At 40.9% G+C, this 133,186-nt stretch overlaps 2 protein-coding genes and 1 long non-coding RNA gene across 10 annotated transcripts; 2 read left to right on the top strand and 1 right to left on the bottom strand.

Moving 5' to 3' along the window:
* Positions 1-12,450: 12,450 nt before the first annotated feature.
* Positions 12,451-58,066, top strand: RPRD1A (regulation of nuclear pre-mRNA domain containing 1A). 5 transcript variants are annotated; one of them, XM_075142367.1, is made up of 8 exons: positions 12,451-12,791; positions 23,023-23,152; positions 23,863-23,969; positions 24,052-24,146; positions 25,135-25,261; positions 25,360-25,535; positions 53,406-53,603; positions 54,449-58,066. In XM_075142367.1, exons 1-7 carry the CDS (start codon positions 12,641-12,643, stop codon positions 53,553-53,555), a joined length of 936 nt encoding a protein of 311 aa, XP_074998468.1. In that variant the 5' UTR covers positions 12,451-12,640; the 3' UTR covers positions 53,556-53,603; positions 54,449-58,066. The 5 variants fall into 5 exon arrangements, with proteins under 5 accessions (XP_074998468.1, XP_074998466.1, XP_074998470.1 ...); XM_075142365.1 differs by having other exon boundaries at positions 53,406-58,066; XM_075142369.1 differs by lacking the exons at positions 53,406-53,603; positions 54,449-58,066 and adding an exon at positions 28,638-28,720 and having other exon boundaries at positions 12,453-12,791.
* Positions 58,067-61,420: 3,354 nt separating this feature from the next.
* On the bottom strand, positions 61,421-66,885 carry RMP24 (ribonuclease MRP subunit p24). 4 transcript variants are annotated; one of them, XM_075142361.1, is made up of 5 exons: positions 66,663-66,885; positions 66,299-66,460; positions 65,389-65,588; positions 62,031-62,239; positions 61,421-61,616 (listed from the first exon to the last, which is right to left on the bottom strand). In XM_075142361.1, exons 1-5 carry the CDS (start codon positions 66,868-66,870, stop codon positions 61,463-61,465), a joined length of 933 nt encoding a protein of 310 aa, XP_074998462.1. In that variant the 5' UTR covers positions 66,871-66,885; the 3' UTR covers positions 61,421-61,462. The 4 variants fall into 4 exon arrangements, with proteins under 4 accessions (XP_074998462.1, XP_074998464.1, XP_074998465.1 ...); XM_075142363.1 differs by having other exon boundaries at positions 66,438-66,460; positions 66,663-66,742; XM_075142364.1 differs by lacking the exon at positions 65,389-65,588 and having other exon boundaries at positions 66,438-66,460.
* On the top strand, positions 66,671-67,630 carry LOC142078980 (uncharacterized). Its single transcript, XR_012672431.1, has 2 exons — positions 66,671-66,783; positions 67,407-67,630. It is a non-coding gene; the product is annotated as an uncharacterized LOC142078980 (long non-coding RNA).
* The last annotated feature ends 65,556 nt before the right edge of the window (positions 67,631-133,186 follow it).

Below are 133,186 nucleotides of genomic sequence, written 5' to 3'. Positions count from 1 at the left end.
GGCAGATAGCAAAGACAGACACATCAGAATGAGGACATTTGGCAGCCATGCATTGAATCCTGAGAGGTATTATGCAGTAAAATGAGGTGCTTACCATATAGACACAGAAGATGTCAACTCAGGTCATGGTGTGTGGTTACCCTCAATACACATAACAAGCTTCAGATTTCAAAAAAATAAACTTGCAGTCATTGTGGGGGTGGGATTTCAGTTCATTTTCAGTACAAATCATACAGTTAACTGGAAGCAAGCATTGACTGCTTGGGGTGAGCCAAATTTCTTGATGATATCGTATGAAGTCTGTTGGTATAGTCCTGGTACCTTATGAGACCAATGGAACTGATGCAGCTCAAGGCTGCTGGATCTTCTTCCTTATAAAAGAAGAAATACAGGCAGTTCTGACAATCAATACCTCCCTGTCCTGCCAAGTTCTTCTGATGCCATTTCATATTCATAATGCCCAGATGACTTTCTTGAGCTTTTTTGAATATCTAGGGTGGGAAAAGATGCTGAAAAGGTAGAATCATAGAATCATAGAATAGTTTGGGTTGGAAGGGACTTTTAAAGATCATCTAGTCCAACCCCCCTGCCATAGGCAGAGACATCTTCAACTAGATCAGGTTGCACAGAACCCCATCCAACCTGACTTTGAATGTTTCCAGGGATGGGGCATCTACCACCTCTCTGGGCAACCCGTGGCAGTGTTTCATCACCCTCATTGTAAAAAATGTCTTCCTTATATCTAGTCTGAATCTACCCTCTTTTAGTTTAAAACCATTCCCGCTTGTCCTGTCGCAACAGGCCCTGCTAAAAAGTTTGTCCCCATCTTTCTTATAAGCCCCCTTTAAGTACTGAAAGGCTGCAATAAGGTCTCCCCGAAGCCTTCTCTTCTCCAGGCTGAAGAACCCCAACTCTCTCAGCTTTTCTTCACAGGAGAGGCATTCCACCCCCCTGATCATTTTTGTGGCCCTCCTCTGGACCCGCTCCAACAGGTCCATGTCTTTCTTGTGCTGAGGGCTCCAGAGCTGGACGCAGCACTCCAGGTGGGGTCTCACCAGAGCAGAGGAGAGGGGCAGAATCACCTCCCTCAACCTGCTGGCCACGCTGCTTTTGATGCAGCCCAGGATACGGTTGGCCTTCTGGGCTGCGAGCACACATTGCTGGCTCACGTCCAGCTTTTTGTCCATCAGTGCCCCCAAGTCCTTCTCGGCAGGGCTGCTCTCAATCCCTTCCTCCCCCAGCCTGTATTGATACCTGACACAGGTGCAGGACCTTGCACTTGGCCATGTTGAACCTCATGAGGTTCACACGGGCCCACTTCTCGAGGTTGTCCAGGTCCCTCTGGATGGCATCCCGTCCCTCAGGCGTGTTGACTGCACCACTCAGCTTGGTGTCGTCTGCAAACTTGCTGAGGGGATACTTGATCCCACTGTCTGTCATTGATGAAGTTATTAATCAGTACCGGTCCCAATACAGACCCCTGCAGGACAGCGCTCACCACCGACCTCCATCTGGACATTGAGCCATTGACCACTACCCTCTGGGTGCATCCATCCAACCAATTCCTCATCCACTGGACAGTCCACCCATCAAATCCATCTCTCTCCAGTTTAGAGAGAAGGATGCTGTGGGGGACTGTGTCAAAGGCCTTACAGAGGTCCAGATAGACGACATTGGTAGCTCTTCCCATGTCCACTGATGTAGTCTGTTGAGTACAAGCAAACTGAGATCTGTCTTAACATGGAGAAATTATCTACTTTATATGACCAATTGTTCTGTTTTGAAAACAATATCACTCTCAAGTTTTGTTTCATCTTGTTAGAATATGTATTTATCTGCATGAAATCTTATCTACCTGTGCCATGAGGACTGTGTTCAAACACACAGCTGATCATCCTTCTTTCTTAAAATGCTTTGAGTGATTCCTAGGTCAGACAGCTGGATTATTTCATTCATTTATCCATGAAACAAGAATAACTTTGATCACAGCTAAATAGGTCTGATTCAAAATACCAAGCAACTAAGAACTATACAATGAGGAATTGCTTTTACATTATTTAAATATACTTTAAAATCTTTTTATTCCTTTTTATCTCAGCCCTGAACACAGATGAGAGGACTATCTGGAAATCAGTTCTGAATTGTTGATGATCAGTACTGTCGCTTTGTGCAAGCTGAAAATGTGAGGAACTGCTTAAATTTACATCACTGATATAAAGTTCCCCTGAGGGGGACACTCTTTCTGCCATTTTCTGCCTGGACCACAGTGAGAGTGGTATTGCTCCAGCCAGGCGATAGCAGAAGTTGTTGTGAGGTACAGAAGTTTACTTCAGGTACTTCATAGCAGTGGAGTTCCTTTCTGCAAAGAAAAACCAGATTATATGTATCTTAACAGTGTGAATCATTAGTGTACACCCATCCCTTTATCATATAGAAGAATATTCTAGTCCATAGCACCGTTATGTACACTTTATTGAATCTGTACATTTTCTTTGAGGAGTGTTAAAAAAACGGATTTCTACCTACACTATGAAACTTACTGAAGGAATTCTAGCACATAATGATTACATGACAAGTTCCTTACTTAAAAGGACTATGCAGGTCTTGGATTTCTTCCACATTCTGACTTTTAAGTGATCTTTGATAACCTACCTTGAAAATAAGAATGTATTGTATGACATTTTTGATTTTCAGCACTGTATAGTACTATTACTGTTGGATATCCGCTGAAAGGGCAACACGGCAGGGTGCAAGAATCCAGGAAATTTCTGGAGTTTAATACAATTCTTTAATACAGATGCTGGATGGGCCAAGCATGGAAGGTGCCTCTGTTGGATTCCTTACTTGTGGATAAGGAAGTACTGGTTGAAGATGTGATACTCAGTGACAATCTTGGCTGTGATTACCATGAAAGGATAGAGCTTGAGTTCCCTTCAAGATGGGCAAGAAGGGGGAAACTGGGCAGCTACCTGCTATTCAGCCTAACCTCAGTCTCCAGGAAGTTTATGGAGCAAATCCTCCTGGAAACCACATCCAGGCACATGAAGGGCTACCGCGCAGTATCCCACAGAATCTTTCCAGGAACTCAGTGAGACATAGACTAGAGAAGCGGACTGCTAGGTGGTGGAACAATGGCTGGATTACCAGGCTCCAAGGTTTGTGGAGCCTGGTTCCACAAGGTTTGTGATCAATGGTACAAAGTCCAACTGATGTGCAGTCGCTAGGTGTGTCCCACGGGAGGGACCTGAGGCCAATACCAGAACCAATTCCGGTTAATGCCTACTAAAGACCTAGACAAGGGGACAGCATGTACCCTCAGCAAGTTTGCAGCTGACAGCACATTGGTGGGCAGATGGGGAGGTGGGGGAAGGCAGTCAATGCACTGGAAGGCAGGGCAGCCATTTGGATGGGCCTCAACAGGCTGCCAGAAATGTCATGAAGCTCAAGAGAGAAAAGTGCAGAGTCCTGGGGCTCCGCAGTGCAGGTGCTGCAGAGTCCTGGGGCTGGGGCTAGGCTGGCAGGGAAGAAGCTCTGCAGGAAAGAACTTTCAGGTCCTGGCGGCAGCAAGTGAAACAGGCATGAGTAGTGAGCCCATGTCATGATGGAGGATCATCCCTTACTGGGCAGTATTATTGCACCATGGCCAGGTCAAGGGACGGGATTCTTGCCCCCTGCTTGGGACTTGTGAGACTATGCCTGGACAACTGTGTCTGGCTTTGGGTTCCTCAGTACAGAGGGAAAAGCAAAAAACTGAGAAACTCTCACAAAGGGACACCAGGATGGTTAAGGTGACATACAGACAGATACAAGGGATGTGTTTATTTGGCTTGATGAAAAGAAGGCTACAGAAGGATTTAATTTCAGTCTTCAGTTACAGAAAAGGCAGCTCCATGCTGGTTTGGAGGTGCACAGGGAGAGGCTGAGAGGCTATAATCGAGTTGCAGGTAAAAGGAGATAGGAATGAAACTGTATCTGCTATTTCTAAACCACTAGTGACACCTAGTTTCCAAGAAAAATACCAGCAGTTACGTTAGCACTGCAACTTAGAAAATTGCATCAGATTGTGTTTATGATGCTACATATTCGGTAATTTGAAGGTGCTGGATAACATAGCCCCAAACTAATAGATCCTGATAATAAAAATATGCTCATTATACCTCTGCTTCAATAAAGGACACAGAGCTTGCAGATGTGGCCTCTTGGTAGAAGGCACTGACGTTGTAACATACCAGAGACATTTCCATGTCTGTGTCTGTGCTGTCAGGCTAAATCATTCATTTGTCATTAAGGACTGACTCTCTGATTGTCCACACACTGTACATATTGATGTGCACGGAGACAACCTTTGGGGTGCTACCGTCTGGCTCCTCAGGTAGGAAATCTTAGACTTGAAGTGGAAGCAGCTTAGTCATGTGCAACTCCTACTCTCATAGGCAAAAGAGATGCAACTGAGCCAGGTCTGGCTTGAGTGCTCTGCTTACAGTATTCCAAAGACACTAGAGTACTGCAAAGGCCGTGAGCCTCCTCTCCCTCACGCTGGCCCCAGTTCAAGTTAAAACAAAAGCAAAGTGAATGGCCACTCTGGGCCCTGGAGGACTGTCCAGGAACAGTCAGGTTCTCCTTTTTGGGACAAGAACAAATCTCTGGCAAGCGTGTTGGTTCAGAAATTCTGTTCGTTGGGGACCGAAAGTCACAGTTATGTGACACAGCATACAGGTTCTGAAAGCCAGAAGAGGGGAAATGTCAGATGACAATGCCTTTGGGCAGCCACAGTCTTCCAGAATTGATAGAGCACTCTCAGCTACAGCATCCTTACCTTGCTTCCAAACTTTCCTGTCTCCTCCTCACCATCTCCCAAGAGAAATAAGAATCCCACTTCCATAGAAATGAGGGGCATTTATCCTAACTGGGCAGCAGCCATGGCCAGATGTGACAGGATAGGAGAGTCACACAGCGACAAAACATGTGGTGGCCTGGACCACTACCAGACAATGACAGCGTGTCTGGTCACCACTTTATAATCAGCAGGTGTCCGAAGAGACACGGACTTTCCATTGCATTCACAGCTGACTCCCACACACAACTGCTTATCCATCACCAACTCTGACTACATTTTGAGTTGGATATGACAAAACGATGCCACAAGTACAGCAGAGAACCATGTCACTAACAACAACTGGCAAAATTACTGTGCTTGAGTCATGTTCCTGAAGATGTTGCAAGAGCAAACTAAGAAGCCCTACTGCCTGCACAATCTTCCTTTCTACATACCCTCTCCTCATTTATTGTTCTTTCCTCAAAAAGCTCAAAAATACAGTTTTGAGGTGAACAAATGAACATCCCTGGGGAACAGCCACCTAGCACTCTGGCAATTCTCAGGTGTGCTTCCAGCATAAGGAAGAGAGAAGAGCTAGTATGCATTAAAAAATACATGGACCCCTCATACATTTGGGGAGACTGTGGCTACTGAAGTAATTGATGTTTTTGACAACATAACTGATGGCTAGCATGTAGAAGATATGGCTGATGCCTGTGTAGTAACAATTCTAATAGTAGACTTATCCATCCCACTCTGCCTGCTCATTGATCAGCAGGAGTTTGGGGGTAAGCACACTCCAGAAGACAGCAAGTACCCTCTGTACTGAAGTATCACACTGACATGCAAGTTAATCTGAGGTGCTCTACATGATAGGAGAGTAACGTTGTGTAGCTGGACAACCTACCATGTTATGTGGATCCAACTGATACAAGCCAAAGAAGCTAAGCCCTACAGTGTGGATTTGTACTTGAACTTGTACAAGTACAAACCAAGTTGTACAAGTATATTGCTGAGCAAATGTGAATAGTATAGTAAATAGACACAGTCTAGAGCACTACTCCACCATCCTTCTGCTCAAAGCAGGGTCACATATGAGGTCAGACCAGGGTGGTCAAGGCTTTATCCAGCCAAGTCTTGAAAATCTCCAAGGATGGAGACTGCACAACCTTTCTGGGCAACCTGTTCCATTGTCTGGCTGTCCTTGTGGTGAAAAAACTTTTTCTTTATATCTAGTTGGAACCTTCCATTTCAGTTTATGACCATTGCTTGTCAGCCTCTCCATGCATGTCCATGAATGGTTCCGTTTTCTCAGTAATCTCCTTGTAGGTATTGGAAAGCTGCCATTAGGTTGCCCCAAAGCCTTCACTTCTCCAGGTCAAACAAGCCCAGTTTCTTCTGTCTCTCCTTCTGGGTTCTGTGCTCCAACCATCTGACCATCTTGGTGGCCTTCTGCTGGACTTGCTCAAGCTTATATTTTTCCTATACTAGGGGAGACCAGAACTGAACGCACTATTCCAGATGTGGTTAATGAGTGAACAAGTGCTTCTCTCAACCCTCTGGCTATGCTTGTGGTAGTAGAGCACAGTATGGTGGCATCCACCATCTTCAAAACCATGAGCTGAGTACACAGTAACAAAAATACAGTGTCTGCTTCCTACAGTTGACTGGTTTCTGGGACGTCATGTCCTCTACTGGATCACAAAGGTGAATCAGCTCATTGCCTTTAATTTAAAGTCAAATTTAAATTTGCATTTGCAGAAATTTCATTGAATCATAGAATCATTAAGGTTGGAAAAGACCTCTAAGATCATTGAGTCCAACCGTCAACCCAACACTACCATGCCCACTAAACCATGTCCCTAAGCACCTCAGCTACACATCTTTTAAATACTTCCAGGGATGGTGACTCAACCACTTTCCTGGGCAGCCTGTTCCAATGTTTAATCACTCTTTCAGTACAGAAATTTTTCCCAATATCCAATCTAAACCTCCCTTGGCGCAACTTGAGGCTGTTTCCTCTCGTCCTATCGCTTGTTACTTGGGAGAAGAGACCAACACCCACCTCGCTACAACCTCCTTCCAGGTAGTTGTAGAGAGCCATGAGGTCTCCCCTCAGCCTCCTCTTCTCCAGGCTAAACAACCCCAGTTCCCTCAGCCGCTCCTCATAAGACTTGTGCTCCAGACCCTTCACCAGCTTCGTTGCCCTTCTCTGGACACGCACCAACACCTCAATGTCCTTCTTGTAGTGAGGGGCCCAAAACTGAACACAGTATTTGAGGTGCGACCTCACCAGTGCCGAGTACAGGGGCACGATCACCTCCCTACTCCTGCTGGCCACACTCTTTCTGATACAGGCCAGGATGCAAGAAGGTTCTTCACACAGTGTATCAATACATTACAGAGTTTTCCTTTTCCTTGCAAAGATAACATTATTTATTGTTAGGAACGTGCTTTAATATTCCTGTGCTGTGACTAAGAGCTATATACACTCTAGGGCACATATTAATGATCCATTAATATATTGCTCAGATGTCTAAAATTATTCAGCCTAATGTTTCATGCCTTTCTGCACACCTGAGTTAATATATACCCTGGAGTGCTTTCTTTCCTAGTTACAGCACTCTCTCTACTAAGGAAAACTGGGTCTTGATTGCATCCATCTATTAATCACAGTGTATGTTTACATAGTATGACTTCTCTTAATAGCCTAATGTTGAAGAAGCCGGACGTACATAGGTATCTGGCTGAATGCCTGTCTTAGGAAAAAGGGAATGTTTTCTACAAACATCTTTATATCTCCACAGAGGGCCAAAGAAATCATAGAAATGCTAGAGAGATTTTTTTTAGATTGTACAATCTATCTTTCTGCATAAAATATGGGGATGTCTTACTGGATCACATATACATATCTCTGTAAGTGGTTTTTCTTAATCTCCTAAGTAGCAAATAATTTCTGCCTTTAATGAATTACATTAAAAGGTGAAGTGCTTAGTGGCCCCGAGGTTTTTGGCTCCAGTAGGCAGCTCCTGTAAGTTACTTCAGTGGGTTGCTTCTTTCCATTTAAGCTTTCTTTTGTTCTCTGCCTGCAGGACTTCACACTGATTCAACTCAGGGTTTTTTATTTATTCATTTATTTATAAGTTCTGCCAGAGATATGCCCTCTTGTTATACAGGTAACAAATGGTTTAATGTTGCTGAAGAAATGACCCAGATGAATTACCATCTCTCAGTCAGGAATCATTCTACAGCTATATTTTGGGTTCTTCTTTTTGTGTTTCTCTGTTTTCATGCCCTTATTGGGATGTGGAAGTAGGATCATTTACACAGAATTGGGTCATGAGACACACAAGCATTATTGTGAAAGATGGAAAAAAGTTTTTAAGTATGAAACTTCAGAAACTGTTATACTGGATGGACTGGACACTTGGAACAATAAAATAGAACTGATATGCCAGTGTTGTATTTCTGAGATCCAGGTAGCAATTGGTATGCTGACTAACACAAATTCTCGGCCAGGAAACAAGACTAGAGAAACCTCATTTCTCCTTTAATACTATTGAATCTCCTGGGTGGGACTATTTGAGAAAGAGCTACAAAACAAAGATAAAAATGACAAAATGCCAGCCTCATACAGAGAAAGATCTGGTCTGTTCTGATGCAAAAGATGGTTTCAGCTCAAATCCCACATGGCTGATGAGCAGTGTTTAGTAAACCAGTGAACATATATATACATAGATTGTTTTATTGCTCTATGTAGTGGTGTAAAATAAGGGTTCCTAAATAATTCCAGTGAAGCATAGAATATTACTAAGGATAAATAAATCATCCAGTTACATCTCTGGGCTTCAAGAGAAAATGACTTCTAAAGGTGACAGCTGTTTGGGGGGAGTACCAGACTGGAGCGCCCTGGAGGAAACAATTAAAGTTAAAATTGACTCTGCGACTAAGACATGTTCATATCAACAAACCATGCAATGAGATACGTAGGCTCGATGAACAGCAAAGTAGTCAGGTGGTGCATATTTTTAACATAGTCTATACCTCTTAGATTTGGCAGGTTGAGTGCTGTTCTGTAGAGCAATAGCAGCCAATTCACGCTGAACTATGTGATCACTGGAGTGATCACTGGGGCTTTGCCCATTTTGCCTCTCTGGGCACTCTGTTAACACCACAAACTGCTGCCTTTGCTGCTCCTTCAGCCCTATCTGAAAGATGAGAGATAGAGACACAGTATAGACAACCTGCCTTATCTATCTTAATGCAGATCTCATTTTAAATTTTGCCTTTTCTTGCCAGTTTCAGAGAAAATAACTGAACCTGTATTACCTTTTGTTATCCTAACTTTAAAATGCTTAGTGATAAAAAATCATGCTCCTGTCTTGTGGCAGTTTCATTTTGATCATGCCTCCAAGAGTACCAGGAGCTAAGCCCAGCTAGATTTCCCAGTCCAGGAAACAGGGTTCAGTGTTCTGATGATCAGCTGGCGTGGTTCAGGCAGAGAAAGAGCACACATACAGGTTTGTGGCTTGGAACAGCTGCTTTTGAGAGAGCCCTATAGCAGAGTCAAGATGCTGTGTGCCCCAGCACCTCAGGAGAACCAAGCCTTCTCTTTGAATTAAGACTGGATAATAGAAATGCTCAGATATTTGGGAAAAAAAAAAAAAAAAAAAAAAAGAAAAGGCAAAGATGTGGACTGATGTTTTGGGTTTTTTAACCTTTCCCACAATGCAGCATAAGCATTGCTATTCTAGACATAGACCAGCCCTTCTAGTGCTTAAACACTTCCTAGGATTCCCTCAAGGTAACAGAACTTAAAACTCCCAATTGTTACTAGAGTTAAATTCCCCTCTTACGAAAGGTTTTATGTGGATATCCTTGGGTGAGGGGAAAAGAGAAACAAAAAATCTGTGACCAGCACATGAAGCGTAAGGATGCTGTACACCCTCTTGGTGTCTGCAGTCTGAAATGTAATTACATCTTTGAACTACCTAGAGCTTCCCAGTCCCATGTTCCACAAAAACATCAACCGAGTAATTTATTCGCGGTCATTGCCTTACACTTGCACAGGGCTCCTTTCTCCAGGAGCGGGAGAACACAGCAGACTACCACTACCCTGTGGTGGTCAGACAGAAGGGGAGCAGTGCAGGATTTTGCGCTTAGGAAATCAGAGGAAAGATGTTATTACGGTTTGAACACAGGAATGGGTGGAAGAAAACTTGCCATCTGTTGGCAACTCTGCCCCTGTGGACGTGGGTGAATTTTTTAAAGCCAGGTGAATAATGCATTAATTGTTTCTGAATGAAAGCTGAGATTTTCAAAACTCCATAGCAAAGGAACCCTCCATTGTGAATACTTCCTATCTGAGAGTCACTTCACTTTGAGTAAGTCTCGTGGTAAATTTCCATTCACTCTCTGGATAAGCATAGCCTTTAAAATTAAATTACTGATGTAAACATTTACAATTACTAATTTAAAATGTACTATAAAGATTTATGGGGAAAGTAAAATCTCAATTTTGCTGTATATTCTATTATACACTATATTATACACAGATGATAAATCACTCGGTATTTAAATATATTTATTTACAGAACAAATACCTATCTCAGAGGATTTATTGTTGTTTGTAAAACATTCTGATAATCTGGGATGAAAGATGCAGAGGAAGCAGTAATAAACATTTCTACAATCATTACTAAAATTCTCTACCAATTTCCTGCTCTTTTTCCTTATCTTTTTTGCTTTAACATCTAAATTTCAGTTTGTTGGTAGATACTTTTTAATCTAGTCTTATATGTGAGAGAAATGTTTCTTTTTCCATAGTTGCCCACAAGTTTGTCCTGAAAATGGTATTTGATTGTTAGTTACTAGGTTACCATTCATATTTCATTTTTCTAATGCTTGCACCCGTGCTAGCCCTGTCTTAATTTTACTGCACTGGCCAGTTCTACTTAATGCCAGAGTGTCCTCTGCTGTACATAGCAAAAATAGCAATATATTACAGGTTCTTCCATTCATGATGATCAAAATGCAGTGAATTGATAGAAAATAAGAATCTGTAGGGATCTGTGCAGCTTCTCATTTAGATTTCTCTGTCAAACCATTTTTGCAAAGTCCTTTCTAGTTCCGCAAAAATCATCCATGCTACAAATGATTTTGTAAATAGAATTCACGTTAAAACCTGCTAACACTCCCACCTCGCTCTCACCAATGTTTTATGTTTAAAGGGAAGATTTCACTAAGAACCAATATTAGGAAAATTGCCTGAAAACAATTCCCTGGGACATCTTCTCTGAATGTCAGACATGAAATAGGGAGAAAACTTTGTAAAGTCTTAAAAATACAGATTTTTTTTTCATAACTAGCTTTCTGCTGTTTGGTGAGAACAAACTGGATGTGTGAAAGGTTACAGGAATACTCAGTTTCAAGCGTGGGTACTTAACCATTGCCAGGATGTCCCAAGAGTAGGGTATATGTATATTTTTCTAATTAAGACACACATAATTTTATAGAAATATTAAAAATACTATCTGAGAAAGACATTAACTGCAGTCATAATTATTAGCTACAGAAATAGGATTCAGGATAGACCTGTAGGAGTTAAGGTGGATAGTTCTCTGCAAATGTCAGTTAGTTGGTAATGTTTAAAATAAGAAGTGGTGTCAGGCGTTTTTTAGAAGAGCAGCAGGAAGGCGAGAAATGCTCACATTACGACTAGAAACGCCACTCATATTCAGCAGCATAGAGCACCTTCCATGCAAAGAGAACCAACTTGGATCCTTCAGCTTGAAAAATCACTGAAGATGATAATACAAGTTCTATGAAAGAATGCAAAGAAGGTGAGCAGAGAGCCATTTTTATTCACTATTTCCACAACAGTAGAAGTAGCAAGCATCCAATAAAGCTTTCAGGGAACAGGTTTGAAACAGCTAAGAGGAAACACTGTTGCACATCATCTTGTCATTGAACAGTGGAGTTCTGACATGGTGCTGTCTGCCAGAAATTAAAAAAGAGACATGAGGCTAAAAATGAGGCTAGACACATTTGTGGAGTATGTGTCCATCTCCAAATATGAGATACCATGCACCCCGTGTCATGGTAAGTTCCTTAACCTCCTAGGTGAAAGAAGCTGGTAAGCCTGGGTTGCCTTGGGGCCTTATTGGTGTCTGTTTCTTTATGTTATTTCCCAGGGTAAAATGCTGATCTATCCGTTCTTTTGTAGTAACGGCCCCTATCTCTGTTCTGCTTGCCACATCCTACAGCCTCCACAGCTCATTAGGAAACCTCTCCGAAGACACTTGGTAAGGCACGGTTGGTGCGCAAGGACTTCTGGGAGTGCGGCCACCTGGAGCGAGCTCGGCGGCCGAGCGTGGGCCGAGGGCGGCCACCACCGAGCGGCCTCGCTCCCCGGCCCGCTGCCTGAGGCCGAGCCCTGCCCTGCCCCGCCCTGCTCGGCCCCGCCCGCCGGCCCTAACGGCCGCGCCCTGGGGGCCGCGCGAAGGCTGCTGGGAGAGGCACGAGGGCGGTGCGTGCTCGCCGGGCAGGGACGGCTCCAGGCCCCACCTCCCCGCTCCGCCTCGTTGTGGGGCTCTGCCGGAAGTGAGGAAAGGAAGAGAAGGGGGGCGGGGCCGGCGGGTCTCCGGGAGGTTCGGCCGCCGCCATTTTGTTAGCGGCGGGCTGCCGGGGCGCGCGGAAGTGGCGGCCGGCGAGGCGGGAAGGGACGGGGCTCGGCCGGCTCCTCCCCCGCTGGGGCGGAGAGGCGGGGACTGAGCGCGGCCGAGCCGGGCTGGTGGGGGCGGTGGGGCCGAGCGCGGCCCAGCTATGTCGGCGTTCTCGGAGGCGGCGCTGGAGCGGAAGCTGTCGGAGCTGAGCAACTCGCAGCAGAGTGTGCAGACCCTGAGCCTGTGGCTCATCCACCACCGCAAGCACTCGGCACTCATCGTCAGCGTGTGGGAGCGGGAGCTGCGAAAAGGTGAGGCTGGCACGGCCGCCGCCACGCCGCCGGGCCTTTTCCCGCCCTTGGGTGCCGGGTGGGGCCTTCCTCGGGGACGGCGGGTTTGGGGGAGGCGGCGGCAGGCGCGGCCGCGGTAGGAGGAGGCCGCCCTCGGGTGTGCGGCTGCTGAGGGGAGGATGGCAGGGCTGCTCGGCATGTCGAGCCGGAGAAGGAGGGAGGGAGAGCGGGCGGTCCGGACCGGCCCGCCCCGCCCCGCCCCGGCGCCTGGGGAGAACGGGGCTACTGAGGCAAGTGTTAAACCCCGGGTCTCGATTTCTTGATGACTGTGGGCTGGGAGGTGCTTCTCTTCCCCCTTTTTTTCCTCCACTCCCCTGGCTCCTCTCTTCTCCTTCCTCTCCCATTCCTCCTTCCTCCCTGAGTGAGATCCTTCTGAGGAGGCTACTTTTCATGTTTTACTCCCCTTTGCGGAAGGAGAGAGGACAGTGGAAAAGGGAGGGAAGGCGGCAAGCACGGGGTTTAGGGCGTTTTGTTTTAATATTGCTAGTTCCGGCTCTTCCAAGACGACCCTTTTTAGGCACTGTCTTTCATCATCTATAACGATGGTTAGCTGTAATATTATTTGAGTTTTCTGACACGGTGGCTTTGTCCACTTACGCCAGCAACTATTCTTGTAGGGCAGCTGAGGATGGGAATACTCTGGGGGAAGAGCAATTTAATGTGTCCAAAGTGTTTTTTACTTCCTGTTTTTGCCAGATGACTAATACCGATGTTAGCATAATAAAGATGTGTGTTTCTTTAGCTGTATTGAGTATTTGATGTTGAGTGTGCAGACTTAGATTTTTATGTAGCTTTCCTTTTAACGGGAAAGAACATGCAGCTATAAGCAGTGGTTCAGGGACTGAAAGGCAGAAATGGCATGTGAAGTTTTATTTGACCTGACTGGAAAATAACTTCATCTTAAGTTGCCTCACTTAAGAAAGAGCAAAATCCCTTGCTAGAACTCTACCTTGCTCTAGGAAATCTTATTGTCTTCCAATAGCTTCCTCTGGAGCCCCATTAATATGTGGATATTTAATGGAAAAGTAGAAGGCTAGATTTTCAGGTGGAGAGGAAAAATAGCACTAAGCCATTACAAGACTTATGAAAGAGAAATCACTTCCTTAGTTTTGCACAACTAAGAGGAATAGCCAACTTGCAGAAATGATGTGTAACGGAATGCAAAGAGTGCATGGATGGATCACAACTACCTCTTGGTTAGGGGGCATAACTTCATAGCAAATGAATTGAACCACGCTTAAAATAAAAATCTTGAGTATGAAGTAATACTAAACTTTATGGTATAGTATGGAAATATGTTCCTGTAAACTCCATAGGTTTTCACATGGCTACTGTGGTTTTGTTTAAAATACGCTTTTTGTGTGAAATGTTATCTTTTGAACTTTCAAGCATGAGTTAAATCCTTTTTTTCAGTTGCCTAAAGAAAGACGTATTTGGTGGCATATTTCATCTTATGAAATAAACATATTTTCACTATATGTTTGTTGCAAGTTTTCTTTCTTGTTCCGAGAACGAATGAATGGATCTTCCGTCTGTGTCTGAAACATTTCATGTTTCTGGGCCTTCTAAACAAACAACTTGAACGTTTGGTGTTCTGAATGATGTCAGAAAGGTGTCTTAAACTAATTGGCACAGGCAGAGTTTTGGTTGCTCGTCTTAACGTGCACAATACCAGTTCATAATAATCTATAATATTAATCATCAGTCCTTAACTTCAATTAACATAATTTTCCTGTTATGCTGTTTGACTAATTGGAGAAATGAAGTGTTTGAAACATGGGGTACATGTTTGAAGGTGGCATTGAGAGGCAAGGATAATGATCTTCTTAAGAACTCATGGGAATGCTTTGCTTTTTGTCAGCTTTCAATGCCTGACTTCCACTTTTAAGCCTGTTTGGAGGACGTAGCTCAGGAGCTTTGGATGGGCATAGCTGCTATAATTAGTTTTATCTTCAGTTTGTTGAAGTTGTTGTCCAGCTTTTGCTGCTTCAAAGTAAGATTTTTCTGGTGACCTCTTTTTGGAAGCCCACCTTCAAGGGTCTTTGGAAAGCGTGTGATAGTCTGCCTCCGGTAGGAGTAGGTTAGTTGCTTTCAAGGTCCTGCACCTTTTCTTCTGGGCTTTTAGGTCTTATGTCAAGTGTTTCTTCTTTCGTACATCCCTCTACCACTTCATTTGAAGTTGGCGTAGATACACAGCATGTATTTTAATTTTTCATCTCTGCTAATAGTACCTGAGCTTCATAAATGTTAGCTTACATTTGCCTGGTACTAACTTTTTGCTAATTGCAGCACAGAATTGTAAGACGGTCCCTAATCCCCAAAGGGTGGATTTAGTGGTCTAAGCAGACAGCATGTTTAAGATGGGAAGGAAAACCAGTGTGCTGTGAAGTGACTTGCATAAAACATCACAAAGCAGAACGCTGGCAATGAGGCCATAAATAGAGTAAGTTTAAGGCTCCTGACTTGCCCACCATCCAAGCCGTAGAAACATGATTTCCCTCCTAACTGAGAGGAAAATGATCTCTATTTGGGGAATATGGACGCAAAAATTGCTGGCGTTATCTGCTGCTATTGTTAGTCAGTGGTGTCCTGGAACTGAAAATTGAACCTTTCTGAATTTTGTTTCCTTTCATTGTATACCTTTTTTATTGTCGTTCCTGTCTCCAGACCTTCCTTCCAGCCTACTCCCTTTCAGGCTTATGGAACATTGTATAACCGAGTTGAACACAATACAGTGTGATACTACATTTTTTCTGGATGCTTTCAGTTTTGGCAAAAGATCCCTTGCATCGGATCAGCTTGTGTGAACCTTTCTGAAGGTGTCTTTAGTTATTCATGAAAACAAGCACTAGGATCACAGCTCTTTTGTTCTTAAATGTTTGGTTCTGAGTCTTTTATTTTTTAAATAGTCTTTTTCTTTATATCATGTTGGAGTAGAGGTGAAGAGGCAGCTTTTCAAATGTGCATGTAACTTAGGCAACATAAAATCTTAGTCCTTTCTGTGGACTTGGATTAATTGGTAGTGTTCAGGTCCCGTATTAGGGCATCTCTACGGATCATCGGTTCTGTACGCCTTTATCTACAGGTTTTCTGCAGTTGAACTTTCATTGATTCTTTTGGTGAATTCTTGGACTTAGATGTAAACTTGGAGAATGGGCAAAACTTGCACATCTTTGCCATAACTTGGAGCAGTTACGTAATATTGGATTTGTCTTGCTGAACTCCAGTGTTGCTAAAGTTGTGTCAAGACAGTTGATGTAACTCTGATTACTGAAGGATTATGCATATATGCTTTTTCCCCGAATACTGCCATAACTTTTATATGTAGTTCTTAAAATACTGTCATGTAGAATTCATAGGGTCATTCTTTGAAATAATAAAAAATTGGAGGAGCTAGTATAGTGTATTCTAGAATTGACTGTATTGTAAAAGTACTGATAACTCTGAATTGTTCAGACACTCCTAGCAACTGTCACAAATATTTAAGGAAAAGATGTCTTCTCGTACAACCAGTAGTTGATGAAATTATAAGGAGTTGCATATTATATGCTTCAAGAGACTAGTGTAGAGACATGCTGTTTAATGACTGACCTCAAATACGTGCTAATGAAAAGTGTATGGATGAACTGTGCCACTAGGGTGGGGCTGTGGCAGGGCTGATGCTCTGCCTAGGGCATTAAGTATTCCTGATTGTGCATCTGTGCAAAACCACTCAGGTGTCACTGCAGGTAATCCACATGCTAGTACATCTAGTGGGTTTTTTCACTATTACTGTGATTGGTGGATAATAGATTCTGTAGTTCATTGATCTTGTGTTCATTGATGACTAAAATGATGAGAAAAGATTAATAGAATGCCTTTCACTTAAATGACAACTGTAATAAAATAACAAAGATTTCTCCTGTTTTGACAGATAATCAGAGGCCTACAATGACAACAGAACAGCTCCTTTTCCACTCTGCTGTTGGTTAAATATGTCTTTAAATATTTCTGATGCTTTTTTTGCTGACAGTATCTTGTGCTGTGTTGCTGATGAAAATCCAGCAAAACAAATAATTAGTTTTGAAATAGATGAATTCCCTGATGGAAGGCTGGTGCTGGCACAAAGGAGACTGTGAGGATAGTTATCACCCCTTTAGGTAGCAGCCTGTGTTCACACTGGCTTATGCTGATCATGAGTCTGCATTCTTTTGAATTTCATAGTTGATTTATGGAATAAATGATTTGGTGGGGAGGCTACTCTTTCAGTACTTCATTTAATGTAAATGTCTTACTAACATAAGATTCTCATGCAGTTTAGATTTTTATTCCAGAAAAGTGTGGCTTTTTTTCATTGGTACTTGTGGTATGGCAGCTTCATGGTTTCTTCAAAGTAACTTGTGTGGATTAACTTTTGTGATAATGTTGCCACATAACCTAATTATTGTACAGTGACCTTTTGAATGGGGGTTAGGTAGAATTTTGTAAAGGCTTGAAAAGTGTGCACTGGAAAATGGTCGTGCTTCAGCTAGATTTCAGATGCATGAAACATAACACTCAAAATTAAATAGTTAATTACTTAGTAGTCATGAGCTTACTCAGTATTTAAGTAGCTAAGTAATACTAATTAATTAACTGTAATGCGAATACATCAGTCATTCCCTAAATGCAACTGCTGGGCCCGTTAAAACTATTCGATTTTGTGTATCCATAAAGGGATTGACTTACAGAGTTTTTTTAAACTAAGTAGTGGCATTATATGTACAATTCTGTTGTGTAAGCCTGCAGCCAGTGAGTGGCTGCTGAGAAAACCCTTAGGAACTCCCTTGAAGAGGCTCTTCTGAGATGGAGGCTGTTGAGACTTACTTTTTGTTATTTGCAAATCAGGTATGTTCTTTTGCATACATCTCTCGTTCCCTGGTTTCAGGATTCTCTGCAATTGTAGGGGCTTGTGGTTTGTGTGTTTTGTTTTGAAATGAAAAATTTCAATTCCATAATTCAAAGCATCAGCCTTCAAGGGTGAATAGTAAGCCCTTGTTCAGTAGGCTACATGTGATATTTGCTGTACTAGGTTAAAATACGTTCTGTTTAAAAGGGAAAAATAAAATAAAATTGCTAAATGTTTGAGTTTGGTAACGTGGGACTGTTTATTTCAAGCTCCAGTTAATTGTCTGTAATACCTTCTTTTCCTGTCAACTGATTTTCTGTTAGCTTTTCCAGGTCCAGCTTTGTCACTTGCTAGGTATTTACATCCTAGTGATATTTTAATAGTTGCCATGTTGTATCTTTAAACCTAATTTCAGATTCAGATACCTGTTTCGTCAGAGCCTGACATGGCATCTCATATTAGTCGGTCTCAGAAACTGATGCTGAACACCTCCTTCCCGCGCCCCCCCCCCCCCCCCCCCCCCCAATCACTTGACCTCTTGTTCTGGCTGTCAACCCCACCCGTGTCACATTGATCATTGTCTTCACTGCAAAGCTTATCCAAGCTAGCAGACCCATTGTATGTTATCTTTAAGACAGCTACAATAGTGTAAGTACATCTGGGCTGCTACAGAGGGACATATTTTTAGCACTTTACTCTGCCAGTTTACCTGCTGTTCCAGTTTATTATGCTTGAACTTCTTTTTGTTTTGGGGTGTCGAAGTCATTCAGTGGTATAAGAAGCAACTATTTTTGCTTGTTTATGGCTGTTTGTCTACAACTTCTGCTGCTGGCACATATGCTAGTGTTTGGGTCCTTACTCATTATAGCTGTTGGCATTGATGCAATACATTTTTCTTAAGCTCGTGGCTGTTGTGGCAGTTACTCAATGCTGCTGAAAATTGGAAGACAGAGGATCTTAGTAGGCAAATTGAGAAGGCCTAGCAACATTGAAACCAGATTTGAAGGTTGTACTACATCTGAATTACTCTGATACTCAGTCAAGTTATTTGGAGCAGAACCACAGCGAAAGGTGGTGTTGCCACATATATGGCCGTGCAGATGTGAAGTGGATTTCAGGAAACAAGTTCCTGATTTAAAGCAATTGTTTTCTGTACTATGTAGTGTAATTTTTCTGCCAAGAGAAGGAATCTTTCTCTACTGGTGGTTGTAAGATTATTTTACTTAATGGTAGTATAGTGTCATTGGCCAATGTGATACACTTGAGAGAATACATAGATTTTGTTTTCTTTGTTTAAAAGAAACAAAACTGTCTTACTGATTTCACTGGTTAGTAGGTGTTCTTGAGGAGGCCAGTAAGATACTTAAGACAGAGGTGCTTGTGGGTACCTTCCTGCTTATCCACAATGAATCTTTTCATCTATGCAAAAAGGGTTGGAGATCAACCAACAGCAGACAAAACTTCAGGTGAATGTGAATTGTTGAGTCAAGTTAGAGAAACTTATTTGCTGCATATATGATTTACAAAACGAACTACAGTCAGGAGCAACAGATTAGCAATATAAGAATCTTTCACTTAAAATAGTCACATTTGGATTGTGTAATCCAGGCTGACTAGTTGACTCTATAATATTAGTCTTGAAAGAATGCAGTGCGTACAAACCTATATTTGTTTATTGCTGTACCACTCGTGTCCTGGTATCTTACCTGTACCTGCCTGTCTTTCATCATTCTGGTTCTGAATACTTAAGTTCAGTGTCTTCTTCCTATCCTAAAACTATTGTTGTTGCTGTCAATTCATATTCATCCTGGCATTGTACCAGCCAGGCCAGGCAAAGGAATTGGTTTGTTTCATGTGTTCCGGTAATTCAAGATACGCTAAGTGCAGTGGGAAGCTTCTGCAGAGTAATTATGTTGGAATGGTTTCCTTGGTTAGTGACCAACTTTCTCGCGTGGTAATTTGATGCTGATGGCCTCTTTCCCAGCAGTGGCTGTGTGCTATGTTCCCTTTGTCTACTAGCCTCCAAACTCAAAGTCAAGATACTTGGACCCTCAAACCTTGAACACGTTCTGTGGGCAATCTCATTCCCCTCTTTGAAAAGGAAACACAGCAGTTCTCAAACCTGCTAAAATTCCCCAGGAGAATCAGGTGACTGTGCAATGTTGAACACTTTGTTTAACTTTTTCATGACAGAAGGTTAATGAATTTTAAGATTAAGTGCTCATTGTACAACATGCCATTTATGGATTATATTATCTTTGAATTATCCTTTCTGGTGGTAGCCTCTCAAGTGACTTTTTACAGGTATACTTTCAGTCACATTACCAAAGACTTAATCAGCTTGCATAAAAACTCAGGTTAGCTCAGTGTGAAGGGTTGGTAATCTTGCACTCAGTGCTGCTTGACTTAAAAAAGATGCATTGGGTCTTGTAATAAAAAGCTTGAAAGCTTGTCAGATGTTTGCAAAGATGTCATGCAACCTATCATGCAAAGGTATGAAGCTCTATGAACACAGGAAGTGTCCCAGGGATTTTGGGAGAAGTGCTGACGCTCATATACTCTGCTGCATGTATATAGACTAATGCAATTCAAAAGCAATTGAGCCAAATCTTTATTTGAAGCCATAGTAGAGAACTTTAGTAAAAAAGAAACTGTTTAGTGCTGATAACTGTTGTGGGATTTTAACTTACTGATGCTAATTTTCTCAAAAACCTCTTGTTGAATGATATTTTCATTCAAGGTCAGTTGGCGTGGCCAGCTGTAGAACGTTAAAGCTTGATGTAACATTTTCACATGGGTCAATAGTCTATACACTTATAGTGGGATGTAAGTGAAATCCCTTATGCCTGTGTGTTTCGCTGTAGTTTCTTCCTGTATATGTCTAAGATGGCAAATATCTCGGCTCTAGGGAAGAGGTGTAGAACAGCATGAAACTAATGGGCATGTTTCTAGCGGTCTTCATGGGAGCTCAATTTCCAATGCCAGGAGGTAAACCTGGAGAAGACTAATATGGGTGATTATGCTGGCTTTGATTGCCAGAGTTAATCTCAGTGGAAAATAAGATGCTTACTGCCTTCCAAGGTAAAATACTAGAGTTTCTTGCACTAAAGTGTTAGTTCTCTAAGTATTATGGACTCAAGCATACAATGTCAGGGCATCTATAGTGGACTGGTAGAGAACCGGGAATACCTAGGCCAGGCTAACAAGTATGCATTCTTAAGAAGTATAGATTGCTGAAAACTAAGACTTGATAATGAGAATGCTAAGTCTCTCCACTGTAGATGCCTGATTACGCTAGTTGCAGGTGAAATACCATGAATACCTGCAGAGTATTCATTGGCATTTAAATATGTCAGATACATTTTTGGGACAGACAGTTTCAGTTGCAAGGTGCCAATCCCAGTTAGTCTCATTGTGGATGCTTTAAGAGTAATCTGCTTAATATGGCCCTTATAACCAGCCAGCACCATTCACCTGTTAAAATATTTCAGAATCTAGCACTTCAGGGAGCTGCTTTGACTGGTGGGTAAATGGTAAATCTAACTGAAACAAGCAGAAGAATTACGTGAACACTGCACAGAGCTTCTGAAAAGATAACTCAGTCCAACACGGACGCTTTCTTAGCAATTTTGTGTTTGCAGACTGTACTGTTAGTGTGCCAGAGATCCTGTGGGCTAGCTACTTCTAACAGTATACACTCTGGCAGTATGTGCCTTTCGGATCCTTCTTTAACCTAAGATCGTGCCTTTTTTCTTTCATTTTCTTCTGACAGTAAGAGTGCTTTTGCTAATAGCCTTGCCATGCGTTGAGGATGCTTTTTTAAATAGTCTAACTGTTCTTTGATCCATTTTGGTGTTCTGAGGTATATCAAAGCCCAGGGCTGAAAAGTTAGTGTCACTGCTACTGAAGAGAGATGCTTTAAACAGATTTTTTTTTTTTTTTCCAGAACAGATCTATCTAGTCTGGAATTTAATTTTGTATTTCAGACTGCAATATTTAATTTACAGTCATAGTAGCAATAGAACACTTTGGGTTTTTTCAGCTCAGAGTTATCAACCTCAGTTGCTAAAGGTTATGTTGCTCTTTAGTCTCGTGTGTAAGGCAGAGCGGTAGTAGGCCAGTATGTAACTCCTGAAGATTTGTGAAGTGAAAGAGAACACTTCTTGAGAGTAGGCGTAATTTTTAGCTTCGAAATTTTGTGCAGAGCATTCTTACAGCAAGAGGAATTAAATTTACTTCACAATATTCTTTGTGAACATAAGGGTAGAATATTAGTTGAACTGTTAATTCAACAATTAATAGAAAATTAGTTGAACCAAAGCCACAGATAGCTTAATAGTGTTTTGAAGATTTTTGTTCATTAAATGCAGCTTTGTTTCTGTTGAATTGTAGCAGGAAGCTGAAAAGGTACTACTAGAGGAAATAAGCTTGAAAGTGACTTTCTGGGGTTTAGCATGTTTTTTCCACACACAGTATATTGATCTATTTACTATAGTGAATAGATAAAGTCTAGGCTTTGTGAGAATCAACATCACCTAACTTCATGGCACTGCATACATCTCCTGTTTTTACCAGTTCAGTTGATTTGGTTACTTGTTGGTAACAAGGAAGTAGAGGTCTGTCACAAATGAGTTACATCACTGAGGATTAAAACATGACTACTTTTTTTCTGTGAAATGGGTGGACAAGGGCCTATCCTGCATGCAGTTCAGAGGATGTAGTATGGCGAACAGTCTGCCTCATTAGATTTTGAGTCCTAATTCAGGGCTCATTTAAGAAATGGGGGGGGGGGGGGCAGTGTCAGCTTTGGTAAATGCTAGTTAATTTTAGTGCACCCATGAGATAAGATGTGTTTTCTAAGATTTTCTCTTTGAATAATTCAAAGCTTTCTATGCATCAGAACTGTGATTTACCTGAAACATAGGTAGGAGATGTGTTGCTATATTGTCAGTCAGTTTTTAATAAAGAAATTAATAAGCATAAGTTTATAAAATCTACATTTTAGTTTAGCCAGATTTTGAATCAAATAGACGAATTTCCTGAGTGTTTGCATGTAATGACTTCACTGTTTGGAGGAGACTTTTAATAGATCCACCTTGTGTCCAGCACTTCCGAACTAATTCTTTTTTGCCAGTTTTTAGTTTGAGTGACCAAAGTCTTTTCACATTTTTAAATACAAAATTAGAGTGAAGTGTTGTAAGCAGTAATGAGAATAGGAAAAACACATTTGATTTTTTTTTTTGTTTAGTATAAATGTGGACAAATAGGTATTAGTTGGAGGAACTAAAATTTCTAATTATTCTTGTTTATCACTCTTTTTATTAGCAAAACCAAATAGGAAGCTGACATTCCTGTACTTGGCCAATGATGTCATACAGAACAGCAAAAGGAAAGGACCAGAATTTACGAAAGACTTTGCTCCAGTAATAGTGGAGGCTTTTAAGCATGTTTCAAGGTACAGTAAACTGTTATGTGCACTGTCCTTCATCATACTGTATTTGAGGGGGATTTAGAGAAGTCCTCAGTTTCTCTCTTCTGACCCAGCTAGTCCTTGTGTGCTATTTCTGTACTTGAAGTCTTGTTAATTTAATTTACTCAATGTTCTTTTGATCTTGAATAGTCTTAATGCTGTTGGATGAAGTTACATAGTAAATTCATCTGCATTCAGTCCCTTTTGCCTTAGAAAGCTGTTAGCTATGCCTTAAATTAAGACTTGCTTTCAGTCTGCATTTCTATGCTCCAACAGATTGATATGTTTCATTACTAGTATTGCGTGATTTGTTCTTTTTCCCAGCAGCCATTCATCTCGTTGCATGAGGATGCTAGAGTCCTGATACAGATTTTCACATGGTACACAGCTGTTGAAGCAACACAAACCTATTTGCAGTGTTCACGTAATAGGGTTACAGACCTATGGATTTATAGATTGAGCAAGCAAACACAAAGAGGGGAATTGCATGTTGGCTTTTTTTTATGTGCTTGCTAAGATATCTTAAACTGGTCTTTGCTTTCTTTTCTTTAAAACATGATTGTGTTATTTTCTGAGATTATTGGACTTCTGTTATTGATAAAGTATGCCAGGGTCCTTCTGGGAAACATAATCATACAGCAGTGCTGTACTTTTCCCTAGTGCTGATTTTTGTTTTTTTTTTTTTCTTGTAACAGTGAGTCTGATGAGAGTTGTAAGAAACACCTTGGCCGAGTGCTCTCTATCTGGGAAGAAAGGTCTGTTTATGAAAATGATGTATTAGAACAACTTAGGCAAGCTTTGTGTAAGTATTTTGTGTGTGTGTGAAGATTCAGTCTCTTGTTTGAAATATTATTTCTCTGACTCCTCTGTTTGTTTTCATTTAGATGGAGACAGAAAGGTGAGGAAGCGCACATATGAACAGATAAAAGTTGATGAAAATAACTGTTCACCTCGAAGTTCTCCCACTGACCCTCCACAGGTAAAAGCATGTTTATAAAATTCTGTATTTGCATATGGCTTGATACAGAATTTTTCAGTTACTCTTGTTTTTGAATGGTCTCTGTTTTTCATTTTAATGAGGTACTGTTTCTGAGCAAGGGTGACTATAGTGGAAACTCTTCTTCACAGCATTTTATGTTACAAGTGGAGCTAAGAAGTTGAGCATGCTGTAACTTTAGTCAGTTTGACACTAAACCAGAATTATGAATGATATATCCAGCTTTGTCCACATCAGGATTTCTGATTTTAATTCTACATTAATTTCTACAATGTTTTAGGTTCTCATTTAGTTTCCAGGGTGGTAACCAGTAACACGTGTATTAGAATAAGATTGTTATTGGTTTATCAATAAAATATTTCTCAATGTTGCAATCATGATGGTTGGGAAAAGTTCTTGTCTACCTTGCATTGTTATGGCTTTTATAATTCTCGTGGGTTTTTTGTTATGGTACTGCCTGATCTCAAAAGGCTTTTTGTTATGGCAAGGAATGACTGTCCTCAAATAATCACAATTTAGTATGTTTCTCTGTAACAGACATCTGGGCTTCTATGAACATCAGCCCTACTTCCAAAAGAAGTGCACTGATCTAGTCTGATGCGATAGTGAAGCAAAACTACAAGAAAAATAATTTCAAAAATGTATAGTAAAATGAAAGGTACTGTAAAATAATCACTACTGTCAAAAAGAAAAGATTTATAAGTAGTCCTATACCAAGAATATAAATGAAAAATCTATTTTAGGAAGGTGACCTTTAAAACTAAGAACACTGCAGTGTTGTTCTGAGAATTAATGGCATAGTTTGGTTTTGTTTTCATGCTGAGAGGGGATAGAATGTTGCTATAATGCTGATACCATAAATGCTTTTAAACTTACCATCAAATTGATTCCATAAGCTTACTGTGAAATAGTGTTTTGTACTAGGATCTGTTTATTTAAACTAGTTCTCAATCTTGCATGCTTTTTTCAGACCACAGATCTCATTAGAGCATTACAAGAACTAGAAAACGCTGCCTCTGGGGATGCAGCAGTTCATCAGAGAATAGCTTCTTTGCCTATAGAGGTCCAAGATGTGTCCCTGTTAGACAGAATAACAGGTGAGGGTTGGGGATCTGATAACTGAAACGTTGTTCTGAGAACTTAACAGTATATAATGAAATCATGCTTTACTTGTTTTTCTCTGCTTGCTTTTTAGATAAGGAATCTGGAGAGCAACTTTCCAAAATGGTAGATGATGCATGTATGTTGCTGGCGGATTACAATGGCAGGTTGGCAGCTGAAATAGATGATAGAAAACAGCTAACTCGAATGTTGTCGGACTTTCTCCGATGCCAAAAAGAATTCCTTGCAGAGAAAGAACATAAGCTGGAAGTGCGTAATGTTTTGTTTTAGTCCATTCTTCACTAAAGCTTGTTCTTGCAAATGTTTTTAGTTTGCCTAAACAAATTTTTTCTCCGAAGGTAAATATTTAATCACCACTGTAAGGTCTGTGCTTCCAGCACACTTCTAACAAGATTTTTTTTTGTGTGTTCTAAATCTATTAAACCAGCTCAACATTAGGTAATGTTACAACTGTAATCACTTCAGCGTGTCTTTCTGTTTTTTAGCCTATTCAGTCTTCATTATATGTACAGACTTAGTTTTAGTGGTGCAGATAGAAAGTCTTATCTTGCATGGTACAAACTTAATTCTTGGTAGAATATATTTTTTCTTATTCTTTTCATTGTAAGTCTTAGTTATGTATTACATTGTTTAATAACATCCTTTTTGTGAATAGAATTATCTTTCTTGTAGTTGTAGGTTTCTGAAGGCACTTAAAGGATAAGAATTTAATTACTGGTTTCAGCACAACTTTTTAACCTGACTCAAGCATCCATTAAACCCAGTAAAATGTAGTTTTAGGTTCTACAGCGCCTAGCACAGTTGGTTAGCTGCATTTGTAGCACTAGCACCATTAGGACAGGACAAATATTAATAAAAAATCATTAATAAAAGAAGGATGCGGAGTGAACAGCTCATTATGAGTAAACGATCCCCTAAGTTACTCCGTTCTTCACTATTACCAGTCATCTGTTTTCCTTTCCTACCACATAATACTGTCAAGCCTCATATTGAACATCCCATGTATCCTAAATAGGTCCATAATTTCATCTCCATTGCTTTCCAAATCCCTTGTCTCAGCTTTGAGACGTAGGTTCCAGCACTAACTTGGGTATTACAGTAATAGAACTGAAGCTGCATCTTTTTGCAAGGGGAGATAGCTGAGCAGTTACAGTGCCCTGTAACTGCAGCATATGCATGTAGTCCTTACATGGTGTACAAGTTAATTGCTCTTCAGGTTTCACATCGTACAGGCCTGTCAAGAACATTTTCTTCACTCTGTAGTTTCTTTACCCTTTTATAACTTCATAACTTGAGTTCCGATTTTGTGGTGTCTTTGTTCAGGAAAATGCTGTTCACGATGTATCTGAAGTGATCAGTCACATCAGTTGTGTCATTCCTAGACTACTCTTACTTCCTGACTTCCTTCCTTTGCTCTATGCCTCACAGAAAAGCAATTGATGAAGGTTCTTCCTATCAACTTCACTGTGTTTATCCTGGGGGAAGAATATCAACCAACTTCACGTGAGATAGATGCTATGCACGGTAGTGCTGATTGCAGTAGCAGCTGATCCAACTGCACAATGGGACCTGGAAGATTAAAAAACAGGGAGCCTTAAGCTTTTAATCACCTGCCCTACCTTCCCTCTGTGCGAATGTGATGTGTTTGAAGAACAAGTTCCCACAGTACCAGTGTAGGACTGGTTGTCTTGAGACACTCAGTTCGTTCTGTAGATCATTACCAGCAATTGTAATGATAGGTATACAGGCAATGACTTAGTCCTTCAGACAGATTTACACTTCTGTAAAAACAAAAGAGCTCAATTAATCAGAAATTACAAGTGGAGTGCAGCTGTGAACAGATTCCACTCTTGTTGGTTGTTTTCAACAAGTACAAAACAGTTTAATTTCCCAATATTACTAGATCAAAGGGTTCATAGCTGTAAGAGAAAGCGATTGCTTATTCCTAGGCTGTCATGGTCCTTAAAACTGGTTTCTTGGCTGAATTATTTAAACTGTTAAAGAATCTCATTCTAATACAGTACACTTCCAGTTTCAGACTGGTTTCAGAGGTCTTTCTCCAGAAAGCAGGAGCCAGTCTTCAGTATCTGTAGCAGTCTGTTTTAAATAGATGAAGTCCTAGGATGTTGAGGTATACTGTAAGAATGTTTTTAGGCTGATCAGTGTGGTATAAATGCAGATTACTAGCAAAGAACTGTGAGCCAAGATGGTGTCAACCCAAGATACTAATAAAGAGCTATGAGCCAAGAGATTGTAAAGAACGAGAACCTTAAAATCAAGCTTCTAAACTTGTGTTAAGATGAGTGAAGTGACTTTATGCTTATTACCAGTAGTGCCTTTTGATTGGGAAGTGCAGGCTGATAAAAATTCTGCAAGTTTTGAAATGTAAGATCAGGATGTCTTCATGATACTGTCTATAGGGCCAGCTGACTTAGTTTCTCCGTTTTGGTTATTTTTTTTTATTTTTAAGAAATGGCTATCTTCTGATGTAAATACCAAATACTTGTAGCCAGATGCATTTGTTTTCTGAAGCAAGGTCTCTGTTTTTAAAGTCTTGGGAAATACCGTACCTCAGGTTAAGCCTTGCTTCTTGGCTTCTTATTTGAAATAGCACTGGGAAAGGACCTGTCACCTAATTCTTTGAGAATGTATTTCCTGAATTGTCTCTCCCTAGATTTTGCTGCTCAAGTTTAATTTCTGGTGAAATTAATTTGTTCTAGACAAGCTTTTTTCTTTTGTTAGACTTCTGGCTATTGACCTTTTTTGAGTATAACATGATCTCTGGGTTGTAACGTATCAAGTCTTCATTTCTTACTGAATTAGTATCACCCATCTTGTGAGTATATTGCTGAGATCCTACCTTATTGCCTTGTCAAACACCCAGGTATGGTAAGAAACAAGTGGTTGTTTCTTAGTGGAATCTGGAAGTGTTACCTGCTGTTGACCTGGCTTAACAGTATTAGAATTTGAATTCCAGCAAATTCTTGCTAACTTTAAACTTTGCATGGGAGCTTTAGACCTCAATTTGCAGATCTTTTATCTACTGAAGAAAATTTACAGGTAAGTAGCTTTGAATAACCAATCTTTCCATGAGTATTTTTTAAAAATAAGAGTTTCTCTAATAGTTATTTCTAAACAGAAGTGCATGATTCCCATCAAAATCAAGGTAATGTATGCATTAAATCTTGACAGGAAATTTTGACAACAGATAAATAATACGAGCTATCATGTCTGCATCAAAAGCTAACTGTACTGCATAGTAGGTGACTTTCATAAGTCTGCTCTGGGTAAGTAGTGTCATCTTTAACTCTTAAATTGTTTTCTTTAACATCTGTTTAGCTTCTGTTGCAGGTGGTGGACATGGACCTATCTTCTAATGATGTCACCATCCATTAGTACACACATCCTGCTAAAAATAAATTTAAGAATCAAAATCTTGTATTGTCTGTTGTTTTTGAAAACTGAAGAGGAGGAATTCTGTAACTACTCATACCAAACCTCTGCTATTTTCATCTATATTCTCACAAACATTACTGAGTTTATGCCTGAAATGGATAAGTATTTAGCCAGTGTCATTCCTTTTTCTTGAAGATTAAAACTTTCACATGGTTATTCCTAAAACTCACGAGTCCTTTCGGTTAAATCAATCGAAATTCCAAATGCAGAAGTTTGGGTGTTACTTGCATTGAAGCTGCCATTACCAAAAGGAAAGAGCTGTGAAAACAAGACGTTTTCAGACTTTTGCTTTTTAACGTACACTCTAGTTCTTGGGTTTCCATGAACATCAGAAATGAAAAGTGATGGATGTAGAACTTGTCCTTCACAAGCACAATAAAGAACTTTCACTTTATTAATGTACATCTATCTTACATTTTATGTAGGTAACAGAGATGTATTTTATAATTGCTTTTATGCCCCTTTAGAGCCCCCCTCAAATTTAGGATTGTCCTAAAAAGCATTTTCTCTTCGCTTTTGTACGTTTTGAAGTAGTATAAATATTTAAGGTTCAGTGTGCTGTAGCTGTATATAGAAACATTTATTAGGATTTGTAGGTAGATGTGACTCTATCTATTAGAGAAAATGGAACTTATTGCAGAAAGATTTTTGTAGGAACCCTTTTTTCTCAGAACTTTGAGGACTAATACTGTTTCCTGTTTTCTACTCCTTTGGCTGACTCTTCCCTCTCTGCTTCCTCGTTGCATCCGCCTCCTACCTCCCTGTCCATCCCTAGTTTTTGAACAGAAATGTTGGTTGATCTGCTTATCTCACTGAAGGCTGATAAAAAGAGCTTTTTGTTATGCAGGAACAGAGAATTAGGTATACATAAATTAATATCCAGGTGCGCTCATCTCCTTGTGATAAAGACTGTCCTGTAGACGTTCTAGGATTAACGTGGCCTTAAAAATACAGGGATGACATGAACAAGAGAAGTACTTGATGTACTGTTTTTTCATATTGCTTTGCTTTTGCCTTTTCCACAATCTCATTGGTTACAGAGTAAATAGACTCTTACTAAATTTCAAATAAAGGTTTTGATAGTTCAAAATCTTACATGACTTATTTACGAGTGTGGGCAGGGGATCATATGACCTTTTTCTAGAAAAACAAGACGGCCTCCTCTCACCTTCATTTTGATGTTACAGAAAAACGTAGCATCGCTACACTTAGTGTATACTGGATGACCCGCGATAGTGTTTCTATCAACTTACCACTTTAAATTGGGGAACATCTTGTTACTAAATCCAAATTTTTATGAAGGAAATGCTACTCTGGGAGGCCTGCTGTGTTTTAGCAGCTTGCATTTAATTAACACACTTATATTCATGATGTTGCTATCTTGCATTCCTTATTTTCTACAGCTGTATAAACAACATTCATATCCTTACACTCACACATCAGGTTATAATTGTTTGTGGTTTCTTAGCATGTTGAGAGAATATTACATGTTCAATGCACTTTTATTTCACTTACAGCTCAGTATAGCTTGACTAGTCTTCCTGAAGAGTTTAATTTTGTCATGGGATTTTACGGGTAAACAGCAAGCAGTTAGTCATCCCAGTCTGGCTCTGGAGCCAAAGGCACTTTTTTTTTTCTGTTCAGTTCCAGCTTAATGGTTTCAAATGCAGACAAAAATATTAAGCAAAGAATTGAGGGATGGCACTGGTAGAACAGGCCTCTTGTGCTTAGGTTTTGTTTCTCAGTGCAAGGCTGGATTGATACTGTTGTCTACTGTTTCCCTCCACCATGGCCTTTGTGTTATCACAGGGTGTAGTGCTTTCCTTGCTGTTTTTTTTTTACTTTAGAACCTTTATACTTGCCTAGTACCTTTGTATGTCAGCTTCTTTCTTTCAGTGCCAGATGAACTTAGGGTAGCACATTTAGTCATGCTTCATACTTTTCAAGTCTACTTAAAATAATTGGGATTCACTTCTTCATAACTTTGCAGCTGAGCAGCTAAAGTATTTTGCTGAGCTTTGGTTGAAGGTGAGGAAGATTGATTTGTAGCATGAATCCTACACTGCTTTTTGTTATGGGGTGGAGTTTGCAGCATTGTAGGTGATCTACAACTCCCTAAATGTGGCAGCACCATAGTAACTCAAGATAATCTTAAGTTAGAACTGAGCTGTGCTGTAGCTGCTGCTAACAGTACAATGATTACAGAACTGGTAGCTGGGAAGTATCAGGAAGTGGGCAATAAGGTTCATCCATACTCGTCAGGACTGTTCTGAGTATTTTAAGATCTTTGATAATGCTTGGCAGCAGAAGACTCTCTGTAAGTAGTGATGCCAAACAGACCATGTTGTGTGGTCTCTTGACATGATGAACCATCACATTCATTTCTGTTAAGGATTACAGCTTCAAAATTGAAGCTGGGTTTACGATGCTTCCAGTTCAGGGAGTATATGACTTCTAGTGAAAGAGGTGTTTGAATTGATCCACGTATTCTTGGGCTGAGGGGAGCATGACTGTGGATCTCTTTGTAATAAAAAAGGGAGGAGAGCCTTTGCCAGAATTACTTACTTTCTTTTGTGGGCCAATTTCAAGTTAACTTTCACTTTTTCAGAGAAATGTATGTAGCTCTTAACCATCAGGAGGGAAATGTAGGCTAAGGATCTCTAATGGACAGATTCTCTTCATTCTAGTTCTCCCTATCCTACCCTGTACGAAATGGAATATCATTCAGAAACAGGCCCCTATGCGTAGAGATTTGTGTAGATCGATTCAAAGCCCTTGCTCATATGTTGACTTTGAATGACCATTTGAGATGCTTTATGTAGTGTAAATGCTCTATTCATCTTAAAGTTGAGTTGCACAGTGCAAGTCCTTTAGTGAATATAGGCTCTGGGGGTTTTGTGTTTCTTTTGTAAAAAGAAAAACAAAACACACCCCCACCCCCTCCAAAAGAAAAAAAAAAAAAAAGAAAACCCCAACCAAACTTCAGTAAGCTCAGTAGTTTGGATTATCTCCCTGAAGATGACTGGGGAGAATTAAGCAATCACTGCAATACTCATCTCTCCTTAAGGTTTATTAGGTTAGAAGTTAAAGAATGTGAGGGGATGTTTAAAATGAGACACAGGTTGCGTTGCCTATCTGCAATAGTAGTAGGCTTGCTAAGCATGTTTTTAAATGTGGTTGTTCTTTTGTTTCCAAAATGAGCATTTTTTTCAGTGGCAGGAGATACAGTTGTAAAGGCCAAGTTTTGTAGAAGTAATTTGCTGCACTTGAGTGGAGAACAGCAGCCCTTATGTCAAACACAGCAAAGCAAAGTCAAGTGGTCAGTGCATTTTGTTCCTCTGTGCTATACCCATTTTATGAGAATAATGCTTATTTGCCCCATTTCTTATAACAAGCTTATAACCTCTCTGTACTTCAGCAATAAATATCCCTTTTCTTATATTGTGACTTAACGACTGCAGCCTCAGATACCATGGTACATAGTTTCTCAATTTGTACCTGAAAGTATTAGACTTCAGAGCTCTATGTTGTCATTCAGAGCAACAGAAACACTTGAAGACTTCCACTTTCTAAATTGAATTACCAGATATTTGAGTATAAATCCTGGTTTTTCTAACAGGTTGGGCAGGTTGTATGTTGTACTTTCCTCGTCCTTGTAAAATAAGTATAACCTTTTGCTTCAGTTCATCATGTTTTAAAGCATCACTTGTCACACTGAAGATGCTCTTGTTTTTGAAACAGGGTAATAAAAAATGTTACAACTTTTGTATTTATAAAACTTTTTACCAATTTCACCCTTATTATTTGTGAAGGGTGGGTTTTTTTAGCCTTCATTCTGCAGCTTGCCCATTACTTTTTATTTGAAAGGGGGGAAAAAAAAAGAAAATACAAGATACCATGTACTTTAATCTAATACCCTTGACGTACCTTTTGAATTCCTCCTCATAAAAATACCGAGAGAAGATACTGGTCTTATCTAGGTAGGACTTGCTGTTTTTCATGAGACTTTTAGACAGAATATTCCTGGCTGTTGCAAGCCAAAAACTTGATACTGTTAACCAAAATGAGTGGATCTATTTGTGTCATCCTCAGAAGAACAAGTTTTGCAGGTATGTAATGGATTCAGTTTTTGTGCAAACATCTGAGATGATGGGAAATTGAAAACTGAATAATCAGTGCTCTATCTAGAACTTCTTAAGTTTTTGAAGGACAGCTGTAGATTGGCAAGTGACTTCATCTGGTGCTTTCTGCAGTAGATGTTCCCTTTGCTTTGATCAGATGTTTGCTGGAATTAAAAAAAAACACAACTGAATATAAGAAATGGATGTAAGAAATATTGAAACTGTAGCGCCTATTTATGTCAGTAGTAGCAATGTAGTTTCTCAAGTTAAGACTACACCTTTTCTACAAACCTTAATTTCCCACAGTAATATTGTTGTTGTAGACTTTTTAAAATTCTGATGTTTGTGTCACTAGACATACTAAATTTCAAGAACATATTTTTTAAATCTGTTTTGTGAATACAAAGTCAGCAGAACTGTAAACCTGCTTGTATCCCTCCTGCAACTAGAAACTTGCTTTTGGAATTGTTATTTGTTGAAGCAACTGTAAACTCTAAATAGAAACCTAAGACTACACTGGAATAACAGGTAGTAACTACACAGACTAAACATTGGGCTTTCTCACTCAGTTTGAGAGTTACAAAGGGTACATTTATAATCTAGTTTCAAAAAGAAACTGCAGGTTGTGGATGGAAAGGAAGAGGGAAAGGAAGCTATCAGAAAGCGCTGCTCCACAATTTGAGATGGCTTGTATAAACAAACTGAAGAGAAATCTGTTGCTTTAGCTAATGTCTTCTGGTAGTTTTGTTTAACAGGAAAATAAGTCCATGTATATTCGAAGATAATTGTGTTCGACTCAAATGCTGTGCTCCTTCGTGTTCTCTTTAAATTGTGTCCTAATTAAAGCCTGTGTCATTAAGCTGATACTCAAAAGTTACACTTGGAAAATTTTTCTGCTATCATTAAGATCCAGAAACTTTATTATAAATGTTTTGGTCTAACAAGCTTCTATATGAAGTTAAAAGGAAGCACCAAATTCAAGTTACTGTTTACTATGACCTATACTGGTAGTTAGATTTTTTCGCTGCATTTCTGATAATGATTTGGCTGGTTGGTTGGAAGGGCTGACAAGAAGTGCTTCTAGGAATCTCTGACAGAAGAAAGAAGAGGAATGGCTAGAACATCAGCTTGCTTTTCCTCTCAGCCTTGCTGAAACAACACAAAGCAGATTTCATTCTCTGTTACAAACTTTTGATGTTTCCACTTAAAACCAGTGTAGCGTTAGCCAAAAAAAGTGATTTGCGTGAAATCTAATGCAAAATGTAGTAGCAGTCATGCATTTGCGGACAGGGCTGATACCTTTTTGAAGAATTTGAATGTGCGCGGCAAGGAAACAGTCTACAAGTGGGCAACAACTAGCTGTTTATGAGACAGCATTTAAAGAAGATTTGCATCCAGTGTAGTTACTGTAGATCTTGGGCAGAGTGCTCATATTTACCTGTGTCCTCACATATAGATAGGAAAATAATTCATCTTCTTCTGTAATAGTCTGAGGCGGCAAATATTTTCAGAGCCTGTTAATGAAATAATAAATTACCTTTTCTTATTAGTTGTGTTTTAATGTCAGCATAGGGAAAAGTCTGACTGGAAGAAATGTTAACTGGCACAATAATTAGTAAGTATAGGTGATATCTTTATGACAAAAACCTGTTTGCATTTTTTAAAAAATTGTATTAGGAGTGAAACATTCTTGTTTTAGAATATGTCAACATTTTGTGGTATGTAAGGACAGTGCGCTTTCCATGGTTTTTGTTTTGGGTTTTTTTTTTTTTAAACCCAGAGCTTGAATTGAAAGTCATCTCTTACTAAGTCCATCAGTTATGGGTAAAATATCACTGAAAATAAGAACAACATTGAAGAATTCATGTGAATCTTGCATGACTGAGATAAAGGGTCATTTTTAGTTTTAATAATTCCATTGTCAAATCAAAATGATTTGAGTTCATATGAATCAAAATGAATGAGATCATAGTTGAGCTTCTTTAATCAGGCACCAAAACTATTCTGTTTCCCGAGTTTAAATTCCTGTAGTGGTACTACTAAACTAGTCACAAGACTTACTGTTACCATTTCAGACATCTTTTACAATCCGTATGCTCTTTTCAAGCAGCTACTGATGATCTGAAGGACACCTTCAACTTTTCTGTTAATTATAAATTCTCCATCTGCAGTTCTTAGTAAAGGTATAAGTAAGTAGACAAACATTAGCCAACAGGTAGAGTTTTAACACATCAAGGTAGTGAGGTCTTTTTTGACCAGTAGCTCTCCAGTGTACTTCTTTTTAGGTAACCTCTGCTAATTGCCTAAGTAGCAGATCATGGAAGTTAGCAGCTTCCATATATTTTCAGCTAAGGCTAAACGTAGAGGGCAGAAATACTATTCAGTAGGACTCAAAGTGAAACTAAATTTTATAGATCAAAAACATCACACTTGCACCAATGTATAAGTCAGTATAGCAAGCCTGGGGAATTTTACTTCAAAAAATAAAATCCAGACATTTTATAAAATCAGCTACTCCTGGTTCTTAAAAAGAGCTCAAAGAAGAGTAGGCAACCTCATGGAGCAGCAGGCCAAGAGCCCCAGCTGAGAAAAGATGAAAACTGTTAGGGAAAATAATGCTTCCCTTAGATGGGCTGTTGCTGAAAATCCAGTTCTTAAAAACTGTCTTTGTCTTTCTGTTAAAGCACACAGGTGAAATACAGATTTCTGAATAATGTTTCCTTTCAGCTAGAAGCAACTGTAGTTTAGTTAATACTGGCCTGATTCTGAAAATTAATCTCAAAAAATAATTATAGCCTTTTTCTCTGGAGAAGCCAATGTGGAAGGCTTACCTCCATACTGAAACACACACACGATGTGTGTACTCTGAATCAAAATACTGAGGGGGGAATGGGAGGAAGAGAACTGCAGGGCTTTTGCACAATGCTACAGCTACCTGGTAGAAGTGCTTGTTCTTGTGTTGGTTGGAATTGGAAGCTGAGATTTATGATCACATGTATGTTATACACACACACACACACACAAACTCTTATTTCTTTTTTTTTTCCTAGCATCTTATTTCAAAATGTGGTGTCTTAGAAGCTGGATTGTTTTCTTCATACCTAGATTTCCCTGATTGAGTGGGGTATATTACAGGTGTCCGAGGGGGAAGGGGGGTGGGGGGGAGGCAGGGAGAAGAACATGGACGCTATGGATTAAGAACGTGGTTGAGGACAATGTGAAAACACCGGCTCTCATTATTGACTGTCCCTTGAAGCTGTATGCATTAGTTATTCTGGGGGCTGTAATGGGGCAATTGGGAGATCTATTTCAGCAGCAGTGAGGAAACAATGTATTCCACATCTGTTGTGCTTGCCGAGAATTAAGTTTCTTAGCTGGGGAGAAATGGAGGGAGTTCTTTGTCACAGGAGTGCTCACCGTCACCCGATAAGCGTGTAAGGTGGTCCTTACACTTGCTTTAAAATCTAATTCTAGGCCAAAGGAATGGCCAGAGTACATTTACTTCTGCATTCAGGCTGAAACAGTTGCGATGTTTTTCAGTTCTGCCAAAAGTAAAAGAATACTGGAATAGTCTACTTTGGAGTTGTTGGTGAAGTTTTTCCACTGCCAAAATCTGGAATGCTGTGGACTAAAAATGATGGAAATAAGGAGAAACAGAATACAGGGAAACAACTCAGGATGATTTATAAATCCTGTAAGTGAACTCCATGTTGTCTTGGAATTTCATTCTACTAATGTAGTATAAAGATGTATCTCTAAGATAATGAGTGCATTAAGTTGACTTGATTAGAGGGAGCAGAACATCTTTCTAACACTTCTCAGCTACTGCTGGCAGTGATTGGCGGAAGAGGAGAGAGTGAATTGCTGTTACAGAAGGCTTATAGGTATTGTGTTAGTCTGATGTCCTGGGAGACTTGACTGTTGCAGTTATGCTGCCAGTCTATCAATTCTTTCATTTGAGAGGGAAATAATCTTAATAATTAAGTTCCTTAAAAGTTTGATAAAATTAGTTTTGTGAGTAAGTGGATAGAAGAGAGGCCCAAACGAATGCTTCAGTAGCTCTTCTCCCCTCAGTCTGCTATCCGGTCAGCCTGTGTAGCATGGAACCAGCCATAACCTCCACTGCTCTTTGCCACAATAGTTGGGCAATGTAGAAGACATCAAGGGGTATCGGGATGGGGAGGGGAGAGCTGGAGGGGGCACACTGGGTGGGAGTTGCTGTGGGATGGAGTTGGGACGTTTAGCCGTTTGTTTATGGGAGTCAAATAGCATCACCATTCACTGAACATCCTTCTACCACTGTGCTGCCTCATCTTGAGTAAATGGTACTATTGAGGGTGTAAAATATTTCCATGTGGTAATAGGGTTGAAACAGTATTTCTCTGAAAGTATTAGTCTGAAGAGCCAGTGTTTTGAGCTGCTCTCTCCAACATCACTAGCTGCTTTATTTTCTTGCCTCATTCACTATTAGATTAAGTTATTGTTTGTTTTTCACAAAAGCACCTTTCTGTTTAATTTTTTTCATCTGTGAAATTGACCTCACAGCAGGCTCTAAATTCTCAGTGGTTTGGTAATATAAAAATATATTACGAATTCAAATTGATTAAAAAAAACCCTTTTGCAGAGTTATCAAATAAAGTACACTGCTCCATCAAGAAAATGAAGAAAAATCTGCTGTCATAACTTTTTCAAACTGAAGAAGAGCTTCAGTATTTGAAATGGGATGGTACATATTTAAATGGGAATATTTGGAACAACTTTGAGTGTAAAAAAAGGAATTTTAGTTACTTGTTTTTCCACACTTTTATACTTCCAAATTTAAAAAAAACCCACTTTTTTTAAAGCCAATGAGGATGGTATTTTTGAGGGGCATAGGCAGGAGAGGAATATACTGTGACTTTTTAGGCAGAAAATTTAGTGAACGTAAGAGACAAATATGTCTTATATTTTTGTGAATGGACAAAATAAGGACTCTGAGGAGATAAATTACTGTTAACAGCGTTATCTGGCCCCAGCCTTATCTCCCTGAATCAGACTGGTTTCTCTGTGCAAAAAAGATCAGTTCTCTCTCCATAGCTGGGTTTGTTTGCCATAGCGTACACATCATTTGTAAGTGGGGGTGAGGGAGGATCCTGAGAAGTAGGAAGAATGCCACATGCTTTTTAAAATAATTGTAGAAGTTACAGTAGATGTGCACCAGAGGGCTGGAATATTAATCAGTATTTTGTGATTTAGCACAAGTCCTGAAGTATTTGAAGCTATTCTGTGAGTCTTTGATTTAAGTGTAGGCCAGTGTCAACAAATAAATAGAAATCACTGTAAAATTAAGCCTTTGATCTTCCTGCAAGTTAAACGTTTCCCTCTGTGTTTTGTTTGGTTTTTTTTTTCCTCCTCCCCATGCATCCAAACCAGACTTTTGTATGCTGCTCCATCTTTGAGGCCCTGTAAACCAAATGTGGAGATTCAGTTTTGCAGTCAGCACATGCAATGATTTTAAAGCTCTGCTGCATGCAGAGGTTTGGGGGTAGGAAATGCGTAGTGGCTGCTTTGTTAGTTATTACATTGCAAAAGAGACAGTGTCAAGTTTTGAAAGAGACAGAATTGAAAGTTGGAGATAAGCATTTGAGCTTTGAGTTCCACCATTGAAAAGATTTTTGTTTTGAAGTCATTTCTGAAAATAGCACATTAACAACGTCAAAAATAGCAATAAAACAATGTGAAGAAGGCTGGAGAAGCAAGTTTTACATCTGACTGTGGTCCTAGAGGTCAAGTAGATACTTACTTTGCTCTAGTTCCTCAAATGTTAGGTTCTCATTACCCCTTTCCATTCCTAATTCTGTATTTCTTTTCATCCCTTCTTTCTCTTCAGTCAATAGCATTCAGATAAGGTTCATTTTACTCTGACCGGAATACTTCATAAATACCTCATTCATCAGACAGCAAAGGAGGTAGAGGGACAACATCGTTTGTTTGTTCCAGAGTTGTGCCTGTAAACAAGTTCTTGGATTTTATGTGGAGCGCTGAGCTCCTTGTAACTTCTCTAAAAACAAGCCTCAGAGCCGTCCTGATCTCAATAAATGTAAGCCCTTTGATCGTGAAGACGGTAGACGGCAGAAGACTGAGCAGATGGTATAACTCCCCCAAGTGTTACACTTGGCAATGTTTCAAACGCACAGTTTTAATGTAATTTATTTTGAGGTTGCTAGTAACTACCAGAGTAGGAGGAATGATTCTGCAAGGGCAGTAGATAGGAAATAATTTCCTGCATCACATCCTGATTCACTATTTGTAATCTGACCCATCACTTTATTTCTTCTTTTCTGCACTATCACTTACTCTGCTTTCTCCTCAAACCATGGTCACTAAGAAAACACTGAGAACGTTGCATTCGTATAGAATCTCCTCTTCCTTTCCCTCCCTCCACCTCATCTTTGCTATCCTACACATCAAGACTCAAGTGAAGCTGAAGCTGGTGCTATTTGTTGCCTAAGAGTTCAGAGTATCAAGGTGAAACCTGGTTAAATTCTAGATGTATTCTAGAAACATCATAAAATCTCCCATTTTAAGTTTTCTCCCATCCTGTTTTCTGATGGAGATAATTGACATCTATCAGCCATAGTGAACCGTGGTCAAAAGGTGGTGGCTCGCTATAAGGTCAGTATATTTGATAGATAAATTGAGCGAGCTGTGCCATCATTGTACCAACTTTATTCTGCAGTATTTGGCCTCCCAGATACTGATAATCCTTTGGCATCCAGAAGACATCAGGGGTTTAGTTAGACTGAGATTTGATGGGTAGCTTCCAGCCGTATCTTTTCAGTCTTTCTCTCATCTATGATTCCATAATAATCAATGTAAGCAACAGATACTGCACGAGTGCCAGTAAATCATGTTTTCCTCTTTCCCCATTTTCTGCCTTCTGCCTTAGGAAAACTTTTTGGTGGTGGTGGTGGCAGCGATTTTTGTTGCTGCTGTTGTTTTTTAAACCAGTGCTACATTAAACAACCTTTAGTTTTAAACGATTTAGATCTAGAAGCTGTACCACTGTAATTAGTATAGCATACACTGACTGTTCAGCAAAACAATTTAGCGTGCCATCTTGAAAGCCAGGCATTTCTTGTGCTCGCCGTCACAGGTCATGTAGTGAATTGAGTGCCATTTCCAGTAGAGAAACCCATCATTTGGCATAGGATGATATTAGATGCAACCTCTGTAGAGAGAATTAAATTCTGTCTATGTGTATACTATGTGTATATAATTTGCTCTCTTGGCCATAACACTATTACTGTGCTTAGCTGTGGCATTATCTGAAGATGTAGGAGTGGAAAGTCTATAATATTCTTATCTGTGGAAGAAATCAGGTGTTCTTGCTGAGCAATGTTGTCTCAAAGCCTTTTTATCCTAAGGCTGAAAGATCGTGGAATAAAGCACAAACAGTGATGCAGGTACAAACCTAAAGCAGAAAGTACAGTCACTATGCGCTGGTCTGGTTCTGGGGAACCTGCATGAACTTTTTCAGACAACACGTTCCTCTTAAGAACTAATAATTCCTGATTTTCTGGATTTCTCCTTGTGCAATAGTGCTGCCTTAGAACAGAGACAGCAGCAAGAAATTTAACGTGACTGGGCTATCCTTCAGAAAGTAATCTTTAAACCACTACTCTTTTGGTTTCCTGACTAGCTTCTCACCTGTAATTTATATGGATTGTCAATGCATTCTCTTGCTGCAATGCCTGTAAGCGAAGGTCATCCTAATGCCATTGAAAATGTAATGGGCTGTTTCTTGTACCCATATTCTCAGTATTCCTAGAAGGAAGCACCTTGAAACTTCTTTTTTTTTACCTTCTGGCTGACTAGTGTCTTCTGCCTTATGCGGAGAGAAGAATCCAGGCCAGTTTTGTGGAACAGAGAGATCTTCCTTTATTCCCAATCCATACTCCAGTAGAGCTGTTACACTTGAGTCCTAGAGGGGTGCTGCTTTATTATCGGGCTGATCAGTGTTACTAAGATTGGACTCCAAAGGATAATGCAACTGCTTTCAAGCCAGGTAGTTGAAAATTGTTGTTTTGATGTATATGCAAAACATAAAATGATTATTAGCATATTTTTTTTCAAATCTTACAGTTCAAGATAGAAAAGCTTCCTGTCACTGTGCTGACTAGGAGCATCTCGTTTATTCCGTTCGTGTCCTCTGTGCTCTATGTATGCGTGTACAACTTGGCAAATATCCTAGACCCAAATCCTTGAAGCCATGCTGGGTAACAGCCACTCTAGTCAGTGGGAAATTAATGTTCTTTTCATACAAGATGATCAGAAAAATTGTACACACTCAATAGCAGCTGTAGGTTTTAACTTTATGCTTCTGTTAAACAGTAAGCAATAATTCTTAGGCATCTGAGGATAATTCCGTATGTGGGCTGTAGAATAATCTTGATCACTTGAACTTCAGTTTTGGAGTTACCTGTAAGTATTCATCGTCTTCTGGTGTCTGAATAGCAAACATCCAGTTAGGTAATAACTAAAAGAGCAGGAGATTTCACAGAAACAATACTTTAAAATACCAAAAGCAATGAAGAGAGGGATGTATAATCAAGATTTTAGCTATATTCAGTTATAAAATGCTGAGCACAAGCTCCAGATTTGCATCTTTCAATGTAATTGATAAAGGCTTAGCATTTAAATATGTGTTTGTTAATTTAAGAAATCATAATTGTATTATGTGATTTAAGATTTGAAGCAAATTTATTTTCTGCATGTAAGCCAGTGCCCCTGTTTCAGTAGGAGAAAGTTGCTGGAAAATACTGAATGTCATTAAAGCTCCAATAAAAACAAAGCTATCGGTGGAAAACGTAAACGCACAGATGAACTGTCGTGAGGGACAGCAGGCAGGCTCTCCGTGCTGCAGTGGGAGGGAGGGATACTGTGCAGTTCTGACCACTCCGCGAGGGCCAAACTTTCATTAAAACAATTTTCACAGGAGACATGTTTTACACAGCCTGCAAAATGTTTAATGGCAAAAAAGCTTTCTTGTATGCTGTGGCATACAGACTTATTTGTTAAAGCATGTTGCCCACTTTTTCATGGCACGTGTGTGTTTAACAGTACTTTTTCTTCCAATATTTGAGTACCTAGCATGATTTTATGCTATATCACACAGCTTTTGCCATGTTGCATGATTAACTTTCTCCTCCAAAGTTCAGTTGATCTGGAAAAGTAATGAAATATGCCCTACACAGTTGCAGATTTCAACCTACATATGAATGACTGTGGGGAGGGTTTTTTGGGGGGTTTTACTTGGCACGTTGTCTTGACTCTCTTGATAACATAGCTGTGAGCAAGTCGCTTTCCCAGAACAGTGGCAAAAGCATGCTTTTGTAGTTTGTTCTTTTTAGCTGTGAAAGAGGGGGACAGTTGTGCTCTCTCTGCACTATCAGCAATTACTTGCCGTCTCTCAGAGGAGGCTCCTCTTGCTATGTTGTTGCAATATCGAGGACATGCTAGAGCTGGGTGGGAGTCACTGAGGGATTTATTTGGGCTGCTAAGCCCCTTCAGCTTGCGGTGCCTGGCTAGCTTGGGGTTTTTTTGCTCGCAGGTGGGTTTGCAGGGTGCCAGTAGAGAAATTACCTTTTGCTTTACAAGGCCAGCCCTTTAAAAAAAAATTTTTTTGAAAGCATGGTGACTTTTACAGTCACTCTTTAAGACTATCTTAAGTTTGGGTGCAAGTCTTTACATTTTACTATAAGTCATGGTTAAATTATAAATCATTTACCATAAGTGTACCTTGGATTTAGTGCTGTTCATTGTCATATGCTTCCCCTCCTACATGGGGGAAATGTTGCCCTTTTGCATGACAGTTGCACTGCAGAGTGAAAGCAAAGTGCCTACCCAGGCCTAATACTCGAGCCCTCATAGCAGGCTGGAAACATAATACCATATATGTTCTTCATAAACACTTCCTCTGCCCCGCAACTGATCACGTCCAGCAGACCAGAAATCTTAAAACATGTCCTGGCAGGCTGGTTTTGCTGTGCCCGCCAGTCGATCCAGCTTTTGCCTGAACTTCAGCTGCAGGTTCAGACCTGCTGGTTTTGTTTCCTGTGATGGAAGTCCCAGTCATCAGATGCTAGGCGTAGTTTATTTTTATTTTTTCTTTCAAACTTCATGTTTACAAGAGATCTGGAAACACGAGCTTATGGACAGACCAGTCTTAACGGTTTACTGAGGAAGTAGGGAAGAGATGGACAAGTATTTTTAAAGTTCTTAAATTGCCCTACAAGCCATGTATATTCAATTTGTATTCAATTCAATTTGCCACAATGGTAAGCCCTTTTCTGCAGCAAGAGTACTCCATTGCTACTTCAGGTCTTGTTTTCTCAGGGAATTTGAAGCAGCTCACCAGTGAAATGAGACAGATGTAATTATTTTGCAGTTTGGACACCAAAGCTGATAAAAACCATGTACTTCCCTGCTTTCCTGAGGTATTGTAGGGAAAAACAGTATTTTAAAAGATTTTAGGTTCTTATTTTAGCCTGTACAAATGGAAGTAGAGCCTGAGTTTTTCTCTGGAACCTTTGATACAAATTTAAAACAGTATCAAGTTTGTGAGACTGGATTTTGTATGAATAAGAGAGAAATTTGGAGTGTCTGTCATACAGAAAAACCCAGTGTAATGTACCTGGTGAAAATGTACCTAAGTGACTTGCATACTGACGTGCAAGAAGCACATGGCAAAACAGGGAATTTAAGTGATTTACTGCTTTGTATAATTCCATTTTTTTCAGCACTGTGGAAACCCAGATAACTAGTTCAGGAAATACAGTAAAGGAACTGATGAAGAAAAGTAACTGGTTTTAGATATTTTATTACTGCCTACTGAATAGTCAGAAAATCTTAGTCATTAGACAGGTAGCTTGAATGGATGAAAGATGCTTTAAAAAGCTAAGACATTTTAGATAGAAATGATTGCTAACCTCTGATGCATGTTTTCTTTTAACAGTAGATCACAAAAGGATGTGCGTTACTGGGGTTATTGCAAGCTGTAGGCTTTTGGGAGGAAAATAGTTCATAATGGGAAAGAAAACTTGAGGAAAAACACTGTAAATGTCTTTCCTTGTTCTTTTTAATGTTGATTACTTGTTCTGTGTTCTGCTTTCTGTCTAGACTTTTTCTTCTCTGGTTGCTCATAATTTCTGCCCTCACAACCTCTTTTTGCACCCTTTTTATTATAAAATAAAACTAGCTATTTGAGCAATTCAGAATTGGGGAGATAATGTCAAAAATGGGTGGGTGTGCCAAATTTGCTGCCTGAAATTGGTGGTTTGATAAGAGACTTGCATTGTGAATTTTTCTTGTAATTGCTCTATGCTCTCTATTGGTATCACTTCCCTTATGCAAAGCTTTCTCATCATAATATTTAATACTAAAGCTTGAGAGTAAGGGCTGTTTTTTAAATGATAGAACTTGTATCTGTGTGCATTGGTAGGAAATGAAGATTCTGCTCCTTTCTTGTTGGCTGTAGAAGGGGTGCAGCTGTTTGCTTGCTTCATGCATGGTACAGTTTTCATTGGAGATATTCCCACAGGACATATGAGGGGCGGTTTCGAGAAGTAAGTCAGAATATCTGTTGCTGCTGTGTAGTTCTCCGTTTCCAGCTTTACCTTTCTCACGCTCCCATCCCCATCACTGAACACTGCATTTGAAGTATCTATTTCACACTCACGAAACGAGAAAAAACCAAAATTACCATGCAGCATATCAGCAGTTTGTCTTACAGAGATAATTATTCTCATTAGTCACGTAAACCGTAGTTTTAATTCTCAAGTGACGCTGAGAATTGCATCTTCCAACTAGCATTAAAGCAAATTGGACTTGTGAATGCTTATCTTTGAGCTGCAACTAAATCTTCTTCTTAAGAATCCATGTCTCTAAAATGGATGTTTCAACCTACTTAATGGAATTGTGAGAATGAGTTGACAAGTGTAATATGAAACTGTCTAGCTGATAACATTTATTAGAGTGTACACACATTTTGATGGCCCCCTGGCATTCTTCGCTTATTTTGAGAACCATTCTTTAAAAATCTCTTTAAGAAGTAGCCACATGCTCTTCAGGTAAGACTGTTCTGGAATTGTAAAGTGGTTGTCCTTCACAGCTGTTTCTTCAGGTTGGATAGGAGTCATTTACGACCTGGGAAAAGAAAAGACAGAAATAAATAAATAAATAAAAATCAGTTTGAAGATCTTGTTCAAAATCTCCGAGACCAGTTTTCCACAGATAGACCTGCACTGATAGATTACTTAAATGAACAAGGTCAACAGCCTGGGCTCACCTGTAGCAGAAAGTTGAGGTCCTCTACCTGTATTACTTCTATTTATTTCCCTTGAAATATAGCTAATACCCAATCTCAGGTTAATAAAACACTTTTGATTCAAACACTTCTCATTCATTTTCTTTCTTGCTCACAGGTTAATGCTGAGTGGCTCTACACTGCAGTTGCAGAAGCTGTATACATTAGCCTGCTTTAAGCTCTCTGCTGCTTGGATTAGACTGCTACTAGTACTTAGCCTTGCTACAGGTCTCGTGCTTCTACTTTATGTAGATCTGTCTTTGACAAAAGAAAAGAATCTGAAACAGTTGTCTTTTGGCTAGCTATAGATAAATCCCCGACCTAGTGACCTGCAATGTTACTTTCATTCTCAGATTCACCTGTCATCTTCAAAATGGTTACATGTAGTCTTGGCTTTACAGAATTTTCATACTTTCAGATGTCCATTTGTCTCTGTTAAATAACGACCATCAAAGTCCACGTTTTTGTGGCTTGACAACCATAGCATTAGCTGTAGAAAGATGAGTTGCACATGTGGAATTTGAAGTTGGAACTGAGACTCTTGTAATGACCTGCAGGCAAGGGTTGCATGAAATGAGGAATGTGTGTCTGATGTACACAGTTTTTACAGTTCAGCTGTTAGGTACAGTAAATATTTGAGCCTGATGACTTTACACAACTGTTCTTAAATGCATTGCTAAAGGTCTGTTTTTCTAATAGACTAACAAAATTTTTCATTTATAGATTCCTTTAAAACTGAACCCTGATATCCTTTAATTTGGATTTCCTTCAGATCATTTGTGAATAGGTGAAACTTCAATAAGCTATCTCAGCCTGCAGCCATTTAATTTTTTTGTTTTCTTATTTTCAAAACTGTTCTGCTTTATCCCTTGTAAGTGCATCTGTATAGAGTATCAACTTGAATATTTGTTTAAGCACAGTTGCTCAGAATTGTGCTGAAGTGCCTGATTGTCATCAGAAGTTCTCCAAAACTCCATTCTGTCAGCCAAGATTTGAAACTTAAGAATTCAGTGTAATTTAAGCATCTCTTGGAAGTGTGTAGCTTTGAGTTTATTATAATGGCTAAATTTTCAACCAGATAAAAATGCTGTATCAGATAATAAAACACAAGGAGACCAAATTTAACCTCAAGCAGACATCTTTCAATCAAGCTGCTGCTCATATCTGCCATCGTGAAATGCTTTAAATTAAGTAATTGTCCCGTAGAGATTCTGTAATTAAATCAATGTCTCTAAAAATAGTAATTTATTTTATAAATTAATATTCATCACTGTGGACCTTTTATGATTGAATGGAGGTAAATATAAACTAAGTAAGCCTAGTAATATTCCTGGTAATTAAGCTTATAAGTCCCTGATTTCTTTTCTTTAACTTTCCCAAACATTGACCAACTTTTTGCCAACACAATCTTCAAGAATAAAGCTAAGGACAAGTTTGTAATAAAACAGTCTTAAACAATGACGTTTTCTTTGAGATGACATAATTCATGTTCTTTCTCAAAGTATTATGGAATGGGGAAATCCTTCTTTCTGTCAGGGGCATGCATTTTGAGACACTAATGAAAATCAACCTGAATTTAATGAAATTACAAGCTTTGGAAAAATCTTACTTTTAATATTCTCCTCAGAGATTTCTTAAAACACTACTAACTTCCATGAAGAGCTTCTCTACCAGAGGGTTTTTCAGCTTGGGCTAAAGACAATTTCTGCAATTGCAACTGTTCTCTAGGCTGACCACAGGCCACCTGACATGAGAGCAGAGAACTTCTTCCATGGGTGGGTTGTCCGTGGCTCCCATGAGTCTAAGTAATGGGGAGGTGGAAGCCAATGGGTTTGAATGCAAAACTGGGACAAGTTCCCATGGAACTGGGCACCAGAGGCTGCAGAGATTAAGAAAGGATCGAGGACTAGACATTAAAGAATGGAATAGGAGATCAGCTGGCTGAGAAGAAAGGGAGTGACTGGCCAGAAAAGCGTGTCGTGTAGGACTGACATGGGAGGAATTGGAATTCCTTTGGACTAAGAGAATGGAAGTGAAAACTGGTATGAGGTGATAGAGAGATTTGATGGAGATATATAGGCAGAGAACAGGGGCAGGCTGAGTATACGACTGGGGAGAAATAACTGGAACTGGAACGAGATGCAGCCAAAACTATAGACAAAGTGATAAGTGCAGACCAGGATTGGAGAGGGAGGAATTCAGATACGGAGCCAGAAAGGAAGGAAATGGCAACAGTTAGGCAAAAACCAGTTGTGAGTGTTTGTATTGCATGTGAATACAGGCATGACAGGAGTCTGAGAGGTATTGAACAGCATTGCTGGACAAAGAGGTTGGTTCTAGGAACAGTGTTCAAGGACTGGAGATGGAGACCAGGAGTCAAGACTGGGGTGACTGAGATTTGAGACCCAGGTTTAGGCTGGAAGAGCTGGACAAAGAAACTCCGATTTCAAGGAATGGGAAGAACAGTTTGTGACCACTGTGAAGGACTTCACATTTCTGATAATCGCCCTTCAGATGGGAAATGTCCTGGTGAAATATTTTGTTGCTATTTACTACTGCTGCACTCAGGAATTTATGATTTGAAGATCTGCAGTGTATCCTGTCTGTACCACAGTATAACAGTTGATGGTAGACAAAGTCACTTAATCAAGCTTTCCCCAGATGGTCAGTAATTCAGTTTGTGGGTTTCAAACTTCTGAGTTCATTGCTTCCTGTTGCTTCATTTGCAGACAAGCTGAGGAGTGTCTAATATTTTATCTTAATTTAGAAAATTTGCTTTGAAGCATTAAGTTCTTGGAAATTTTAAGTACTAAAAAAATGGGATACTCAGAATTAGAGGATGCATTTCATTTTGATCTGTCAGTTCAAAGAAGTTTTTTGAAGAATAAATTGTGTTTTGTAATGGTGAAGTATGCCATTAGAAAACCTATGAGAATATTAATAAATCTGTGTACAGAGTAATGCGTACAGTAAGTAATGTGTGGGGCAATGCATAGAACAATAAGGAACAAACAAAGCAGTCACTAGGTAGGTGCTCATTGCTATTTATTTTGCTCTAAGTGTGGTAAGACCTAATGGAAAACTAATAGATGCTAACATACTGGAAAGCTGAAGCTTTCTTCCAGAAATCTGTTTTCTAGTAAACAGGCAAAATGTGTAATGGAAGGTTAGCCAAGTCAGTCCTCTCCTAAGCTGTCCTTAATTTTTCAACCTTGTGTGTATGTGTGAAGCATATAGATGTGTTCAGACTCTCTTCAGTGTCTTAAAGTTAATTCAGGGTTTTGTTCATCCTTAACACTGGTAAATAGGTCGAGCCTTTAATCATATTGGTGAAGAATGTGAGCCATGCCAAATTTTTAAAGGCAGCACAAAATTTAACCCTGCTCATCTGTTTTCCAGAGTGATAGTGAGGCTTATCTGACTCCTTCAAGTCTAGTTGTCAGTCTTCCGTGCAGAAAAATACCCCCACTGGGTGAGGCATTAGATTTTAACAAGGTGGAGTCTATAAACAAATACTGTGTTTCTGAATTTCAAAATCTAGATATCAGGGTATCACATGCCATTTGCCTTGCGTCTGAGCCTTTGAAGATTTCTAGTGGTTTCTGTGCTGTCGGACACAGCATGTGAGAAGCCTTTGCTCTGTGACACAGCTCCGATGTCTGCACCTGAAACTGGAATGTTGGAATGGACCTAGAAAGTCAGAGATCTCAGTTTTAGATACGATGTACATACAGGCCATGGATGCTGATGTATACACATGCCCTCAACACCTTAAAAGCCTTTTAAGCCTTTTGGGTTTTGTTTTTCTGTATTGAGGGTATTGATTTCCACTTTACCTTTCTTTCTGTAGCTAACAAGGGTACAGATTAAATATTTGTGTTTTCTGCAAACCTTTTATTCTGGTGTTGGAATCAGACTTTGTTTCTTTTGCTTTGCTATACATTTTCTGCCACGCAGTATTTTGGTGCATGCCATAGCCTTAGTGATCAGATGAGGGTTCAAAGTCGTATTAATGTTGTAAAGGGAAAGCATATCCATGAAGTTCCAAGTTATTTTAGCTGTAGCACCTCTCTACAGTAATTGCAGAAACTCTATATTAAGATCAATTTCAGCCTATTTCAGTTGGAAGGGAAAATATTCTCTGCAGTGCACAGCCTGTATGGCCTGCCCACATTTTTGTTATTCATGATGATTGTAGTGTCTAATCAAAAATTATTTGGCTTTTTTGGCTGGTACTTATTTGATACAGAATTACTATTAACCTAGATGTGGAATCCATATGTTGTTAGCATTGCTTTCACAAAATATCCATATTCTACACTGTCGAGTAATGGAAACCATAGTAATCAGTGGGATTCTAATGAGCAAAAATAAGTCCTTCTAATTATCTCATAAACCTACTTTTATGACTGGAAGTACAAAAAATTATTGCTTGAAAGTAGTTTTATCTTAGACCACTGAAGAAATTGAAGAGACTTTAATTCCGTATATCAGGTTGCCCGTATATCCCAAGAGTAAGGTTCTCCATAGGTAGCAAGCAATGCAAATAATGCTCAGTGTAGCAAAAGAAAACATCATACTTCTGCCTGTCCTTGACTGTTTGAAGTAAATCGCTTGAATCTTGCCTCATTTACACAGGGGTAATTTGAAGTATATCTTAAAATCAACATAATGAAAATGAAATTGAAATTCTCCATGAGGATTTCTGCAGTCAGAAGTGTCAACAATATAGGTAAATTGTTACTTGGTTGTATAGTATACAGCATTTCTAATGGAGCAACAATACCAGAAATAACACCTAAATATCCCCATTCCCACTCCTCTGCTTTAATTAAGTCACACTCTCAACGTATGCTATACATACAACGAGTATTGTTGATAAGGAGTACCTGATACTTGTATTCCAACAGTCCAGGACTACTTAGGTAATGCCAGGACTATATTAGCAGCCTTAAAAATATACAAGCAAACCCTTTCAGAAGCGACTAGAGATTTTAAATAGAATCAAATGGTGAAAAGCAGCCCCTTTGAAAATACCTCAAAACTGCTAAGTCACTGTACTTGAAAATCAGCCCTCTTTTGAACTTGCTCACCAGTCATGAAAATTGGACATTTCCAGGGATTTCTAGAATGGCTTCGGGAGTGTAATGGAAAATGAGGTGCTCTGGATAAGGTGAATAATATTTTTACTTGTGGGGGAGGATTGTCATGGACATCTAACCTGTAGTTGCAGATCTTGCATGTGCTTTGGATTATCAAAATTGTATTAAAATTGCATTCTGTAGCTTATACTGCATCAATAATATAATGAACTATAAAACCTTATGCAATTTTTTCTTTACTCTAGTTTTGTAGTAAAAACCTTGAGCAAATTTTCTCAGAGGTCTCCGATTCAGAGAAGGCACAAGCAATGAGTTTTGACTCCCTGAGAGCGTGCGTTATGCTAAAGGTGTTGGCAAGAGGAAGACGCCTGTATTATATGGGAGGCGGAATTTATGAGAACATTTTCCTTAGTGAGAAAAAGGAACCTACTGTCAGTAATATTGATCAAGCTGATATTCACTAGGCAACACGTCCCAGGCAAAATTTACATGGAAAATTCTGAGTGTCAGAAATGTGATGTTACCATGGAAATGATTTATTATCAGCTAAAGGGAATTTTAATGGAGTCAAGCAACTGGCAATCTAATTTAAGGCACATTTCAGGTTTTGGAGTTAAGTCTTGAGAGAATATAGCTGCTAAGTGTGATCTGTGCGTATTTGCCTAGCATCACACTTCGAGCTTATGAAGGGATACTGATTTGCTGCTTCACATTCTTTATTGACAGAGGATGCACTCAGTCAGGATTCAGCTGATTCAAACACCATTTACAAGAATTAGCTGCTGGAATGATTTTATAGTTAATTTCTTTTACTAATTTTGGGCCTTTTGAATGATTTGATTCTGCTTACAGTTCTACTCATCCTCTTCTCTACAGCAGTACATCTTTCATAACGGAGGCCAGGTCTCCCAGCTTCAAGCTTCCTCAAAGCCCTTGTTGCGCAATGCTCAATCTCCAGCCATCCATCTAAAATTAGTGATTCTGGTTAACTAGTGTTCTGTATATTGCCAAATTGTTTGTTTTACTAAACAATGAAACCTATCTTTTCCTCTGACATTAAAATCTGTTCCCTAAAATAATAGTCAGGAGCATATCTCTGCAATCTGGACTAAAATAGATAGTGAAAAGGGCAAGAAGTATTCTGTTACTGGCTTTTTACATGCTGGCAAAGGATTATGACTCTTGCACAGAATCAGCTTACTGAGGCCTGTAATACCAGATATGAAATAGTAAAGTATTTGTGGCCTTTGGGCATTACTGTAAGGATACAGTATCAGGATACAGCCCTTCATTTCCACAAGTCCTGAAGTCACTTGCGCCAGAGAGAATGTTTTGAGCAAGTGTGAGCGAGTGACGGTTTTCCTAGGACCAAGGGACTTGCAGTTGTAAGACTTTTTTGGTCATCTGCATCATAAAAGGAAGGCTGCTTTGCCCTGCGTACTGTCACCAAGTGTTTACGGTTCTGCTGACTAGGCATCTGTAGTATTTTCACTATGTTTAGTATCTCCTAAGACTCTGAACTGTATGTAATATTTAATTTTTAAATGTAAATGGTATCAAGGAATTGATGATCCTAATTCAGGAACACTTTTTTCTCTCTTTTTATGTAAAGATTTAATTTTTTTTTTTTTAGCTATGCATTACCTTCTCATTTAAGGTTTCTTGTGGTTCTCTTGCTGCCCTTGGAAAGAAGGCCACACTGCTGCTAATAGTCGCAAACTTTGTTATTATGTGTGTTGGACCTTGTCCAACAATCTTGATCATGCCCCAGGTATTTAACATTTGTACTACTGTTTTGGGTTTTACTACCAAAAGGTCTTTTCATTGGCCTTCCTTTTTAATCCATGCTATTAACAGTATAGAAAAATGTTTAAAATTATGTTTAGACCTTGTAAATAGCATGATTGTTTTCTTTTATAGACATTTGCACAGTGTTTTTATACTTGCTGGAACTTTCAAGTGTTTATATTTGGCACTTTTACAGGATGATGTAGATTTTTTTCCCCACTATTATTCAGAAGTGGTTATAATTGAGAGATCTTGGTTATCCATGGGCTGATTATCCAAGCTGTAAGTTGACTATTTCTTGTTATTTCCAGCCATTCCCAGGCTGCAGCAAAACCTGCAGCTGCACTAGAAAGCATCTGCATTTGATGTGTTGTGAATTACAGTATATTTTCATGAAGCGCCGCTTTGCCTGCTAATGCTTAGTCTCTTCTGCTCTCCAAAGAAATGTGTTTCCAAGTTTTTGAAATGTAAATATTCCTGTAAATTGTACCCTAATCTTCCTATATTTTGGAATAACTGTTTTCATTTTATACAAGCTGGTATTCTTCTCCATTATGTCTCGTATACTTAATAGGTGAGAACTAACTATGTTCTAGTGCACTAGTTTACAATGTTAAATAGTTTATCTTGTATAATGTTGTTTCATATGAAAAGTGCCTCATAATCATTAAATATATGAATTCTGAGTAGTTTGACCTGTTTTCCAACACAATGTGAAATCCTAAGTCCCCAATTCAAAAAGTTTCTGAAAACTTGGGGTTAGATCCATAAATGTACTGATGCAATATGGTTTTTATTATAAAAGTTAATACAAAAAATTGGTCAGCTTGGTGGGGCTGATCAACAGGTCTGGTTAGGTGGTATTTGGCTGGTTTTTATTTTTTCATCAGTATGAGCTGAAAGTAACTTCTTTGATATCAGTGAGATTATCCTCTCATACTTTGTGAGTGATAGCAGAGTATGTGTATCAATTATCCTTAATACAGTTTCTAAGAATAGTCCCATTCTATAGTTGCATGGAGAAACACGTGTAGTTGTGTTAACTGGGATTGTCTTCCTTGTTTAGCATTTATGTACTTACAATTCAAAGCAAAATAATCCCATGGCTGTGCTTCTGAAGTCAGATGCTGAGAAAATGCTAGAGCTGATGCCTCTGCCTCCAAAATACCCAATTCTCTGGGTTCTCACCTGTTAAAGGATGTTTAGTCATCTAACTTGCAGAAGGAATACTTTATTTGGAAAACGTCAAGTGCAGTAGGGATGGTATTAATAAAAGAGCCTCATGTTGAATTCTTCTGCATTACAGGAGTACAAACGCAAGCTAGCCAGAGTGTCCCAAGTACGGAAAGAACTCAGGTCACGCATCCAGAACCTGCCTGATCTCTCTCGACTTCCCAACGTCACGGGCAGCCACGTACACCTGCCGTTTGCAGGAGACATCTACAGCGATGATTGATTACAAGGAACATCCTTCCATAACCTCTACTTTTCTGTGAAATGAGGGGTAGGTCAGACTGATTGGTACTCTTGTAGTATTATTTTTGTATATTGTTGGAGAGTGTCAGTAAAAATACTCTAATAATTTATAAAAAATGGTTTAAAAAGTTGATTTGTTTACTATTTTATTGGCGAGTGAACATAAGGGTACATTTATAAAAGTGGCATCTGTGTCTATTACATTGAAGAATGGATAATTATTTTATCTTTTGTAAAGATTTTAGTTGGGTGCACTGTAAAAAACCATGCTAAGATTTTTCTTATGTACCCTATATTTAATGTAGATCAACATATAATCAACACATAGTTCTAACTCGAGACATTTCAGTTGCTAGTGAGGGAGTGAAATGTGGAAATCACAAGCTTATGTTTGCAAGAAGGTTGGTGCAATTTAATGCAAAGTTAAAAGTGATCTTACTGTCCACTACATTTACAATTACCCACTCCCAAAGCAAGTCAGGTGGGTTTTTTTGAAGTAAATGTTAGTAACCAATTTTGTATTGGAAAACATAAATCATGTTACACTGAGCAGATCTTTAAATGACTCAAAATATTGCAATATTTTAGTATCATTTAAAAGTCAGCCTAAGAAACTATATAACCGACCAGTTTAATTATGTTTCAAAATTGTAACTGTCTTATTGCAGCTGCTTAGTTTCTAAATTGAGGGACCATTCATTTGTACTCTAATCCCTTTCTGGAACATCCGTCTCCATCTAAAAAGGTTAATCCCAGAAATGTGAAGCCATTTTACAGCTTTAATTAAATTGAAAGGTCATTCTCTAAACTGTCCCAACTGTTAAATGCCCATTATTAAAATTTGACAATGCTATGTACCATCCATACGTGCAGCAACACGATGATACAGCCATGCTGTACATCCTCTTCCACTGAGAAACCCCGGAGGCCAGCATGGGCTGCCAGCCCCCCACCTCCACCCGCTCCAGCAAACATTTCTAGATCCGGATCGTCTTTCCTCGCAGAACAGGAGGAGACAGTTCAGGCCTGTGTATAAGTCAAACAGTGGAAAATTATTACCGAGTGTCTGTTTTAAAAAAGTCCTTTGCATGGCACAAATGTGGTATTTGTCTACAGGTAGCTGATTTTGTGAAAAGTCCTTGTTACCGTACTATGCACCAGCTTTTAAGTTCACTTAAAAACTTAAAGATACAGACAGACATCGAGCAGATTGCCAGAAAGTGTAGGCTTTTCAGTCAATCAGAATTAGGCACGTAATTGTTGAGAGGAGTGATATAAAAAAGTGCTGCAAGTGTTTGAGTTGGATATATCATTGGAGTATTTAATGATTGCATTTTGTTCGTGGGTTTGCACTTGTCAGGCATTGTTTTGCATCAGTTAAGGTCACAGTTTACAAGTTTAATACTCCTTCTCACATGAAAGCAAAATTTTTTAGAAAAATCTATTCTTCCTTTTCAAAAACCACAACAATTCAAAATAGTCCTGGAGTGAAATTGTTGAAGATTGTGATCTGTCACTTGTTATTGACTTCCACAGGACTAATGGCTAGAATGCTTATTGGATGTGAATGGAGAATAATCTTTCTCTTTAAAATAGATACAGTTGGACATAAGCACCTCAGTCCAGTTGTCTTTTCTCATGGAAGTTGCCATGAATTAGACCTCAGTTAAGGAGGGGAAAAAACCCAAAAGATAAAAATACAAGCTGTTGACATAGCATTCCGAAGTATGCAATGTAGAATACTAATTTCATCAAAAATTCTGACTGACAGATAGGAATGCTGAAAATAGTTCATCAGAACTCACTGACTGTCCAAAGATTTGTAAGTTTTGAGTGGCAATTTTCCACTCCATGGGAAAGAAGAGCTAACCATAATGAATCCAGAGGAGTGTTTCTTTAGTTTAAGTCTAATATGCAAAATTAAATAACACTTATTGGCACTTACTTTCAGCGTAGATTCTTGGTAAGAAAATGAATGTTCAGGTACAATTTTAATGTTTTAAATATTTCTTTTCCAGTACATTAAACTCCACTTATAAATTCTTATACACATGTATGTGCATTACAGTTGCAGTTAAAGCTCAGGCTTGCTAAAGAATAGCACCAAATTTGTGATAAATATTGAAACAGCTTAATCAATTAAGAATTATAAAACAAATCATAAAACAAGAGGGATAAATAGTGAGTTCGCCGTTGAATCTCATCCATGGAAAACTTAATTTGTACCCAGAGGTGATTATAAGTGCAGCGGCATGGCTTGTTTAGAGTGCATTGAAGGATCTAAGCCTTGGATAATCAAAACCATAGGGAATTAAGCTTAACAGTCTTTTGCTAACTTAATTAAAAATAATTATAATAATAAAGTTGAATGCTGAATTTCCTTGATCTCTCAAGAGTATTGAAAAAGACACAACACTTACTTCACTAGACTTGTTTTTCCTGTTCATAACTCTTAGTGATAATGTTGCCTATCTACAGACAATGTAGAACTGATAATAGAATGAGGAAAAATCTCAACTTTTTCTTGATGTATATAAGTTTTAATTTTGAGAGAGTGCTATTTTCTGGATATATTTTTCTTTATTTTACTGTGAAATTGTTTACTTCAAGGAATATTTCATAGCTGGGTTTTTGGAAATGATCCCTCAACATTTGTTTGGAAAAGAGGACTTGTGGAAGGTAAAGGTCACTCTTATAGCAAGTGTCATATATTAGTGGCTGAATGGTACGTTGTTTTTTATTTATATGGGAAAGGCATCACATATCAACTAGTTAGAAGATTTCTGTTGTAACTGTAATAGTATAGCAGGAGATAACATGGTACAATACAAATGCAGCCCTGTAATATCAAAAAATACCTCCAAATTCTCAGGTTCCAAAGCTTAACGTACATACTTCTGACATCTCAGGAAGAAAAGAGGCTGGGTGAGGAAAGGAAGGGTGCCTAGGAGCTGAAAGGGAGAACATGCCTGGGTGGAAATGAAAAGCAAAACAAATGTCAACTTTTGTCAAAACAGAAATAACAGTGGGAAACTGGGCAGCACAATGTTTTAGCTGTAGATGGGATTATACAATAGAACTGCTTTGGGGCGTTACCACCCTGGGAAAGAAAATGTGTGGGTGTACCCTGCCCATCTCTTCTAACGTGGTCTGACTCTGCTCAAACCAGAATGTCCACCCTACAAAAGGCACAATTATAAAACACCTGAACATTTTTCATCTAATAAAAGCAAAATAATTAGATTATTTGCTTCACTGTATTGCACTTTTATTGAGCGTTCTCTGAAAAAAGCAAAGAGATTCCTGCTGCTCTTTGCCATATGAGAATGCTTACCTTGGAGGTCACTGGGACTGCTTGTATATTCTAGGGTTTGCAGGCTCAAGCTGTGTTTTTGCAGAATGTTTTGAAAGATATCAGGAATATTACCCCACTTCTGTGCTTTTAAAAATAAATATGAAGTCCTTAGTTACAAAAATTACCATTCTTGGAAACTGTGTTTCATCACTCCTTTTGAAAATTAAACTACAGCCTGCAGTAACATTAGCTTGTCTGTTTCACTCCGTTAATGTTTGTATTAATATACTAAAACACCTCAGTTACTCCCTAGCAACACAACCCAAACGACATGCTTATTACGTATTTTATCTGAGTAGTCTTCTGAATGTCGAACTGAGAGCTTTCATTACGATAAAATTACATTCCTGTTTACCTGAAGTTTAAAAAGACAATGTGTTAGGGCTTCCACAGCCTAATACTGCTCTCACAAGTCGGTGGTAACTCAGTCTGGTACTTCAATGATGACCCAAAATACATACGTAGGATGCAGTACCCCCTGTGCAGATGACCATGTGCAGAAGACATGGCAATCATACCTAGGCTTGACTGGCCCTCTACAGAAGAGCTGGATTTCAGCCTTTTGACACATATGCAAATAGATTCATGGGTGTGGGGTTTTTTCAGTGGAAAAATTAGTGAACTAGAAAACCAACACGTCTGAAATTTGACGGTTACATTTATAAATATTTAGGGCCAGTTCTGCGCATTACTCATGCATATAATCACAGTGACTATTCCTGCAAGTAAAGAAAGCAGACTCAAATGTAGTGTCTGAAGTGGAATTTTTTTTTAATGAATGACCAATTTTGTCTCAGCTCCTATTTCAGTGTGTCATTTATCTTGATTAAGTAGTAAATCTCTTCCATCTTGTTACTTAGAAATCTAATTCTGATTTCATCTTTACAATATTTAAAGTATCCTACTAAGCATGATGTTTTTGTGGGAATTTGCAGAAGTTCAATAGCACTCGTTACTTGTTTGCAACAGAAATAGACTCATTTGTTAAAAGCTAACAAGAAAAGTTTGAAATGTAAAGATGTTTCATTATTGTGCTTTTCTGACAAAACGTGTAATCCTTGTGTAATTTATGTCCTCAGAATAACACCTGTATGTACGCTCTTTCATATTTAATAGAATAAAACGTTGTAAAAACAGCTTTGAAATCATTGTTTATTGCTTGCCTACTCAATCTCATGGTGTGAAATGGCTTTACTGTAAACTGCTCCCTATACTTGGGAGTGAACTAGAATCTTATAGTGATGCTGGGTGAATGGTTGATACCAATTTTGAAGTTTATTGCTCTCTGTATTTGTATTTTGTGTGACAATTTTCAGTGAGGAGGCAGTGCATTAAGAAGTCTGAGGTCATATCTCTAGAACTGTAAATTTCTTAAAAAGAAATATTGTTCATATACCATCTAGTTTGGCCGAAGTTTGCATTTCTCCAGAGGCGGGACTGTGTGTGAGGGAACCAGTTGCAATGTGCCAGCTTGAGGTTCCCAACACTCAAAAATAGGAAAATGGTTCAAACTGGTGTTTCAAAATAAAACACGCTTTAGTTGAGCTAGTTGTATTAAGACACACTTTGTAACATTTTCAATATATGGTATGATGCTATTACTGTCAACGATATACATACCATTGCATAAGTAGAACTTGTATGAGCCAGGAAATAACTCTCACTGTAATTAAATACTTGCCCGCAGGGATGTACGCTTAACAGAGAACCTTCTGGGTCTTGCTTTACAAAGCCTGGGTGAAATTCAGGCCTCGGTGAAATCAGCGAGGCCGTTTCCTCTCTACGAGGAGTTGTTCTTCCAGCTCTTCAAACACAAACTAGTAACGCTGCCTGGCCGAGGTTTGGCGGGGAGGCTCAGCCATCGTCTGTTGCAGCCAACAATTAACCCTCAGTGTTCCATCGAGCACAGGATTGTAATATATTCTGAAGGGAGGAGTGCATCAGATGTGTATATGTGTGCCTGTATATATATGTGTATACATATGTATATACATATGCATATACATATATGTATCTGATGTGTGTATACGTATGTATGTATCTATATACATCATATATATAGATATGTGTATACATATATATGTGTGTTTTTCAATACACTGATTTTGTGAAAGTCCAGTAATAGAAAAAGTCTGTTATTAGAGGCTTAGGAATAACATAAAAGCACTTCAGATAGATAAAAAATACCAACACTATTTCTGCCCAGCATTTTGAAGCACACTTGTAAATCAAGGAGTGGCACATACTGAATGATTTTTTTTTTTTCCTTTTTTCCACGGTAAGTCTGATGGATAGCTTGCAATAGTGATCCCTTACACCACCACATTTGGATGCATCTGACAACTCTGGTAATTACATAGAAAAAAAGGTTGTCTGGAGCATGACAAGACTCTGCCTATGTTAACAAATAGCACATTGCAATAGTAATACACCTGGAGTGCAGAATACCTGAAGCTCAGTGCCTGCCATCCACAATACACTTTCTGTCGAGGTGTACGCCAGACTAACTCTCCTGTGATCCTGTGGATAGATTGCCTGTTAGCGTTCGCAGCACACTGGTTGTGCCCCGGATCATGTCTTTTATCCATTATCTGTAGCTTTATCTAAGGAATGTGACTTGTGTGCTCAGAGACCACTCGGTATTGCATAAAAAGCACAGTAAACAGGGACAATTGGGAGATCTGCTTCAAAAGCAAACTCCTGATTTGATCTAACGCATTAATGTTGGTGCACCTTAAAACATAGCAGATGCCCATGCTTCATAGGAAGCACAGCTGTAGAGTACCTAATGTGTGTACTTTTAATATAAAAATTTATTGCAAAACTTGTTTTTCAAGTACTTTTGTATAATGCACATTTTCCATCAACAAGATTGAAGTATTTTTCCAGAGGACTGGATCATAAATACAGCAACAACAGCTGAATTAATGCCGAGTTCTACATTGGAAAAGGCATAACTTCAAGGTCCGTATTTTGATCAAAGAATGACAGTTAATTTGATCCTACACGTACGTAAGAAACAAACAGCGGTGAACTTTTCAAAGTTATTGTGCAAGTGTACAGGAGATATAAAAAGGTTACATGCCAATCTTTGAGACTGCAAGTAGAATTTGCAACAAAACTATTCTCCCCTGCCCTGGATTGCTTTCAAGTCTGCCAACTTACTTGCTGGTCGTATTTCTTAAGTGGTGTTCATTGAGTCTGAGTGCACTGAAAGGAAACTATTCATTAGAATACAAAAAAAAGAAAATACAGACCTTTAAACCCAAGAATTTAAATGTTTTTAACTGATTCTCTTTTCAGAGGGGAAATCTGAAGCGCGATTTGCAGAACTGTCAACGCAGACTATACGCAGGGCAGGCTATAAACTCAGTCCTGAACAGTGACTTTCTACTGACTTTCTCGTCTCTGTGCCGAACTGAAAATGTAAAATCTGACAGTGAGACCGCTTCAACCTTGACAATCGTCTATTCACACCAAAACATTTTGGTGCAACGAGTTAACTACTGCACAGGGCAAACCTGTTTTCCAGAGTGCAGTCCAGGAAGGAAGCAGCTCTGAAGCCTGATAAAACTGAAAGACATTTAAGAAAGAGGTTCTCTCCTTAGTCATTTCTGAACGAGACAAAAGTGACCCATTTTGGTAGCACCAGAGCAATTGGAAAGGAAGCATCCCATATTCCCTATGACTGTGCCACTCTCATAGCAGTCACAAATTAGGGTGCTCGCAGCAGTCTAGTGTGGAGCTGTCAGTCAGTATTGACAGCATCCCACATGAGAGTGCATTTTTACAAGGTTCTGCGTTATCCTGGGACCAGTATCGTCTGCAGTCCAAATCACAGACAACATTCTTAAGAAAATGAAGAAACTTAATCTGGTGATACACTGTTTTCTCTCTCTTTGTATATGACTACTCTCTTAAAGAGCAAGTTATTTTGGAACCTTTGTAAAGGCTGTGCTTAAACTGCCACAGGTATCAAAAGACAGCGACACTACAGGACACTACGTTAGACCCTTGAAAATATTGTACCTGCAGAAACTGCGGTGGAAGTATCTTTGTTTTACTCAAACATGCAAAGCAGGGACAAGATCTTTCAAATTCTATTGTGATGCATTATCTTAAAAATAGTGGGAGTGAGGTGGAGGAAACTGCAACAAACTATTTTACACTGCTCCCCACCCCCAAATTGCTTTCAGGTCTGCCAACTTATCTGTTGGTCCTGCTGGACCCACTGATGGATCCAGTATTGTCAGCTTCCTCAAAGGACAGATCCTGGCTTTTAATTCTTGGGCCCCTACAGACTGCAAAACACGTTCCAAGATTCCCAAGCACATTAGACTGGCTATTTTCTCACCTCCCTCTTGCGGACAATCAGTCCCCTTTGAAACAAAGCTTGCTTCTAAAAAATATGGTCTACGCTTACACAGGGTATGTGCCGTTAGCTTGAGTTTTAAAGAAATCACTTTGTTGATTCACTAAAACTGGAACAATACTTATTGCTGTAATCTTTATTACTCTGGAATAATGAATAACTAAAGTAAAGTCAAGAAGGTTTTCAAATCTGCCTTCTGGCTTTTCTCTTTTTCTTCTAGGTTAAGCATCCGTTTTAGCTTAGAAAAGTGAAATTTGGAGTTTCGGGGAGTCTTGGAAGCAGAGCTGGTTGTCGCCTGTCCGGATAGACGTGTTCTGAAAGACAAAAGACTCAAATGTCTTAAAGGTGAGGACCAGAATTAACATAAAGTAACTATGAAAGTGCACATATATAATTTGAGAAAAAAATTTTGAACATAGTGTATTTTCATGTGAAAGTGAGTAGTTAGAATGTAAAATTTAAGCCAGACATTTCATGTTACTGACAAAAACATAATTGTGCATTCTTTGCACAGTCACTTTTCATTAGAATCTTTGATTTTAAAAGTTGGAAAGTTAAAATTGATCTCCTAAATCAGACCACTAAACAAAAATACTTAGTTAGCAATTTAAAGTTTATTTAAATTAAATTGCCCTTTAAATTTATTTAAATTAAATTGCCCTTTCCCAACAAGACGTAATACACTCTACTCAGCAAAGTGCCTCTTTAAATAGGAGAGAAACAGGTACCTGGGAAGTGATGAGGGACTGTTCCCTTTAGATCCCAATCTACTGCAGCTTACAGGTGTCACTTTGTTTGCAGACTGAATTTTTACATCTGGTGTCCTCAGGCTAGATTTAATACTTGGAGTGCCAGAACCGTGTGTCTTGGTAGCCAGAAAATCCCTGCTTTTACCATAATGTCTTGTTGTTTTGTTGCATGAGTTGCAAGTAACCAGCTATAGAGAGAACAAAGGAAATATCAACCATTCTTCAGTCTTTCCACCTTTATGTAATAAAGCCATTGTAAGAATTATCCAAACTATTCTCCAAATATCATGACATGAGTTAAATATTTGCTTAAGTGAAACACAGAGATACTAAAAAGCAACATATACTTCACACCTAGTATTTTCATTCCGGCTTCTTAAGCCAAACACGTCCTACGGGTTTATCTAGAAATTACTCCAGTCCCCTAGCAACTAACTCTGAATGTAACGTTGTATAGCGAAATATGGAAAACAACCCTGTCAAAAGAGAAAGATGAAATAGCACCTGAACTGGATGTATGGTATCATCTTGAGTACATAAGGGGTATTTGTGTATTGCTAAAAAATAGGACATACAAAGCGATCTAAACTCACTAGCATAAACTACCAAACCCTCAAAAATAGTCATCCATAACTAATAACAGCAAGTCTTAGTGAACAAAGAAGACGCTTTCTATTAGTGCAAAAATACTTACTACAATATGGAGGAAGTTGTAGACAAAGGGCACTTTCTCTTCTATCTGTTTACTTCTAGGCTGCAGGGAACTTCCAGCAGCACAGTGTGTTGCAGAGGTGCATCAGAACAGACAATGTCAGACAGTCACAGAGACTGTCAGATATTCCTAATATCCCTGACTGCCATGGCAACTGCTCTGATTAAGAGACACGAGAGTAATACAGCCAGACAACTTTTTGAGGCACACAATTACACTGGCAGAAAACACAGTTGCATGATGTTTCTGGTTAAAAAAACATATTCAAAAGAATGCCACAAAAATGTCTAAGCAGTTTTGAAAACACCTCTACCACATAATTCTTCATTTCAAAGTGTATAAATTCAGATTGCTTAGAAAGAATTACATTTAGAAATGCAGAAATGAAACGTTTTCAGTTAAGTGTTTTGACTGTCTCTAGACATTATTTTGTCAGGCTAACAAACTAAAAAAGAGAAAGATTATTAACTTATACAGCTCAGGTATTGATGTATTTTTAGTTCTTCTAAATGAAATTCAGATCGGAAAAAAAAAAAACAGCATCACATCATGATTTAGCTCTCCATGGAATATAAATGGAGGTGAACACCTTACAGTGCAGGAATTAGTGGATTAATCATAGCACTGCACAGCTAGTTTCCATTCCCTGAATTGCATATACAGTTAACTCAAAAAATTTTAAAAGCCCTGAAATAGTTCCGAATGTTACATGCCTTTTCATGGCAAAAGCATTCTCAAATCACATTCTACTTGCTAAGAAAGGTATCAGAAGCACAACCTGTCATATTGTTGCTTGGTTTAATTTTCAACCACACTCGAATTTTCATTTTCGCAAGTCTCAGGTATTAGATTACAGGGATTTACATTGCTAATTTTGAAAGCTGTCAGTTCCTGACAGTATTTAAAATTCTTAAACCCAGAAATACTTAAATCATAATCCACCGCACAAATGCAAACAGAACCGAGCAGAACACAAGTGCAGCAAACTGTAATTACATCCCAAGATTAGAACATTACCCAGAGTTTAAACTGGACCTATTTACAAATGAATATTAAACTACTAATATGAATGCACAGTGTGTCCTATGAACCTCTCCAGCTACAGAATAAATGTAAGAACCCATCAAAATTCCGTACGACACTGTTCATTGGTCGTCTAAAGAGACAGTTCTTAATGTACACTGGAAGTTTGTGATCCTATAGCAGAAAAAGAAGCAAAGATTCCAGCTTCTCAGATGCCCTTTCTCTTGCTGTTTATTGCTGCTCAACTATGATCTACAATTTGGAGAGTAACAGCAGGTGTGCCTTTCTGGAGCACCTTTTTTTTGCCCTGACAGCTGAGAACCTCTGTGATGCTTCCTCAGTTTAATTTTGTGTTACTGACTCATTAATAATTTTTGGTTTCGCAAATTTTACTCCCCAAAACTGGCAGACTCATCTGAGAAAATGCCAAGTGTGCCAGCAACTGTTGGGCACAATAGGGTGCTGTCTCATTTATTAAAACATCCATTTACATAACCTGTTTTAATATTAGTGCATATCTTGGCAACACTAGATTAAATGTATACTATTATTCCTCAAATAATAGTAATTAGTATAAAAAATAGGAATTAAATCTTATATTCCTGAGTAATTTTAGGAAAAAGAACTGAAGCCCCAAGAACAACATTAACTTGTTTAAATTACCTATGTGGTTTTGATTTGAAAGACTTCCTATAAACAGTAATATTCAGACAAATGTAAAAAATTCCATTTGTACAGAAGGTAACAATAATCTGATGTAGCCATGATGGTCTACTGAAATAAATGAAGTAAAGCTTGTAAGTTGTAAACATATCTATTTTTAGACAATTGATAAAGCTGAAAAAACCTGACAATCCATCAGTCATTCAAGCCCTTCTTCAGAGCTGAAACAAAGGCAGTAAATGTCAAGCTACGCCTACTGGCAAAACCAGCCTGACTTCAGTCAGTGGCATAGTTTCCTTCATATGTATGTTTTGGGGTATTCTTAACAATGGATTTCTAAGGATTCTAATGGATTTTAGGATCTACATGGCTGTATTAAGGCTCTGCATCTAGTAGAGTTGCCTGGTCCTAGTTCTGCCACATTCATAGGAAAAAAGGAACAGGCAAAAATCTGCCACTCCTGCCATTTTTGCAAAGCTATGCAAACGATACAGTAGCTGACAGTGGAAATGCCAGAGCTTCCCGGCAGGAAGAAATTACTGAATTTTCAGCAACATCTTAGACATCTGCAGAGTCTACCCAGAGTGCTGCTAGAGAGATCAGAGGGAGGGCAGAGCTGTTTGCATAGCTTCTCTGACATGTGGGGTTGGTTCTTTCTTTTTTTTTTGGGCGGGGGGGGGGGGGGGCGCGGCGGGGAGGAGCTTACTGTTCTTGTCATTGTGCTCATAATCTCTCTATTGTGGAGAGTAGATTTTAAAAAATTTGATTGTGAATAGAAGTTATCCCAAAAGAAAGGATGAGTTATATGCTCAAGAAAAAAGAAATGTGTAGGTGCAAGCTCCACTTCTAAGAGAAAGATTTCCCTATCTTCTTTTTTATGCCACTGAAAGGTTTCAGGGAAATATCAGGTATTTGGCAGTTCCAAGTAAATATCCTTACCAGAACACTTCTTGACTCCCTGTACTTTTTCAAAAGCTTTGTCTGTTTCATATTAAGTTTATGGTTCTTCGCCTCTCGTTTAAGAATTTTCTCTATCTGTGGAGTCACTTTCATCTTTGGTCTGAGACGCACCCGGTAGCTATCAGGAACCAGGAACTGGAAGCAGTAAGCACATATCCTTTCTAATCCATGTTCATTATCTACAGATTAATAAAGGTAAAAGAGTAAAACTTGAAATAATTATGTTTCATAGGCAAACATTAAAATTGTATGTTCCTATTTTAATGTTATCTAGGTAGATATGTTTTTATTCTATGTTTCAGATACAACCAAAACACAAGAGGAAGCTGAGCACCAGTATGTGCAACAGTATGTGCTCAGCTGGGCAAAATTAATGCTAAGTTTATGCACAGCGTAAGTTTACACAATATGTAATGGTAAATCTTGCTGGAAAAATGCAATTCCTTCCTAAAAACCTTTAATGACGGAGGCTCACAATTCTGCAAGGAGCTCCATGCAAGCACACTCTTTTGCCAGATCAGTGACACCAAAGCCTTGTAAAGCTCTTTGCCCATTTTAAGTGCAAGAAGACGATAGCATCCCAGCCTAGGATGAAGAAAAGCTTTGAAATAAATTTCAGGCCTAATAACAAGAGGCAGGCTGCTGCATCTGCCTTGTTACTTCCTGCTGCCAGACTCGAGCATCTCTCTCCAAACCCCTGAGGAAACCCCTGCACCCTGCTGTCTGGCAAGCATGCCATTTCTGCCAGCAGCCCGGAAGCACGCCCTGGCACAGTTTTGTGGGGGCAGCACAGGGGAAAATGGAGAAAAAGGGAAAATCTGCCCTCATTCTTAGGGCCACGATTCTGCCCTTCAGCTGCCCAGGCAACCCCGATGCGCTGCTCTCCCACCGCAAGAGTCCCCGCTGGGCTGCACCGGGCCCCCAGCTCCACCGGCGGGGGCAGCGGGAGCCCCTCTCCTCCTCCACAGCCCCCTGCAGCAGGGCAGCGGCCCCGGCACCACCGGCTGCGCCCGGGCCCCCTCACTCGCCTCGGGAGTTGCGGAGCGTCCACCTGCGCGGGAGAAGGGCACAGCGTCACGACACGTCACCCCCGCCGGCCCCGGCCACACGGCGGCGCGCCACGGCAGGCGCGAGGACAGGGGGCGGGGCTACCCACGTGCGTCACCAGCTAGCTCTCTCCCACCCCCTCCAGCCAGCGCGCGCGCTTCGCTCCCCGCCCCGAGGACCGCCGCGTCCCGCCGCGGGGCGCTTACAGCAGGAACCGCGCCTGGCCCGGGCAGGCGCCCGCCAGCCCCTCCGCTGCCTCCTCCAGGAACCGCCGCTGCCGGCCCATGACGCTAAACGCCCGCCCCGCCGGAAGCCGCCGCCTGCCAGGTCCGGCGGCCGGGGGCGGGCAGGGGAAGGGGGGGGATGTGCAGCGTTTCGCCGAGGCCCGGCAGGTACCCGCGGCCGCAGCACCATCGTTCCGGGCTCGGGCGGGCCCGCGGTGCCCCGCTCAGCGCGGCGCGGCGGTTTCCCCCGGGCCCTTCGGCCGGGTGAGGGGGAAGGGGCACGGCGCTTGCCGCGGGGCGAGCGGGGAGGCAGCCGGTGAAGCAGCCCTTGTTTCACCCCTGGCCGCTCCGCGCCAGCCCGTCGCTGCCGGGGTGGGCTGCGGCAGCGGGGGGGCTGCGTTGGCGAAGGCTTCGTGACCGGCGCGCGTGCTGCTGCCGCCTTCCCCGGGAGGCCGCGGACCGGGGATCTGCTAGGGCTCGCGCCGCCGCCGGCCGTTGGGGCGGCAGCAACGGCTGCGCGCGGCCGTTGGCGGGGCCGCTGTGGGCGACGGCGCGCGGGCGGCGGGCCCCACTGCCGGCCCCGGTGGTTTGGCGAGCACGGGCTGAGGAGCCGGCGGGCGCCCGCCCCTCTGGCCTTGCCGTCCGTTAAGAAGCGGTGGAAAGGGGTATGCGTGTTGAGGAGCCGCTTGTCTCTTCCGCGGTGTTAACAGTTTTTTTTTTCTGTAGGAAAGAAAACTTTTACCTTAGGGGGAAAAAATAGGTTTCTCTGGCAAGAGTTGTCACGTGAAAAATTTCAACCAGCAGCTCCAGAAAGCCACTTGCTGTTCAGAAGTGCTGAACATCAGCTATCTCCCGCTCTATTTGGATGCCTTTTTGTGAATTTTGGCAACTACATACTTTGCTTCATCACTCTGCAAATGTGGTCCTATTAAAAAGAAAAAAAACCCTCAGCTTTTCAATGTTTGATGTGTGTTTTATTAATTCCCTTGGCCCCATTCATCTGCTAGACATTCTTCTTCTTTGATCTGTTGGTAATGGTGTTCATTTAGGAGAGGTATTCATCTGAGCAGGCTTCAATATTCTATCAAGGAATTTGAATAAATATAATTATTTCTTATTTTCTAACATGGAGTAGCCGAGGGCTTTAGAAGTAGAAAAGCATGGGAAAAATTGCATTTCTGGGCTTCCTTTAATAGGAGAGCTTTACAGTACAGTCAATAAATCTGGGCTTGTTAATGAAATGTTCATAACAGCTACAATTAAGACCTCTGCTGACTTTATTTTTGAATTAAAAATACATTTTTCAATGGACCTTTCAATATTACATTTTTTGTTGCCCAGTTGCTGGGTTTGTTGATAGTTTTTGTGTGAACTCTACCTTTCTTGAGTCAAAGAGCAGGGATGTCACATAACATCTATTTAAAACACAACCAGTGTTTGTCAGTCAAGAGGCTTTTGGCAAACGAAATACTCCCATTTCTTAATAGTGGTGGGGAAAAAAAAAATTTTTTTGAACACAGAAAAGCAAAAATAATTTCAACACTTTCTTGGGGGGTGGGCTTGTTTTTATGATTTTTAACCATGAGAGTCTGCTTGCCCTCTAGGAGACTCGGTTGCAGAGGAGGAACGGGGAGGTGAGGTAGTGCCGCGTTCTCGCCCAGCCCCTGCCTGGCACAAGGGAAATGTGCAGGGGCATTGCCTGTTGTCCCGAGCTGGGACCTGACTCCTCCCTGCCCCTGGAGTCGTGCAGGTGGGCCAGAGCACTTGCGCCAGCACCTTGCGATAACTTTTTTTTTGTGAGAGCAAGTGCCTGAGTGACTTGGTTAACAAGCACTGCACTGTACTAATGAAGCAGTGACTTATACAATGCAAAGGGTTAATTTTTAGTTCTCTCCGTTCTCCCCACCCTGCTTTTACACTCTTCTTACCCCTGCTTTTTCATCCCCTCAGTCTCTTCCAGTCTGTCTGAAATGCTTCTACATTTTTTTCCTTCTGCTTCTGAAACTATGCTGGGACATTCCCTTTTTTACGTTAGTTCACTGGTTTCTCTTTGCATTACAGATCATCTGTGTCTGAAAAGCAGTGCAAACAGCACCTCCCAGTGCCATTCATAGACAGTATATCACGTGTCTTGTCCCAGTACCTGTCTCATGAGGCAGAAACTGTTCGTCATGTTAGGTGTGGTGCTGAATGTGCTCAAGAAATAAAACTAGAGACAAAGGGAAAGTGACCAAGAAACCATGGCCTCCAGTTAGTGGCTCTCTACAGGCCCCTTTCTGCAGAACTCCCACCAAAAGTCAGTATTTCTGTGCATCCAGCCCTGGCAGGACCAGACCCTTAAAACCAGAAACCCTCAGCTCCCTGGTGCAGTATTTATGGCATCAGTGGCATGAATTCACCCACATTTCAAGGCAGGATGCATTTGTCTCTACTTTTTCCTGGCTTTTATTCACCAAAAAAAAACACATTAGCAGACCCCCGTTACTAACTGCTTCCTGCTTCTGTTGTTTAGTGTTTTGTAGCTACCACGGCTGACCAACAAGCTGTAAATCGTGCCTGGTGTTGTGTAACAAAGGAAAAAATAGAATGATTTGTGTTGACTTTTGGTCATCGTGTATCATTATTGATTTGAGGGAGGGCAGTGGAGGAAAGCGTACTGCGTATCTGTTGCTTGCCGATTCTCCAGGAAGGCGATGGTAGCTAGCAGTCAGTAGAGGGCAATAGAGAAATACAGTTTGTGATACCTAAAGGATTTGAAGCAGTGATTATGTGTTTACAGAAAAGAAAAAGAAGAAAAGAAGAGCCAGGAGGATAGGTTGTTCAGTTTACTACTGGAGACCTGACTGTGACAGACCACCAAGAAAACAAAATTTACAAAGAGAGCAAAGACGACCTTCTGCAGCATCTGCGAGTGTCTCCTTTTTTCTTCAGAGTTACGTAGGATAACTTAGCCAGAACTTATTGATGACTGCATGTTCAGTGGACTCGGGAATGGACTGGGAGATGCGGGAAGGCACTCTTTGGAAGGAACAGAAGAGGAGGCATTTCAAAGATCCTGCAGGTGACTGAGGTGAGCAAACTCACACCTTCTCTTTCAGGTGAGATAATAGGTGTTCAGTCAGCTGTATAAAAGTCATGAGCAAACTGAGTGAGTGATTGAAATTATATGAGAATTTTGCTTTTTCAGGCATGCTGGTGCAAGACTAATTTTACCTTGGGAAAAAAAAAGGATAGCGATGCTACAAGAATAAGCATTTCTAAGCATACGTTATTTTGGAGACATGTTAAAACTGGTGACTTGTTTTATATGTGATATTTTATATTAGAACTGTTTGAAACGTGCTCATCATTTTACAAGGTTTATGTGCTATAGTTCCTAGACTCTCGTTTGCAGAGAAATATATAAAGATGATGTGACTATTGTTTTCCTTTTAGAGGGGATTTTTGCTAAGTTTTTGGACAAATGTGACTTGTAGGTTTGGAGAAATTTATTAAGACATTTTGGATGCCTGGTGGGAATGCCCTCAGATTCTTCAAAGGCTTTATTATCAGAAAGGTACTGAGACGAGATAACAAAGAATATAGAAATAACAAGAAGAGTTAAGCCACAGAAACCAAGGGATTTTTTCCCAACCCCCAGAGGGCTGGGAAAGCAGAAAAAAACAAGAGACTAAGTTAGGAAATAAGCATATGAAACACTTTTCTATTGCCAAGATCTCAGCTGGTGTCACCATAACACTTGGAAAATATCCACGGGATACTGGGAACCATTAAAGCAGTACAGATTATCAGAGGATAAACTTCCACCTCAGCCGCCTCTGGTACCAGAAGTGACCAATAAGAAACATTTGGGAAATGAAAGATGAAGAATTGAAGCATTGACATTCTGGGGATATCACAGAACAAGTGCAAGGGTATGTAGAGGTCAGTCAGACAGTACCCATCTGAAACAAGGCAGGCTGATAAACAAAAGGAATAAATCGTATTCTAAAAAATACGATATATCATCAGCTTTGAAAAGCTAATTAAAGGAAAAGTTATCTAGTGTTCCTCCTGAGCCTGGATTTATTTTGTAAGTAGTATGATAGGTAAGGCTATGGCACAGTGATTTATCTGTGCTTTGAGTGCCAAAATATGTAAAAGATTAATACGATGATTGTTTGTTTATACGTTGTTTAGAACACAGCTTTCTTGCAGTATGGACCTGAGAGAAGTGAAAGATAACATATATAAAGCATGTCACTATTTTCCATGGGTTGGCAACATCCATGTGACAGGGAAGGGACTCAATGAATATCAGAATCCCCCTGATCTTGAAAGCTACAAGTTCTAGTTCCAGTCTCCAATTTTTTCTTCCTTTTATTTCACTTCCAGTGCTCTAGATTTTCTTGCATACCTGCAAATCCATTCTCTCAAAAGATAATAGAAATTAAAGATAGTATTGAACAAAAACCTCAGAGAGAAACATACCTGCAGTTTAAGGAAATCCGTACTTGTGTACCAACTCTTCTTTAAAGCAGTCTTTGGTAGAAATGATTAGTTCTTTATCTGAAATGTGAAGCTCTAGGGCAATAAACATTCTTTTATAGCTGATACCTATTTTCAGTTAAATTAGCATGGTTGCTTGTTGGTATTTGCTGAAGAGTTTTCTCACGGGTCATATCTCTACAAATATAAGGGATTTTTGTAGTGGGGAGCCACACAGGTCCGCAGCTGGGGCTGAAGAAATAGGAGCTACTGCTTGTTCAAGTCCAGGCTTCGCTTTGCCTCTGTGTGACTTTGTGGTACGTTGGGCCTTTTTATGGTCAGCTTATGAAGTGGCCAGCCTGGTGTCTTGCCCACGCTGAGGGCTAGGCTTTGAACGGCAGTCTGCAGATGGACAAGGAGGCCCTCCTTCCGTAGAAGTTATGGGAAAGGCCATGGTCTGGTTGCAGTGTCCTTCAGTATGCAGACAAATATACTCCTGTGCCAGTTCTGGACATGAGTCCTTGTCACCTTGAGTCCTATAAAACTATTCCTTCATTTTCACTCAAGAAACAGTTGTCTAAAAATGTTGAAATCTCAAGCTGAAGTTCCACCTGTGAAAAAGATGCTGCTAATTAATGTGTTAATTGTCATGTAAACCTCTTTGCTTAATGACATGTGAAATAGCCCCTACTGTTAGGAATATCAATGTGCACAGGAGTTTGTCCCAAGCGTTCAGGGTCATTTACTGCTGTGCTGCAGCACAACCCAGGGCTGCTATTTCAGCCTCTTGCCAAAATAGGAACATTTTACTTTCTGATGAGTCATCTGGGTTTTACTCAGATCTCCTAAGGTTCCCCCACCCTGTTCTTCTTTGCTGTATAGTCCAGCCCCTGCCCTAGAGGCCTTGCTTTCCCAGCCGAAGGATGGGGTGGAACCCTCTTCAGCAGCTGTTGGCACCATTCCGTAATTAACTCGGAGGGGACTGCTAATGAATGATACAGAGCATTTTCTCTGCCACTGGAGCAGAACGTGCAGCATTCCTAGCTTTTTCTGGCCTGGAGTGTGGCAGAGCAGTGCTGGCAACTGAGTTGGAGTTTGCCACGCACTGTGCTAAACATTACCTGCATCAAGACAGAAAGGGAACTAGGTCAACCAAAGAAGGCAGCTGTAGGTATTTTCCATATTGGTCATATTTGCTTATGAACAACACAGAAGAACTGTATGTTTCAGGAAAACATTTCTCACCCTTTTTTTTTTTCCTTCTGGTGCAAAAAGGTGATAGGGGAAGTCTTCATTTTTTATTTCTTTTTGCTTTAAACTATTTCTTTTCCTTTTAATTCTGAGCGACCTGTTCTAAGGTGGCACTGGTTTGAGCATGAGGTTGGACTAGATGACCTCTAGAGGTTTCCAACCTTACCCTGTAATTTTCAACACTCATGCCGTTATTTTGGATTCTTCCTGACTGCAAATTACCTTGGAGAGGAAAAAAACCATGTCTATTTTAAGACAATTTTCTTTCCCCCCTAAGTTATTATTTTAATTCATTTCAAAATGGACCAGAGAGACTGAAAAACAGGTACTTCCAAAAAATAACTGTGTCATGGAATAGTTCTTTGCAGTTGTTGGTTTCTGGGTTTTGGGTTTTGGGGTTTTGTCATAAACGCTTTGGCCATCATGTTTAGGCTGCTTAACAGAATTGCTATCAGGCAGAAATTTAGTCAGCTGAGAGCTAAACCGTTTGAGGTCTGTACTCCCTGCTGCAATCAAAAAGTGGCTTCTCACAGCTGGTTATACTATCCAAAGTTGGTCTCATGTCTGAGAAGCTGCCATCATTGCTGATTTTTCCAGTTTTATGCTTGGTGAGTCAGATGGCAAGAAGGGGCGGAATATTTACTGCTAAAGTATGTGAAATAATATGAACTTGAAAGATTCATATCAGTTTTTCAGTAATCAATTTTGACTAAATTAATTCAAAATTAAACTGTTTGCCCAGCTGATATCCTTAATTCATCACCCTTTCTGAGACTGAAATCTTCAAAGCCGTTTACAACAGCTAAACAAACATATCTTCCATTAGCTTCAATTGTAAAGCCTGATAAAATGCGCAGAAAATCTGAATCTTTAGAGGTGCAGTGATGGATATAATTTAGACATGAGAGAGGTAACAGAATTAGACTGATGCTTAGAGTGAACTTTAAGCCAGAGTTTCACAGTCAAATATGGGTGAGTGGTGCAATGCTCCTTATCTGCTTCAAAACTGCTGCTGAGGCACAGTGGTAGCACAGCATATTTATCTACATTGGGAAGAGAGCACTTGAGTCTTCATTGCTAGTAATGTGGCATTGCCCCCAAAACTTATTCCTCTTTTAAAGGAAAAACTGGAATGGAGAGGATGTAACTACTTCCTAAGTCTGAAGCATCTACAGTAAAGAGGAAAAACTCCACATGACAGTAATTTATTGTCCTGACTAGTGATGGAAAATGGGAAACTTCTTCAGAGAGGTTTGTATTATAGCTGCATAATTCCCCAATAGTGAAAGGAGCTAGCCTTTCTAAAGTTGGCCTGCATGCAAGGCCCTCTGCTTTCCTGTGCTCCTCAGAGATTTTGTACAGAAAAACAAAACAGCAAGGGGTAGATGATTCAATAGAATATTTTTTTCTAAAACCCCAGAGGTCTCTGCTTAAGCATCCCAAGTCAGAAAAAGCTTGAAGTAGTTACATGCACATATGTTAAACAAACATCATCAGAGTTGTCGTTAATTTATTTGAAGTGTGGGGAGGGGCTGATGCAATCTCCAGACTTTTTCCAGAAGGCCCATAGCCATATGTTTTTATGTATTCTTTTCATTATTATTAGATAATGCTAACAGTAGTGTTCATGTATGGTCTGCATCAATCTCCTGAAAGGTCATTTTGGCCCTCAGTGAGGAAAAGGCTTGTTTTCCCTCTTTAGAAAAGCCATTTTAAAGTTGCCAGGCTGATGGCATGGCAGGCATAACAAATTTTGTCAATTCATAATCGGGCTTAGTTTGTGCAAATGAAAATTTTTTTTTCCTTACTGTGTCCTTAAGCAAAGTTTTCTTGATGAAAATATGTGTGGTTTGGGGTTTTTTTATTAATCTCACCCTTCATTCTAAGCCAGTCTGAGATCTCTGCATCCCTTAGCACTGTTTGGAAAAAAAGATCTGGTTATCATGAGAGTGTCAGTGAAAGATAGGACAGTGGAAAGCCTGAAGGCGTAAAGGTCCAGACAGAGATGTACTGGCAGGTCTATGAAGAGCTTCCCACAGTGCCTGTTGGCTCTCTGCTGCTGTTTGTTTGCTCTGCTGGTTAATCATTTGCTTGAGTGCTCAGGTGCCATGGCGATGGACACACTACCAGTGCCACAGACCCAGCATGCCGCATATTCATTAAAACATTATTTTTGAAAGGAAACCCAAAATAAATACAACTTTTGAAAATCCTCAGCATAGCTAACATTGCAGTTTACTTTCCAACAATACAAATTAGCATGGTAGGATGTAGGCTTCTTCCTCCCATGTTAGGTTTTTCATTCTGCTGTTGATATCCACAGCTTTCTCATGAAAACATAAGTGGTTTGAAAGGCTTCAGACTTCTTCCATATGTTGAGTATAGCACATTTGTGCATTGGCCTTTCTGTGCAGCTATTGAGATGTTTGTTCCATTGTCATCAATATTAAAATCAGGGAAGGGGCCTTGGAATAAAAGCCAAATGCGTCTTTGGTCTATTAAGCCCCACCAGTTTGTTAGTGTGACCTTTGTGAAACTAGGGGTATAAAGTGGAACTTTGAAAATCCTGGCCAGCAACTAATTGCTGGAATGCCAATTGGCAGGCTATTATTTCTTCTTCTCCAAATATGAAGCCTTCTGCCTGAATAGCTCCTATGCAGCATCTCTTCTGCAGTGTCACATTTTGAGGTCTGATCCTCACACAGACCTCTCTTGCTGTTGTTACTTTTTATAGTGCAGTGCTATTTATATCTCTGAATATTTATGGTGGCTGCCACTGGAAGGTTAGCACTGAGCAATAGTTTCCCACAGAGGGCATTACTGTGCTAGCATCCCTGCAAGATAACTGCATGGAATATAGAAACAAATGTTACCTCTTTGTCATGAGTATGTTACGAGTTTGCTCCCGGTTTTGGTAACTTGAATTGCTTCACTACGCTGCTCTCTGAACACTGGTGCCTGGAGCAGATTGAACTAGCATACTGGCAGTCTATGAACCCCCAGCACATGACGTGCCCAGGAGGCAAACTAAACCACAGAGGAGGGAGTTAGATAGAGCTGGATGTAAGGTATGCATCCACTGGAGCTGGATAATTGTTCCTCAAACGGTACTGATCATAAAAGCTTGCTTTAACTTTTGTTGCAGCCCTCAGGAAATGGAAAGGACATCCTTTCCCTCTTACATTTCCCTCACATCATAAAAAAGTACCAAATATTTTTTTCAGGCCTGTCTTATCATCTGCTCTGACAGCAATTAGCTCACCAATTGGTGTGGGCCAAGTTCCATTAATATATGGTAAAAGTGTGCAGAAAAGCTCAAGACTCAGACAGTGATGCAGGGATACTCTTTATGTCTCCTTGGCATAAGGTAGGAAGGGCCTGTGATGCACTGCTTGCAGAAGTTGGAGACACTTGCAAGCAGTGTGAAGACAAAGCAACACCATTTGAATCTCCCATATTACTGGTAAAAAAAAAAAGTAAAGACACTAAATATGGCAATCCTGTTAACATTTCTGAGCAAAGGATGAGTGATATTTGTGGGACCTGTGGACAGTGGTCGCCTCCCTAGCCTGCTTCCTGTAAGATCTGAGCTGATGTTTTTGCAGGGGTGGTGGGAGAGAAGCCAGGACTTAACCTTTAAGGATTTAATTTGGAAGTGAGATCTTGTCCTCTCTATCCTTCTGCAGTATGGGACTTTCCACCTTGACACCATCTGGTCCTTGAACCCTCTAGGATCCACAGATCCTTGTAAAATGTACAGGTACAGCAACTCTGCTCTGCTCTGGTGTTTTACTGGGCAGAAAGAACAGCCCTTGAGGAAAGTGGAAAATGAACGCTGGTTGCCTCCTGAGCCTCTCCTGACTCCAGGAGCCAGTGCAGGTAGAGTCACACCCCTCTCCCAGGTGGAAGTCGGGCCAGACTGCACAGGAAGGCACCAAGCAGGGTGCAGGCTAGTGTTGTGGCGTATCAAAGTAAGACCTTAACAATCCTGGTGCCTATAGTACGATTGCAAAACTGGACTGTGGCATCAGAATATAGACTACTACTATTGAGATGGCAGACATCTACAGTGCAGAATCTATGAGTTGTCCTGTAAAATGCTTTTGTTGCTGTGATGTTGTCAGTTGTGCCTGCAACCCTTTTTGCCAACCATTTCCTCTTTTTCATTAATCTACAGTAATTTCTTTGGTGTTCCTTTGCATTAAATCTGAGGGGTATTCATGACATTCACAGGTACGTTTCAATTAACTCCCTCATCCTTCCCTTCCCAAAGGTGTTCCATTTTTGAGAACCCCCCTAGGAACATGTGCGAGTGGAACGTGGATAGAGGCATCTCCTGCCAGCAGATCTGTGCACTTGTTTTTTTCCATGGACTATTGTCTGGAACTTGGCAAGCCTTTGGAATCTTTCCTGGATGAGCAGTTCTGGATTATTCACCAATTTTTTGTGAGCTGAAGTGAAAATAAACATGAGTTTAGGACTCTGAGCTCAAACTCAAACCCAGACTTTCCCAATGTGAGCCCAAAACTGAGAGTTTTAATTTGGCCCTTTATGGATTATGATCCAACAACAGAATTAGGTTTTGATTCTGAATGGCATCCAGGTTCTGTGATACTCATGTAAATATACTAGCTTAGTGCTTGCAGTATGTTTACAGCCTGCTATTCATTTCTAACTAGTGGCGTTTTCCTTTTCGACTGCAGTGGGAGAAACTGTGGGCTTTACCGTTGGTATTGAGTTTGGTACCTTATGATGGTAACAAAATCACAGATGTAGAAGCATGATAAACACTCAGATATGAGGGTCAGAAATGAGTCCATTTCTAAACAATCTTAGCGTCTGTTGGAATGGGCAGAGAAAGAGTTTGTGTAGGTTGCACAACTGCAACCATTGACTGTTCACTTTCAGAAAAGGAGATCTGTGATTCTTCTGTCCTCAAACACTTGGTATTTTTGGTTTAAAACAGTAGGCCCAAATCCAAACCGAGTTCAAGTTTTCCAAGTGTCTAATTAACAACAGGTATTGGTACACCTGGAATTAAAAGTATGTAAGGAAAGGAAAGCAATCACCTGGTCTAGTGCTGAAAGGGTTAATGAGGAATTAAGGAGGAAATAAAAAAAGCTTGCTAGAGTTGTGTTTAATTTTTCAGTCTCTTTGCCGTCTGCCAGTCCTTTACATGAGTGCTAAAAATTCCATAAAAATTTAAAAATATATTTTAAAGACCAATTTAAGAAACTGAACATGCAATACTAACTGGAAAATTGCAGCTCTATTTTCTGACACAATCTTACATTTGTGACTAAGGGAAAACTCAATTATTTCAGTGGATTGCTGGAGAAGTAGATGTGAATCTCACTTTATTCTCATCTGAACAGATTGACTTGGAAACCTTCAGTTTCAGAGAAGGTAAAGGTGTCAGAGTGAGTTCATATGGAACAGATGGGTTTTCTGGAAAAAGCCTCCAATTTGATAAACTTCCAGAAAAATGTCCCATGACTGGCAGGAGACAAAGTACCCTTGTTTTGAATGTTCACTGGTCCCACTGAAGTTGATGCTACTTTGGGAACTGACTTCAGCTGCGATTAGGACTTTGGTTATAGACAGGTGTGAGTGCTGAAGATGAAGACACTGATCGTTAAAGCTGTGTCAGCTTCTCAGCAGTGAACTGATGTTCTTTTTGGCTTAAGTTCAATGCTCTTTGAATGAGAACCCTTGATTTACATTAAGTGTTTCTTACTATTCTTGTGGGGTTATTGAGCTGATGTCTTGCTACTGTTTGTGGAGCCACCAAAGAAACAAGCAAAAATAAAAAAAAAACCAAACCACAAACAAAAACCAAACAAAACCCCCTCACAGAAAATACTGATTTAAATTTGGTGGCTGGTGTTGAATGTGCTTGTCGTTCCCTCTTGCAGCTGCAGGACATACTGGCATTGCAGGTGGGTCATCCGACAGCTCCCTTTCGGACCGTTGCCAATCCTGCTTCATGGATCAGCCAACAACTGCCTCCTGAATTGTGCTTGCACCTGTTTCCTCTTCTTCTGGAATAAACAGTTTTGTCTGAAAAGAGCGTAGACAAAGGCCAAAGTTGTGCACCCAGCCTAGCCCACTGATATAAAGGAAATCACATTTTCTTGATGCTTGTAGAATGAAACTGGCAGCTGTTACCATGGAAATACTCAATTTATGAAAGAATCTAAGAGATTGCAGTCAAGACAAAAGGTTAAAGTTGGAGATGTGCTAATTAGGAGATAGCCGCGTTTCTAATAATGTGAGGATGGATACAAAGGAATTCTATTTGATAAAAATGCTGTTGTCCTGGATAATCCCTTGAACCTATTATTTTGAATACATAAAACGGATTAGATTCATCCCTAGCATAAATCCACTGATTTGTGTTCAAATAGGTGTAAAATTAATGGGTATAAATAGGCACTATGTCCTGGAGAGGTTCTTTCAAATACTTCCTTAAAATGTATTTTAAGAGTTATTTTTTCCCTTTTGGAGACTTTTTGCTGGGTTTTGTTTTGTATTTTGCAAGTACTGATGTCCTCTTTGTCATTTTTTCTCTGCTCAACATATTTTCTGAGGAGCAGAAATTACTGTGGTTCTTCAGATTTCTCCTTAAATGTGCTAAAAAAGTTATCAGCAAATAGAGAAAAGGCTTTGTATTTCCGCTGCACTTCCTCTGTTGATTGACTGTGCCAAGACAAAGTGAGTAATACAGTAAAGTCATCATCTGCAGACAGGAATGTTTAGGCCAGATCCTCTCTGCTCATACAAAGTGCCAAATCTTCACTCTCTTCAGGAGAGATGCATCTTTCCACAAGTTCTGAAAATACAGCAACATACTATTTGTGTTAAATTTTTCAGCTTTAGAGCACTGAAAACCATATGACAAACTCCATCTGAGCAGCTAATAACAATTTTTAAAGAATTTCATAGTTTGCGCTGGATCATTTCACAAAAGACTTAATTATTCTTAATTAAAGCTCATGTTGATTATATTTGTGTGAGCCCTACCTATTCAAATGATCTTGGCCCCTACATTCTTCTATTTATTTATTTTCACTTACAAGTAGCCTGCATTATCGCAAAAGCCTTTATCTGTGTAATTAATTTTACATGGACTTTGTAATGAAGACTGTATGTGAAAAATGGAATGGTAAATAGTGTTGGATGTGTCCCCCAAAATGACACCAGTAATATCAAAGCCGTAAAAATACCACCACCACACTATTCATGGAAGAGCTAAAGGACAGTCTGTGACCAGTGGACACAAGCAATGGGCCTGGGCAGTTGTAAAGGGCGTTATAGCATATGATACTTCCAACTGTATCTCAAGCTCCAACTTGAAGGCTGTAATTTTGCCCTAACTCTTCTGTCTGGGAGACTTTGAGAAACTCACAGGCTTATTGCTAGGTCCCTTCTTTACAGCCTGAATGAATGTGTGGCATGTATACTGCCTTTATTTTCCTCCTCTCGTCCCCACCCCCCCAGCTATTGTTGGCTCTTTAACTCAAATAACACTTCTCCCACCTGGAGGTGTCTTCCTCAAGGCATTTCTAGGCAGCAGTTATATCCTTACTTACCTCTTTTATTTCTAGGCTAAACAACTTAGCTCTGTTAGTGTCTTTGGATGGAGGATCTCCATTCCTTCACTTATTTTAGAAGTTATTGTCTGCACTTTTCCCCATGTGAGTTTATTTTCTTGAATGTATATAAGATTTCAGGTGAGGTATTTTGGACATGATCACAGATGTCTCCCAGTTTCTGCTGAAAATCTCTGTCCTCATGTCCTACAGTCTCACTTGCCTTTTCCATCGTGTTACCCATTTAGTCATCCTCTCATTGGCAACTACAGTCCTCATTTGTCTCTACCTGGTCATCCCCCAGGTTACATTTGAATTTTCTGCACGTGACCTTGCTGTTTGCCCCCTTTCTGTGGCTCCCATCTTCAAGCTGCTCTATTTGTATAGTTTCACTACTCTTCTGTATTGACAGTACAAGAGTGCCCAGGTACCTGGGTCACAGTGATCAAGAGCTATGAAAGGACAGCAGAAGCCTCTGGATGGATCCTGAAGACCCTCACTGCTAATCTCAATTGACTTGATGCATCATCCCTTCTTAATGGCACTTACCTGTTACTACTTCTCCTTTAGCTGTTTTTTAACCATCAAAAAAGTCGTCTTCTTAGTCCTCAGATTCCTTAATAATGTATAACATGATGTCAAATGCATTCTTAAAGTCCTGAAAGATGAGATCTATTACACTTCATCTGTTCAGAAAATCACTTATCTCATCTAAGAAAACTATATGGATAGTTTGTATGGTGTCCCTTTGGTAAATTGCTGTTGCATTTTATCCCATTTTTAATTTATCTCTGTGTCTTTATATATTGTCTCCCCCCAAATGTATTTTAAGGCCTTTCATACTAATGAGGTCAAATGAAATCGCTTGTAATTTCCCAACTGCCTTCCCCTCTTATTTTTCTTTACACTTCTTTTTAAGGAAAGAAACCATATTTACTATTTTTCAGTTTCCTAGCTTGCTGGTGCTATTAAAAATATTTGTCACTGGACCAGCATTACACATGTCAGAAATTTTTAAAAGTCAGAGATAGCGATTAACCAGACTTCAAGCTTGATGCATTTAACTTTTTGAGTCGAGCTTTTGTGTTAGCTGTGGTAGTTTCTATTTGCATGCCCACGTTCTCATTATTCACCCCATCTTTGTCTCTAAATTCAACTTAAAACTTCTTATTGAAAACTGTGGCAAAATACTTATTCAGGGCCTTTCCTTGTGGTGTTTTTAATCTCTACTCCATCCCTCCTCCACAGTGGCGCAGCATTTTTCCTTGTCTTTTTTTATTTATACTACCAAAGAGCCTTTTACTATTTGTTTTCATATTCTTTGCAAGATATAACTCAGTTGGGTTCTTGGCAGTTCAAACTTTATCTTTATACTTTCTGGCCTCTCAGATGTTTTTAGTTTGTGGACAGTACCTTTGGCATTCTGTGTGGACTCTGCTTATTTCCAGTACCTTCTTTTTGACATGGTTATTCATTCAGGTTAGACCTGGGATCTCTTCTTACAAGGTCCTGCTAGTTGCTGGCTGCAGCTTTGTAAAAGCTATTTGTTCAATTTACTGTCCCTTTTCTGCACTACAGAATAGACATAACTTGAGAGAGCTTAAATGCCATTTTTATTGTCGTTTTACAATGCTTTACTATGCTAGTGCAATTCTTAAGTTCCTATGCCTACCTTGCTTGTCTCTTACATAAATAATCCTATTCATGTCATAATCAAAGCTATGAAGATTATTTGTGTGAGAAAAGGGTTGCAGATCCGGGTCTACATTCCTTAAAGTACTTTCACCAGGTGCAGCATTTTCTCACAGTGGTGGCTTTTTTAGCTGAACTGTAAAAGCTGTTTAAGAGATACACGTGCAATATCAAAAGAAGTTCAGAATATTTTGGAAGATGAAACTGCTTGGAAGCTGAAGGATGCAGGGATTTGTCCAGCTACCTAGTATTTCTCTAATAGCCTTTTGCCACTTGATTCAGGTTTTATTTCTGTCTTTCTAAGTATTATTAGATTTTCTTTTGGCACCCTGGTGATTTGCAAATGTACAAGTACTGTACTGCGTGCTCAGGAAAATGGTCTTTCACAGAACTAAATTGTTGCATGGAGAAAGTTCCTTGGTAACGACTTATTACTTGGATTTTTGTCAGGTTTCAAGATATATCATGGCTGTGTTGCATTAACACTGGAAAAGCATATTCAGCAGCAGACTCTGCCCCGAAGAGCTCGCAACTGAAATACGTAAAATACATTTGGGGCCAAAGGAAGCAAACATTTTTTTCCGGTCACTGTGAAGTGTGGGAAATAAGCCAGTGTCACTCATCTAGGGCATGACCAGTAGCTGAACCCAATCTCCTTGACTTTTCAATCTCTTTCTCAGTTGCAGGAAAATTTTTCCTATTTTCATCCACTACAGTCATTAATACGAGTAGGAAATTTCAGTAGGATACTGGGAATAAAAAGTGACAAAATTTCATTTATTTTGCTTACTTTAATAATTGATACTGTATGACAAAGTAGTATGTAGGAGGAGAAAGCATGGTATGTTCTCTACTGGTGCCATTGCATTTTCTAGCCAATCCAATAGGGAAGTATATATTAGCTATTAATCTATTACAGGGAGAAGGCAGCAGATGGGTCAAAACCTGATTTGGCTGTTAGTTTACAAATTTTGAGCAATAGGCATGAAATGACTGAACAAAGAAGTGGATGACAATGGAGAAAGTATTTTTTGGTATATAAAAAGTTTCCTTTTAGATTGAGTCTATTCATAAATAGTATTACACACAATTCTGAGAAGATATTAGGAAGTCTCAGTACATTTAGATTTTCAGATTAACTGGTGAACTGCACAAATGTGACCTGAATTGCGACTCTCCTGTGGTTTCTACTTATAAATCCTTTTTCTACTACAAATAAATTATGAAATACATTTAAAATAATGAGTTAATGAAAAAAGAATTTTTTTTTTTAAATTTAATGGACACAGCTACTTTGAATAGTGTCATTTTTTGCTGTGGGAATGAAAAAAAACCTCTCCAAATCTCTTCTGTGTATAAATACATCCATTTACTTCAGCAGCATCTCAGTGAATCTAAGTTTGACCAATAAAACATAGCTAGAATGTCACTCCTGTGTGTGTCAGAAAGATTCAGGAGAGATTAGTGAGGAATCTGTATGTGATTCAGTACTTACTGCTGTGTCAGCTTCACAGCAAGGCAGGATCCTGGGTCATAGGAAAGAAAAGGAAACAGAGTTTTGTTTTGAAGAGTGTCATCTCATGTACGTACAAAGCCATTACTTCCCTCTCTGGCAGTGAAACTACATATTGTATTTATCAAAAGAACAGCAACAAATCTCATAGAAGTGCTCACATAATGTTATTTTAAGGAATTTCAAAGAAATTCTGATCAAGATGGTACTCAGGCTATGAATACCTACAGAATTGTCAGGTACCAACACAGTGTTGTAAAGAGCACTACAAGAGGGTTTCCACTGGCACCAGTGTTGCAGTTGCTCACTCAACAGATCTTGTGCTCAGTAATTCATCTCAACAACAAAAAAAATCCAAATAATTTTACCACTGGTGATGTTTTTTCCCCAGTCTCTGTTCTGAAATGGCCAACACAAATCTTTGTTTTGTTCTCTTGTTCTGATTGGTTTTTTTTTCAGGGAAGAAGGAGTATTCAAACAATTAGAAAGTTTTCCGTCAAGAATGTGGAGGGAATAGGTTAAACGGGGATGATAAATCATGGTAATGGAAAGCTGCCCCTTCCGGTATATGTGCTGGCTTTCTGAGCAAGATCTTCAGAAAACAGGATCTTAGCCTTAGGATTTGTACTCCTGCATGAACTTTTCAGGAAAACAGTTCTAATACATCAAGGACACTCCCTCTGTTAACAGCCTGTTAGAGTGATGGGTGTTGATTTAAAATCCAGAGAGACAAGAATAACTGGTTTAATTTTCAGATGTGTAAAATGAACAGATCCCTAGTTGAAAAAACTAGTGCTTTTTTAATCTCGTAATGCTTATTTGTTAAAAATAATGCATATTTTTGACTTGGCTTATATGTCTATGTTGATTTTTCTTAGCTGTGGAGAAAGAGCTACAATACAAATAATGTGGCATAGGTATTTACTCAGCACTCTGTCCAAACAAACTGACCTGATTACGGTGAAAATTTTTCATTGCAGCAGTTTTCTATTGGTGCATTAGGAGATTTGTAGTGAAAGGCATGTTCTTTTTGCAGGTTTATTTTAATAAAAACCAAAACCACCTCAAAACCCAAATATTCAACCACAAAATCATATTATTTTTAATTCCTAAAAGGCTCCATAATACCTTCTGAGTATTGCAATTTTGATGCTTCTTTCTCCTGTTCTACTTAGGGGCCTGTTTTCCTGTCTGGACCTAATCTTCCGTGACGTGCCACTATCTCTGCTTTATGGCTATGGACATAGCCTATTCTCTGATGAATTGAGGGAAATACAGTCTAATAATGTAGCTACACAAGGGAATGAGAATATGAGTCACTCCAATTTTAGTATCTGCGAGGGCCCAAAGCCTTGTGTTTAAACCTCCCCTGGAAAATTGAATTCTTCTCTGCAAAGGAAGAAAACGACAAATATTTTTAATTACCTCTAGACACCTAGTTCTCATTTACTGTTGAATACGTATGGTGACTTCAGTAAAATTAGTTCACAGGAAATGAGCTTAGAATTTGAGCTGTGCAGAAACCTAGAGATGCACATGAAAGGCTCAGTCTGAATTTATATACAAATGACTTCATGTAATAGGAGGAAGAGAGGAGTGATGGTGAGTTAAGAGCATGTTGGGCTGTTGGTATTCTTCAGCCATACTCTATTTGTACGGAGAACTTTTTTGTTGATGGCTCTATTAATCCTTTCTCTCACTTCGTAGCATTTGAGACAAAAAGCATTTTTTTACACAAGTGTTGTGCATGTGGCATGGCCCACACAACTGAAATCCATCTGTGAACTACAGTGTCAGCTTGACATCAATTACTGTCTGTGGCTCTAGGATAGGTATCTTTAAGTATCGAACAACAAACAGAAGTTGTATTTCAAAGCCTTGAAACCAGCTGCCAGTCTGAAAGCTCTCCAATTTGGATAGAATATCTCAGCCTGGATTGCTTAATCAATGCTCTGTTTTCACTTCATCGGCAAAAAATCGTATAAAAATAAAGCTTCTCTATTAACAAATTGTCATTTCCAAGCTTGCCACAGAGGACTGTGCAGTCATGTCTACTGAGCTGCTAAATCTTCATGCCTCCTCCTCTTTGGAGGGTCATTAAGCTTCAAAGCATTAGCCACTACAGGACTGATCCAACTGTTTTTAAACATGTCAAAACTGTTGGACAGCAGCTTGTTAAAAACTTCTACATTATGGATCATTCTGATTGACATAAATTAGTGCCAGTTCTGTTGTTACTATTTTTAACACAAGTTGCAAAGATACTTACACATCATAATTGAGCCTTTAGGCTGGGGTCGGCACAGGTATTTAGTGCATCTGAGCTCTTCCAGTTTTTCTTTTTATTAACCCAAAATCTTTTAGATGATCTGTCTATTAATTAGAAATCTGAGTAACAACTACAAGACTGTTGAGAAACTGATTTTCAGAAAAGCTGTTCACCCACATCTTCATTGGCTTTAGCTCAAGTCAACAGTGTCACTGCTTCTAAAGCTTGGATTTGTACACAGCTCTGCAGTTAACCCATAGCTCCGCAAGAGACTGTTAACTACAAGCCAGCTCTGCAGACCAACACTTCAGACCAAATGGGTTTGCCAGTGGTTCATGTCCACCCACAGAGCAAATGACGAGTGTGCGTATACCTACGGCCACCATGACTTCCATCAGGTGACCCTCACTGCATCCCATTTGTACCCTGGTGGTTCATCCGCTTTAAGATAGCGAGTGACCTGTGACTTGGAGCAGATGCACATTTCAGCTGACATGGCCTCTGGCAAAGGGGCAGGTGGGGGCAGCCTGTTGAAAACCTCTGTGCCAGAATTCACTGAGCTTGTCCCTTTGGGGAGTACAAGGGGAGTGGGAGATGCAGGAGAGGGGAGCAACCATCCTCCTTTCCCCCCTTGTATTTCAGGGGGATTAGTCCCTATCAGGGAGGAAGGAGGGAACAGTCCCTGCCCACAGGAAGAGCTTTTTGCTCTCCGCCTTTGTATGCACCATGTGAGGTGTGAGCTATGTCTTTCCTCTCATCCCCTCCGTTATACCACAAAAACCGACTCTCCTCCTATAACTAGGTTTTCAGAGCTCAGCAGCACAGGTGCAGGCCCATGTTCTGCACATTTGACAGAATATGACTCAACATTTTGTTACTGCCAGAGAGAATTGAACTCTAGTATCCAAAGGCAGATTTTACGTCTTTTTTTGAAGACTACACTCCAAGTTAAATCATTTTGTTGTCTGACCGATTCATAGGGCAGAATTACATCTCTATTTCCTGTCTTGTATGCTCTAAATACAATTTGAGAATATTATATTTATTATACTTTGAACTTTAAGTATTTCCTGCAATTTCCAGGAAAACTTCCTTTGAAATAAGCTACTGACCAATAGGTAGAAATGACTTAGCAATTTATTTTTAGTAATGGAGAAAGTCCAAAGAAACAAATTCATGGCCTACTGGGACAATTTATAAGGAAGGAAAAATAGCAGGAAAATCATCAGATAAATGACATCATGTAATTCACCCTGGTCTAATCTCTTAGATTTTTAGCATTTCTTTATTTGATTTGCAGGTGATGATCTGCTGCCAGAATAAATAAGTCTTAGAAATTGCCAAGACTGCTCAGCCATTTGCTGTGGTATCACTCCCACATGAAGAACCTGTATCATCATCTGTCTTCAAGTATCTTCTCTCCTGTGGTAAGTTTTTCAGACATACAGTCGTGTTCTGTATCGGGAGTTTTAAGAAGAGGGAGTGAGGTGAGTTCTGAAAAGTCCAGCTCTGGTCCTAGATTTTGTTGGCAGAACTGGAAGCTATAGTCAGTAAACCTAGTTGTACTCATGTGAACACATGTAAGGTTTGGTAAGGCTGTGGATTATAGTAAATACCACAGAACTAAATTACAGGTGTCACTAACTGTAGTTTGTATTTCCTTTGTGCCCATGAAGTGGACCACATTTGTACAGTGTGTAAAATTTTCCTACTTGTCCTATTATCTGAAATTAGTTTTTTCAATACTGGCATCTGTATTTGCAACTTATGACTAAGTGATGTCAGTCCCTCTAAATAATTAAAAAAAGAGCCTCTCATCCAATATTAAAAACAAACAAACAAAAATCCATTAATAATTCTGACAACTAACCTTTGGAATGGAGACCTAATTAGTTCTTATTGAGTTTGGTCCAAAGATCATTGAAGTAATTTGGAGTCTTTCCATTAAAGTTAATTGACTTTAGAGCAAAGTTCTTTCTCAGACACACTAGTTTAGCAACACAGGGTAGCAAACAGCCACCCTGTCACCTATCAGCAACATCACCCACAGACAGGGTGTGTTAGGTGTTCTATTTGATATTGTTTCTGGTAAAGATGTCCCCTAAGTTGATGATGCCCCTGTGGGCATATAGAGGACGTGGAAAAAACTTTGTGCCTTGAGCACCAGTTTATTTGGCAGTCACCAAAGCCTGCAGGTTTCACTCATTCCAGCTTCACTGTGAAGCTCTCATCAGAAATGTCAACATTAACAAGATTTTAAACTGCAGGCGAATACAGAACATCATTTGATCCTGGCAAAGAACTGTTTGCCTCAGCACTTGTGGGATAATGTAGAGTAAGCAGCAAATCATTGATGAATCTGTAATGCAACACCAGTCCCAGGAGTGCTCGGGCAAAATTGCTGCACAGAAGGAAAGACACCAAAAGTGATTAAATGCGGCGATAGATTCAGACCTTGGGAGACCTCTAGGGAGACTCTTGTTTTTTAAAAAAAAAAAACATAAAGGAAAAAAGAAAAAGGGGTACAGAATTATGTGCTTAACCCTTTCATTCTGGCTTAATAAAACCCATAAGGAACTCACAGATGCGGAATGTTTACTTCATTAGCCTGGAATCATCCTTGCAGTTACTCTAGTTTTTTGCTTGTGGTACTGTTGACTTCTGGCCATTATCCATGAGTTTCCAGTGAAACTTTTGCACTTTTTATCAGGCTGTTAATTCTCATCATTGTTAAATACCTTATTTGCTTTTGCTGTCCATAGAGATAGAATCATAGAATCATAGAATCATTAAGGTTGGAAAAGACCTCTAAGATCATCGAGTCCAACCGTCAACCCAACACCACCATGCCCACTAAACCATGTCCCTAAGCGCCACATCTACACATCTAACAAATACCTCCAGGGATGGTGACTCAACCCCTTCCCTGGGCAGCCTGTTCCAAGGCTTGACCACTCTTTCAGTAAAGAAATTTTTCCTAATGTCCAGTCTAAACCGCCCTTGGCGCAACTTGAGGCCATTTCCTCTTGTCCTATCGCCAGTTACTTGGGAGAAGAGACCAACACCCACCTCACTACAACCTCCTTTCAGGTAGTTGTAGAGCGTGATGAGGTCTCCCCTCAGCCTCCTCTTCTCCAGGCTAAACAACCCCAGTTCCCTCAGCCGCTTCTCATAAGACTTGTGCTCCAGGCCCTTCACCAGCTTCATTGCCCTCCTCTGGACACGCTCCAGCACCTCCATGTCCTTCTTGTAGTGAGGGGCCCAAAAGTGAACACAGTATTCGAGGTGCGGCCTCACCAGTGCCGAGTATAGGGGCACGATCACCTCCCTGCTCCCGCTGGCCACACTATTTCTGATACAGGCCAGGATGCCGTTGGCCTTCTTGGCCACCTGGGCACACTGCCGGCTCATGTTCAGCCGGCTGTCAGCCAGCACCCCCAGGTCCTTTTCCTCTGGGCAGCTTTCCAGCCACTCTTCCCCAAGCCTGTAGCGTTGCATGGGGTTGTTGTGGCCGAAGTGCAGGACCCGGCACTTGGCCTTGTTGAACCTCATACAGTTGGCCTCAGCCCATCAATCCGGCCTGTCCAGGTCCCTCTGCAGAGCCTTCCCACCCTCGAGCAGATCAACACTCCCGCCCAACTTGGTGTCGTCTGCAAACTTACTGAGGGAGCACTCAATCCCCTCATCCAGATCATTGATAAAGATACTGAACAAGATTAGTAAACATAGGATAAAATTTGTGTAACATTAATAGAGCAAGGTATTTAATCTTTCTTTGTACATTTAAAAAATGTGGGAAATTCACTAACAATATCCAGCAATACTTAAATGGTGATTAGAGAACTTCAGTGGAATTGCATTGTCAAAATGGTGCAACACATCTATCAACATAGACAGTTGGTCCTTAGACTAGCATTTCAGTGGATGTTTACTTGCTCCTCATCTCTGTTTTATCTTGTATCTGGCTGCTATAGTTTAAATATAGATCCAGTGGGGTCAATGCAGGTTCCTCCATAGTGATAGGTGGGACTTGTACTTAAGACCTTGGCATGTGGGAGATCCCTGCTCAGTTTCCATCTCTGTTACGTATTTGCCCTGGGAACATAGGTGAGTCACTCTTGGGCCAGTCATAATAGGGTTGACAGAGCTTCTTTCTTATTCCCTGGCTGCTTGGATAGTCTGCTTTGTGACAGGGCTTTGTTTTCTACTATATTTCTGTACCTAGGAAGTAGGGTTCTAATTCCATTTGGTGCCCCAGGTTACTTAACATAACAAATTTAATTTAGTCAGTTTCAAATAATGACATCAAGATAAAAAACCTCCCTATCACATTAATTATCCTCAGAGTATTCCACTCCCTTTGCAAATTTATTTTGGAGACTAAGCAAGGTTATATTGCAGTATTAAATACAGTTCTCTGTTTGGATGAAAGTAGTTGCAAAGCTCCGGCTAATACTCATATGAAGTTTAGATTAGAGCATACATTCCACCTACTGATACCAAAAATACCAAGTTAATGTGCCAAAAATAAACATTCTTTTAAAGAAAACTAAGAAGCTTTTAAGTGATCATTCTGAAAATTTCAATGGCATTTTGCAGTCGTTTGCGTTGCATGATTCATGCTTGAAATATTGTTTCCTACTTTCTCTTAAATATACTTCTCTACTGTTTAAAATTAAGATGCCTTTTACGTTGCACTGGTTGTTGGTTTTGGAGGCAGATGGGGATAGTTGTTCGTCTTTTATCAGTGGGGATGTCACTTCAGACTATATTGGCCTAAGATGATGTAAGGATCTTTAGCTTCATCTTTATATCCCAGCCAGTGGACTCCAAAAGAATTTTATCCTATGGACTCCAAAAGAATTAGTCTCCAAAGTACCATCAGAAAAGTGGCGGGCAGCGTAGATGGGCAAAGAAGCCCATATGTGGGCAATGAGACCTGCCTGTTCCATGACAAAAGGGCCGCATGAGGCTTTTCAAGTCTGTTATAAAGCACATGTTCAAGGGATTAGGCAGGAGGGAAGAAAAGAATCTACTCTTTTTTTTTCCTGAACACACAAAAAAAAGAAACCTTCTCTCTCAGGCATGACCGAGATGGAAGGCAATGTCTTACTGACAGAGAAACATATATTTAGCACTATGATTTGTTGGGAGTGTTTGTACTTGTTTCCCGAGAAATACACGGAGCCTCTTGATAATACTAGATGATAGCAATCTGCCCTGTGGGCAGATGAGCACATAATAGATGGTGCCTGAGGCATATTTGCCCACATTTGGTGAATTCTCCTTTTGTTTATGTTACTATATGGTTTAGTTTTATTGTATTAACTGTTGAGAACAGTATCTCCTTAATGTCAGAAATCAATACCTTGTTTATAAGTATGCAGATTTTAATAATGCAATAACAGTAATGATTTTTTCTAAGTGTATGGTAAAAATAGCATGTCACTATTTTCCTGTGGTTGAAAATACTTTAGAATTGGCGGACTGGTCATACTGATTTTGAAATGTTGTTCCAGATGATGTAAGTTCATGGAAAATGGTCTCAGAATCTGGCTAGACAATGCTTTTGCTTGTTTGAGAGTCTTGCTCTGTGCTCTCAACTGAGATTGAGAGGAGGTAATTTTCCTTGAAGTTTTGTTGTTAAAGTTCCAGATCAATACAGGACTTATGTTTGCATGTATTCAAGTACACAAGTAGTCCTTCTGAAATCAGTGAATAAAGTTCTGACTTCATTGATGTCCATGCCAAAACTCGCACTCACTTCAGTGAGGCCAGGACTAATCACGTTTTTCAATTAAATAGTTTTCGGGCAGGGGAAGGGAGGGTTGTTTTTTTTTTTACCAGTGAATGAAGGGTAGTCAATATTTTAAGATTTTATAATAATTACGGTGCAGATATCCATGGAGAACTGCCAGAAATAATTATTTCGGTTTCGTAAAAATCTTCTGATTTAGTAATGCCAGTTCTTTATTTTGTCCTGACTTTTACATTATATGTAAAATGTTATCCATATTACTATGATGACATGAAATGTAATCTAAACTGGTTTAGATAACATTTAGATACAATTAATGTAAAGCTTCTTACTACATCAAACTAAAACCATTCAATCATATAAAAATAAATTGTTTCCTCATTACCAAAATGCTTTTGGTTTAGATTCCTGAATCTCTTTTCTTCAAGACATTTATTTAATGGGAAATTCTGAAGTAGTGACATTCTTTCTGATTTAGAGCATAATCAAATTCTGAAGGGTCAGGATTTCCTGCAGAACAGAAATTTCATTTTTGACCATCTCTCAATGCAGTGAGTACTTAATTCATTGTGGCCGTTTACCAACTCAATGAAAAGCTGGGTGCTAAAGTGCTGTGCAAATTTGGAGCTTAGCAGGCTAGTGTTACTCCTGATCAAAGTGACATGAACATGTGATCATACCGCTGGTCAAATACATTGTCTGCGGTGCCTTGATTTTTCAAAAGATAATGACTATTCTTATGGTTGCTCTTACTCAGACACTCCTCCCCATTTCTGATTGACAAGTTTTTTTAAATAGAGCCCAAGCTTTTGTAGAAAACAGCATGTTTCTTTTACCTTCCACTCGGAAAACAACTTCATGACCTACAGTGAGAAATAAGTCAGTCACAAATAAGTCGTAGTTTTACCATTAAAAGCTTTTGCAATAGATTGATGTGCAATATAGCCTCTTTTATTGACCCTTTTATTCTTATTTCTTGGTAGTCTTAATTTCTTGGCAGAGCACCATATACTAACAAGAACTCTTTATCCACTTACCAGGTAACTTTATCTACAGAACCACAGTGTTGTTTTTATTTTACGGTAATGGTGATTGGCTGGGATTGACTCTGTCTTTACACTATTTTATACAAATATAGTGCCCTCAGTTTAAGTGGAATGCATCCCAATTTATACATGTGGCTACAAAAAAGAACTTTTGGACATTCATCACATATTGAAAGTGCTGAACTCTTGGGTAATAAAAATACCTGGCTGGTGGTAATATCCTCGAAAGGTTTCCTGCTTGCTTCCTGAAATATCTGCATTATCAGAAGTTTTGTTCACACAGAGTCATGAAAGTCCTTTGTTCAAACAGGGCTGACTATGGTGTAATAACTATCCCCAGCTGTTTGATGGGAACCTTTCACATACAGGCTGAGTGACAAGTAGCCACATCAACCTTCGTCACTGTTGTAACAGACCTTGAAAATCTGCTAAACCGAGGAAGACAAAGGAGGACAAGGAGAGGCAGGATGTAAAAAATAATATTAACACATCATAATAAGAAGCAAACTTAGTGAGAGTTTTGCATTTAAATTTTATATACTCACAGGAAGCATCATCTAGTGGTTGAAGTGTAGAACTGGGAGCTGAGTGATGCCGCTTCTATTCTTGGCCATGCTGCTGCAAGTTTTGTTCCAAATAGAGAAGAGCAGAGGTCAAAAATATACCTGTATAAAAGAGCTTTCCTTTTTTAATAATAGCATGAGATAAGGCCATATCCAGAGCATTAAAGAGAATCAGAACTTTGATTGTAGATAAGATTTTTATGAAAACCAGCTCAGAATTTCAAAAAAGGGACAGATCAGAATTAAATGAAAATGGGTACGAGAGAAAAGTCATATTCAGTCTGAAATCATGTGAAGAGAGGTATGTAAGTATAGTCTGGGGTCAGAAAATGCAGAAAGCACCAAGGATAGTAATGGTACAATAATTAGTGAAGGGGTCATAAAATGTGTCCATCTCATACACCCGTGAAATTTCAATAGCTGCCTAGCATACGATATTAAGACCCTCCTTTTGTATGAGTGTAAAATTACTTATGTAGACAGATTTGTGCAAAATTCATGGTAGAATTCATGGTCTCCACAGGATTTGTGTCTGCAGTTGAATGGGAATGGATTTAGACAAGTTCATGCCCAAGTGTGCTCAGCTGCACAGGTAGTAAACACATATGAAATTGCTATATGAAAAAACCAGAACTTCAACTGAGACAGCTTGGAAAGTTTGACCCCAGGTATGCAGAACTTTGTCCTCATTTTCTATCTCCTAGCACACCTTCATGCCATCACCAGGTTCTCCACGTATCTGTAGTATCCAGGATCTTATTGAGCAGTTTAGCTATTAATTTACAAAGCCCAGATTAATGTCCCCTAGGTTTCTCTTCTATTTGCAGCCTGCGGCTCTGTGTTCTAGATTTGGAAGCTGGTTATGCTTGGACATGCTGAAAGTGTGAAGGTATATATTTCCAAGATAAGAAAATATATAGGTCTTTGCGATCACATATGTGCAGAACCACTTGTCTCTGAATAGCAGGTGTAATCTAAGTGTCTAATGTTAAGATGTTTGTGACATGCCTTAAGTCTTGCTCCTCTACATGCCCAGAATGTCTTCAGCCTTGATATTGCTGAGCAGTTCAGCATCTGTCTTGCACCTCAGACCTGTCAGGATTTCAAACTTAGAAATGGATAACTCACCTGCAGGATCCAATGTTATAGATATTTTTTGAGCATGGCGTTGACACCCTCAGTCTGGTCTGGTGGCATTCATTCAGTAGTTGGGAGATCCCACTTCAAATCCCACCTGTGCCTGAGTAGATACGAATTTGCATTTTCTGCCTCACAGGGGAAGCAGCTTAAACACCAGGCTATAGAGTAAGATTTGAGAAAGGGTGATCGGACATGGAGACCAAGATTGCCCTTCCCTTAGTTGAAGCTTTTCCAATTTCTAGGAAGTGATTAAATGTTCATTTAAATGGAGAAGGGGGTGGAGAATGAATGAACTGTACCAAGGGATAGAGGAGAAGGGGCCAAAAACCTTCAGACATTTGAAGGATTTGAAGCTGGGATTTGAGATCCCAAGTGACAGCTCCAAGGAGGTTGGAGAGGATCTTGTCTGTATTTTGTGAGAAAGGAATGGCCTAAGTGTGCATCTTCAGGAGAGGTTCATAACTGTGAATTGCAGGAGAAGAGAAGCGTCAGCTGCAGCTCAGGATAGCAGCTATATTGGGGAGGAGGGGAAGAAGAGAGGGGCACCTCCATCTCCAGCAGGCCACTTGGCCAGCCTCAGCAGGTTGGCCTTCCGTTTGTCCCATGCTGAGGCACCTAACTGTCCCCATGGACTATCTAATAGCACATCAGTATCTAAGTCAGGATATGGATTGTAAAGTATCAAAGCATCAAGGAATATTTGTCTTTTTGAGGATACAGTCCCTCATACTTTATACATCAAGAATCCCAGTGATATCTGTAAACGTCTTTGTAAAGCTCCTTAAAGTCTCCAAATGAAAAATGAAATGGCAGTAGTTTTTCTATTCAGAATGGATTAAAAATCTAAGAGAGGCAAGGTTTTAGAGGAGAGACTATCTTTTATTAGATCATCTTGGAAGAAGCAGGCCAGCTTTCAGGCATGAATCTCTTAATTGTAATCTTGATCACCACGCATTACCACAAGGTGTTGCAAAGTCAACCTCCTAGTTTGTCTCTATCTTTGTATCTTTTTCTCATTTTATTGCAGGAAGTTATTTTTTCCTTTCTGTTGCTGATTTTGTCATTATTCTAGTTAGTCATCTTGCCTGAAGTGTAATTTTCAGAAGCTGGACTGCATTACCTTTTACAGCTCCAGGGACTTCTTTACAGCAGCAGAATACCCATCTGCCGTGTTCCATCTGGTTTCCACTTCTGCCTCTGGCACCTGAATGCAGAGAGCCAGAGAAGTGGGCCCTGCATTTTGCATTTTAGCATGCACACATGCAGAGAGTATATGTAATGATTAAATATTTAATAGTTAATTAATAAATTTTTAAAAATGGAGCTCTAAAAAGAACAGCTGGTCCTTAATTTATTGAAATTGAGTTACCCCAATGCACTTGGGTTCATGGTTAAAAAAAGTTAGTTCCTTGAGGGTTAAAAAGAAGAGAGAAGCTGGGAACAGAGGAGAAATATAATGACATTATTTTTTTCTGTATTTCCAAAATGACTGTCAGCTTTCTGTGGAAAGTCAATCTACAGTGTCAATCTTTGTGTCCATTCGCCTGCCCTTCTTTGACTTCAAAGATTCTCGTCCGGCATCCACTAGTTTCTGCAAATGATCTGCAGAGGTGACTGAACCTGTTTGTTTTCTGTTTTCTCTTTAAAATCTTTGCTAGCTTTCAGAATTCATACATAGGGATGCATTCATGAGAAGGCAGAAGCTGGGTGAAAAAATGAAGTAGGTTTTCAATGACGTTTGCTGTAGCATTCGCCTCCACTAAACTAAACACTCTGTTGTGCTCTATTTAAAGAAGTCCCCAGGACCCAGTTCAGTTTTGCATCTGTCCAAATTCAAGGGGTTCTGAGAGAAGCTTTTGTTTCAAGCTAAGTGCCCAGACTGGGGTTCAGCAACTGAAGCACTAATGTACCTGTGTATTTTTTCCTTGTAAACAGTTTTCCTAAAATTTTGGTTGATTTTTTAATTTTCAGCTTCAAAAGACAAGCAAGTCTTCTCACAGTCCCCAAGGGTTCATGATTACACTGGTTGTACCCATATGAGGCTAAACTGTGACAAGTAACACCTGTACCTTACGCTATGAGTTCAGTGAATTATTTATGGAGCAAAGCATTATTCATAGATACGAATAAGGATAATGACACCCTGGCCTTTTGTTTTCCCCTTTTCTTCCTGGTCCGTCTAATAAACATACAAAATATAAGGAGGACTTCAGAAACTTTACTTATGGGAGGAGTCAAAATTAAGAATTGTGATGATACAACCTGAAAATTGCCAGTGAGAATAACAGGGCATAAAAAGTCAATTACTTGCAGGGCATTGGGAGCTTGGGAAGAAAGTATCATAACAATATCACATAATGGCTCCATTATAAGACTACAGATGCTTTGCAGAGCAACATTAATGAGCTCCTCTAAAACTTTGGGGAAGGTTAAACCAGTCTAAACTCACTTGCTGCCGTGGTCTAATTTAGGCATACATTAATGTCTCTACGGTCACTTGATGCTGAGTGGCGGAAGGAAACCTGCTGTAATCCACTAAATATGCTGTCATGTTGTGTTAACAAAACGATCAGAATTAATAAAACACTTAAAATATATCACAAAATGAGTTAAAATTGCAAAATAAATTATAATACAGTAAAGCAAAATACTAGCAAATGCAAAATACTAGCAAATGCAAAGAAGTAAATAATAAAGTGAAATATTACATTTAAGGTAAAAGATACTGAAACATTAACATTTTACATTGGTTTGCTTTTTAGAAATTACTAAAATGATGATCTAGGATTTGATGCAAAATTTATTGGCCAAGAATTGTTTCTGGAGCAAGGCACCAGTGTTTGTTCTAACATCAGTAAATTCATTACAAAGAAGCATGAGTGTACAAAATTTCTTGGTATTACTGAGTACTCTGAGCTCGGATAGTGTTATCAGTGGAGCCCTCTCCACCCATTCTACCATCTCCACTCCTTTCAGCATTGTAGATATGCTTCTGCATGTCACCAGGACATACTAAAATGCAGCATATTTCTTAAAAGCTATCCAGTTCCTTCTTTTCTATGCAGGTGCATGAAAAATGCTTTTGTTGGGTCAGGCATTGATAAAGTAATAGCAATTTCTGCAAGCTTAACTATTCGATTTCATTATTTATTTGAAGAAATTTTATGGAATGGGGCGGGGGAAGTGAAATTGAGGGAAATTTATTGCAATTTAGAGTGGAAAGAATTTGGTAATTAGATGAAATAAGAAAGAGAAAATAGAACTTTCCTGTATTTAGTTATTGGTAAGGTTTTGGGGTTTTTTATATGAATGTCCTTTCTTACTCCTTAGCAGGTGTTTGCTGTGTATGATCCATACCTATCTGAGAGTGTGAGCACTATTCCTAAGGCGTCTGTAGAACTTTGCTAAGAAAATCAAGTCTACTGAGTAAATTTTAAAGAGCTGCACGCAAAAAAGGTTGAAAACTAATGCTATATGATAGTACCAGTACAGAGTTAGGTAATTTTTTTCTAATATCATTATTAAGCTCTTAAGGTCTTACCCTAAAAACCTTTAAGTCAACAGGAAAACTCTTACTGATTTCAGTTTATTGGAGTTTCGTTTGTCTTTAATGGCTAAAATGTATGTAAGAAGATCCTTGAATGGCAGTGATTGGAATTTCCTAACTTGGTCATTCAGCAGACAAGGGTAGGATGCTGGAGATTGGTACTACTGAGTGTTGTATTGATGCTTTCCCATTGACCGTGACACACTGACTTGTCCCTTCAGCCCGCAGTTAATTTACTGTGAAGAGTCAGAAAATATGAAGAATCCATTTTTTTCCTTTCAGAATCCAGCAGCTGTGAAATTTAAAATGAAGTATCTTCAGGGATTCTTGGACAGGGAAGGAGACAGAACGCTTGAAGGCAGCAAAGCAGACAGATCCACAGTGGCTGGTAGCCAAAATGAGGAAAAAAATTGCATGTGAAGATACCTGCACAAAAAGATTTTTCCTCATAATAATAATATATTCTTCCAGGTACCATGGAGTATAGAATAACTCCACTGCAGATGATGCTGTTACTGCAAGAACAGAGCTGAATTTGGCCCATGAGAAGCAGAGATCTTTCCCCTTTTCCCTTGTGGAAACTGCCATTCACAGGAAGACACAGGGAGGAAAGAAGAATGATGTTAAGGAAAAAGGAAGTTATAAGAGTGGGAGGCTGCCATGGTGATGACCAACCTTCCACTGCTTTACGTCCTGATGTGTATTACATTGCGTGTTCTGGGTTTAATTATGGTGCTGGAGTGTAGTGCTAATAAGGCTGCACAATTTTGTCTTCTCCCTCTCTCTGAGGCAGAGCTAATTAAAATAGGCATTAATTAATATGTGCTTTGAGGTCCATGAACTTTAGGTGATTAAAATATTATAAATAATATATTATAACTTATAGCACATGGATCACTATGAAGGAGTTTAATGTCACCGACTGTAAAATGTGACTAATCTTGAATGCCCTGCATGGTAGGGAACAGAGCAGTTTGAAGTGACCACCTATATCTCCATGTCCCTGGAAGAGGTCAGTTTAGCTGTCAGTCCCTGGGCTCGCTTCTCAAGCCAGCCCTGGGGGACATTAACAGCAGAAACTTTCCCTCTTTGATCTCGCTACCTTTTTCTAATGCAAAGACTTTACCTTTTAGTCAGGTGCTTAACAGGCTATTGACGGTTTTATATCTGCTCTAGGTAAGTTGCAGGTTTTGAGTAAGGCGTTTTTTTATGGCTTTGTGCTTTTAGTTCTCTAATTATCCCACAAAATCTTTGTCCTCTTGTTGTGGGTGATAGATAGGAGATAATTAATTAAATATCGAAAACATTTTTACTAGCTTCACAATGGCTCTTAAAAGTTTTGTCTTTGCATCCATTGCTGACTTTTTATGATGGTTATGATCAAGCATCTGCACTGTCAGCAAACTAGACCTCTTGGTCTAGAGTACTTAGAATATAAATTCAGTGGGAAGTAAACGTGGCAGTGAATGTTAGTACTTGGTATATGCACTACCTTAGTACTAAACAAGGAAGGTCCTGGTCAAACGGGACAGGTTTTAAATGATCAGCACAGTGGTACCACCACCCTTACAGCCATCTCAGGGATGACGATGCCTTCTCCTTCACACTCCTGCTGAGAGGAGGAGGTTCACTTCCCTGCTAGGCGTGATCTCCTTCAGCTCTCCTTCAGACACATTAGTAAGTTAGACAGTCCTCTCACTTTCAGGAAAAGGGTTAAAGATCTGCTTTTCAGAATGACCTCTGCTCCAGCCTTCCACCCCCACCCCCTCCATACACACAGTAAAAGCCTCCTGTTAGAAAGGACTCAAATCAAATACCCTGGCTACTGAGAATTTTGAATCTGTACCCAGACTTCTAGGTTGCTCTTTGGTGCTGATTTCTTATAATCACCATGGCAGCAATACTTAACTCATTCTGGTAAAAAAAGAAGCTTTTTAGACACTTTGTCTATGAAGCACCATGCCAAAAAAAAAAAAAGGAAGATAATTTTTGTAATTTATTACATGACAATACAAAATTGGAAGCCTGCAATCAGTGGGAAGTAAAAGCTTTCAAAAATAAAGCTCCAAGGTGATAAGTTAAAATTGCTGGTTGTCACATCTATCCTACTGCTTTTATCCATAACTGCTCTGTTCCTTGTATAAAAGCCTGGCTTTATTAGCATCCACTGGAGGCCTTCAGACACCATAAGCCCTTGTGGTTCCCAGGTTAATGACTGGTATTAATTACTACCAATGTACAAATTTCTAAGGCCGCATACCAGTTGCTCAGTTTTATCTCAGCTGCATGTAAAAATCCAGTCTCTAACTTCATTTAATGTCACTGGCTTCAGCACTGAGCGTTACTCTAAGACAAGGCCGTTTACAGGTGCCATGAGTAGCTGGATTTGTTTTTGGCTGTAAAAAGGGTCGAAGTTGTTTGCAGCAAAATGGGCCTTCACACAGGTTTCAAGGGGAAAAAGGGAGCTGCTGCTTTGGTCTAGCCTCCTCTCTGAATGCACAGTCATTCCAGATCTTGCAGAAATGAAGGAACAGGATGGTTGATCACTTATATAAAGGATAAGGAACAAAGATACAACTTTCCAGACTTCTTCCTGGCCTAGCGATATCTGTCTTGTCTTGTATTTGAAATGCAGCCTGACTCCACATTGCTCTTCCTCAGCCCGTCTTCAGTGCTATATTCACAGAACCGCCCATTCCTGGGAAGGTCTGAGACAGCTGTGGGTACCATCTACCTGCAGGTAATCCAGTGGGTTGGTCCAGCCTACCGGCCATCTTCCACGGTCTCTAAGGTTTGTAAATGGACACTTCCATGCTTTCTCCTCTGAAGTCCCTCGTGCTGGGGGACTACGCTCTGCAAATACCCATCAACATCTACTTTATCACACTTCAAAACTATTTGCCTCTGTAGTTCCATTTATGAGTTACCAACAGAGTACATGACAACATTGACAGCCAGTGGGCTGATACCATAACTTCCCACTGGCTAGGGCTGTCTCATTCTGTTCTTCCCAGGACAGGTAGAGGACTTGTGAAACTCCTTGCCAAAGGATATGGTAAATACTAAAAATTTACAAGGCATGACTGAAGCTCATGAAAATAAATCCACTGAGCATTGCAAAATACAGAAAGCCTGCACTTTATAAGTGCAGAAATAAGGTCTAAAATGATTAAAGGCAGAGAAAGTATTAGCAAGAAGTTTCAGATATGGTTGTCCTGTTCTTATGGTTCCATAAGCATCCACTTATGGCCATACTTTGGGGTTTTTTTAATCAAGGCACCAGAAAAAGAGATTGTCAACAGTCCCAGGAGCAAAAACCGTGTTCAGAGATCTCTTAATGTCAACTCTATAAAAACAGGGTGCTCTCCTGGAGTGGAGAAGTCTTTGGTCTGACCCACTGTGGCCATTCTTAGGTTTTGCTTTTATGTATCATCTAAAATGGGAATCAAAATCAGACTATTTAACTCTCTGTTACCCTTTTTATTGTTTTTCCTGTAGCACAACTAAAATAGTTAAACACACATGCACACGTATTAAAACAGTGGAACCCACAGCAAAAAACCCCAAACCTTTAGCTTTACCCCCACATCCCAATGACAGTAGAGATGCTCTCCTAAGATGTGAATTGGAGAAGGTCAGTGACATCTTGAGCCACAATCTTGTGTTGCAGAGCTGTTGTTTCAATCAGAAGAGGGTGAAGCAGGCCCTACTGCATCTTTTACAAAGCATTTTGAGATGGTTTCCCTGTGATTTATTCAGTGGCACAGTGTGAGAGGCTAAAACCCACTACAGGTTTTAGGTATTTTGTCTAGTGCATTTTCTGCCAGTAGAAATTTAATAGAATCATTTTCTGCCTTTGAAATACCAGATGCCATATTGATCTTTCTCTTATAAATGCTGTTATTATGGATTTTGATGCCTCCCTGCTTATAACAAGACACAGAGATTTGTTGTAGAGCATGTTTCTGCATATGTTTTGTAAATGAGCATAATTTTGAGTGATAGAGATTGCTTTTCTTTTTTACTTAGGTTTGAGCTAGAAAAACAGTATTTACAGGAGGAAGAATTTTTGAACATTTGAACCCCAGAGAAGTTTTTTATTCAATAGTTAATTTCTCCGCTACCTGCATTCTTTTATGTGGGATTACAAAGGTGATCTGTCTGTCTGAATACTAGAACAGCTAGAAGGGCTAATTTTACCTGTCTGTGGCCTCTTAAGGAGAAATACAAGTCCTCATTTACTGAATACTAGTATTCCCTTTATTGTAACTTTTTTCATTGCTTATACAAATATACTATTTCACAAATTTCCCAGATCGCCACTTTCTCCCACCTCTATAAGCAGTATTTCCCAAGCTGGAGATGAAGACTTCCCTGGGTGGATTGACAGATGATGGCAGTAATACCATTTTATACACAAATCCTCAAAGATTATTTGAGCACATACTTTTCTGTTGAAGCTGATAGGAGGTTGGTGCCTGGTGGATTTTAGCCCTGCTGCACTGGAGTGCTGGCAAAAACTGAAGCAGTATAGCTCACCACCAGCTCCATCACAAGGGTCAGCTCTCAGCATCACATTCCCCTGCTGTATCGTACGCACCACAATCTGCGCTGGTTGCCTCGTGCTACTTCTCACACACAGACAGTCCCAACTACTGCAAACTACCAGTTACTCTCACTGTCTCTCATATATGCATAGCTGTCAACCTTCTCCAGCTCTGTTCTTCTATCTGACTGTAGAAAATGTACAGAGCTCCAAGTTCGTGTCGCGTCCCACCAAAAACTTCTCTGCTGTCCCTTGGCATCCGACTTGACTGTATTTGCTATCACTGGACAGCCTCTGCTCTGGAGCTCAGCCCATTCTTAGCGTGCTCTGGTCACCATTTACTGTTTTTAAATTAATTTACAGCCAATGCACTTGAAATAAAATCGGACCACAGGCTCTAATCTAGATTTACTCAGAGACACTTTACACAGATGGCACAAGCACTCTGTGTAAATGCACGATGCTGATTAATCTAAGCCATTTTAATTAACTTAAATACAAAGTCCAACCAAAGTATTTTTTGTTGCTGCTGTTTTTTATTAACAACGTTGCAGAAGAGCTAGTGACACCTGTGGCAACCAAAGATTATATTGCTGAATGGTTCCCGTAAGGAATGTATAGAGACTCGATTCCTTTGTTTTTGGTTTCCCTTTTCCCATTTTCACTCCCACAGCTATCTTTGGGAACCTTCTGTTCTGTTACCTGTTCATTTCATTCCCAGTATTGAACATGATGCCCCCCAAGTTGCCCAAAATTTGAGGTTTTCCACCCAAAGCACCTTTGACTCTGGGAAACGGAGAAAGCATTAAATGATATTTAAGAGAACCAGTTCAGTGTCTCTGATCTATCTACAGCACTTTGAAAGGGTTGTTTCCAGAGTGGGTACAAGGGTTATGTCCTTTGCCTCCTCCTCACCTCCTTGCATGCGGCTGCCTTGGAGGCAGGCAGTAGACTATGTGTGTGAGCAGGCTGGGAAAGCCGTGCACTAACATGCTGGTCTTGCTAGGGCACGTGCTCTGGAGGGCATTTCCCAGTTGTTCCAGTGAATGTGCTTTCAGGCTCGCCCCTGTACAGCGGATATGTTTAGTTTTGAGAATATTTAAGCTTTGATGCTGCCCTTGCCAGACACTGTAGCCACGGTCTGTGTGACCTCGGACTAGTTACTTGCTATTTTCGCGTGTCAGTTCTTCATCTTTTGCAGCTAGCTGCAAGAATAGTCACTGAAGTATGTGAAGTGCTCAAATACTGTACTTCAATAGTCTGAACCTCAAAAAATGCCTTGTATGTCACTCCTTCCTTAAGTGAATGCTTTTGTTCTTCAAGAGGGCAGGGTGACAGAAGGGCATCTATGGACAGGATGGTAGCATAGTCTGTTATGTTCTTAAGAACTGGACATACTTGTGCTCGTTGGGCGTCAGAAGGACTTTGCACGAAAATTTCACTGAATTAAAGAGTAATCAAAGACATGGAGAATACAGCAGGATGATTCTCGTGGTAGCCGGTTTCATCAGGCTGTGTCTGCCTACATCCTTCACTACCAAGCAAATGCAATGAAACATGTCTGCGCTGAGCAGAGGAGTACCAGACATGTCCAGTGCAGTTTCTTACTGACTTTGCCCCTTCGCCAACATGGTACAGTGGGACCCGTTCAAAAGCAAATACTGCAGTCAACTGTAGTGACACTTTAGTAAATGACTATGCCTGAGTGCATGACTTAGTACAGTCACAGTTACAGCCTAACATGCCTAAGCAGCAACTAAGCTAGAGCTAACGTGTGCCCTGTGGGTAGGATTCTAGGTGCAATACTCGCATAGTGTAATAATTTAGTATAATTTTCTGTGTTCCATAATTTGGTATGTTCCCACACAGTTCAGCATAGCTGGCACTAATGGAAAACAGAGGGACGTGAGCTAATGGTGTTAGAAGCTGTTGCACTGAATTTGGTAGCAGGTATCCACATGGGTTTGCCATAGCGTTGCTGGCAAGTCATTGTGTAAGCAAAAGTTACCGGCGCGGGTGTTGCTCTTAAATGTATCGATTGGTACGTGAGTAAACACATAGCCACAGTCTGAGATGTAGCTGTACTGCTGCAGAGGAAGAAGAGACTGGGAAAACGTACACAGCAGACCCCTGCCTTGGTGGGACATTTCCAGCTGATATGCATTTCACAATCCTAATCGCACTTTCCAGACTGGTGAACAAAGCAGAGCTTAGAGAATGGAATAAGCTTTTTTTTTTTTTAATCTTGTCTTTTTCCCTTATTTGTGAATTTTTGCAAGAAAAGCAACTGCAGTCCCAAGTTTTGGAATGGATCCAGCTATCAAAGTTCAATGGTGTAGTGGCAACTAACTACTTTAATTCAGTTTGAAGTTAGAGTAATTTAGCAAGAAGGGAATGTATCGCAAAGAGCTATTCAATCCCACACATGCATTAGACAGCAAATGGACTGTACATTATTATTATATCATTTCAAATTTCTGTCAGTTGTGCTGTGGGAACAATTTTTTCATATAGAGTATTTAATTCTGGAAGCAATAGTCAGTGCTTAGTGCTGGAAGGAAGTAGCAGTGGACAAAACCACCTACAGACCGGCAAATTTAGAACATCTCTAAATCCATCATTGGCTCCATTATTCACCATGTTTCAATTACATAGCACAGACAACACCAACAGGGGCTTAACAGTGAATATGGAAATCAGTTTCTCGGGAGGTGAAGTTTACAGGCGTTATTTGCACTTCGGATCCGGAGGCTGGCTGGGAGGAGCTGTGCTGCGCGTGGCAAGTCGGCACCCGGGAGGCCTGTTGGTGTATGTCAGCGTGGCACACCCCGCACCCTGTGTCCAGCCCTATTTTCTGGGGCTCTCTGGACACCAGTTCAAAACCTGTAGAGGATTTTTACATACATCAGCAGATGCCCATTCAGTCCCAGCTTTAAAATCTCATTTTCATTGCTGATTCTGCCCCACACTTTCTGTATAACCGTAGATAAGCTAGTGAGCGGCAGCACTCCCAGACATAGAATGTCTGTCATAGGTGCTCCATTCTCAAGGGAGCAATATTCAGTGGCATGTCTCCATCCTGTGGAGACGTTTGTCTTGGGTCACTATATCCATGAAGAGTACCACTAGATGAGACTTTTATATCAGTCCATGAGTATAGCCGCATGGCTTCCCTCGGTGCTATTTCATTTAATTAATTAGGTCAGTTTTAATAACTGACTGCCTAATTCTGCTTTGTAAATTGGTACCCAGAAAGCGGTGGGAAGAGGGCGTTAAGTGCGCACAAGCAGGACGCGGATGCTATTACACAAGCGCATTTCTGTGGGAGAAAGACAGCTCGAGTCACAGCTGAATAAGAACTGGAAAAAAAAATTACAGCCTGTCATAATGACAATGACGGTCTCCTCGTGCGTCCTCACCCTGCAGGCACAGGGAGGCAAAGGAGCCTGAACCGTGCAAGCTGCAGCATCCCCATCGGAGGGTGCGCACAGGCGGCAGCAGGCACGTGCCGGTGGCTTTCCAGCGAGGAGAGCACGGCCACACAGAGCAAGCCCACGGGAGCACAGCACTGCCTGATGAGACAGAGCTTGCATCGACAGCCTTTCTCCCAAACTGATGCCGATCCTGGGGCTAAAGTGGCAGTTTTGTGGGATTTCTTCTGCGATGAATGGAAGTGCTGGGCCAGCTTCCCCCTCTTTTCCTTGATTTAGAAAGAGACGCTTTTTGTTTAGGAATTAATGTCTGGCTCAGTTTTGGTTTTGTCTGTGGAGATGGGCTTTCTCAGTGCTACCCAAGCTGCTGGATAGTGAACTGCAGCCCCCTCACAGCATAAACCAGCTCTTCTGAAGGAGGAATGCTTGCACAGGGATGGGTTTGCTAAATACTGATGCTGGAGAGTCACTAGCACGAACATTTTCACCTTGACCCAATGCTTCACCCTTCTGGGCTCCTGAAATAGCTGTGATCTTGATTGATTCATGCATTTTATGCATGTTTGCTGTACAGCTGGAAAGCAAGCAACAGAGGTTTTGACTTTCAGAGTTTCTTTGGAGGTTGATGCAGAATTTGGACAGATTCTCCAGAAACACAGTGGCCAGGGTGATTGAATCCATCAAGCATAACAACACGAAGAGATCATGGGGATATGATGCAAACTTTCTCAGTTCAGTGATGAGGGCTGTCAGCAGAAGCCTCAAAATAAACGCTCTATTTGTTGAGACTGTGGGCTTTTTTTGGGCCTCTTTCCAGAACTGAACATATACAATGGAAATAGTCAAGCAACCTCCAAAACTTTGCAAAGTCATGGTGTATGAACTGATGGTAAAAAATGTGAAGGCTGAGTTAACAGAAGACAAATTAAAACGTTTGGAAAAATCATAATGGATACAGGAAAGAAAAAATCTTTCCCAGAAGGGAATTCATCTAAATCAGCATAAAACCAGCAGTAGCCTTTAATATTTTGTCTGGTGGTGCAACACCAGCTCAACAGAGCGTGAAGCATGACAACCCACCCATGGCAACGGCAGGCCACCTCCATACCACGGTTTGGATGCTCTAGTAGGAACAAGACTTGGTGTCTCCCAAGTTACCATTGTACCGCAACTCTAGAGTAACCTCAGTGTTCAACAAGAGACATCAAGTATGAAGCATGAAGGGAAGCTCCTTAAAATAAAGGCCAGATGAGACACTTACCCTATAGCTGCAAGAGCCATTGAAATAATTGCTAGCTCCTTAACCTTTCAGGAAAAAATTAGCCGAACTGTATAAAATGAAGGATTAAAAAGTGAGGTGGGGGGAGAGAGAGAAAACTAGGAAGAGAAAGACACTTTTAATTTGCAACCTGCTCTCTTCATCAGAAATACTTTAAGATAATCAGGCAGATGCGGATGTTTCCTGGAAGGTAATGCTTGAGTGGTGAAGGTAGAATGCGATGGTTGGATAAAACATGCTTGCAAATTTGACAGGTTACATTATCTTTCATTGACATCCGAACAGAACTGCCAGACTCTGGAGGCTTTATTTTTGCATTAGCCTCTTTTTTAATGACATCTGCCATCTTTAGAAATTAAACAAACTTTTTATTGCTGAGTTTTAGTAGATTATCTCAAGCAGTCTTGACTGCTTCTTTGTAAATTGTGTGATATGTGATGTGCTTCTGACTTTAACCTGCATTTTTTTCTCCTTTTTTTTTTCTGTAAAATCATTCAAAATAATTTATGAAATTCACTCTGTGTTATAATCTAACTTTGATCTGGGGAGACAATACCAAGGCGAAATAGAAAAAGATGGATTATAGTTCCTACATTAATAGACTTGCACCAAAAAAACCCTTACACTTTATGAAACGAGAAAGATAAGAACATGAATTAATAATGCTTTAACAGCAGTGGCACAAAATCCTTGAACAGTAATGCTCCAAAACTACTCATATTGATTTAAAATCTATATTTAAGACAGTTAGGTCTAGAAGTCCCCCTTCAGCCACATCAGATATAGATTTTCAATTTACAGGATTATTTTAAATCACAGTCTTTAATTCAGAAAATATCGTCTAAAGCTTTCCATGTTTAAAAGTAAATTCCTTCCTTTCGCTCTCTCAAATTATGCTAGTTAAAGTTTTAACAGTCAATGTTAATTGTCATGCACAAGATAACAGTTAACAGTCATGCACAAGACAAATGCTTGTGCATGGCCATGTCAAAGCAGAACTGCCAAATGTCCCGCAGAGGCCTTGTCCCAAGTTGCACGGTTGTAAGGCTTCAGAGTCTGGAATGAGGGAAATCCCACAGTGAATACAGATTAGAAGAAGATTGGGCTTATGGAGAGCTTAAGGTCACTGGGGGCCAAATTCTGCCTGAGGTGATGTGTACCTATTGAGTACAACAAGGGTTTGTGTTCATCCAAGGGCAGAGTTTGTCAAAAATATTTTAGTAATAATAAACAGAGGAGACTGATGTTCTGAAAAATAAAGTTAGACAATTCTTTGCTTTATATTGAAGTAGCAGCAACAAGAGAATTGATTATTGCTTTCTTGCATTCCAAAACAGTTCTTGAGGACTTTGCTGGAAGTGTGCACTGTTCATTCAAAGGGAAATGATTACAGCCTGCAGCTACATTAATGTGCTAATATGTAATTAGTACAGTGTCACCTTAAACACCAAATTAATTCACAGTGGTTAGGTAAATTGTAACACATACTCACATTTATTTTTCTATAAAATGACTGAAATTTTTAGTGGGCCCCAGCAGGACTGTCCTCTCCAAAGAATAAGGTGAACTGGTGTGGAACAGATGTGAAATTTAATTAGAAGAACAAAAGGGTATTTGTCACAAACTCAAAAATTGTAACAAAGAATGGAGGCTGGGAAAGAAAATTGATTCCAACAGTAGCAAGAAATGTCTCTCTTAACTAATAATAGTAACGGGCAGAGCAGTATCCAGATCCAAAAGAAAGTGCTAGTTTACATTTAATGGCTTGAAGATAGGACAAATCACCCTGGGTTGAGTTCAAATTCACATTCTGTGGCTTCAATATCCCTGTGAGGTGTTTCTGGAACTGGAGAATAACCCCCTTCCCATTTTGGGTCCAGCCACACCACCTAATGGTTTGGTGGTGGAAGTCAGAATTCCTCTCAGACCTTTGGAAGTTTCGAGGTTTGATTTGATGGCCGGGTCTGGAACGGCAGCTCTTCACCCCGGGGAAGGACGCCTTGGAGACCTCTGTAGTCATATGAGCACATTATATCCGTTCTTGCTCCTTATGCAAACCATAGAAGTCATGACTGTCTGGCTAATGACATCGCCACTGGTTGTTCTCGAACGGCTCGCGGTGAAGATTACTCTGACCAGCTCAGGGGAGAGGCCAAATTTCAATGATGGTTCACTGCAGCTTGCCGTACCAGTTTCCCACGCACGTCGGGGGAGAGGGGAGTGAAACACCAGGCAAGAGGCGATTGGCAAATCTCTCCCTCACCCTCCATCCCGTCAGCATTCATCATGACTCGAAGTTTATACCCATGGAGTGAAAGACGATTGTACTGTCAGACTAGGGAAACGAATCCTGAGGAATGAGCGGGTTTCCCATTTATCCATAAATCGACTACCCTGTTGGTAGTATAAAACAGGTAAAAGGATGGGTTGTATAGAGCAGGCTGCAGTGCTAATGCATCCTGCTTCCTATTTGAGACGTTGCACGGAGCAGACGACGAGACCATTCCAGAAAGGCTTGTGAACTCAGTTACTTCTCTTGGAAATGCCTTCAGTGAACAAACACGAGGAGACACAAAAGAAGGAAATATAGACTAATTAAGCAGAATCTTCTCTAACCCAAATGATTTTCGTGCTTTTTCCACAGGGCACCAGCAAATCCTTAAGGATGCCATTTCAGCTCTAACCTTTAATTTCCTTGCTGAAATAGGGATGGAGTGAATCTTTTAGGTTTATCTGAACATAATTTTTCTGTAAAAAGCAGATTAATTCTGGGTCCCAAGTTTCTAGTACTCTGTGTTTTGATTTCCTTTTAGTGCCTATATAGGCACAGTTTAGGGAATTGGTAAGACAGATGGAGCTTGGCATGATTTTTTTTTCACGCTGAATGTAAAAGTGGTTGGTTTTTTTTTTTTACTGTGCAGCTGAGATAAGAGAGGCAGGTGGCTGGAAATAACTAATTTCTAGATAAACTATATAATTCATAGCAAAAATCTCAGAATACATACACAAAAAGATTTGGGGGTTCTTCAAGTTGCAGACTAATGGCTGAAAACTGTTGTTGCACTCATCATTAGACAACCTTAAGAGCCATGTTATTGTCAAAAATACTGACGATATTCCTTTTGATGTGCTCATATGGAAAGATCTTTTAATTCATGGCTTTGTCCTTTGCCTAATCTGAGCTGTGACTGGTTGAACTGTACTTTATTCCATGCGAGATAAGTCTGGAAATGAACAAAGCTGATAGCGGTGAGTTTTATTTGAAGTAGATAGGAAAGTTTAAAAAAAGTTTAAAAATCTTTTGAACAGAAGTTCAACATTTTAGAGCAAACAGCTTATGTAATTTACTAAATTCTATTAATGTGAGTACTTATCATCAGAGTGCCTGAACAGGCATTCAGTGGGTCACCTTCATAAAAATAGCAGCTAAGTACACTTCATTTCCTCTCCTGCTTCTTCGAGTTTATTTGGAGAAGAAAAAGTACCAAACGAAGTAGCGACAGCATAGAAGTGATATGTAGAGAGTGAGGGACAAAAAAGCAATAAATCTGCCAAAGATATTTTGAACAGAGATAGCAATAATCTTGTCTTGTATTCCTGGCTCCAAATTGCTGATCTTTATTGTAATGCACAGCAATGTACTGTACTGGATTGACATTTATTAAAAAAAAAAAGTCCTTTCAAGCTCTGCCTCTCGAAGCATTTCAGTTGGGAATGAATTGTAAGTCCACAAGGAAAAGAACACATACGAGTAAATACTGTGCTCGTAAGAAATTCAACAACAGCTCTGAATATTTTCGTTAGCATTAATTTGTGATTTGAGTTGAGCAAGCATTAAAAAAACATGCTGTCCTGTGAATATCCACTTGGATTCATAAGTGAATTTCAATTTAACTCTTTGAACCATTTCTAGGGGTTGCTTTCTGTGGATATTTGGCACGGAGCTTTATTAGCAGAAACTATTCTCAACCATGCCCATTTTAAATTCAAAAGTTTGAATGTTTACCAAAAGTGATTTCTTGAGCTGTGTATCTACAGTGTCAGTTAGTTAATTAGACAACTAACCTCATCAGGAATAAGTTTTACATGGCTTATATAATTAAGAAATGCAGTGTGATTTGCAAATGTTCACAACTCCTTACGAGTGATCTGCAGACCTGGAATTATTAATTATGAAGGCATTCATAAATAATTCTGCATAACAGATTTGAAAATGTTGTGAACCGTGTAAGGGCAATTTGCAAACAAGAAACAAAAGGCAGAATTTGTTTATACATGATTAGTTGCTAATTATTTCCTTAGCTTTATCTGCCATTGAAAGAATAGGCGCTGGCAAAGTTGCCACAGAAAAGCTTTCAGTCTTCAAGTTTTGGAGATCATGCTGGAAAGGCAGTAGGGCTAATTCAGACTGCTGTGAGCTGGTGCGTCTTTGCTGAGGTCAACCGAATGACAGCTTTTAACTCCGGGTCTGAATTTGACCTTTCTGCCCCAGCTTGGCAGCTACTTGGGTCGTTTTTCCATTTGCAATGTTGACAGTAGCGACAGCACACAGTGTTATCTGCGTGCTGTCCACAAGCACCTGATTTCCATTCTTCTCCGCTTCTCTTTCGCAGATTGATACATAGGTTGAATTCAAAAGTGCAGGAAAAGAGCTCTGCCTGCGAAAGGAGCCTGCACTCCAGAGGGTTTGCTCTAAACTATTGTGAGACCTCCGGCTACAACACAGGACATGGGAGCTTTTCTGAACCCTCGTGTCTTGTGTTGCAGCCAGAGGGGCACATCTTTTCAACCGAGTCTGAGACAAGTAGAAGAAACCAACATGAAAGAGGTGTAAAGAGGGAGTGAGAGACGGGTGCGGGCGTGGGACTTCACTGAACATCTGAGAGAAGCAGACTGAGGAATGTGATCCTTGGCATTAGCCTTTGAAGCTTTCTCCTAGATCCAGAGGAGATGTCAGATTTCTGCCTGTTCTTGAATGCAGATTGAAAGATCTGAATCAGGTAGTAAAAGTTACTGTGCTTACAATGCCACTGGCATGGGTCTTTTTGTTTCTTGCTGCAAATTTGACTAGAATCACTGAATTAAACACTAAACGGTTTGCAAATATCTCATGATCTGCCCTCTTGAAACTCAGCAGCTTTGTTTCTGTGCTTCAGCAGTTGTAGGTGTGAGCTTTCAGTAGAAATAGAATTAAGTAGCCTCACATGTTTTCAGCAGAGAACATGCCTATGATTAGCACTGATTTTTTTTGTTTCTCACTGGGACAAAGTTTTCACTTCTTCAGCAGCTGACTTCAGGGTGAGCCTCAGCCTGAGTAGGAGCTGCAACGCTATTTCTTTGGTTTGGCTTAACTTTGCCGCTTGTTTAAAACATTGCATGCCAGTATGTCCCATCTAATAAAGTATTAAAGTATACTCAACTGAAATCTTCCTTTTTAATACTGCATTAGACTGGATATACTGGGATATAATGTTTTAAATATCTGCATTTAAAAAAGTGTATGCCACTGAAATACCCAGAAGAGGATTCTGGATTTGTATTTTGAGTTGTTAAAATAACACGGGTGATTAAAAATGTTCTTGTTCCGATCCTTCCATTTTCACATCTTTTAGGAAGCTTTAAAGACATGTCTCCTCATGTGGCAATAAACACGGTTAAATTTTGGGGTAAGATCTGAATAATTTAGAGTATGTTTCCAAACTGTCTATGATCATTCAGACTTTGCCCCATTCTGTATTCATTGTTTTCAGTGGCAATACACACAAAACAAAGCTCTGTTCAAGGGATTAAGAATAGCAGGAGCTGGTCCTTGGATCATCACAAGGCAGATTTTTTTGAAGATTCCCTTACCTGATAAACATTGTGTTTTTGTAGTCCGTTTTAGATTGCTATTTCCCATGGGAAAAATAAAAAAGTAGTTATAAGAAAGGTAAATAAATATTCTCACCTTCACTTCTCTGATCAGGCTCAAGTGTTTCCTGCACACTCTGTGTAGCTATCATTTAAATGAGAGAGACTGCTTTCATTCAGAAAGTGGCTTTCTGGGTCAGTACTCCTGGCTTAGTTTTCAATGCCATTTACAGTATTCAGTTTGTCCTCTTGATCTCTGGTGCAAGTCAGCGGAAAGAATTAGCAAAAAAACCCATGGGAGACCGATGCTCCCGTGCCATCCATTGCCCCATTAATTCCCATTGGGTTGAAAAGCCCAGTTGTTGCATCTTGTGTGTGCATGACTCCGCCTCCAGCATCTCTTTCAATCCCAGGAGCATAAAACCTGATAATTTGAAAATTCTTGCTAGAGAAGCTCTGTCTCTGAGAATTCTCAAATACGTCACGTTCAGACATTTTCTGAGGCAAAAGGGAGCGAGAAAAACTTCCCAGTCCCAGTGGAAGACCTTGGAGGAGACAACACTTCAGGAGAAAACAGGGACACATGCACTAGGATAGAAGAGCGGAGGTCTGGGTATAAATCTCTGCAGTTGCACCAGTCTACTCCAGCCTAAGCATTTTACCTAGTGATTTTCCCCTTTCTAAAGTATCCCATATGGGCTAGCAAAAATTCCAAGACCTTTCTAAAATACTCAAAGGGAAGGATGTACTTCGGGGTTTTTTCAGTGATCTCTATTCAAATTCTTTGCTTCCTATTGCATACATTAAGTTTTGCACTAGAAATACAAAGCAAATGGTCCGACAGAAAAATATGTCTATACTGTGGGAGAGGGGTATTTTTTTGCTCTGGAATCTACCAGCTAGACTACCAGTTGAGAAGATTTTTGCAAGTAGTTAGCCATCAGACTGTAGCCAAACCTCTAGTTTAAAGAAAAAAAACCCAGCAGTTAAGTATAGTTTAATTTTTTTTTTCCAGGAAGTATTGTTATTATAAACTGTAATTAGTGGTTTTAACTCAGCAATATTTAATTTCTCTTAAAGGAGAAAAAGCTTCCTAGCTAAGCATCTTTGTTAGAGCTCTCAGTGTCAGCATTCCTAAAAGGAAAAGAGCTGTGATTGAAAACGGGTAATTTCTTGGCAGTTTAGATGCACACCCCACCAATCAAGACAGCCAAGGCCCCCCAACAATATTAAAATAACAGAAAATGGAATTTTGTCAAACATTCAGGTGTTTTTCAGAGAACCTCTTTGCTCAAGTGAGAAGTTTATTTGTTGGTGATGGCTGAATACTTAATTACAGTAGCTGTGCTAAATATCACTGCTGGCGCTTGAGATATATTTAGATTCAGCTCCCTCTGTCTCAGAAAACACAGCAATTAAAATGCAGCACTGTAACATAACGTAACTGATAATAGGTATAGGGCTGAGGAAGGTTTGAGATGTTGCCAAATCTGCTATGGAAACCATAGATGAAGCATGAAAATGGTGGGAGCTTTTTCTTCCTGTACTAGTCAGAGCCCTTACTCCGCTCCGTCAGTGCAACATGCAGCAATACAGGGATTTTCAAGGGAATCTGAAGGAGTTAGGTGCCTTTGACAGTAATAATCATTACAGCGTTAGTCTTACTGTCTATAATTTATCTGCTTCACCAGATTTGCTTCAAATAATGAATCAAAGCTTAGTCCTGAATAGACCTAAAGTATTCCTTTAAAAGGCTTTTTTCTCTCTCCTCTCCTTTCACATGGGTCCTGAATTGGAGCATGTGATTCCCACCTGGTCTGGCTTCTTGCACAGATCAGCACAAGTCGACACGATCACCCTAGCTCTCCCCTTAGGGGCTCTGATTTCATCTTGTGTTCCCAGATGGTGATGGAGAAGGAGACTGAGTGTGGGACACAAAATCTAAAAATTCATCCCAAGCATGCCCGAACCTTTTGTGATTTCATCTGTGTTCTGCTTCCCTGTCCTCCTCCTCCCCCTTCTCTGAGCACCCTCAGCCCCCTCTGATTTAATGAGGGCTCAAGTTGTTGAGCCCTATTAAGGCTCAGACCCTCAGACAGTCCCAGCAGGGAGCACGCAGCAGAATGCAAGCTCTAATACGCAATTCCTGACTGTATTTTTAACACTGTCCTGCCATGTGCAGGAAATCAGGCACAGTACATCTTGAAGGACAAAGTGGGTAGGCTTTGGCTGCTTGGCACATATTGTTTGGCTTTGCTGGAGGAAACCTGCTTTGCCACATGCGTGGAAAAAGCCTGCACTCTTACAGGCTCTGAACTTTCCAGGAGTTGCATTAACTGTGAAAGAGAGATGTAATAAAGAAGTATCCTTGTCCTCATTTAAGCTCTGTTTATGCTTTGAAAGTCCCACGCAGTTCACTGAAAGAGTTTCTCCATCCCTCTTCAAAACATGAACTTACGGATTGTCAGAGCCCCATACTGACAGGATGAGGAACTGACTTAGCCTGTTTATCCATAAAACAGTGGCACTATATAAGTTACTTTAGCCAGTGAGTTGCTTGGAAAGTAAAGGGGCTGTTCATATTTGCAGGCTGATTCAGTCTGTGATCACTACGTAGAGCATGCGAACGAAAGTGGCAATTCACTCAAGCCACAAAAAAAATTCTTATCTGTCATTTACAACCCCATTCTTTAAAGCTCCTTTCTTTCAGTATGTTTTTTAAATTGAATTATTATATATATGGTGTACATGTCTTTGTTTCACTGAGAATTTAATTGACAAAACCCTCATTTTTGACGGAAAAAGACAGCTTTGCTGGAAGCATAATAATCCATGCGCCATTAGCCTTGGTTATAGTCAAAAAGGAACAGTAAAAATGTCACCTTCTAGCTCAGGTCAGCTTCCTGAGTGGATCACAGGTGGTGTTTGTTCACTTTACTGACTAAAATAAATCTTATTTTTCTCGGCTGCAAGAACAATGCAGTTAATGGAGATTGAGGTGGGCTTCAGGCTGCGTCGCATATATTCAGCAGAGATTAATTTAGTACTTTAATGAAGAATGTTTATCAGTAGTCATGATGCAGGGGAAACATCCATTAGGAGCCTTGGGTGAACTTCCAGTAGTCAGGAAAGAGAGTGTTGCTGTAAATTAAGCCGAGCCAAAGAGGCACGGCGAGCACGGGGGTCCCCGTAGTGCTCCTTGGATGGGACCAGGCTGGGCAAGGCAGGCCAGTTGGGGGACACCCCTCCTCCCTGCGGGTGAAGGAAGGGAGCACGGCAAGATCTGGCAGAGCAAGCCCGTAACTCTGACAGGGGGTCGACTCAAAATCCCAGTGGGAGTGACGGGGTGAGTCACCTGTGGCAGCAGGAAAGCGGGGAGGAGATTTCTTCCCTCTTCACACTAGCCCGCAAAGCTAGCTAGCCGTGGGAGGACATTTTTCAAAGTCATCTACCTTTTTTAAAGGCAGAGTGGCTGCCGTGGCAGCACAAGCCCTGTCCTGAACGTTCCTGCATCCTGCTGCTGGCCGACACGCTGACACCGCGGCAGCGTTGCTGGTCTTTGTGCACGCGGTACCAAACCCTACCGGAGTCGCTGGGTGCCCTCGCCTCAGCGGCGGGCTCCTTCAGATGCTTTTCTCCTCTGCTTCTGCTCTCCAAAGATGAGGCAGAGCCAGCAGCAGCAGGGAGATCCGTGGGATTTCCTACGCAATGCCGACGGTACATCTTTTCCTCGCCATCACCGTGCCAGAGAAGAGCTCCGAGACACACAGGGCCAGAGGGGGTCTGCAGGTCATGCGGTGCAGCTGGAGCAGGAGGGAAGCGTGCTGGGATTAGGGCATCCACAGCATGGGAGTGGGAAAAGGCCCTCAGCACAGGTCATGCTGCTCTAAGGGGGCTGGGAGGGAGGGAGGAAGAGTCAGGGGCTGGGGGAGGGAGAGAGGAAGAGGAGGGGACCCAGACCCACAGCCTCCAGGACTGCACTGCTTCCTACTCCAAGAGGTTTTGCAGTTTGTACTTGTACCAAGCTACTATTTTGGTATCAGCTTTATGGTTGTTTCAAATGCCATTGGCCTCAACATTTGATGCAGAAATGCAAAACCATGATCTCTGCTTTAATTAGAGGAATAGGCTGGGACTGTTTTGAATTCTGAAGCCATGACAATCAAACAGGTTTGGAAAGGCGAATGGTGCAGAAAAGGAGAGAAAAACAGCACATGTGTGGGTGCGTATATGTGTACTCTCCAGATCGCAAACTGGGGAGAGAAGAGGTGCAAACATTTGGGAGCTGATGCTATAGATGCCTGTTACCCTCGTGTTCATCCAGAGCAACTCCTTCAACTTCTGCCAAGCCACCTGATTTCCCCTTAGAGTAACAGATAATGAAACCTTGCTCCCAGTTTTGCTGCACGAGCCATTTCAATTTTTCAGAAGAGTTGCACAACCGCGAGCTGAACTTGAATGTCATTCACAAAAACTGTCCCCTTTACTTCTCCCTCCTGCATGGGCGTATGACACCAGGTTACTCAGGCAGTGCTACAGTTCAGCGTTCTCTGTTTGAACGTGATAATAAACACCTCAAAAGGCAAACATGTTTCCTTCCACTGTGCTAGTAGGGGAAAAGCAAGGAGTAAAAAAGGCACTGAGATGAAAGACATAACTATAGGTGGAACGCATCCACCAAGTGATGAACAAACAATACCCACAATAGACAGAAGATACTTTCAACACTGTGGCAGGGCAGGGCAGGCTTCCCTGTTCCCACACGTGGTGTGCAGTTACAACTATGGCTGTCACGGGCACCCTGAAGAAGCATAAAATCCAGCTGGCAGAAGGTTTCAAACTTTCCATTGCGTCAGCCTCCCCAGAATGACTCCATTGTACGTCCTGGGCCGGCGCCAGGCAGGGAGCCGCAGGGTTCCCGTGGCAGCCCTCCAGCTGCACGCCTGCCGGAATTGAGGCGAGTATCCGCTGGGCACCGGCTCACTGCAGCACGCCGCCCTGCAAGGTAACAGATTTCAAGGCCAAATCGGTGGTAGCAATGTCCTCCCTACTCGCTCCCCGCAGGTAGAAGCCCCTGTGTGCCAGGGACCGCAGCTTAGTCACTCTGCAGCCTGCATCCCTCTTCCGCTGCTGGTGCGAGGGGGAGGAGAGGGAGGGAAGGAGGAGAAACTGGTTATCGCTGCCAGCGGGTTGTCACCACCCAAAACGCTGCTCCCAAAGGGTTGCCCTTCTGTGCGGGTGTCGCCTCCCTCTGTGAGGAGTGGGAATCACACAGACGCTGGGGAAACTGGGTTGAGTGGAAGCAGCTACCTTTGAAGGGTTGGTGGGAAATTTAAACCCTGTGCGTCTCTGCCAGGCTGTCTCCAAAGCCCTCTCCACGCTTTTTTACTTGTGGATTACCACCCCCCCGAGAGTATATGGGTTCATGCGAGAGAAATTAACATTAATGTGGCTATTGTTAATCTAATCTCTTCCTCTTGCATTTTGTCGATGATGTAAAAAGAAAAACAAAATTCTCTTTCTTCCTGGGCCTTGTATGGGCTCTGTCCATAGCAGGAGGCCAGTGCTGGGAAGCGCCTGGAGCATGCCGAGTCTTTTGCTCTTTATTCAGCAGTAGACTCCAATATAACCAAGTTTATTGGCCCAAACATTTTAACAGCAGTTACACTGCTGCACAGACTAGGTAATACAGTAAGGGCTGAATATAGTAAGGGCTAAGAAAGGGCTTGCAAACTATTTAAAGGGAGAGTCGATAATTCTTGCTATGTGCTACCTCCTTCTCTGCAACAGATCCATCCACACGTATTATGAGAAGAGCTGAATCACCGCATTATAAATAGACTCACTACGTATTTTTTCTCCCTGAAAATAATTTCAAACCAAACATGCCTACTCTATTCACTTTGAATTACTGCTCCTAAGAAAAGAGAAGACGACGACATTTTCTAACTCTTTCTACTTTCCTTATTAGTAGTCTGACTGTTAAAAGCCTTGACTTTAGCCTTTGGGATGCAAACCTGCTCCCATTTAAGTCAATATGAGTTTTATCATTGACTTAATTGGAAGTGAGATTGAGCCATCGGGCATGTGAGTGGCTTTGTGGAGAGCTTGGGAAAAAAAAAAAAGGAGACTGAGGCAAAATGTAGTGCCGTTTTTTTCATCACAGCAATAACCCAGCTTTGCCCAGCCTGCCCATAGTCATGCTACGGGGAAAGCCTAGCCTGAAAGGAAGCGCTCATAATATTATAGCTTAATTGGCTTATGGGAGAAAAATGCTGAAGGGGAGAGGAGCTCCCGTTGTTAAATATTTCACCATTGCAACACTGACTAATGTTGTCTGCTCGACACTAAGCTAGCCAGAGTCCTTGCCCTGTTCCACTGCAGCCTGCCCAGGTTTCTGTGCTCCCTCCTCAAGCCTCGGTTTTGGTTTAATGACAGTCATGCTGGGTACCTCTGAAAGCACAGAAAACATTTATTTTCTGTGTATCTAATTTGCCCATTATTAACATTATCCCCAATCTTTTAAGTAGCTGATTATTAAGCAAAGAAATAGCAATGAAGCAAGGAAAGAATGTGATAGGGAGATTTACTGTGTGGGAGGCAGAGATAAAATTAGATTTCTTTAAGCTATGTAGTACAGTTATTAGGAAGTTAGGCTAATTTTTCAAGGGGCTGTCACTTAAATAACCTCATCTTATTATTCATGCTGAGGTATTTACTACAGAAATTCTTTCCCCCTCAGGCCATCATTTTTTTCCAGAAGTTGGGAACTCAACAATTGTTTGCATGCCAGAATAATGCAATAGCATGTTATGGTAATGCAAATAGTAGATTATTAAAGGACACGATTTAAAAACACTCTGCTGATTCTAGTGGAATTTGTTTGATTGGCCTCTTTTAGTATTTTCACCATATCTCTCCAAATTTTCCATCCACAGTCTCTCAGTAGAGATAGCAGTAAATTTTTCCCACCTTGATTTGTTCTTAACGCTGTTTCTCATTATCTGCTGCCTTTTCTAAAGGTGCCCCGGCATCAATCCCACTGACTACTAATAGCACCCAGTATCTCCACCACCACACATCTCTGAACTGTATTTTCTCTTGATTGCTTTTTTTTTCCCCCAGCTGTATTCTGTTGCTCCCACCTCCATGTTGCTCCCAGTCCTGGCCTGTGTATGAATTAATCAGACTGACTTTTAGGCTAAACTATGGGCTCTTAGGAGCATGTGTAGCTCTTAACACAGAATACATTTTCCAAGCCATGAAGTGGGAGGTAGTCAGTCTCAAACGGTTTGTGGATTTGGCAGTCCCACACTGCTTGGCCAAAATTTCCACTTACGCTCTTTTCAACAATGTATCTTCAGCTCTACTCCTCTGTTTTGTTTTGCTTTACAGGACTACCTCAGCACGTACTTCTCAGCTCCAGTTTGCTGGCACACCACCCTGGGCGCTCCCCCTAGCCTTCCCAGGAGAGGTCTGCATAAACCCATGTGGCTCTTCACTGCAGAGTCAACCTCTCAAACCCAAGGGGACTCTAAGTCTTCTATAAATGAAGAAACCGGTGGACAACAGCAGGTTATGGTTTTTATACCAGAAAACATACTAAAGGGATCGAGGAGGGAAAAAACCATATACTTTTATCATGCTTTCATTATTTACAGTCTTAGCATAATCTCTTGCTGCTGGTGGTTTGCCAATAAAATGGGTCCTTCCTTTTTTAGAGAGGACACTTTTTCATCGTTGCCCTCTGCTGTGTAGTTGGCCGAGTGTGACCTCACATGCCAAATGCTCAAGGTTTGGAAAAACAGTCAGCACGCCACAGAGCTGTGCTAGCTGTGTTAGGCTGCTCACAGGACGCGTGATTTTATTTGAGCACAGGAAGGCAAGAGATATTGAAATGAAGATCACCTGAAGTCCTTCAAAAATCCTAAGATTTGGGAGCTTCCACGAGGTATTGGCTGCTGATCTCCTGTGTCAGAGCGCACGTAGCTGTTCCTCTAGGAGAAGTTTGGGGAGGTTGGGGCTACCACAGATTTCATTTTTTCAAGAGAAATGCTTGCTTGTTTAAAATGAGGTAGATGTGAACATGAAGGTGAGCAAAATGCGCCCTTAAATCATGGACTCTGTTCTAGGAGGGGAAAGGGAAGATCCTAATCAGCTACAGAGGCTGTTACCTCCAAAACAGCAGAGTATAGGAAAAAATCAGCCTTTAAAGCAACCACTTTGATTCATGAAAATAGGTATAAAAAATGCTGAGGAAACTCTGAGGTAATATGGAAAAAGACGAATATGACTGCTTGAGGCTGGGGTGGGAGGTGGTGCATTTTTGAAAATGCCGAGAGTAGGACAAGATGAAAATAGGGCTATTGGGAGATATATTTGTCTCTGAAACTTCAGAGACCATGCAGTAATTAAGCAGCACCAAGGAACTTTTTTTCAAGGCAGGTACAGAACTGGCGGAGTGCTAAGAGAGACAGGGACAGTGTGCTAGTGATGTACATACAGCTCTTCTCACCTCTGCTTCTAACCCCTCGTGCCGCTCTAGGTCCACACGCTTCCTCCCTTCCTCCTTCCTCTCTTCGTATCTCTCCTTCCTTTCTCTTTCTCTCTTTCTCTCTCTCTCTCTCTCTTCAAATGAGGCAAATACACACGCTTTTTATTAGCACTGAGAGGTGAGGAAACGGGTTGAATCTGCCTGGTAAATTTGCATATCAAATTCACAAGACCATCAGGCTCCTCTCATTCTCAAAAGGATCTGTCCTTAAAAACACTTGTAACAGAAGTGACATTGTAAACAAGACAAGCGTCCCCAATGAGCGAATGAAGCTTTTCAGAATTAAGTTTTCAGTAATATACGTCAGCATTCAGTCAATTGTTTTCTTAACCTGATTACGGCATTGAGCTTTTTGTGACAATAAATATTACGTTCGTTTTGTTCTTTTATAGGAAAAGAAAAGCGGGGGTAAGGAATTATAACTCGGGAGTGCGAGGACAGGCAGGAAGAGTGTAACTGGGATGTGGATTCAAGGCAGGTTGTCTTGAAAACCTCTTTCAGATTTGTTTTTCTCTCTCTTAGTGACCTTGTCCAGTTCTTTCAGGTTTCTTTTGCTGCAGTATACATGACTGTCGGACAGCAGGACAAACTCCCTTCTCCATCATGTAAGAACAAGAGGCAGTCCCCCCCAGTCTCCAACGCTCACACGCGTGCATCCCTGCGCCGGACTCCACGTTGCACCGTCACCGACGTGCTGGCGTGCGTGGCGGAGCACAGGCCTGGTTTGCTGGCTGCACGCAGGCGTCACAAGCCGTCTTTGCACGTAGGGTTTCCAGCGGGGTTTGCGCTGTGACTGCCCTGCCGGGGCTGACACCCACGGAGGGGTGTGAGCTCTCCTTTTGTCTAAGAGGAAAGAACGACCCTAAAATGGGTTGGAAGCGATCCTTATTATTGCACCCTCCCAGTGCCCTTGGCTCTCTGAGGCCTCCCAGCTGCAGGGGCGGGGGTGGCTGTGGTTTTTCTCCAGAGCCTTGGTGGGCCACCCTGGACGTGCAGCACACAGTCTGGGGCTTAGCAAACACCCCTTGGTCTTTCGGTTTATTTCCAGTCTCCTCCTCCTCCTTTGTCTGGCTCTCGCGGTCCCCTGGGTGCTGTGGGATTCCTTCCTCTGCCCCAGATTTTCCTTTGTGTCCCTACGCAACTCCCAAGGCCAGAGGTTCAAAACTTTGGGCTTAACTGTTCTGCCTTTGTCCGAACCCTCTGTGAAATACGATCAGCAAATATTTACCCAGCTGAGAGGCACATTTTGAGGCCTAATGAAAGGCTCCACGTACCTGGTATGATGGAAAAGCCGAGAAGAGCCTGATAAGAAGGTGAGCTTTACTTAATTAAGTCAACCTTCAGTTTAATTGAGCTGCTTTCTAAAAAATGCAATGTGAGAGCACGCAACTCCTGCAGGGCTCTAGTCTCGTTTCTGGGGCTGCACTCCTTAGATACAGCCAAACGCAGTATCTGTCAGAGGGTATGTACATTGCTGGGGGAGCACGCTGGTCCTCCCTGCTTATTTATGCTTTACAAAGTGTAAATTTCAGAAATAAACACTTGATCTACTCTGCATGCAACGAAACTTTGCCCGAGGCTGGGCTGGTGATTTTTTTTCCTGTGTGTCTGCTTGCTGCTTTGGATCGTGCCCACATGCTGCTATTTCAGTTCCTAACCTAGCAATTATCCAGCTACACGTATGTGCAGCGAGCGCACCGAACACAGCTGCCTCCCCGGTGAGTTCAAGGAAACTCAGGTGTCTCTTTCCCTCCTTTTATTGAATTGACCCTTTGTACATTATCCTGTAATTCTTTTTCTTTAGCAATTTATAGCTATAAAGGTATATCCTTTTAAACCCCTCTTTCCTCTCTTGACAGATTGCAATTCTTTCTTTTTTTTTTTTAATGACTAATTAGCCAGGGGCTTTGTGGATAAGCTGTTGGCTTTAGTACCTCACTTCAGGGCCCCTTCCCGTTCAAGTGTAAAAGACAGAGGGGTTGCAATAGCAGTGCTCAGCATAAATTCCAACTTCCCCCCCCTTGGAAATCTATCACCCACCTCTTTAGCTCTTGACATGAAAAAAGGAAGAAAAGAAGCAATATGTGGGAGAATCTCTGTGGTGTGTTGTCTGGCAGTCTGACGTGCTAATGTTTCTTTCGCTGGGAAGCAGCTGAAAAGAGAAAGGGCTTGCTGACTCGCTTCTCTTGCCATCCACGGTCAAGCAGAAGGAGCCGCTGAGTGGGCAACTGGAGCTGGCACAGCCAGTAAGCCGTGCAGAAGCAGCCATAAATCCCCCATCGATGTACAGACAAAACTCAGTCAGCAGAAATTTCTCAGAAGATGCTGGATACCAGCCTGGGTGGAAGAAGACAGAGGACAAACAATGTCACCCGGTGGAGCTGGGACAGAGGGGAGCGGAGCCCTCAGTGATGGGGGGTGTGATGCGAGGCCCCCAAAGAGCCTCAGCACAAGCCCAAGAGCCCTCCTGAACAGGGGACTGCAACAACACGGGCCCCTGCCGAGTCTCTGTTAGCTGTGTCTGATGGGAAATTGTTCAATACTGCATAGCAGTGTCTCTTGGGGGGGGTTCTTTTGTCTTCCTGGGGCGAAAAAATGAACGGTGCCAGCACAATTCTAGACAGTGGTACCTGGTGTTGTCAGGAGCTGCTTCACATGTAGTGGAGTTTTAGCTGTTTAAACCTCTTGACTAATCAATAGTTTAAACATTAGTTGAACATACTTAACAAAAACTACTGGTTTTATTTCCTGGGAAAGAATAGAATTCCAAGGAATGATGAAGGCTTGCTTGACAGTCGATTTGAATTTCTGTGCTTTTGGGTGATATATTGAATCTCAGAAAATATAACAGTCTTAAAAAAACAGATGTAAAATGGAAAAGTAACTGTTTTACCTTTTAAGGTAAGATCCGTAGTCTAATCTAGCATAGGACTAATTTATGTACGCATGTCTTTATGAATTTAAAGATTATTTCTTCCAGGTCATATTCATCATATATTTCAGGGGACAGAAAACATGTAAGCAAGGAAATAAACTTAAGCCATTTCTTATTTGTTGCTTTTGATCACTTCAGCTAGGAGGAAGAGTCCTTAGAAAGATATCTACCAGAAATATTCGCAGTGACACGGATGACATTACACACCCTGGGGTTTGGCTCAGGCAAGTGAGATACCCAGACAAATCACTTTTTCTTACTAGAGAAGAAAAAAATGCGTTAAGAAATGTCATATAATGCATTCTATAGTGGTAGAAAGATGTTTTTTGTATGGGGGACCGCTGATATATTTCCTTACAGACAATATACATCACCGTAAGCCTGTTTTATTCTGTGTATCTGTCTATACAGCCACTTTCTATTCTAATTTAATTTCAAGAAGCTGAACTTCCATAAAAAGATTTAGTATGGGTGTGATGATTTCAGACTTTAAAAGGAAGCCACAGGTGATTTTAAAAGGTGAGATAAACTTTCAAATACATCAGATGTCTCATTGGATGAAAGATTAAGATGAGCTTGATTTTATCCAGATTTTCTGCAAATGCCCAAATTAGCTTTCACACTGTCTGACGTGGGGACCTGGGGTTTGCATTTGTGAATCTGAAGGCTGGGGCTGACTATCACTTGGTGTCTGAATGGGAAACTGGAATTTTTTGGCTTTGGATACAGCCCAGATTTTTCTAGAAATAGTGCTCTTTTTCCATCCGGAAATTTTGTCCAGACACAGTTCGGAGACTTTGGCTGTTCGTCAGAAGCTTCTGAGTGCTAAACAAAGCTTGCCAGGGGGACAACACTGTACCTTGCGGTGCTTCACAGCCGGGCTGTGGGTCTGTGGTTTGGTTTTTTGCTGCACGTGTGCCCGGGCAGCAGGCTGCGAGCCCCGGCTTAACCTCTGCTTGGAAACTGTCTCTTGAAGCCACGCTAGCTGGGACTGGACCCCATTTCCCACTGCCTCTTCAAATGTACGGATGGCTGCAAATGCCTGCATGGGAAATATCCATGCTACCCACACCCGTTCCCATTTCTGACCAAGATTGACAGCGTCACACGCAACTACAAAAGGAAAGTATCCAGAAGGGAGTATGTGGTCTGTCGCTGCCACCTCAGCTCTCTGCTGCTAAATCAAAGCTACCTCCGCAAAAAAACATGCTACCAGGAACTTAAAGGGGCAGCTCCAGAGAAAACCTAATACCCCATTTGCTAGTGGTAAGGTTTGTGATATCTGATGTTTTCCCCAAATCCCCAGTTCTTTGAGTCACACAGCTTGGTGAAAATTATTTTCTCAAATGTTAATTTCTAGAAAAAAGCCTGAAGACGTGACCAGAGTCCTCCTTCCACAATGAGAAGTGAAAAGAGAGAGGGTCGAACTTACTGTTTTTAAGCAGTCTCTAGATACCTACGTTCATTTTGAGCTTTTAAAGCGTAGTAATAACAACACTGCATTACAATGCAGCACAGTATAACGATGCTCAGGGCTTCCTACCGCCATCACTACCTCTTCCCCTTTCTAAGACTGGCAAATCCTTTCTGCTTCTCCATCTCGTTCCTCCTGGCATTACTGCAGCCCCCAGCTACCCTCTTCCTTGCCTCTCCCAGACTTTCCTCCCTCCTTACCGCCTCGCTGTGCTCCTCCCAGTCATTGCGAGCACCCAGTGAGCACCAGTGGGGCTTTAGTCCCTTGGTCGCCTTTTCGTGTCCCCTCCATTGGAGTGGCACTTTCTCACCCCAGGCTGCTGGTGGCTTTCAAGGGTGTGGAAGACAGTGCAATAACCCGGCACTTGCTGCCTCCTTCAAGTCAAACACAGACCGGGCAGAGGGCAGTTTTGGTGCTCAGGGTCACAGGGGTCCCCGGCACATCTGTAGGAGCTGGGGGTTGCCATCGCAGGGTGTGTGCACCCACAGCGAGAGGTACCAGAGGGTCACGACTCCCAAAATTGACCCTCTCAAGGTGAAGGCACCTTATGTGACTTATCTTAGCAAGGAGGAAGGTACAGGAGAAACAGATGATGGTGGCAGTTGTATAAAAGGAAGAGAAATGGGGAGGGAGAAAGAGGTTGGATTTCAGACCTAATGTTTTATAGTGTTTTACAATTTAGGCTTCATTTTTCATCCAGTTGAAGGTCAGTCTATGGGGCTGTGATTGCTGCCGGTGGAAGGGAAGGCAAGTGAGGCAGCTGCACAAGAAAACTTCTGTCCATGGTGGCCTGTCTCCCTGGGGTCCCCTGACACTGAGTGGAAAAAGCTGAACTCCTCTGTAGGGCAATTCAAAGCGGAAAATTAACTCCATGTTCTCCTTTTTCCGTCCAAGAGGAATTAGAGACCAGGCCAAAGTCCCCCTTTCTGAATAATGTCCTCCCTGCTTTTCTTAATACGTTGCTTTGTTGGATTAAATGGGGCTCATCGTGGGAGTTGACCTGGACAACCGTTGGCGAACGTGTATAAAAGCTACACCTGCAAGGAACAATTGCAAGGAGCGCTGTCATGCAGCTCCACAGGCTGCTTTGGCTCAGAGTAGAGGAGGATTGGCAGTAAAGAGCGATGGCTTTATTTGTACACCAGTTTCAGGTGTAAACAACTGCTTTATGCAAAACCTTCTGTCCATAAAGCTCTTCTCTTGTCTATGGAGCCATTTAGCAATCATCAAACCCTGTTCAGGTGCAGATGCTGTTTTTTATTCTGAAGATATATATATCTCTATTTCCTTTTGATAACTTACTGTTGCTACCAGCAGCTATCACCAACATCTGCTTGAAATAACTCTTCTGGCCTATTTCTCTCCCCTGCTATACGTGTTCCCAATCCTACTGAATTTCCATGTAACCACGGGCAGTGTTGGCTTGTGGCACTGGACTAACTGTGAGTCAAGCGTGAAAATGTGTCTGTATGCAGGCAAGCAACAGTCACGCATGCCATCAGGTGCAGCTGTAAAGGAAAATTAGTTCTGTGTGTTGCCACCACAGGAGAGCCTCTGCTTGTACTCAGATGTAACTCCAGGAGGTTGCTGAGGCGAGGTGCTGATCATCTTCAGTTCCCGGGAATTCCTGTGGCTGGTGAGGCTGGGAGGCTTCATTCCCCGTGGAAGCTGTACCCTTTGTAGTGCCCTGTCCCTGCCCCCCAAACCTCTTCTGTGCAACTTTCACAAATCACTCTGAGCCAAAGGCAGGGGCTCCAAAGGGATACTCACTGGATGTACAAGCACTGCAGGCCTTAATGGTGCTGTTATGCAGGGCAGGAGTTTGCATTTTCTTTATGCATGCAAAAAGTGCCACCACCATCAAGGCCCGTTAAGGTCTTCCTATCTCCAGCTGATGCTAAATCTACCGTTTAGAGTACTTGTGACCTTCTCAGAAATACAGCCTACCTCCTGGGCAATTTCCATAACAATTTCCAGGACTCACCAGAGAGCATCAATTTCCACCAGCGGCACGAATGAAGCTCCTGAAGCATAGATGGAGAGTTGCTTGCAAATCTACCTCAGTGCAAAACGTTAAGAAGCCCAGGAAGAAGATTCCCAAGCTCTGCAGAGGTATGCCCATGCTTATAGGCATTTCCAAGGAGTACCAAAGCCAGGCACAGGCTACACAATGACTGTGGGAGAATGAGGGCAACTCAGCTGAGTGCTGGGAGCCCTGCGTTCAGCTACCAGTTCAGAGATTTGAGTTCAGCTTGCTTTGGAGGAGGATCTGAACCCTCCAGGGCAAGGCATCCCACCCACCAGCCTGTTTGAGAATCTCCAGATCACATTCATTCACACCATCCTCCTTTGAGCACTTGGGGAAAAGCTTGCCAGGGCTTTTCTACTGTTCCAGAGAGTGAGCAAACTATCTGATTGGCTTCTCTTTCTGGCTGTCCCAGAGAAGACAGAGGAAGGGTCTGAGCTCATTTAGCTCTGAGCAGCAGGTTTTTGAGGACCCTTCCCCATGCCACCTCACTCTCCTTTGAGTTAGGGGTCTAACCTGGAGCTTTGCATTCCCATATGTGGTCAGTGGCCACCACAGATGGCCAGATGGTGTTGGCAAGGACTCATTCAGTAAGCCCCTGCAGTGAGAGGCTATTACCAGCCTTCTCCCCCTTCCGCTTTCTCCCCCTGGCCCTGCCCCCAGAGCCATTTTGCTGCTGTTGTCCCTGCAGCAAAACCAGCATAATGCATCTGAACACCTCTCAGGACAAGGTGGCTTCTTGTAAACCACAACATTTAATCTATGGTGTAAGCACTGATATGGGTGAGGAGTGGGTGCCCCATTCCCTTTTGTCGGTTCTGCGAAGGTGATGGTAGCCACTAGCTGGGGATGGATGGGGGGAAGTAGCATCTCGCATGATTACAGCCTTAAGCTAAGTGAATAGGAGGCGAAGCCCTACCTATCTCTGAGGTTCAAGCTTAAAGTGCTTTACAAGCTCCTGGGAAACAAGTTTCATCACTTGCTGTTGGCAAGTGTTATAGGTAAGTTTTTAATCCGTGTTCTGTTAATGTTAATCTAATGCACAGAGAGTGTGATCTTCCCCTCTCTTGTATGATGTACCATCAACCATGCAAAATGTCCCCAGACCAGAATGGCAATGTCTTGCTGTCCTGGTTCCAGCTGGGACAGAGTTAACCTTCTTCCCAGTAGCTGGAGGGGGTGCCCTTTTTTGGGTTTGGTGTGAGAGGAGCATTGATGGCCCATTGGTGCTTTCGTTGTTGCTGGGTGGTGCTTGCACAGAGGATTTTTTGGCCCCCCATGCTCTGCCAGGTGCAGGGGAAACTGGGGGGGGAGCATAGCCGGGGCGGTTATACCACCAGCTGGCCGGTGGGGTATTCCATACCATGTGACGTCATGCTCAGTATAAAAACTATGGGTGGAGGGGTGGGGTCTCGTGTTTTCGGGACACGCGGTTGACGGGTGGTGAGTAGTTGCATTGTGCATCATCTGCTTTGTATATTCTATTATTGTTGTTATTATTACTGTTCTACTTTGGTTTATTTCCATTATTAAACTGGTTTTATCTCAACCCGCGAGTTTTCCTACTTGTGCCCTCCTGATTCTCTCGCCCATCCCACCGGAGTGTGGGGGGGTGAGCGAGCGGCTGCGTGTCTTTAGTTGCTGGCTGGGGTTCAACCACGACACTTGTCTGCACCTCTGGGGATGCCACACAGAGCAGGACACCTGGTGTTGGCCAGAGGCCAGAGAGATGCAAAGCCTCCAGCGATCACTCGGTGTCTTGCTGATTTTGTTTGGCATGGGGGGCATTCAGGAGCGATCCACCCGGGGCCGCAGCGCAGTCTGTGCAACTCTGTCTGAAACCCGTGACCTGACCTCAGGTCTCTGACTCCTGCTTCTGTGCTTGGACGGGGCTCTGCTTCCCTTGGCACAAACACGGGAGCTCAACAGGCTCCATCTTTCCATTTCCTCAGAACCAAAAAAGTTAATGCTAGAAATGCTCTTTTTTGAAACACTTGTAATTGGCAGCTCCTGCCAAGTATTAGCAGGCCAGTAAAATCTCTCTACATAAATTGTGTTGTAATTAGTGTGATTTGTTTAATGTCACCTTGTCTGGCTGTCTGAGAAACTGTCTCAAAATGTAAAAACACCACGTTTTTCAGTTGAGGGAGTGGAGCTTGACTGCACCAAGACGTTTTTATTTCTCTCTATTATTTTACAATGGCCTTTTCAAATCACTCAGGCTGGTGAACCTAAGCCAAACTAATCAAGAATTCCCAGACAAGGAAAATTACAGCCATTCTTATAACAACAGGCATCAAAATTTTCTTAATAAAGGTAATATGCTAATAATGATTAATGGATATTGCATTCAGCACAGGGGACAAAACAGTAAAAACATCCTGATACCCCAAAAATACTTGGTATGTGTGCAAATAAGTCATTTTAGGGGCAAGCAACAGAAAGGGTGACAGGAGTAAGTAGTTTGCTTGCTGGAAAGGGGAGTTAGGGTTGACTGACCTCCTTGGCGTCCCTCACCTCCTGTGCTGGCCTCCCTGAGCTGCGCACCCAGCTCCGAAAGGCAAACACGAGTGAGTGATGGCAATTTTCCCACCAGATGGCAACAAGGAGAGTAATAGGAAAGCAGTCGAGGGGCACTGGTAAGACTGGAACGCAACTGGGGAGCAGCACTGTGGCTTCCGAGTGGACTCCAATACATTAAAAAAGCCCCAGCTCGAATGTGATCCCGTTATTGTCCATCAGTGCCCAGAAAAAGCTCACGACAGGTACAGCAGGAGGAAAACCGGTCAGGTCTTACGCACACCCGGGTGTTGCAACCTGCTAAAATGACTCTTACCTTCCCCATCCCATGAACATCACCAGCAATCTGAGAAACAGAAGGAACAAAAAAAAAAATCAGGGAGCCTTTTCAAGCATGAGAAGTGTTTCGGGGTGAGAAGGGTGCAGAAGGAGCACTGAATGCCCAGCTCAGCACCAGCATTTTTCAACTTTAATCTTTCTTCCAAATGTTCTACTTTTATTCCAACTAATTGAACGAATGTCTTAAAATTCACAACACAAACTGAATTTGATTAAATCTAACTTAGTTCATATGATAAAGCACTGCAGTTAGAATGCAGCTAGAAAAATACATTATGCTAGGACAAATAAGTACGGTTAACTTCAATAAGAGCAGAGGTAAATTGCTTTTCGTGCGAGATGTGCAATTTTACCTCAGTACAGCTTTAATCAAAGTAAAATATTATAGGGCAAGGGAAAAAAAAAACCTCACAATGTAACATTTTGTCTACTAACCACTCAGTAAAACTTCAAGCTTAAATTGCTAAATAAAGCCAAGGCTGTACGATAGCTTTCCCCAGTTGGTATGTAAACAATTAAGTTAAGGCAATATCCAGCTATGAACTAATTTATATTTATAACAGATCAAAAATCACAGCTAGTCAATGTGAATGCAAACTGTCCGTCAGAAGTTTGTCTGCCACCGAAACTTTCACTGGAAAGGGAAGAATGGAACTAAATACAGATATTTAAATGGAGTTTGCATTCACGCTTACGGCAATGTTTTCACAGCCCAATGAAAAAGAATGTAAATTAAGCATAGCTAATAAATGGGATAGAAAGTATTAACCTTGCATTTGAGGGGAAGGAATCTTGCTCGTTGCTCTTCAGTGGTCTGTAGCTGATGTTATGTGTATCAACACTGGGTCCTTCAAGTTCCTGCTCATGGCACATTGCAACCTACCTTCTATTTGGGGAGAGTCTGCTCTTTTTTGGGAGAACAATGTTGGCATGTTGCTGCTGTTCCCTGCTTTGCCTATATGGAAGCCTGCTTGTGGTAGAGTGGGGTCAACTGCAACCCCTTTCTCACAAGACCATAGCTGGAGTTGTACCACCATTTAGGACACAGCAAGCTGGAGGAGGATGGAGTAGCTCTGACACGGCAGCTCAGCCCAGATGCTGGGAAAAAGCTTGATCTTTGATTGCATCTGGCACTTCGCTGTGGCCAGGGTGGGAAGACACTGACAAGGCAGCTTCCAACAGAGCCGAGAAAGGGTTTCACACTCCCGTATTTCTGCGTGCTGCAGGAGTGCACCGCCTAACACATAGTCAGGGGGAGGCTCGGCCTCTCCAAGGGGACACCTGACTGTATTAAAAGTGGATGACATACAAGCCACATGCTTCCTTGTTCACTACTGGGAAAGACTCCTCCAGCTCCAGCACACCCTCTCTTTGAAGGTTTCCTCCTTAGCTTCCCAGCTGGGCACCACAACCAGAGGAAACAGCACTGGAGGGTAGGAATCATCAAACCTCCTGCTGGTGAATCAGCAAGCTGCAGGCTTCCCAGGCCGAAGAAAAAGCCCTGCACATCAGAGGTGTCTGCTGCCCTTACCACTGTGGTCAGTCTAATGGCCCTGGCCACCAGCCCCCAGCCCAACCGAGGAAGGGCATGGGAGGTGCGTTTCAGCCACCAGTTCTGAGAGGATCTGTGTGGCCACATGGTGGGTGATGTAGCAACCTGGAGAGCCACCAGAAATGCCTCGAGAAAACTAGTATGTAGTTCTCCACCACACTGTGTCAGCTAGAGTAAGAATAAACTAAAGCAAATGTGTAAAGGCCGGAGTTTAGATAAATGTTTGGTAGAGGCAGAGATAAGAGTTCATCAGAAGACATTCTGGACAGTTTAGCACCAAGGACCACATACAATCATTTCTCAGAAGACATAAGGCGTTTGTTGTCTCATCATTCAGCATGCTTGTTACTGATTATACAGCCAAAACCATGTTAGCCCAGATTTTATGTGAGATTTTAGCTTCTTGGAGACAAGAAAAGGAGGGACACAACATCCTCCGGTCTCTGCAAGTACAAAACTGTTTTGCACAGAAACTAATTCTGGTGTGATGGAAAGGTGGTATGTACTCTCAGGCATCCTTCGCACTCAATGCAAAGCTGAAGGGAGACCTTTGCATGGCCTAACTTTGGGCACCCAGCTTTAAGCCTGAGGTGTGAGGCTGGTTTGGCTGTGGAGCTGGTGGAGAGAGACAGGCACTTCCTTCCAGAGGGGTTTCACAGCACCAAGGGCAGGGTCCTGTGCTGGGGCACTTGGCCAGCCAGAAACTCCAGCCTGGGAATCAGGCGTCCTCCTGGGCAGATAGAGGATACGGAGGTGTGAACAAGCTGGTGCCTGCCACTGCACGGAGACGTCCTCACCAGCTGATGTAAACCAGGGCTTACAGCCTTGCCAACAGACTGCTGAATCTCCTTTATTATTGATGGCTAGCCCTGGAAGGAAAAGGTGTAGAGAAAAAGTGACCAGCAGTCTCTTTGTAGACATAGATGAGCCATTCCAGTTTACCTCTTACCATCCCCCAAAGCTGTGGCACGGGCCTGGGGACCCTGGAAGCCAAACCCACTCCAGGAGTGGCCTGAGATGAGGCCACAGTCCACCTGAGAAGATAGGAGACCACCGAGGGGAAATACAGCTGATTTCTGCTTTGGAGGAGCCTGTCTCCCTCCTTTGGGATGGACCTAGCACCTCTTCATATGACCACATGCCTCCTGATTTCACAGGGAGC

This window comes from Calonectris borealis, chromosome 2, assembly GCF_964195595.1.
Source record: "Calonectris borealis chromosome 2, bCalBor7.hap1.2, whole genome shotgun sequence".
Lineage (NCBI taxonomy): Eukaryota > Metazoa > Chordata > Aves > Procellariiformes > Procellariidae > Calonectris > Calonectris borealis.
Note: the sequence above shows the minus strand (reverse complement) of the source record. Positions and strands in the feature narration are given on the sequence as shown.

Coding starts and splice junctions, on each gene's coding strand:
- RPRD1A (XM_075142367.1), top strand. CDS start 12,641: ATGTCGGCGTTCTCGGAGGCGGCGCTGGAGCGGAAGCTGTCGGAGCTG. Junction 23,153..23,862: donor GCTTTTAAGCATGTTTCAAG/GTACAGTAAACT, acceptor TTCTTGTAACAG/TGAGTCTGATGAGAGTTGTA. Junction 24,147..25,134: donor CTCCCACTGACCCTCCACAG/GTAAAAGCATGT, acceptor TGCTTTTTTCAG/ACCACAGATCTCATTAGAGC.
- RMP24 (XM_075142361.1), bottom strand. CDS start 66,870: ATGGTGCTGCGGCCGCGGGTACCTGCCGGGCCTCGGCGAAACGCTGCA. Junction 66,461..66,662: donor GGCCAGGCGCGGTTCCTGCT/GTAAGCGCCCCG, acceptor TCTCCCGCGCAG/GTGGACGCTCCGCAACTCCC. Junction 65,589..66,298: donor GCCCAGCGGGGACTCTTGCG/GTGGGAGAGCAG, acceptor ATTAATCTGTAG/ATAATGAACATGGATTAGAA.